This window comes from Pseudorasbora parva, chromosome 17 (genome assembly GCF_024679245.1).
Source record: "Pseudorasbora parva isolate DD20220531a chromosome 17, ASM2467924v1, whole genome shotgun sequence".
NCBI classification, from domain to species: Eukaryota; Metazoa; Chordata; class Actinopteri; order Cypriniformes; family Gobionidae; genus Pseudorasbora; species Pseudorasbora parva.
The window spans coordinates 24,294,645-24,438,823 of NC_090188.1; the positions used below are offsets into that span (position 1 = coordinate 24,294,645).

At 39.9% G+C, this 144,179-nt stretch overlaps 3 protein-coding genes and 1 long non-coding RNA gene across 6 annotated transcripts; 2 read left to right on the top strand and 2 right to left on the bottom strand.

Moving 5' to 3' along the window:
• The first annotated feature begins 278 nt into the window (after positions 1 to 278).
• slc66a3 (solute carrier family 66 member 3) lies at positions 279 to 2,343 on the top strand. Its single transcript, XM_067422212.1, has 7 exons — positions 279 to 557; positions 1,144 to 1,226; positions 1,304 to 1,373; positions 1,516 to 1,573; positions 1,762 to 1,882; positions 1,974 to 2,015; positions 2,088 to 2,343. The coding sequence occupies exons 1-7, from the start codon at positions 412 to 414 to the stop codon at positions 2,177 to 2,179; spliced, it is 612 nt and encodes a 203-aa protein (XP_067278313.1). The 5' UTR covers positions 279 to 411; the 3' UTR covers positions 2,180 to 2,343.
• A 1,115-nt stretch (positions 2,344 to 3,458) lies between these two features.
• rock2a (rho-associated, coiled-coil containing protein kinase 2a) lies at positions 3,459 to 77,387 on the bottom strand. Of its 3 annotated transcripts, none has more exons than XM_067422211.1 (31): positions 76,908 to 77,387; positions 36,059 to 36,140; positions 30,113 to 30,213; positions 27,872 to 28,009; positions 25,885 to 26,145; positions 20,461 to 20,605; positions 20,233 to 20,371; positions 20,028 to 20,119; positions 19,382 to 19,541; positions 19,193 to 19,253; positions 18,981 to 18,992; positions 18,744 to 18,872; positions 18,429 to 18,656; positions 16,486 to 16,732; positions 16,296 to 16,402; positions 15,907 to 16,066; positions 15,387 to 15,547; positions 14,858 to 15,042; positions 14,655 to 14,724; positions 14,174 to 14,277; positions 13,733 to 13,919; positions 13,534 to 13,627; positions 13,308 to 13,402; positions 13,015 to 13,206; positions 12,747 to 12,915; positions 12,331 to 12,401; positions 11,102 to 11,190; positions 10,892 to 10,970; positions 10,526 to 10,781; positions 9,471 to 9,684; positions 3,459 to 4,764 (listed from the first exon to the last, which is right to left on the bottom strand). In XM_067422211.1, the coding sequence occupies exons 1-31, from the start codon at positions 77,004 to 77,006 to the stop codon at positions 4,761 to 4,763; spliced, it is 4,131 nt and encodes a 1,376-aa protein (XP_067278312.1). In that variant the 5' UTR covers positions 77,007 to 77,387; the 3' UTR covers positions 3,459 to 4,760. The 3 variants fall into 3 exon arrangements, with proteins under 3 accessions (XP_067278312.1, XP_067278311.1, XP_067278310.1); XM_067422210.1 differs by lacking the exon at positions 3,459 to 4,764 and adding an exon at positions 4,771 to 5,149; XM_067422209.1 differs by lacking the exon at positions 3,459 to 4,764 and adding an exon at positions 6,071 to 7,441.
• A 2,239-nt stretch (positions 77,388 to 79,626) lies between these two features.
• c17h2orf50 (chromosome 17 C2orf50 homolog) lies at positions 79,627 to 83,953 on the bottom strand. Its single transcript, XM_067421346.1, has 3 exons — positions 83,376 to 83,953; positions 83,006 to 83,045; positions 79,627 to 80,375 (listed from the first exon to the last, which is right to left on the bottom strand). Exons 1-3 carry the CDS (start codon positions 83,606 to 83,608, stop codon positions 80,178 to 80,180), a joined length of 471 nt encoding a protein of 156 aa, XP_067277447.1. The 5' UTR covers positions 83,609 to 83,953; the 3' UTR covers positions 79,627 to 80,177.
• LOC137044947 (uncharacterized) lies at positions 80,397 to 98,920 on the top strand. Its single transcript, XR_010898657.1, has 3 exons — positions 80,397 to 81,112; positions 93,745 to 93,828; positions 98,553 to 98,920. It is a non-coding gene; the product is annotated as an uncharacterized lncRNA (long non-coding RNA).
• The last annotated feature ends 45,259 nt before the right edge of the window (positions 98,921 to 144,179 follow it).

A 144,179-nucleotide genomic window follows, 5' to 3' on the forward strand; every position in this document is an offset into this window, starting at 1 on the left:
CTCTCTCTCTCTCTCTCTCTCTCTCTCATTTTTTTTTTCTTTTTACAACAATTATTGCACACAGAAATCCTTTACAGGATCATAACATTCACGCATCCTTGCACGGATGATCGATTCCACAGAAAAATATGTCCAACCATACAAGGAAAAGAAGAAATAAGAAAAATAAATCTCTTTTTAATAAGGGAATATTTTCACCATATTTGTTGCAAATGACCTGAATGTAAATGCAATCAATCAGCGGTAACTTCACTCAAGAACAAGCTGAAGATGTGAGCTACGGGCGCCGTGGAGGGTCAAATGTCGCTCGCTGATGTGTGCGGAAGTGCCGCTGATTCAGATAATAACAGCTGGAGACGCTTCGTGCCAGGAACCTAGAAGCGGATGATAGAGGGGAATTAAAGGACAGACATGGACGGTAATTTGACCCTGAATTTGGCCAACTTCAGCACTCTCTTCGTGTGTATGGTGCTGAAGTTCCCGCAGATATTCGTGCTGATGCGGGCTAGAGCGACCGCTGGAGTCAGTCTGAACAGTCTGCTGCTGGAGCTGGTCGGGTAAGAGATCAGTGCTTTAGGTAACTCAGATTGAGATTAATCTGTTAACGACTGATGCACGAAAGGCCTAAGGCAGATATCCGGAATGAGCTGCATCAAACTGGCAGTGATATGTTTGTGACATATGACATTTAAATATGGTTCGTGCGTGCTTATCAGAAGAGTTTGATATCGGATCGGATGCTGCATTCATTTTCCCCATGCGTCAAATCAACATTAGCGTGCAGCATGACACACTTGTTACATATTGTATAAAAAGCAAAAGCACGGGTTCTCAAACCATGCCTTTCACAGCGATGGTTTGTAAATAGTTATTTTTCTATTGCATTAAAAACGGTGAGAGATTTTAGAGCTAAAAAGTTAAAGTAGAATCAGAATTAGAAAAGCAAAGTAAAATATTAACAAAAACTATCATCGATGAATCGATGATGATAAACGACTGTCCTGAAAACTTCTGTATAAAAAGATTATTAATATCAAACAATTGTGGATCCGGGTGTTAAAATGTCATGTGTAGGCTTATGTTTTTTGATGGGCAAAAAGTTTCAAAATCTGTTCTTCCTCTTGTCCGTCCTTGTGTGTGTAGGTTTCTAGTCTTCATGTCCTATCAGATGTACTATGACTACCCACCCCTCACATACCTGGAGTATCCCATCCTCATTGCACAAGGTGAGATGACATTCTGATGGTTAACCACAAGTGAGTCTGGATTCTGAGTGTTTATGTCCGGTCCTGTGTGTCCACAGATGTCATTGTGCTTCTGTTGATCCTGCACTACAATAGAAACCTGAAGCACAGCCTCATATACGCAGCACTGTATCCTTCAAGCCCAGGCTATGCAGTTTTTCTGGGCACGGAGTCAAAAAAAGAAAGAAGTCTTAACACCAATCAAAACCTCCTTGATTTAAAATAAAATAAAATAGAATGCATATTCCACCTCCTTTACTGCAAGAATCAGCTTTGTGGGTGGATGGCAGCTGCTTACAGTACAGAAGTGGGTGATTGATCTGGCTATGGTGAGAACACGCCAATACCGCTTCATATGCATTTGCATTAGTGTCAAATGCACACTCAGTTAATCTTATTTTGGACATAATAAATTGAGATTAAAGGAAAAGTGTTTTTGCAACATTTACATTAAACAGCATTGAAAAAACAGTTTTCGGTCATGCCTAAAAAATAAAAGGTTGCCATTCTCTCTCAGAGTCTGTGCACATTCATCAGCGCCAGCAGTAAACTGGCACAGCTTCAGTGTCTGTGGCGCTCAAAGGACTCTCGGCAGGTCAGCACTCTCACCTGGGGTCTGGCCACATACACATGTATGGGTAAGTCTCTCTCTCTCACACACACACACACACACAGAAAGCATTTCTTCAGTGTGTCATGTTGATATTGAGTGTTTGCTCTTTTTGTCAGCACGGATCTTCACCACCGTCATCACCACAGGAGACACACAAGGTCAGTAAAGAGCTTAAGTGTTGATTGTTTGGTTAAGTTGTCATCTTTACCTTTCCTCTCCTTCTTCTCCAGTCCTCATTCGGTTTGTCGTCATGACCGTTCTGAACATGTGGGTCACGGTTACAGTGATCTACTACAAACCCCAGGCTGTAAAGCAGGATTAAGACTTGACACTTTCTGTTACATACGATGTATTCTCTATGTGTGGGGTTGGAGTTTTCAGGTCAGCTGTTATTGGATGTAGCACTTTCTTTATTGCAATGTAAAAGATGTTGAGATTTACTGACTGGGGAAGTGTGTCCTACAACCAAAACCCTTTTTATCATAATGCCTTCCATGTGATTTCATTAGTGCTTGCAAGGCACCGTTCATACTTTGTGAGAATCTATTTTTCATTTGTAAATTGAATTTTACATTTTGAAAATCTCCAATTCTATATGCAACAGCGAATATTACAATATTTGCATACTGAAGTGCAATCAGTCTCGTCTTCCTTGCATCAGATCACCATCTTGACACTTTCATTCTTTTGTTCAAATTAAACTTTTCTACATTTATTTTGCTGCCTTGCAAGCACTGCTTTTTTCTTCAGGACATGTGAATCCAGTATCATCTAAATGAGTGTTTTCTTTCCAGTATAATTGCTTTGAATCTCAAATGTGAATGTTGTGGAATCTTAATGTATGAGTTTACGACCAGAAGTCTGACCAAATAGTGTTATAACACAGCACAATACATTCCTAGTGTCCTCTCCTGATTCTTCCATTGTTCTTTTCAGTGAGGTTTCTTCCATGAATGGTTGTTTTAAGTTCCTGCATTTGTACATGTTCAGATATACTGTTATGTTTTTAAGTTAGTAGTTTGGTAGTTGTCTTTTTCTTCTCAGAAAGGCAGTTTTGACTGATAGATTTAGTTTGACCAATTTTCATCTAAAGAACTGTTAAAATCGATTGATATCAGGTTTCTGATCAGACTTTTACTGTAGTTCATACAGGGATGATGTATACATATGCTGAAATATGCACTGTTTTATACTGAGCTGTATCTGCTGATATAATCAAGGCAGGGTTTTCTGAACTGGATAACTTTCACATATGTTGTGATGTTTGCTATTGAAGAAATAATATAAGACTCTTCTGCAGTCGCTCAGATCAAACAAGTAAAAGACAAATGTTTATAAAGATTTATGATTTTTAGGTCTAACACACAACTAATGCCTCTTTCCTAAGTACTTCAATAGACCTTTTGTAAATCAATAAACATTCCTTTTGTGTGGAAATGTTTTAATTACACATAAAATAAAAACTGATTTTTCATATTCATTTTTAGAACCATTCTTTTGTGGTAATTAACTAGATTTTTGTGTTTGCAATAACTCAGTACAGATGTCTTTTTTGTATAATATATATTATTCCTGTGATAAAATCAGACAGAATGACCACATTGTTTATATTAAAACTTTACTTCCTTTTACTACATTCACAGCTATATACCTATTTAACTGACTACTTTGGTTTACAAAAATAAGCAAATGTTATACAAGGTCTCCAAACAACACGGCTACATATGCTTTTCATTTTATGGTCAAACAGTACATCAATATAAAACATGCAAATCTGAAGGCAACGCTTTAAAATAAAAAAAGTGCCCAGACCTGTATAAATAGCAAACCAACTGGTAAGATGGCAGGTCAAATATACGCTGTATATTCATATATATATATAATGTGTAAAATAACACGGATATGCATTCACAGCACACCCAGAGATACACACTGTTTGCTAAGGTGAAGATACACAAAAAAACAAACACTGACCATGACCACTTCAAATCACACACAAAAAAAAATCTACAAAAAACTTCTCGTGAATTTAAACATGGTTTTTAGACATTCCACCGTCTTATGAACATTTCAGTTATGTGCTTGCAAGGTAAATCAGTTTTAGTCTCAAATCATAGCATGAACTTTTAACAGCTGATGACCAAATTCATAAACCTACCAGCTAAAAAAAACAATGCAGATTATTTTCAAATCTGGAAACATTTGGGAAACTCCTGCCCACATGCACAGCTCACATCTAGATGTTGAGCACTGTCACTCATACCCGTTGATAAAGGTTCCTCGTCGGATTACAGTCAACTCATACTAGGGAGTGAGCAGCACAGGAGTCCAGGAGAACATTATGGGATGCATTCATAATCAACAAGGGTTAAAGCAATCTTTGATCGCGCAGTGGGGTAAACAAGGATAAAAACACTACAAGAAGAACACTAGAGTTGCACTTGCATTTATGAAGGAATGAGAAACATATGTAGTGGTGTTTCTAGCCGTTTATGTGGTGTGTTGCACTGTTGTCTATATTCAGCCATTAAAATGTCAACTCAAAAACGAAACCAAAAAATAAAATAAAGACAGGCCCGGTCAGACCCAGCTGTCGTCCACATTCTCTGGCCGGTTCAGTCTTAGCGTTTCAGGTCAACTCTGGCCTTGAATGAAGAAGTAGTTTGGTGTGATGCTGACCATTCAGTTCTGTGTAGATCTGTTGTGCTCTTGAAGTCGAAGCAACCGCATGCCCAGAAAATAAAAGCCATATCACGACAGCAAAGCCTTCATCAACATTTGTGCATCTCTCACTTTTTTTGGATTTGCCAAAATGTGCGAAAAGGTACGACAAAGGTCTTTTGTTGATGTGACAGGAAGAACCCCAAATCACCATGTAGCAGCACCAGATTCCCAATATAAGGTTAACTAGAGAACGAGGGAGAAATCGAGAAAGAAAGACAAAGAGAAAGTTAGTTTCACCACATTTTGACCCAAGAGGACAGAAAAATCCTTCGGTAATGATATAAAAATGCACCACAGCAGCGCACATGCCATCATGCTCAAGAAAAGCAGATTAATGCACCTGCAAACACACACTACAGTTGCAAACTTTTATTGCAAAAGGGAACAAAGACCTAAAAATAAAAATACTGTTTTGATGCACAGTCTCATTCTTTTTCCTTTTACAGTACAGTTGAAATGTCTTCTTGATAAACAGTTTGTAAACACGGTAAGCCAACGGACTCATTTGTTCAGAATGCTGTTTGTAGAGTCTTCTCGCCTCATCTTTGGAGTGTCCAGTCGAGGGGGACTAGGGCAAGAGGGTCAAAGGTCAAAGAAGAAACACAAGCAGGCCAAATACCAATTCTCTGAACAAACCTCCTCTCCTTCAGTATTAAATGAGAAAGGATTGGAGAAACTATTGCGCCTCCTGTGGGTTTGGAGTGTGGAGAGGGTGTTTATGAGCAGAGAAATTGGTACAGAAACTTCTGTTAGGTTATGGCAAATTCTCCATATCCCATCTTGGCCAAATATTTCACACCAATAAGAATGATCACTCACACATGCTTAAATGAGCTTCAAAACCAAACAAATCAATCCAACTGCACTCCCTGACTGTTCCAAAACCTAGTGATCAGCCTAGATACTTTAAAGATTGTTAAAATACTAATGCGCATACAAATATTGCATGAAATGGCCAAATGTTTTACTTGATTTGATTTAGAATTTATAAATAATAGATGTTATTCATATTAAATCTTATCTCATTTTGTACTATTGTATGCATATACTACCCTTCAAAAGTTTAAGATTTTAAGAAAAAATTATACTTTTATATACCAAAGCATAAAATTGATCAGAAGTGCCAAAGACATTTATAATGTTACAAAAGATATCCATTTGAAATAAATGCTGTTCTTTTGAACGTTCCACCATATTGCAGTTTTTACAATTTTTAAAGAAAGTGTATGTAAGATTGTGGCCAAAACTGATACTACAATCACTATCCCCTCTCCCCCTCACCGCGACTCGAAGTTGCCATATAGGCTGCAGGATCAGCAGGAACGTTTGTAGCTGCAGCTGTGGAAACTAGAGCAGAGCTGGCAACCCGGATGTCGAAACGCTACTGACTTTGTGATTGGTAGATCGGTGGAGCTTCAGGCTAAAACACAACATGTCAACATCAACATCAGTTGAGGGCTGCAACAACAACTTTTAAATGACAATATCCTGGCCGGACTACTCACTGTTGTCAGTGATATAAGTATTTGAAATGAACATGATTTCTTAATGTCTAGTGACATATCAGGGACATTTTATGATTAATTGTAATACATTTCTTACATACACTTCCTTTAAGCAGCATAGCCATTTTTAACAATAACAAATTTTCCTAGAGGACCAAATCAGCATATTAAAATGATTTCTGAAGGATTGTGTGACTGAAGAGTAATGTTTGTTATACATTTCTGATCAAATAAGCTTCTTTAAAAAAAAAATTGAATAGTAGTGCTTTTATTGTTTGTTAGGCTTTTAAAAAATGGTAAATGTCTGATATTAAAAAGTAAAACCAGGTATTGCAATATAATTTGCACTATATTTACACTAAAATCTTATCAAATCAATCACGTTTTTACAGATTACCTTAGTTTGCATTTAGATTATTTGACATCAAATACACACTATGTAGGTGGCTTACAAGGTTTTGGAACAGAGCCCCTATACAAGTGGTTACCCTGTTTAAACCCTACACATGCTCCTCAGAAATTAAACGTATGGTCATAATCTACATCATCCACGTCATCCAGAGCCCAGTGCCAGTCCTGAAGCTCCAAATCCAGAGGCCTGCATGTGGAGGAGAGAGCATTCAGCACAACCTTCACCAGTCTCTCTACAGTGAGGTAGTTTGCTAAGGTGAAGCTATACCTTGGTACATTAGAGGTAATTACTATAACTAGCTAAGCTAAAAGATAGGCCACTGATCAATGTCTGCTCAAGCTTTGAATCCTGTACATCTGTGTGTATCTTTAAGTTCAAGATGTATATTCTCTATGTAAGAAGTTTGAAATCTGATGATACCTGAGTTTGATACAAAAGAGAAAAAGTGCTTTGTTAATGCCCAAGTTGTCACCTTGCATCCCAAGTTACAAAAAGTAGCCCAGCGTCACACTGTCCAAGCTTTATATCCGGTTAGCCACCATTAAATGTTATTGTGCTAGCTAAGCACCGCAATTTAACCCTGGAGTGCTCTTTTTCGAAGCATCCTAACGCTGTCTGCAATAAACATCAATACTTTCTCCATCCAACTTCCAGGTCGGTCTTGTTCTCCTCTCACCCAGTGTTGAACTGGGGGTTGAACTGGTCCGGAGCACAGGGTCTGAGACCTTCATCTCTCTTGTCCATGTGCTCTTTGTGGCATTTGATCTGGCATCTCTGGCATTCCAGAGCCAGAGGAGGTTTGAACATGTTCCACAGGGGTTTGGTACAGGCCTCACAGTTGGCAGGGAAGTGGTAGAATAAAGGGGTAAACTCATGACCCTTGTAGTAGATGAAGCCAGATTTCTCCTCACATGCTGTTGGGTCCTTTACGCTGTGCACAAACCTGTGTATAATATAGAGTAGCTCTCTAGTGTGTAACCGGTTCCACAACTTCTGCATTGATTTTATGCACAGCCTTTACAGGACAAGATGTTAAAGGTAGTTCCAGTTCACACAAAAATGAAAGTGTAAATGTCATCATTCACTCAATCTTGTGTTGTTCCAAACTTGCAGGACTATTTCTTTCATGCAATACAAAATGTCCAAGCAGGGCTGTATATGGTGAAGTTTGGTCTTCCATAGTATTTGGAACATGTTAACAGGTAAAACCCACGCATCACACCTCACTACCACAGTAAAAAGTGAATATATTGTTTCTATGGTATGCCGTATCATATGGCTTACAGTGGGGAATTATGTTCGTATAAGTTGTATAACTGACAAGTCATACAACTATAATAAATTGTAGTGTGTGTATCTGGCTTAAGATAAATAATTATGTGAAAATGAATTCCAAAACCACTTCAAAAGTGATGTGTTCTGTTTTTAAACATACTACAAAACCATTGTCTGTAGCATATATAACGCTGGATTGGGCATTCTGCCAAACTTCTCCTTTGTGACATACAGGAATGACGTGAGGTTGAGTAAATGATGACGGTTTTCACTTTTGACTAAACTGTTCTGAAAGGATCTGGTCACCAAGCGTCAATGTAAACCAGGCCTTTAAGTAATCCTCTTACTCATCAGACACTGGGCAATGATACAATAATCCGGGCAATGTATTTGAACTGACACAGCATACATTTTACATTTGCCACATTAAAACACAAGATTGAGCTGGACACAGCTAGCCTGGCTCTGCCCTCCTACGTACTTTCGCTCAATTAGAATTCTCCTTCAGTACTCCGTCTGGGACTGCGGTGTATTTTTAGGTTTTCTCCGAATTTTTTTTTTTACCGGTCCAATCAGTGAACAGAGGGAGTGGCTGAGAACGATGACGTTGATGTTGTGCGCTAGTTTGAGTTGTAGTTCAGTAATTGCGGCGGAGAAAGATGCGAACGAAACAGTTCATTCCGTAGTGGCACCGCTGCCGAATATCCAGAAGTTAAATCCGTAGCAATAACAGTCTTTGCTGAGGTTTATTAGTGGCCCTCCTCCCCAACCGGGTGAATTCGGAAATTTCAATTTTCCAGCTCGCGACGTTAGTGGTGAAGGAGTTGGCTGAAGCCCTATTCAGACGGTAAATGTTTCTCGTGGGGTCGGAAGGTACTTTCATTAAGCTACAGGTGAAAGTCAGTGATTTTATCCGTCTCCCACCACCCGCAGAAAAATCATCAGCCGAATTACCTACTGCTTTTGACAAACACCAAGGTCGTGTGGTGATGTAATAGCTGTCCGAATCCACATCTCTGAGTTTTCAAGAAAATATAACTTCAAAATTCACTGTTTATAATCATTTTTGACCACTGCAGAGCACCGTATGTTGTGCTTTGCTGTCTTTTGAATGCATTTTTTAGACTTGTATTTCTTTAAATGTTGGCAAGTATTTACAAGAGCAATATATTTCATCACCACGCAAAAATAAAACGCAGAAAAGCACAAACATTTGATTTGGGCCATTATTTATGGAAGCATTTTTTCTTATACTAAGCATATGACATTTTTTATTTACAGCAGCATACAATCATGTTACGGACCATGTGCGCAGCGCGTTCCCGATCACAAAACTCTTCCCTCCACCGTGAATAAATCACAATCCGAATGCACAAGATTTAGGATTTATTACGGAGATATAGTAATATATGCCACGTACACATTTATTTTTTATGGGTTTCCATGTGAGAAACAGGCGAAGGGCGCATCATGACATACGTCACGACCAAATGTTAGCGATTGGTTTTGGCAGATCCAATAGTTTTAAACTTCAACAGAGAACCCGCCTTTGCGGAAGTAAACGCTTGTCAATGGAGAGTGGCCAGACTCTCTGTACAAATGAAATGTACCAGAGTCTGGTAAAACCAGGCTAGGACACAGCCACATAATTACCAGAATTTTCCATAAAAACGATCATGTCAAGGCTTACTCCTCACCTGGGTTTGCTGGAAGGTATTGGTCGGCTGGGTCTCCTCATAGATTGACTGCTTTGTACTTTAACAGGAGCTCTGGGAGAAGAGCGGTGAGGGGCGTCTGGAGCTGGAGGTTTTTTGGGTATCTTCTTCATAAGCCGGCTAACCCACTTCTGCTGGTCCTCTTGAGACAAGGCTAACAGCAGTAGATTTTTAGCTGTAGACACGTCGTAGTTCACTGGGGATGGAGAAAGCAAGCACAGTAGAGTCAAACAAGTAAATGGGACAAATTAGTACAAACATACAATACCTTTCCAAAATGTACTGTTTTTGAAATGGCCTCTCTAATGCCCATCAAGGCTGTGTCTATTTGATAAAAAATACAGTAAAAAAGTAAATGTGAAAAATTACAATTTAAAAATAAATATTTGTTTTATTTACTTTTTCTTTTTTTACATTAAATGTAATTTATTCCTTTGATGGTAAAGCATCCTTCTCCAGAAATGATTCAGTTATGATTATTTGGTGCTCAAGAAACATTTCTTCTCATTATAATAAATGCTGAAAACCTATGTGCTGCGTAATTTTTGTGTCAAACATGATACATTTTTTATTCTCAGGATTCTTTGATGAATAAAGCATAAAAAACAGCATTTATTTGAAATAGAAATCTTCTGTAAAATTATAAGTGTAAGAATGTCACTTTTGATCAATGTAATGTATACTTGCTAAAAAGTATCAAATTCTAAATATTTCTCACCTTTCCACTTTTTCCATGACTTTTCCAGTCACGTGTTATTTAAAATAGATACATATTTAGTGTTTTTTTTACATCATTTTAGTACTTTTTCTCTCTCAAAAAGTAATTTCTTCTAGAATAAATACTTTAAAACTGAAAAAGCTTTATATGACTATATTCCCATATTTCCCAGGATCCCAGGAACCTTTTTTAATGCTAAGCATACAGAAACATATGCATGTAAACAAATTAAAATGACCCATTATACAAAAAACACATACAAATTTGAATTAAAATTCACTTAAAATCATTAAGGTAGTAAGAAGGGGGCGACGATCACCTTTGCAGGGGGCGACGATTTCCTCTTTCTTGTCCATGTGGTCTTTGTGGCACTTGATGTGGCATCGTCTGCATTCCAGGGCTGGAGGTGGTTTGAACATGTTCCACAGGGGTTTGGTACAGGCTTCACAGTTAGTGGGAAAGTGGTACAGGGTGGGGATGAACTCATGACCTTTATGGCAAATGTAGCTGGACTTGTCCCCAGGAAGAGGTTCCTCTTGCTCTTTTTTGCTCTCACCCTCGTTAGCGTACAAGATCTGAAGGAACCAATGACAAATGATGAGACTTTTTTTGTTTATCCTGTATCTTATAAAACTTCAACATTTCCAGATTTCCTGGCTGTGGTATCTCTGATGTGCCATTATACCTGAAATATTCTGGGGATTTCTTTGGCGTCAGCACGATAAACGTCCGTCTGAGTTACCGAACGCACATGGAAAAGTTTACTAGAGAATACCAGAGACATAAAGATAAAAGACAAGATAACAAGACTCAAGTCAGTCAAAATGATGCAGGGCAAGATTGCGACAAGCTTGTTTGTTTTAAAGAAATGGATTTGAAGGGTGAAAGGGCTCACTCTATGTCCAACACCATGTAGGGATTGGATAGCTCTTTGTCTTGCTCACTGTTGTAGAAGAGAATCTTCTTGCTGCTCACCACAACATACTAGAGGAGAGAAAAGAAACAAAAGACTCACTGAATCCTGCATGATGGGGTTGTCTGGGATTTCAAATGCAGAAGTATCATGGTACTGTAGTCTAGTACCGCAGCTCTAGTGGTTTAGCTCTTGTTTGCAGTCATTTGAGGTATTTGTCATGTGGTTGTAGACAACATGAAAATGGTTAATTATTCTAATCGAACAGGTTTATTTCATTCACTCACTATTATTTCAGCATGATTTAAATTACTGAAAATGATTTTAGTTAACGATAACACTGACCACACATGTAATGAGTTTAATAAAAAATAATTTACATTCCCATATACATTTATCCTATTTCATAATAGATCTAAATTAAAAGGATAGTTTACCCAAAAACTTTCTTCGTAAGATGCATATGAAAGTCAGTCTGGCAGAAGCTATATATTTTACTTTCTAAACCAAAACTCTTACACAAGCCCATCGCTTCGCTTCAGAAGGGCTTTATTAACCCCTGGAGCTGTATGGATTACTTATAATGGATTGATGCACTTTTTGGGGGTTAAAATTTTGGGCTGCAATTATAATGCTTGGATTAGCCAGGATATTTTTTTAATGCAACTCATTATAGTTACGATTTATCATTATAGGTTTCATCTGAAAGAAGAATCTCATATACACCTAGGACGACATGAGGGTGAGTACATCAAGAGGTAATTTTCATTTTTGGGTGAACTAACCCTTTAAATGCTAATGCAAAAAAAAACTACAGCAATATGTTACACTGTTTACCTCATTTGCATATTGTTTCTACTATCATTATTTAGGTTTTTTTTTAAATAATGAAATTGTGTGCATTGAATACATTCAATTGTGTTTGACAATCTCTAAACTTGTGTCCTGAAAACACTATGCTTGTTACATTTTTTTTTAAGAAGAAAAAAAATTCTTAATTTTTTAATTTCTTTCTTAATTCTTAACTGAATAGGGACAACACAAATATTTTTCCATACTTAACCAGACCTGGAAATTACTCAAATTAAATTCCATACTTTTTAAACTGCGTTGGAACCCTGTCAATAGCTTTTTAGCACCATAGGATCGCATTATCCTTAGCATTCTTCTTATTTAAAAAATGCAATATGCTTATCTAAAAAAAAACATACCTTCCTTTCCCACCCAAAGCGTTTGGTGTTGTTCCTCACTGGTAAAGACAGCCAGCCCTCCAGTCTTGTCTCTGTACAAGAGAGAGGAAGACATGTATAATAAAACAGAGCAGCTTTATTAAAAAAATACACCACAGAAAAGCCTGTCATCGCAAAGCATGGTGTCCCGTGAAGTCTTAAGCGGTCAAAAGGTCATGCACTGAACGCCATGCAGGTCACCTGTGAGCTCAGGCTCTGCAGTGAAGTGAAGGGTGAAAGTTGAACTGAAAATCAGAACCAAACTAAGCAGAAAGAAGGGAGCGTGTCAGAATGATGTGGAGAAAAACAAAAAGAGGAAAGTGAGTAAAAGAAAAAGCTATAAAAGAATAGAGAAGAAAACAAAATGAAAAGAAGTTGGGAAAAGACCTTAACAGTACCTGATAGTGACTCATCAGTGTCCATGTCTGGGCCGCTGCTCATACTGGCCGAGTCAAGCGACTGGATGTTGAGAGAGTTCAATAGGCCGCGCAGCTGCTCAATATCACTGTCTTTACTGTCGAGAGCCATCTGCAGCTCGATACGCACCTGAGACTCGTCTGCTAATTGCTGCAGTAAAAAATTATAATAAAAAAATAGTAAGAAACGAGTACTCTGGCTACCTGTGGAGCAATGTGACATTCTTCAGATGCTGATTAGTGGTCATACTGCTTGCATGTCGTTGATTTCTCTCTGGTATTTGATGATGGTGCTGTTGAGTTTCTCCCTCTCAGAACGAAGCTCCAGCTGCAGCTTCCTGTTTTCTTTCTCCTTCCTCCTTACGTCTGTATCATTTCCACGGCGACTGCCTCCACCTCTGACCTCCTTTCTGTTCATGATCTCTGCCAGCTTGTTCACTGCCTGATAGATAGAAAAGTGCCAACAGAGAAGTGAAAAATAAGTAACAAATCTGGCTCGCTATGTGACGAGTTATTTGCTCAAAGGAAACTGTTCTAGAGGACCTGTGTTTTGAGAGTTCTCTCTGACTGCAGCTGTTTCTCAAGGGCCAGTTTCACTTGAGTGATGGACTGTTCTTCATTCTTCAGGTTCTGCAGGTCTGAAAATAACAAATTACAGAGTTACAGTAAATTCCCACTGTGAGTCAATGCTTGTTCTAAGCTGTAAAAAGAGTATAATATAAATGTATAATATAAACAAACATAGAAGTCAACATATTTAGCCACTTACAGTCTTGTGCCTCCTTCAGCTTGTTGTTGAGTTCTTCCTTTTCATTGGCCAGGTTTGCAACATCATTTGTCAATGTGCGATTAGCTTCCTCTAACTGTATGAAGATGGGAAAATTAAACCCAACAAGTTCCTCGAGACTGCTGCAAAACTAAAAGTGATCTGTGGTTCTGGCTTATTGCTGAAATGCAGTGTAACTCACAGAGGTGATGGTGGTGTCTTTTTCAGCGAGCTCCTGTCTGTGTCTGGCCATCATCTCTTTGATCTCCAGCTCCTTCATGATCTTCTCCTTCTCCAGGTCAGAATACTGTTCCTCCGCAATGGAGCGTGCCAGTTGCTCGGAATCAGCTTTTGTTAGTGTGATCTCCAACTGGGCTGCAAGAGAATCCCTGAGAAAGAGACGAGAAAAAAAAGGTACACAGAAATTAAACTAACATATACACATTCACACTTTAAAACAGCAGTGTGATAAAAAAAAATATATAAAAAAAAATCCTGGCATTTTGACCCAGAAACGTTATGCATATATAATATGACATTACAATGTTGTAATGCAAATACTGTTTTTATATTTCAGTGGATTAAAAACTTTATTTTACACTAGGCTGTGATTTTTCTTCTTGTTATTGGATATAAATCTCACCTTTCCTCCTGTAACTCTTGTAGACTCTGCTGCATGTCTTTATAGAGTTTATTTTTCTCCTCACACTCTTCCTTCAGCTCCCGCACCTGTGTTTTATAAAGTGTCTACATACAGACAGACACACACACACACACACACACACACACACACACACACACACACACACACACACACACACACACACACACACACACTTTTTATGTGAATTTTGCATAGACAATGACTTTTATATGGCACAATGTAAAAACTGTATATTCTATTTCCTAATCCTAACTCCTAAAAAACCTTCACAGATAATGTTCTGCAGTTTTACATTGTAAAAAAAAAGAAAAGAACAAAAAAGTTTTCATATGGTCATATAGATATGTTGTCTATGCGAGTCGTTTTCGTCCTGTGGACCCCCCCCCCCCCCCCCCCCCCCTTTGTTAGACCTTTGAGTGTTCAGTTTGTTTCTGCAAGGGAAAGAGTTTCAATTTCTTACGGAGAAATACTGCTCTGCCTCCAACTGATCCTGCAGTTCCTTCATCTGTCCATCCGAATCCTGACGCTCTCTTGAAACACACACAAAAAATTATCCAATATATTTTTGTAAAAACAGAAGTAAGGTTTTAACCACCAGCTATCAAGATGTGTCTTTGTGCGTTACATCCATTCAATGAGTTCGTATGTATGTGTGTTGCATACTTGCGCAGCTCCATGTTTTGTTTTTCCAGGCTGCGTTTGATTTCCAGCAGGTGGTTGATCTCCTGTTTGAGTTGTTTCTCTGATGTTCGGAGGGTGCTGAGCTGCTGGTTTTGAACTTTCAGGTCATTCTGAGTCAAAGTGCGTTTCTGAACTTCTTGCTCAATCTTCAGACTCAGATTCTTTACCTAGACAAAGAGAAAGATCAGGAGAATCTGTAGATCTTTGTACTTTATTCCTGTGATGGCAAAGCTGAACTTTCAGTAGCCATTACTAGAAGCCATAATAGAAATTCAAAAGAACATTTAAAGAAAGAGCATTTATTTGAAAAATAAATCTCTTGTAAAATTATAAATGTCTTTACTTTCCCTTTTGATCAAGCCTTGTTGAATAAAAGTATGAATTTCTTTGAAAGAAAAAAAAATCTTACAGTTAATAAATGCTAAATAATAGACATATTTGGCCAGAATATTTTATTAAATAACCGGCTATTGGGAGGTGTAGCAAAAATTAATTTATACACTGCACTTACTTCTTCTGTGAGTCTCTCTTTATGCCGCCGCAGTTCCTCTAGTTTCTGCAGTGACTGTTTATAATCACAGTCGAGCATTGAGTTCTTCTTCTCCAGTTCTAACACCTTGTTCTCCACACGCAGTTTAGAGGAACGTTCCTCCTGCAGCTTTTGTTCCAGCTCTAGATGAACACATAAAAACAGACATGTTAACAAGCAATACAATCCTGTTATGTTTACAAAAAACAGCAATTCACCCTTTTACCAAATCCCCTATTTAATTCTTGGCTCGGTCTTGTCTGTCCTAATCTAAACCAGTTATCCCAACAAAACTCTACTGCACCTTTCAAAATGCAATTTACTGTTACGCACTATTCTTAAAATGAAATAAAAACCTGAGTTTTGTGGCTTTTAGTCCATTTATGTTTGTTCTGATGTCTTCAATTTGTGTTAACTACCTGTTATAATAGGAAATATGCAAACACAGGAAAGAAAACTATATTCAAAATATGTTATATATGATCTTTAATCACTCTCATACCCTTCGTTGCCTCAGATTTTGCTCCTTCAATGGACTCCGTAATCTTGTTCTTGTCGGCAAGTCGAGCTTTTGTGGCCTTGTGTGCCGCCTCCTCTTGCTCCAAACCCTGCTGTAACACCTTCAGCTTATAGGTCATGTCAATCTGGTTATTGCTCTTCTCCTATTGGACACACATAGTGGGCAGGACATTAGCAGAGGGGCTGGACATAAAATGCAATAAACAGAGCTTAAACAACAGTATATCAACTTTATAGCTTTATAATAGCCATCTGAGTACATTCGTTCAGCAGTGAATGCTGGGAATGAGGACGGTACAAATGACATTTGAATCCACAACTGGAGCCTCCCACAACAAGAGAGGGAATGAGTATGAGAAAGTATTTTTTTACCTTCTCCAGGTCTGTTAGCTTCTCCTGAAGTTGCCTCTTCTCGGTCTCAGCTTTAGATAGGGCTTGTCTTGCCTGTTTCACTTCTTCCTCCAAACCAGAGATTCGTGCTACGGATAATAATTGGAATATGGATGAACACTTGTTCATGTGAATTGATATGACACTTCCAAAAGAAGGGATACACACGAACCCTGTAGATCAAAGATGGTCTCAGAGCCCTGGGTGTGCTCTCGTTTCTCTGCGTCCAGCGCTGCCTGCAGGCTGATGTTCTCCCTCTCCAGCGTGAGCTTGCTGTTCTCCAGCATGCAGCATTTGTCCTGCAGTTCTCTTGCATGAGCCTCCAACTGCTGCAGCTGTTTTGAGCCCTCTGTCTGAGATTTACGCAGCCGCGTAGCCGCATCAGATTCTGCCCGCAGTAACGCATTCGCCTCATCCAGCTGCCAGAGAGACACATGGGTTTGTCATAGAAATGACATTATGCTACTAGGATCATTCTGTTACTTTACAACACGAGAGACACATAGCAACAGGTGTTTGTCCAGAAATACAGACACTTAATCCTGGAAACTTTACTTTTAAGAAACAGATTGTTGTTTTTAATAGACACTGTATTAATCTGATTAAAGACTATGCAACAAAATATCAAAGTATAAAAACTATACTAAGTATAACATTTTCACAAGTGTTTTGTGAATAAATTCCTGAATGACAAGTAATTCATTCAAACCATAAAAATAAGAAACAAACAAACAAATATTTATAAAACACGTTATATCTATATATTGTATACACTATAGTTCAAAAGTTTGTAATTGGTAAGACTTAAAAAATGTTTTTGAAAGAAGTCTTAAGAAACATTCCTTTGCTGAAAACCGTTGCTACATAGAAAGTTCAAAAGAACAACATTTATTTGAAATATAAATCTCTTGTGATATAAATATCTTCCCTGTTGCTTTTGATCAATTTAATACATATTTTTTCAAAACCAGTATTAATGTACTATTCATTTATTATTAATTCATAATAAATAAATAAAACTGGAGCCCAAACTTTTGAATGGTAGTATGTTTATGTATATAGGTCAAAATTTACTAAGGGGTAATAATGAAATGACATTTTTAAAAAGTGATTTTTAAAAATGTGAAAAGTGAAAGTAATTTTCACTATTATTTACAACAGGATCTGCATTTTCATGGGTTTAAATAAAATATTTTTTTGTTGCGAGACAATAAAAACAATTTGATTTTCAAAAGTCAACGAATTTGCGACAGCTGAATATAACATTTTTGACTAGCCAAACATCCGTCTCTCAGTAAATTGTAATTTGTTTAAGCCATGAAAGAAAATTCAATGCATAAAATAAATATAATGAACTACGCAAAAAGCATTTAAAAAATAAAAAATATAAATAAAAAAAATCAACAGTTCACCCCTCACGCACATTATTATGACGGTCAAAAACTTAGGCTGGCTGTCGGTCGGAATATTAGAACAAAATGATCAACACAATCACTTCACTGAATACTTGCTGGCTAAGAAATTATTATTACCTTACGATCCATCTGTTTTCAAATCCACATCATTTGAATATCACGACATCGATGTCTGTCAAAAAAATAACGTGCACAATACATGGTAGTATATACGAGAAGCATAGGTCCAGGGAGTACACGCATTTCCTGGAAAACCCACACTACCGGATGTTTTGAATGTGTTATCACTTTCCGAGAAGAGGGAGAAATGTCAGCCTGAGCGCCTTCAACATGCTGTCTGTCAGAGATGATAACGTACCTAATGCATAATACATAATTGACTCTCATAAAAATCAAAAAGTTGATCCTTATCTTATCAGTTGTTTGTTTCAAATATTGATCACATTTTTAATTTTCCAATGAAAGATACATTTTTACATGATTTATAACAATTCTCATGATATTTCTGGTTGTGAAGTTGTGAAGATTTACACACACCTTTATCAAATCCTCGTTATAACGCTTTAACTAATAAAGCTAGTCTGGTGGTCTTAAAAAAATGTATAACCAAGACCACATCTACCTGACATTCAATTATGAACCTGAATGATAGAGATAGCAAGTTTTCTGGATGTGATAGACTCTCCTCAACCCCACAAACCTGTTTCTGCAAGTGGATGTTCTTCTCATTGGAGATGTGTGAGTTCTGGTTTTTCTTCTTCATTTCATCCAGCTGATCCCTCAGACTGTTCACTTCATTCTCCAGGCACCGTTTGCGGTCGGCTTCACTCTCCGCCCTGCGGTGACTCTCTACGTTCTTGTGCTGCAGGAGAGCTTTCTCCCTCTCCAGCTGTCTCAGAGACGTCTCCAACACTTTTCTGCCGTTTATCTATAAACAAATGTGCAAAGCAGTAAGATCACCGTATAATCCTGCACACAACTTTGCTGAAGTTCTAGAGATAAAACGCCCACTCACCTCTTCATCGAGCTCTTTGGTGATCTTTTCTAGGCGGCTACAGTTGCTTCTGTATTTTTGCTCCAGCTCATCTTTGGCCTGCATTTCAATATTGAGCTGCTCTTCTAGAGAATGAAGTTTCTTCTGGAGCTGAGTGGAAAATAAATCCATCTATATTTAATACGTCATCAATCTCTTAAAATAATAAATGACCTAATCAGCTGTGATTTTTATTAAACAGAGAAAGTGAAGACTTACTGCTAAATTGTCCTGAGGATTAAAAAAAAAGAATGAAAAGATTAGTTACAACCAATGTCACAAGAAGCACTAATGAGGTAAGTTTTAGGTTTTTTCCAAGTCTAATATGAAGTCTCTAACCAGGGTCTACTGTAAATCCAGTCTCTAAAGAACATAAAGCAGTTAAATTTAATAAACAAGCTGACGAAGATAGGAGTTCATCAGTGTCGTACCTCTCTTTTAGATACTGCGAGATCATTTTTCATAGCGGAGCTGTTAACAGCATTCAACAACCTGCACAAAAACACACATGATTATTTGTGACAGTAGTTAACTGGTTTTGCTCCAGAACATCAAGTGGAGATCCAACACAGTAGTAAAAATAGTTAAGTGTGCAGAATTGACAAAAACAAATATCTTACTGGTCTTCTTTAAAGTAGGTGAACCCCACGAAGGGCAGCTGATTGCCAACAAAGGCTTTGGGTGTAGGAAAGGTCTCCCCTTCTCCTTTATCCTCCTCTATCTCATCAAAATTACTGGTGTCTATGTCACTGCTCAGCTCTGGAACCACAGGGGCTGCAGCTGGGGAGAGAATGGGACAAAAACAGTTCACTGTGTGCGTTTATAACAGCTGACGTAAAGGGGACTGATAGTATAGATGAAGCTAACATTGTTCAGAAATTCACATTACATGTTATGGTTTCAGTTGGGTAACACTAGAAATACAAATGTGTAATGAACAGTTTTGGAACTTTATTCCATATTCTGTTACACTACAGTTACAATTTTTGCCATATTTCATAGTTTCAAAAGAATCATCCTTTGACATAACTGTTTTTGTTCAATAAAGGCTATGTACACCCTTGTAAAAAGGTACACTTTAGTATACAATTAATATACATTCAAAGAATATACTTAATTACTTAATATGGTTAAACTGTGCTGCTGAATGTACTGACAAGCATTTATTGTAAACTAATATACTTTAATGTAATTTCTATTGAAACGTATATGTATTTGAATTCCTAAAATACTTGTTAACGAAGTGGGGGAAGGTGTTTTACTCACTCTCTCTAATGGTGCTGAAGGTCCACTGGTCGTTTCTAAAGAAAGGATGTCTTTTAATTTCTTCTACACCATTTCGCCCCAGGCGAACCTCCCTACAAAATACAACACAAACACGCATTGTCAAACACATGTGAACCCTGGCAGTTGAACATCCATGTGGACCAGAGGATGATATGTACGTCGATCTGTGCATGTAAAAGCTCACCTGTCCGTTAGGAAGGCACAGATGATGTTTTTGGCTTCTTGAGAGATCTCAACGTCATCAGGGAAGTTAAGAGAATTCTTATGGTCCATAATCTTACTGTAGGTCCCCACCAGAGAATCGGCATAGAACGGTGTATCCCCTACACAAACACACACATACACACACCTCACTGAATAAACCAATACCACAAATGTATAATTTAGATAAATACACACATTCCTGACTCACCAACCAACATCTCATAGATAAATACTCCCACCGACCACCAGTCACATTCACGTCCGTAGTATCCGTCTCCACCCTGAGACTTGAGAACCTCTGGCGAGATGTAATCAGGGGTTCCAACCGCAGTGTCACAATGAACCATTCCCGTCTATAATCAAATCAACCAATACATGAGTTTAAGTACATCTATCTACAGGTCCTTCTAAAAAAATTGCATGTGATAAAAGTTCTTTATTTTCCATAATAAACTAATAAAAATTAAACTTTCATATATTTTAGATTCATTGCACACCAACTGAAATATTTCTGGTCTTTTATTGTTTTAATACTGAGGATTTTGGCATACAGCTCATGAAAACCCATAAAATCTCAAAAAATTTGCATATTTCATCCAACCAATAAAAGAAGTGTTTTTAATACCAAAAAAATGTCAACCTTCAAATAATTATGTTCAGTTATGCATTCAATACTTGGTCGGGAATCCTTTTGCTGAAATGACTGCTTCAATGCGGTGTGGCATGGAGGCGATCAGCCTGTGGCACTGCTGAGGTGTTATGGAGGCCCAGGAGGCTTCGATAGCGGCCTTAAGCTCATCCAGAGTGTTGGGTCTTGCGTCTCTCAACTTTCTCTTCACAATATCCCACAGATTTTCTATGTGGTTCAGGTCAGGAGAGTTGGCAGGCCAATTGAGCACAGTAATACCATGGTCAGTAAACCATTTACCAGTGGTTTTGGCACTGTGAGCAGGTGCCAGGTCATGCTGAAAAACTAAATCTTCATCTCCATAAAGCTTTTCAGCAGATGGAAGCACGAAGTGCTCCAAAATCTCCTGATAGCTAGCTGCATTGACTCTGCCCTTGATAAAACACAGTGGACCAACACCAGCAGCTGACATGGCACCCCAGACCATCACTGACTGTGGGTACTTGACACTGGACTTCAGGCATTTTGGCATTTCCTTCTCCCCAGTCTTCCTCCAGACTCTGTCACCTTGATTTCCGAATGACTTGCAAAATTTGCTTTCATCAGAAAAAAGTACTTTGGACCCCTGAGCAACAGTCCAGTGCTGATCCTCTGTAGCCCCAAACTGGCTTGACCTGAGCAATGCGGTAGGCCATTTCCTGCAGACGCCTGTGCACGGTGGCTCTAGATGTTTCTACTCCAGACTCAGTCCACAATCTTCCTCAGGGTCCGCTCACCTCTTATTGTTGTGCAACGTTTTTTTGCACACTTTTTCCTTCCCACAGACTTCCCACTGAGGTGCCTTGATACAGCCCTCTGGGAACAGCATATTCATTCAGAAATTTCTTTCTGTGTCTTACCCTCTCGCTTGAGGGTGTCAATGATGGCCTTCTGGACAGCAGTCAGGTCGGCAGTCTTACCCATGATTGCGGTTTTGAGTAATGAACCAGGCTGGGAGTTTTTAAAAGCCTCAGGAATCTTTTGCAGGTGTTTAGAGTTAATTAGTTGATTCAGATGATTAGGTTAATAGCTCTTTAAAGAACCTTTTCATGATATGCTAATTTTTTGAGATAGGAATTTTGGGTTTTCATGAGCTGTATGCCAAAATAAATAAAAGACCAAAATAAATAAATTAAAACAATAAAAGACCTGAAATATTTCAGTTGGTGTGCAATGAATCTAAAATATATGAAAGTTTAATTTTTATCATTACATTATGGAAAATAATGAACTTTTATCACATATGCTATTTTTTTTAGGAGGACCTGTATATCTATAAACTATACACAGCAAAATAATGTATAAATAGTGTTTACACTAAACCTGAGTATAAGTATTTATAAAACAATAATAATAAAATAATTATAGTATTATTTGTTTATAAGAATATTATTTATTATCATTAATTTATTTCGATTTTTAGAAGTTGAAGAGAACAGTATGTGCAGTTCTGCTTTTGTACTCTAGATGGCACTATAACAACACTCAAGCAGTATATTCAATGGCTGGATTGCTGCACACATATGCAGGGTCAGAATTCAACCAGGACACATGGGGTGGGGTGTGGGAGGTGGGACAGGCAATAAAAGTGACAGAAATGGGCCAAATATGTATAAAGTGGGACAAAACCAGGTCCCTGTAGTTAATTTCATATACTGGTATGTTATATAACTTTTGATGCATTTCATAACATTCTATTCTAGGCCTATCGAGTTGAGTACAGAGTCCCTGCAGACACAGCTATGAAGTAGTATCGACCATCTCACAGGTCATCGTTGTTGAATGAATAGCTAATGTGACACATTTCAACACATTTAAGGTTACTTCTGTGTTTGATGTGGTGGTAATTTAGGACAGTGGTTCTAAGAGGGCTCAGCAAACTTTCAAAGGGGCCACAGGGTGACTTCAGTTGATAAATTATTAAGTAAGTAAATTATTATGATAAAAAAAATACTGGTTACACTATTTTGATAGTCTACATTATACATTCCACTAAAAATAACTTTGCGGGTTGTGAGCGATCTATGTGAAATAAGCTATTGCCAGTGCGGATGACGGGCTGTGTTATAATGAGCTTCGTGTGCATCCTGATGCCAAGCCAGTAGCTGACAAGCTGTGTTTCTGTTAATTTTTATGTTCTTGTTGGTCTGTGTTTTTGTTTGTTTGTTTGTGAGTATTTGTGCCAGTGAGTTGATTTTGATTCATTTCACCAGTTGCCTAAACGGTGACCTGTGAGTCCAGTGGTATCAATAAATAGTTAAATTGCCTTTTTGTCTCACGTCTTTTTATATAGTTTGCCCCCTTCCCAATGACGGCTTTGAAAGCAGGGTTCATAACTGTAGTGCATACAGTGCAAGATTGTATTTTGTATGTATCCGTGGTGTGTGTGGTGTTGTTAAGGTGGCGGTGTGGGGTGTGTTAATCGTTAGTGAAGGCCATGACTGAAACCCCACGGTACGCTACTACTTATAGTTAACATGTAGTTCAAGTAACTAATGTCAAATGACTCTCAATAGTTAGGTTTGGGTTGACATGTACTTGCAAAGTTACTTTTTCTTATTTCTAGCCTAATACAGGATAGCCTGGTTTTACCAGACTCGTACATTTTATTTGTACAGAGTCTGGCCACTCTCTATTGACAAGCTTTTACTTCCACGAAGGCTCTTTTGAAGTTTAAAACTATTGGATCTGCTAAAACCAATCGCTAACGTTTGGTCGTGATGCATGTCATGCGCCTTTCACCTAGCCTGACAAGCCAGACCCACATCAAGATGTTTGGTCTGGAAACTCACCATTGACAGGGCTCAATCCGAGGGGCGAGATAAACGGTTGTCTTTCAAACTCCCTCTGCACGCGATAGGATAGCGCTACACCAACCAGAGCAACGAAGGTGAAACAGAGCTTGTTGACAGATTAAACATTCGCCGTATCCGGTCAGCAAAACTCCAAACACATCTTCCCTTTTTAAGAATGACTCCAATGCCGTTCTTTGTTCTATTCTCAGAGAAAAGCTTAACTCCAAGTCTTCCAGAGTCGCGTTCAAAGCTGATTCGAAAGACCGCCGTTCGCCAGTTTCTGTGTTTACTAGAAGCAAACAAACGGAATTCGGCCGTCGTCATTATGGCCCCGCCCACCGACTCTAGGCCACCTCCGTGATAAAACCATAGGATAAAACCCAAAACTCGTGCATTCGGATTGTGATTTATTCACGCCACGGTGGAGAGTCGTTTTGTGATCGGGAACGCACCGCTCACGTGGCCCGTAACATGATTGTATGCTGTAAATAAAATTTTAATTTGCTTGGTATGATGATAAATGCTGCTATAAGTAACGGACCAATTCAAATGTTTAAGTGCTTTTATTTTAATTTGTTTAAAGGTGATGAAATACATTGCTCTTGTAAATACTTGCCAGCATTTTAAAGAAATACAAGTCTAGACATGCATCCAATATCAGCAAAGCGCAACTGTACGGTGCTCTGCAGTGGTCAAAAATGATTATAAAGTGTGAATTTTGAAGTTCTATATCCTTGAAAAATCAGAAACGTGGATTCGGACAGCTACATTACCACACAACTAGGCCTGTCACAATAACAAATTTTGCTGGACGATAAATTGGCCAAGAAATTATTTCGATAAACAATAATATTGTCGTTCTAAGACCATTTTCATCTACAATAATGATAATGGCATAAAAATGCAAGTACACCTTTTCAAAGATCAGACTATTAAGACTATTTAACACTAAAAATGGAAAAACATTTTAAATAACCACAATAAATGAACAAAACAACCAAAAACAATTAAAGCATGGACTCTCAGTCTGTTTAAAAAATGCATTTAAATAAGTACCAAAAACAATAAATAAAATGGATTAAAATGCAGTTTTAGGGTCACGGTTTTCCTTTCTGTACGGTTCTTGTTGTTGTTTTTTTTCTTTTAATCCAGAAATGTACTTCAGCATGATATATTAATTATCCACAATTTAGGATACAGTATAAAAAGTACAGTATCCGATTAATTGATTTATCGACTATCGTGACAGGCCTACACACGACCTTGCGTTTGTCCAAAGCAGTAGGTAACTCGTCCTAGGGATTTTTCTGCGGGTGGAAGGAGACGGGCGGCAATTAAATAACTGACTAGCCCAGCCCCTGTAACTTAAATGATGGCAATACCTTCTGACCCCACAAGAAACAATTACCGTCTGAATAGGGCTGAATAGAGCCAACTCCTTCACCACTAACGTAGTGAGCTGGAAAATCAAACTTTTTCCGAATTCACCCGGTTGGGGAGGAGGGCCACCAATAAACCTCAGCAAAGACTGTTATTGCTCCGGCTTTAACTTCTGGATATTCGGCAGCGGTGCCACTACGTTTCGTTCGCAACTTTCTCTGTCGCCATTACTGAACTACAACTCAAACTAGCGCACATCAACGTCATTGTTCTCAGCCAGCCCCCTCGGTTCTCTGATTGGACCGGTAAACATTTGTTCGGAGAAAACCCGAAGAATACACCGCAGTCCCAGACGGAGTACTGAAGGAAAATTCAAATTGAGCAAAAGTACCTAGGAGGGCAGAGCCAGGCTAAATACAGGAGGCCTTTGAATAATGAATATGGCTACCATTTTCAGGAGGGCTAAATCAATCTTACCGCAATTAATCTTTAATCAACATAAACTGAGTGTTTTTAAAATACAAGAGCTTCTTAGCCCCCTCTATGACCTCTGAAACCACCCGAGGTCTTCCTCATTCAGAGGTAAAGGAATGAAAGGAAGGCTGAGTTTTTCTTTGGTCCCTTGAGTTTGGACAAGAACTGGCATGTGTTCAAGGTATTTATCATGCAATTACATCCAGGGGTGAGCTAAAAATCCCTGTGCTCAGGGTGAAATGCTTGGTCAGAAGTTGACCAGAGAGAGAGAGAGAGAGAGAGAGAGAGAGAGAACAATAACTGGTTGACCCCTCACCCCATCCATTTTCATGCAGGTCCCAAAGTCGGCAAGTTTGAGGTGTCCGTAGCGGTCCAGCAGCATGTTGTCTGGTTTGACGTCCCGGTGAATAAAGCCCATGGAGTGAATAGCGTCCAACGCCAACACAACCTCGGCGGTGTAGAACTTTGCCCACTTCTCCGGAACGTCGTACGTGCTGGTGAGATTGACTAGATCTCCTCCCGGCATGTATTCCATTACCATGTAGAGAGAGCGGTCATCTTGGAAAGCACAGCACAGCTGAGGAGAAAATGAGAAAGAATCAAGCAAAGACAGATTATTAGTTTGCTTTTTATTTCTGTAGTCCGACATTATGTATGTGCACAAGCTAAAGATGCACTGGCATAATATTTCTGATCCAATAAAGCTGCAGAAGATATGGAAGTCTGCATATGTTTTATCACTTTTGAAAGGACCCTACCTTGCCAGATAATTACAGACCCATTTCCAAACTCTCAGCATTGGCCAAAGTATTGGAATCTTTGGTTGGTGAACAAGTAAAGGAGTATTTAAATTGTGAGTGAATTATCTAATTATCAATCTGGTTTTAGGAAAAAAACAGCGACAGCACGACCACTTCTGCTATAAAAGTAATTATTGATATAGTCAAAGCACTGGATGAATAGAAACACTGTGTCTCTGTTTATTGATTTGTCCAAGGCATTTGACATAGTTGACCATAGCATAATAATTCAGAGACTGATAAGTATAGGCATGTCTCAGCGCACTGTGGACTGGTTTATCAACTACCTCATTGACAGGACTCAACGCAAGGACTCTACGCAAGTTGATGGCCTAACGTCAAAATATGCATCACTCTGTAAAGGGGTCCTACAGTGCTCCTTTCTTGGGCCACTTTTATTCACTATTTATATAAACTGTCTGGGGGGAAATGTCCAATATGCATTTTTCCATTTTTATGCAGATGACAGTCAAGAAAGAAACATTGCTGTGCAACTACTATTATAAAGGCGTATGAATGCTTGCAAACTGCTGCAAATTTATCAATTAAAGCTTGTGCTTAATGCAGAGAAGATCATAAAGTAATGGTCTTTTCAAACTCAAGGAAATTGAATCAGACCTGAATATTGTTACTGATCAGGGTAAAAAATTGAGGTAGTTTCATCTTATGATGATGACCTTTCTTTTAAGCTTCATTTACAGAATCTAGTGAAAAAGTTTAAATTGAAGCTAGGTTTTTTCATTAGAAACAAATCTTGTTTTACTTTTTCTGCCAAAAAAAGACTAGGCGATGCCACATTTCTATCGATGATTGATTATGGTAATGTTATATATGAATGCTCCAGCAAAGTGTCTTCAGATGTTGGATTCTGTGATTCATGGTGCTTTAAGATTTATTTCAAATTGCAGACCCCCAACTCATCACTGTACACTTTACAGTGAATTTGCCCTCTTTGTCAAGTCACCGGCTTACTCACCGTTATATCTTTATATATAAGGGTATCATAGGCAGGCTACATAGGTTACATATGCATTTTTTCTTTTCTTTTACACAGAGTACTTATAGTTTACGGTCCCAGAAAATTATTTCATTGAATGTACCTAGAGCCTGGACTGAGTTGTTCAAAAAGGCTTTCATGTTTGATCCACCTTTAACTTGGAATGACCTACTGAAAACACTCAACCTTTAAACTCATTTAAGGAAATTAGACTCTGCAGTTTATGTTTAATCTATAGAACATGAGTCCATCCACACATGCAAATGTTTTATTTAATGTCACTTTTATTTAATTGAAATGTACTTGACTTGTCTTTACCGTTTATGTGTTTTTGTGATTGTGTGATTTAATTTGTACTGCTATCTTGGCCAGGTCTCTCTTGAAAAAGAGATTCTATATCTCAATGAGACTAACCTGGTTAAATAAAAGTTAGATAAATAAAAAAAATAAAAAACCACACACAATTATGAATTAAAATAACTGGATCGCTAGCCAGCACATCTTACCTGTACGACCCATGGGCTGTCGGCAAATGCCATGATGTCACGTTCCTCCCAGAAGAAGGCAGAATCTGAGCGTTTGATCATTTCAAACTTACTGAGCACCTTCATTGCATACACCTTCTGAGAGGCCTTATGCCTAACCTAGACAAACAGATCATAACAAAAGCACATCACATACATTCTGCGAAGCTCAATTCATTACTAACACACTCATGAACAACATTTTACATTTCTATCAGATCTTGTACCTCACTTCCAAAACAATTCAAAAATAACACCAATGCACACTCTGAGAGGCTGTTTTGACTTTGACGTAGCCACATATTAAAGCACCCTCTATTGTTGTGCTTTAGGTGCAGTGCACCCACACAGCCCCTGTCAGACAACTGACAGAGGAGAATACTGGGTAATCATGTTGTTTGTGTCTGGAGGCTTGTTCAGACTCATCCCACTGCGTCTCTCCCCTGACTATCACAAACACACACCCAGATTGACGACACAATACAAAACTACACATGGTCTCTCTGGCTTTTATACATCTGGCTGACATAAATATACAATTGCAAGAGTTCATTCAACAAGAAGCACACAAACCTGTTTGCAGCGTTTGGTACAACTGCTTACACTAAACACATACATACAGACAAATACACATTACATTTATTTAAAGTGTGGCTGTTAATAAATTAAAATAATTGCAATTATGACCATTCTTGTGTTAACAATTGGAAGTTTTGGACCTGCTCATATTTGCCTTAATATGTATATTGTGCTTTTTAAAATGTGATGCATTCATGCCATAAACTGTAAAAAAAAGATGGACGACGCGCCTTCACTTTCTTCTTTTGGCTTAACTGAAGCTGTTAGAAGTTGTCGCTCACAGAAGTTGTCAATCATATGTTTTTATAGCCTCAAATAAATAACAAAACTTATTTAAAGAACGAACACTTGAACTAACATTAGCGTGATAAAAACTTTACAGAAACCACCTTTGGAAAAAATGTATTTGAAGTGTAATTTTTTTTACATTTCTCTATGTCCCATTTGAATACATGGAGAGGGCGGCGTTTATAACCTATACTGCTTCCAGTCATCTCAGGACTTGATTCAGGCGCATATAATGTTCTATTAATGCCACAGATTGATTTAACAGTATAACTTATGCATGCTATTATACAATGGCTGAGTTTTGATCATTTAATTACATCATACAAAGACACCCTAATGTCTTTTATGAAGGTATCTGCAGATAAGACTTTTTTTTAAAACCTGCACAAATAAAATGAATGCTGTGTGAGCAGAGTAGGGCAAGTCTATTAAAAAAAACATCCTAAGCCATAAAATGAATGTAAAAGCAACGATTCAAACAACTTTACAGTTTTAGACAAACAGGTTTGGACATAAACAAAAAGTTTATATACATTTATCAACATTGCATGTATGCTGTGTAAAAATCAGGGTACGTTTTGCGGTGAGGAGAATGAAAATGTAAACCATGAGTCTGTAGAATGCGAAACAGCAACATGTTTTTACTTTGAACATTTATTTAAATCATAGCCTTTTGAAGTTTAATAATCAATCACATTAAGCCATATTGTGATTCCAGTTTTTTCCATCACCGAATTTAAGATCTCTTAAAATGATAATTAAGAATTTTCTTGCATCATTTAAGATATTTAATAATTTGTATGGCCATAAATTGGATTAAACTGAATTTAAGACTTTTAAAGAAACCACAGGGACCTAGATCTAGATTTGATCTATAAATAATAGCCTTAGCACTAATTTACTCATAAACTAGCTAATGGATTATGACATCAGACAGAATAGAGATACAGTTGTAATGTCAAATTAGCTAAATTGATTAACTTAAAAAGTCACAAAGTTACGACCAACTTCAGTGTTGTGACGCATTTTCCAAGAGAAACGGAATGTTGAATAATAAAACCATTCAGTGTTGTTCTTCCCCCCACTAAGAATTGATTAGATCAAGAAACGTAGGCGATCCACTCAGCTCGCTGTAAAAGCTCGAAGCAGACTGACCGTCAGTTGGTCGGTTGGTCAAAAAAGGCCATTCCAGAGGGGAAGTACATTTTCAGATTTTGATCAAAGATTTAAAAAGACTAAACCTTTTTTTTTTGTGGATCAACAAACTGTTTACCACAAGACTAGTATAATGTGCACTAATTTAATAATGTCAACAAATGCACATATCCTGAAATTCTCTCACACAAACACACTCACCAACTGAACTTCTCCGAATGCTCCTCTACCGATCACCTTCACTCGGTCAAAATCCTCTGGTTTCATCTGGAGCTCCCTTGTTTTTGCCATAACCTTCTCATCTGTACACAAAACACATCAACATCACATTTCCTTAGTCATGTCATGATTGATGAACTAAAATATTTTCTGGTGATCGGTCAGGTGTGTAAATGGTAATGATGGTTACCATATGTCTATTCATCCATGGCAAAGTGATTGAAATGTGTTTTCAATTGGCTATCCTTAAATTGTACTATATATTATCAGTATTATTTGTATATGATCTATTATACAAGCATTTTTTAATTATAATCATCATACAGCCATAATGGTTTCTAGATATAGCCACTGGCCACTGAAAAACCCATAACGGTCTACCACTTACAAAACAATGCGCAGTTGGCATTTTCTCAACAAAAAAAACCCCTCAGAAATCTTTAGTATATACTGTAAAGCTTAGTAGTTATTCATAAAATATTGAGAACACTGACATCAGTAATGATAATTATCAAAGTAGAGTGTTCACAGTCTGGAGGAGAGGACTGTTGAGTCACACTCTCTTGTCCAAACCGCATATTATAATATCCATACAGGCCTATGGTCTCCATGACAACAGGCAGAATCAGGAACAAAATCGGGACAGAATGTGATAATTAGTCAAAAGTTTAATAGCGCATGAATAGAGCACACAGACACTGAATTTAAACACATACCAAGGATCACTTATGACAACAAACTGAATATTAAATTATTGGCCACTGTTGTCAGATTAGATAAACCATCTATTCTCCAAATCGCTTGTTCTATGTAGGGATGAGGGGATACTGAAGCCTAACCAAGGCAGGAAGAATGCATAGCCAATCTATGGCAGAGCTAAACTTTCAGCACCTGGAATTTCCAGACAGTCTCCGATAGAAATACTAACCAAGCCAAATCTTCTTTTTTTTTTTTTTTTTTTTTTTTTTTTTTTTTTTCATATACCGGTAATCATTTTTTTTTTTATTGCAAAATCTATGAGCCAGTGTATTTTTCGGGTCGGGGTTTTGGACAGGATGTTCACACTTCCGTGGAACCATGAGCATTTACAAGATAGTGATTACATGGCAGAGAAACAAGGTAATGCAAGATTAACAAGCCTAATCAAAACAGCCACACACAGTCTACACTCAGACAAAGTTAAATATGGCTAAACATAAACATAAAAGTAATCATGCTTAACCATACTTATTTGACTCAAAGAGTCCATGTCTTTCTCTGTGAAAGTATCGTTCACTGCAATCCAAAAACATTTAGCCCAAACTGTGTCTTTCAAATTGTAAAGTACATACAAACTGTTTAACCCTAAAATGAAAATTCTTTTTTTTTTTTTTTTTTTTATTGACATACAGACATACAAACCACAATAGTGCAGTAATTGACAATCGAGTAATTACATAATTCTAGAAGTGAAATAAAAGTGTGTTAATGTATAAGGTGTGTGTGGGTGAGTGTAGGTGTGGGTGTGTATTCAAAAGCAAAATTACACATTTATTATTTATTATATTATCACTACCACTTATCATCATCATACCATCATCATCATCATTGTAATAATCAGTGTCCCTTTTTTTTATTTTATTTTTTATTTTCCTATGTAATATTTATCATTGTCACCACTTTCAATGGGTCAATAAGTTTCACATAGTATAATAATAATATAAGATAATCCTCCCCCCACATCTTTTCAGTCCCTATACTTTTTATTTTATTTTTTATTTTATTTTTATGTTGTGTGTAGTGTCTAAGGTGCATTAAAAGAAGGGGGACATTGTGCGAGTGTCTCAACTTAGGACAGAGATGCTGTCCTAGAGAAACCATTTCTCGCCTGTCCTACCTGCCTTAGTGTTTATGAGGTTTTCCAATTTAAATATACATACAAACACACATTTCTCTTCTACATTGTGGTGCATTAAAAACACATGAAAAGATTAGGGGGAAAATTAGAAATAATCAATCGATTTTACTATAGTAGTAGTGGTGACAATGAAAACCAGGTTTGAAATTCCAAAACAGCAATAATAATAGTTGATGATAATGATGATGATGATGATGATGATGACGACAATGATGAAAGCAAAGACAACAATGGAAACAGCAACAATAATAAAAATAATAATAATAAATAATAGCAATCATAACAAATAAATAATAGCAATCATAACAAGCCAAATCTTCTGTAGTTTACAAGACCAGGCATGCTCATAATTGTATAGCCGTAAACTCAATGTCAAATTACATTATCAATCAACCACAACAAAATGTTTCCTAAATGTACAATTGTCCTGCATTAAACTGCATATGAAGTGCATCTATGACATCACCTGCAAGCCATTTCTTCAGACCAAACACACACAACAATGCAATTGCTTTTATGGTATGTGTTAGAGCTGCAGGATTAATCGTTAAAAGACAGTAATCTTTATTCACACCTTCCAGGAGCACATGAACCACAACATTCAAATTTGTGTTGCAGCTATCCCAGAGAAAGCAGTTGTCATGTATACCGCTTCTCAAACAGTATTTTCAACCAGACTATAATAGCCTCTTTCACAAACAGTCTTTACTGGTAAATTACTGGTAACAGATCATGTGTTAATCGGACCTTTTAAAAAAATACCGGTAAATTGGTTCCGGCAATTTACCCTGTAAGGGAAGTTGTAACATTACCTGTACATTTCCAGAAATATGCTCTGTGTGAACTTGGAATGAAGATTTGCACATATGAACTGAAGTCAGAATGCGATGACGTAAGAAGTCTGCTTTGGACCAATCATAAAGACTTATGAAGACGCCGTGATTAATCTGTGCTTTAAACACTAGGGCTGGGTATTGACACACATTTCACGGTTCTATTTGATTTCCATTCACAAACATTTGATTTGATTAGATTCCAATTCGTTTCAATAAGGGCTGTCAATCGATTAAAATATTTAATCGCGGTTAATCGCATATTGTTAAGAGTTAACTTGCGATGAATCACTATTTAGTCACACATTTGTATCGGTTCTAAATATACCTTCAATGATTATGTTATTAATACTCTAATCAACATGGGTATGAAAAAATAGGCAAGCTTTATGTAAATGTACGTTTATTATTAGTGAAACCATACGTCGCAGTCATTACGGAAGAGAGATCTGTTGCAGTAGGCTAGCTAGAGTGTTGCAGACATGCCATCGAAACAAAGTTATTTTCACCCCAAGTGCACGACTTCTGTGTTCGGCCTTCCTTGGGACGCTGGACTTAGGGAGCAATGGTTACAATTTGTGTTTAATTCAGTTCCTGCTGATTACAATGCAAATTTAGCCATCTGTGCTGCACATTTCACAGAAGACAGCTTCAAGAATCTTCACAAGTTCAATACTGGATTTGCTCAAGGGCTCATACTAAAAGATGAAGCAGTTCCCACATTAAAGGCAGAAGCTGCTATATATGGGCCTAAACCTATAAGTACATGTCTTTTAAATGTGCAGTTTCTGTGTGTGTAAATGTGTTTTGGTTGTAACAAGACCAACGCGGTTCGGCTACGCTAGGCATTAACTAAATTGTTTCATACTTCTCCAAAAAACGTTTTTTTTTTGGACCATTGCATTTTTCGGAGGGATGGGCTTCAAACAAGCTGTTCAAAGGACAGTGGAGACAGCGGTGTGGAATAAAGGTAAAATATAAGAAGAATACAGCGTAAAAAAAAGAAAGAAGTATTAAGACATGTAATACTGCACCCCATAAACACATCCAAGCCTAGAAAAAAACACAGAACCACCCCTTTATGAATATAAACAAAAGGGAGTTTTTACACTGGCAGTTTACATGCGGACCTGCGAGTGCACCAGTACCACACCATACCTGGAGGAGGTCCACATTCCACGAGTAGGAATATAGTGTGGCCCCTTTAAGAGATGCGCGTTCCCTATTGAACTGCAGGTTTGTGTGTGTGCGCGCGTGCGTTTGTGTGTGTACACACTTTTCTTTTGACCTGGAGTCTAATACAAGTTAAGAAGAAAATATTTTAGCTTATGTAGGCTATAAATGCACTTGTTTCGGAGTAATGTTATAGTTAGGTAACCCTTTTCTTTCCCTATTAATGTTTGCTGCTGCATCATTTAAGTCTATGGCTGATGTCATTTTCTCCAACTACAGGCCATGGATCAAACAGAAAATGCGCATTGCGTTAATTGCATGTTAATAAAATGAGAGCCGTTAAAATGAATAAGCGTTAATTTTGACAGCCCTAGTTTTTAATATAGACTATTGTGGATATATATCGGATACAGAACATGGCATACAAACAAATTACACTGTTTTTTTATAATAATAGTTATAATTCGTTATAATTACATAATCATATTTCTACTCCAATTAGTTATCTTAAAAATAAACATTTAAATGGTGGCAATCATAAAAACAGATTTATTTAAACATGCATTAATTTTGAAGAACATAAAAAATTATAATAAATAGCCTATGTAATGTGGTGCCTATATTTATCAAAATACTTATGTCTAATAGTTAATTTTGTCAAGTTGACTAATGAGTTAATGGACACTCATGGTTTTCTGAAGTAATTGTGACATTATGTGACATTGTTTACAAGCTGTTTTATTGACATCTTTCTGGTGTTGAAACACTGATTGAGGGATTACATGAGACGTAATAAAGATTTTAGTGCATTGCACTAATCTTTTAACATACCCTGATGTTCATTCATGTTTATTTCATGCTGTAACTGGTATTAAAGCGGAGGAGATGGATCAGTTCACATGCGCTCTGCGTTGTCGCTTCTTTTAAGCTGAGCTGCGCAACTGTGATCGGTCACACCACATTAAACAGTGCCAAAACTGTATTTATTTTTTACATTTCATTAAAAAAGGATGCCATTTGAAAGTCTTTGTATCATATCAAAAGTAACAAAGCACAAAGATTCTTGCAATTTTTTGGGAGATAGTGACTCTACAAAGTTACATTTTTATTCATAAACTGAAAACAGGATGACTAATCGATTCTCCCGATTTAAGAATTGATATCGGTTCATAAAAATGAGAATCGGTTCAAAACGAAAAAAAAATTATTATTTTTTTTTTGCTCAGCCCTAGAAAACAGTAAAGTCACATCTCGCCTCGACCTAGCCTTCGTTTCCATTCATCAGCGCTGGGACTACTACGCATGTCTCGTGTTTGATTATCCGTTATGCCTGTCACTCAGACGTCAAAAAGCTATTGTCAAATTGAACAGATGAAACTAAAAGTGTGGGCGGATGAAGATAAAAACACTGGTCTAACCATCAAAATAGAGCAAATGACCTTTTGTGATTAACGATTCAAATAACGCTTGTATTGATTACATCATTACACCACTAGCTGGTGACAAGTAACTGCTAAAAAATATATTTGTCAATTATTCAGATTTGTTCAAAAAGGCTGATTCATCCAGTAAAGAAACAAGTGAAGTATTTATTTATTCATTTAATCATTCATTTAAACTGATTTTTTAAAAATAATTAATTTAGATTAGTTAAAGATTTTAAATAGACTACAGCAATTAACATTTTGTCAGAACCTTTGCAAATTACATGTTATTTTGTTTCGTTTTTTGTTCAGAATTGTGACCTCTATTTGAAACACAAAAGAAAATTGTGATTCTCAAATTATCCAGAATAGTGCAGCTCTAGTATGTTGACAGTTTATTATTTATGTGATGAGCTTCAGTGTTTTAATGTGAGGGGCCCAAATTAGGAAGAGACACTCAAAACATTTCAATTCAAATAAATGCTGTTGACGTTGTAGCAGGAAGCAGCCTCATTGTAAAACATGATGCCACCATTAAGTATTTCCTTTACCACAGAACCACAATCAGAGTTGTTGCGGTCTCTTAAAAGCCGATACTTACATCTGTTCAAGAAGGTCTCAATGTTCTTATTTTTACGTAAGGCCGGAGAGTCCAGATCTAAAACCAGAGCATTCATGGAGTCCTGAAAAAAAGAAAGAAATGCAGACACTGAGTAAAACAATAAAATAATTGTCTCCATGTAAACAATATTCATACAAAATATGTCTTGGTTTATTTAGCCATATCTATTCATGTATTCCATACATTTTCACAATGCTCCTCATTGATTTTGACCGTTGTGAAATTCCATACGTAACGCTAAAATTGTTGATTGCTACCTCATGTATCTGTGTCATGGATTTGGTCAATTTTGGGAAGCATAACACAGATAGCGGTTCATGTGCTCCTGGCATTCCATCTGATATATATATATATATATATATATATATATATATATATATATATATATATATATATATATATATATATATATATATATACAGAATCGGTATATGAAATGACAGGCATCTTATCTAAACAATTGTAGCTAAACAATTTAACAATTTAGGAAAGTAATCCGATCTGGTTTGTAAATGTCTATCTGCCTGAGAAGACACGGCAAACACAAATGATAGTGATATATTTTATTTGAGCCCTGAGTGGAATGATCTACAGACTTCAGACACACTTAAAGGACAGATTCAAGTCAAATGGCTAGGAAGAACTTCCAGCCTAAAGAAACCTTAAAAGGCTAGTTCACCCCAAAATTAAATGTCACACCCGTAAGACCTCCGTTCATCTTTGGAACACAATTTAAGATTAGGGCTGCATGATTTGGGGAAAATATATAATTGTGATTATTCTGGTTAAAATTGCGATTGCGATTTAAAATGCGATCATTATTAGTATTATTTAAAAAAAAATTACAAATGAAAAGTGCGTTTATATAACATTTTGTGATTATATATTAATATCACTAAATAATAATTATGATTATTATTACTGCAAAAAAATATGTTTAAAAATAAGAAATATTACCATTACAACCATTATTATTTTCATAATTACAAATAAAAAATAGAGTATGTCAGAATAAATATAACAATATAATACCAATACTAATTATTATGAATTATTATTATTATTGTAATATTTTACAGAAAACATAAATGTATTAAGTATTATTTTTCTTCTTATTTATTACCCAAAAGTTTAATTCATACCGAAGGCCAGAGCGGAAAACGGCACATTTGCCTCAGAGAAGAAATATAATGACGTTCGTTTTCAGGAAATCCCTTATGTGAAGATGTAGGATAAATAAAGAGAAGATAGAAACGCTTTGATTAAACATGACGACAATAAACACCACTGCAGCAAAATATGGTGTATTTGAGTTCTTCAAGGGTATTTTCATAATAATAAAGTAACATTATAATGCAGTGCCGATTGACATAGACTTCATCACTGCATCGTCTGCCTCATTCTGTGATGAAAGCCACATCAGCTCACAAACACTGACGATATTAAGTGAGGTAAAACATGTTATTTAATGTCTTTTGTTAAACAGGTTTATGAACGCTTCACTAGTTTGTGAAAATGTTTGACTCCTGTTGCTTTTTCAAAAGGACGTTATAAGCGACTCAAACTCGCAGTCTTTCAGATGGAGCAGCGTTTACTCCTGATCACAAAGCCGCTCTTCGCTAGCAAACACTGGGCATTCATTTATTTAATTAAAAACGCAGCCTTAAGCTTTTATAAATCGCACATTACCCAAATCGCGATTGCGGTTCGATTTCAATTAATCGTGCAGCCCTATTTTTTGGACAAAAACGTATTTTCGATGCTTCAAGAGATTCTAATTAACGAACTGATGTCACACATGGACAGTATAGTGTGCCTACACATATGCTGTTGGACTAAATATCAAATATAAAATATCTTAAACTGTGTTCTGAAGATTTTACGGGTGTGAAACGACATTAGAGTCGTTAATGACAAATTTCATTTTTGGGTGAACCAACCCTTTAAGATTGATAAGTCTTATTAAAAGATTATTAAAAACTTGTAGATATTAAAAGAACATTCACTTATCCTGATGAAGTCAATGACAAGTCATTCATCTTTGTTTTCTTTTTTTTATTATTACTGCCCATGTTACCCAGAACACTTTCCCCATTTTTGGCCATCTGGATGATGTCTTGTCCTGAGGGAATGCAGTGTATAATGAACGGAAATGCATTTAAAATAATTAAACAGACGTTGAGACCACCAGACCCATTTGTTCCTGCACATACACATGGAGACTGAGGTGGCGGCCGGCGGTTACTGCGCTTGTAAAGTGATTTGAAGCAAGACCAGGTCTGTTGTGACCGACATACCAGGCATGGTCTCGCTGGAAACCCTTACCGGAAAAGCAGTCGGAATGTCCAACAGCCACACCTCTCCCCCTCTCCTCTCCTGCCCTGCCTTCAACTTCCAAAAGTTCTCTACCCCTTACTGCACAATGTGAAATTTTATGGACGTACTCTTCAAGCCCATCTGTTCTCGCACTCTATTACAAACACTGTGAATTTAGTCCGCCATTAAGTTGCATAAAGACTGCAACAGTAGGCCAATTTTCCTCCACGTCGTGATTTGTGAGTACCTCCACATTAGGTGCTTTCCTACAACGCTTTTTAATCATAGCCATTCAATACTACAGTAAAATTGAAAGCTATCATGTTTACCCTTTAATAGGCTTTAAAACATAACTTTTAATTTAAGTGAACATTAAACAATATTCAAATAAGCCCCTTGTAATAAATAAAAATAGAAAAAAGTTCTCTCTACTGGTCTAGTTAGACCTGTTTGTATGTTTATCTGGTTGTATGTTTATGTTTGACCCATGTAACCTTGTAAACAGTCCGTTAAGATTTCCAGACAGGTCTAGAGGTGTTTTCACACTTCTTCTTTTCAGGGGTCTGAGGGTGGTTCACATGATTTTTGGCCCATATGTGAACCCTCCAAACAACTCTAATGTGAACCTAGATAAATGTGCACGCTTATACAGGCCAAACGGCAACCTCCCCCAGTTTCTTTCGAAGCCAATACGGAAGTGACTTAAACTGCAATTCATCGACTGGCCGCCAGGGCCAGGCTCCAAAAGGGAGCAGAATCTTATTTACCCTTTTTTTCCACCAAGGCAGTGCTGGTGCTAGTTCGGAGCCAGAGCCTAGTTTCAAATCGGTTCTTTGTGTTTCCACACCCAAAGCACCAGCCAGGAAAAGTGGTTCTTATGTAGCACCAAAACATTGCTGGGAAAGAACCGCTTGTGTCAGCGGCTGGGGGGCAGGGTCAACAAGATGAACACAGACTTGAGATCCACCATTTTTTAAATAGCAGCTAATGGAGCTAATAGCTGATGCTCGTTTGTAATCACCGTCTATACTCTATACTAATGATTTACAATGTCTTAAAGCCATGTGAATCAATAGTAATGCAAGGTTCGCCATTGTTTATGGAAGGCTTGTTCGAGATGCATTGGCATCAAAAAAGCCAGATCGCCGTATGGCATCAAAATAACAGCGAGAGCAAATGACTCCTCATGCTTTTGAATCGCTCACGCGGTATTTAGATATTATACGCATATCGGTCCGCGCAGCGCCGATGCATCTAGAACATGCCTGGTGTGCGTGTGTGTGTGTGTGTTTCCCGCTGCCTCGCTAGCGTTGCTGAGAAAGATGAGACGTATACAGTGATGCAAGACCTGGCTCTGTTGTCGCTCTTAGCATGTGGAAAGCCAAACGGTTCTTAGAAGGCTCGTCAGTCGAACCAACTACGAACTGGCACTATTACTGGCTCTGAACTAGCACCCAGTTCATTCTAGTGGAAAAGGGGTAATTGGGCTCCATGTTAAAATGCCCAACTTTACAGCAGAAAAAAACATGTTTACAGCCCTTTTTGACCTTTTTGACAACTGTGAGGGGGTGAAACTCATTCGTTTACATTATATAAAGCCTAAAGTTCTGCATAAGTAAGGGCGTGGCCACTTTGAGTGACAGGTGGATTGTCGTTTGTCTGCTTTCTGTTAGTCATCACGTCACCTCAGCTCCAGCCACGTCTCGCCTCTTTGCCATTTTCTGTTACCCGGGACTGACGTGCTATGACGCTGCCGAGAGGGCAACGGCCGACTTTGAGGCTTTAAAACTGCTCTTCAGAGCCCTATAGGTGACATCACAGACAATACGGCCATATTTTTTTACAATCTATGACAGGGGTGAGCAATTCCAGTCCTGGAGAGCCACTTTCCTGCAGAGTTCACCTCTAACCCTAAACAAACACACTGAACCAGCTAATCAATGTTACATACTCCGCAAGAACAGAGAAAAAAAGTTTTTGCTCCCTGGCCAGAATAAACTTTGTTCTTGTCACCTAAAGAAAACAAACACATTTTTCTGTTCTTGCAGAGTATGTTAGCCTAGAAATCTAGATGCAGCCTAGCGGCACTAGTAAACACAGAAGCTGGTAAACGGCGGTCTTTCGAATCAGCTTTGACCGCGACTTTGGAAGACTTGAAGTTAAGCTTTTCTCTGAGAAAAGAACAAAGAACGGTACTGAAGTCGTTCTTAAAAAGGGAAGATGTGTTCGGCGTTTTCCCGACAGGATACGGCAGAAGTTAAATCTGACTACTAACTCCGCTTCACGTTGCTCTGATTGGTGTAGTGCTATCCTATCGCGTGCAGAGGGAGTTTGAAAGACAACCGTTTATCCCACCCCCGGGATTGAGCCCTGTCAATGGTGAGTTCCCAGACCAAACATCTTGATGTGGGTCTGGCTTGTCAGGCTAAGAGTATGTACCAAGCTTTAGGCAATGTATTTTTTATAGGCATTTAAAGGCTCATTATTATGATGGATGGCTTATTACACACGTGATTTAGTCAACGTATGGCTTAATTAAATACTAGTTGACTAGAAAAATCAGTGTTGCCTACAAAGATAAAGTTGATACAGACTTGTCATTTCTGCAATATAGTGGCTGTGCCTATAGATATAAAGTGCAGTAAATAATCATAGTTTAGTTAAGTTAATTGATTTATAAAGCACATTTTAAAACAACAGAGGTTGTAACCAAAGTGCTGTAAAAGAAAAATGAAAACAAAACGGAATTACATTACCAACTGAAGTAACATGAGAAAACATATATACAATCAGTCAAAACAAAGAATACAAAAATGAGTTTTTAAAGATGATTTAAAAGTGGCAACAGAGGGGGAAGATCTAATATTAAAAGGGAGACTGTTCCAGAGTCGAGGAGCCGCCACAGAAAAAGCCCTGTCACCTTTCGTTTTATAACACGAGTGGGGAATCGAAAGAAGTTGTTGGTTAGAAGAGCATTGTGATCTTGAGGCATTGTGCATGACAAAAAGATCATTAATATACTGCCCATGCAGAGCTTTCTTAAAACAAAAAGCAAAATTTTAAAATCAATCCAGGACCTAAGTGGCAACCAGTGGAGAGGCTAGCACAGGAGTACTGTGCTGATGCTTTTTGGTGCCAGTCAGTAGTCTAGCTGCTGCGTTCTGAACCATTTGAAGGCGATTGACAGTTGAATTAGGCAGACCAAGGTAAAGCGAATTACAGTAGTCCAACTTTGAGGTAATGAAACCATGAATGACAGTTTCAAGGACTCTCTTCGATAGCATTGTCTTAATTTTAGCAGTAGATTGCAGATGAAGCTGCTGCTTTTTAATTCTAATTTCGCTTCCACACTTCACAAACACTTGGATATGCACCTGATAATACCAGGACTGTGTTAACGATCTGTTTTTTTACAGAATGCAGGACTTTGCCAGTTCCTGTGGATGTTTTTCTTTATGCGACCAACCAACTAATTAAAATTTGGTTGACTAACCCTCATTTAGCCAACTATTAGGGGGCTAAATGTCTGGCTATCACCTATCACCAGACTATTGATCATCTTGATCATCCGATAGATCACTGGCTATCACCAGACTATTAGGCGGCCCTTGTCTGGCTATCACCAGACCAAGCTCAATTTAAAATTGAACATTGGTCTGGGGATTCTGCTCTATTTTCTACTGCACAAGAGGCGTAATCCACTGGCATTATTCGAATAAACTCTGTACGCAATTGGATAGTCCTTCAACCAATCAGACCCATCGTTTCTCTGTCTGTGTTAAACCCACACATAGAGCGTCAGGTGGATAAGCCAACCTGTGATTGGTTCCCGCAAAAGTGTAACAGAAGTAGTAGAAATTAATGTACTAATTACATTAATTACATTAAAATACCCTAGATTTTACACTGTATTTATATTTAAATAATACCTGTATGTATTTTTAAATCTGCAATAAAATCCATATTAACTACACTGTCTACCCGTCCCTTACACCTTAACCCACCCAACAAGTGTTTGCAACATAACATGAACAAGTACACTGCAACAAACAATTTATTTTTATGCAAGTATATAGTAGTTAAAAGACGCCTAGTATAAAGTGGAACCAATCATTTTTATTAAAAATAATAATAAACCACTTCAGAGAAATTAGGCATCACAATTCAGAGTTGGTTCACTCAAACTCAGCTTGAATAAATTAAACGTTTTAATTCAGTAACCGCTCATATTTATCATTCTACATATTCACCATGTGACCTCTACAAGTAAAACTGCATTACATCATGATAGACAAGCTGACATGATTGAATTTATGTGCTTTGTGTTATATTTTACTATATCAACACCCTATTTCCCAGTATAAGTCAAAACTTCTATTTAAGGAAAAACACACTGTCTATCTCAAAACACACACAGACAGGAAATGACACCTGCCACTAGAGGCTCCATTGAAACTGCTGCAGTGGCACAGTGCAGTTTAGAGATGACATCATTTCTTCCTCTGGCCCTCTCTCTCCTATACAACCATCAGAGACATGAAACAGAACATACCAAAACACACCAAAGTAAACATTTAAAACATCAGGATGGTGAGGTGTGCTGAAAAGCCCACTCCTCAGCCCAGAAATACAAGGGGCCACCGTTACTAGACGGCCAACGAACACACATGTAGACCACCTGTACAAACACCAACATACATCAACCACACTGGATCTTCAGGTTAAAACTGCAGCTCCATTTTTAAACCAACACATGAAGAGTGTCAGCTGTTTTTGTCTCTGCATTGCTTAAAGTTTAACCTGAAAGTGTGTGATTTCTGCACCACTACTGTGCCATTTTGCACATTAACTTGAGACAAGCATTTTAACACTAACCCTTTAACTAAAAGTTCTTACAGAGCTGAACAAACCTCTGCTGACGTGCAAAAGGTTAAACTTGACATTTAGCCTACACAATTCATTTCAGGCCCACAGGCAATGCAAATGCTAAAATAAAATAAAATAAAATAAAATAAAATAAAATAAAATAAAATAAAATAAAATAAAATAAAATAAAATAAAATAAAATAAAATAAAATAAAATAAAATAAAATAAAATAAAATAAAATAAAATAAATCGAAAGAAATATGATTAGCACAGATCATTTTATGTTGACTTGAAAGAATTCATTCTATTATTACGATACACTCAGTCATTCCAGAAACAGAGGCCAATGAGTGCAGACAATGCCAAAAAGAAATCAAGTTAAAATGCTAATAAATTTATGCATTGCGTGTCCTGCAGGTCTACGCACCATTAAAGTATTTGACAGTTGCCCGTATACAACCTGCGGTGATTATGGGGAAAAAACCCTTTGTGTTATTCAAACATAGATGTGAAGACTGCTTTTCCTCCATGTGTCCAAGTGAGTGTTTGACTCACTTATAAGTAGAGAAATATTTTTTAAGGTAGGTCAGTATTCAGGTAAGAACTGAATTAAAAAACACTAAGTCATCAAACTTAAAATAACATTGGATAATCTTAATTGTAAAAAATGTAATACAGATTAATCCATTAAAGTTACACAAGTTAATCAGTCAAGTGCAGTAAGAGATCAATTGTCTTTTTTGTAGTTTGAATAACATTAACAACATGGAGAGTGGCAAGTTTATTTGGCTGTTGTCCCTTTAAGACCTGACGCATGCATGGATCCAAAATACTGTTCCTGTTACACATTCTTCCTGAACTGTTTATGACGGTGTTCATGTTAAAACTTACCAAGATGGTCATTGTGACATTATTTTTAAGTTTATTTGACCATTAATAAGCTGGAAAAAGGAGCAAATTTTTGCACTTGTATGTCAGAGGCAGCTTTATTACTGTATGTGTGTGCGCTTCAGATGTGAGCGGGAATGAGTAGAATTATGTGCAATCCCATGAGAAATTCAGACCCGTCACACTTACGCTATTTAACCAGTGTGAATGAGGCGAGTGTGTGTCAACTCCCTATCGGTCGGAAAGGAGAGCGCAGCTGATATCAATGTATACTGTAAAGGAGTATTGGTATATCGTTTCAGATATTTCACTATGGGTACATATCAAAATATTGGGTGTACACATTCAGAAAGCACCAGAATACAGAATTGATTTCTATTTCAAGTATTGCGCTTGACCAAACAATTTCCCACTAAATTCTATCAACATGCTTGACTTGGCGGGTGTTAGGGTTGGGTACTTTTAAGGGCACCGACCAAATTACGCTGGTATTACAGAGTACCGATTCAAATTAAATCGATCTGTACCTAATTTCAGTACCTGAGAATGCATCTGATATAGACTAGTGTCTGTGAATATTAAACCCCAAAAGACTGGTTAAATATGAATCCTGCGTGTCTAGGTGTGAATGAATGCCGCAAACGCACGGTTTAATTTACCTCACGCACACACTCTGAATCCATCTCTGCTTCTTCATATGAGTACATGAATGCATGAACATCATCTCCAGTCCAGAGCCACTCTAAGAGTCACATCATGAGCATTTTACTGTTTCATTTGAGAAAAAAAAAAAAACACACAGAAACTCAAAGGTCTTTACGGCAACCCGTCAAAATAAAAGTATGGTTTAACTTGACAAATATATTACTTTTGTACAGTAGAATTTAGATACATCTCAATGTAATAATAATAATAACACTAATATAATAATAATAATAAATCATCAACAAATTTGTTTTAAAGGTGCACTATGCAACTTTCCATCCGCTAGAGGGCGCCTATTCAAAACAAAGCCGTAGTTTGATGATGCCAAGTTTGAGAGCAGCATCTTGCATGTTGTCTTCACCTCACAGCCGGTGAAAAAAAGGACTCGGCCAGAAATCATGTTCATGGATGCGGTTATTAACGTTTCTATAGTATGAAGCAGAGCAGGACCGAGTGTTGTGGAGCTGAGCAAGGCTGCTGGAGCGATTGTTACACAAGGACACCTCACACTAGCAGCGGGACTTTTATTATGATGGGATGGGAAACAGTCGCTATTTCCGCTTTTCCGGTCATGAGTATGAGGTAATGCAGCTCTGTTTATCAATATTAGATACATTTAAGTGGGTTTAAAATGATGTTATAACATTACTCTGTGCGTGGAACTTCTTCACACGGCTAAGAATAAAGTGCTTCTGCCAAATAAAAACTGAACGGAAACTGAGGGTAATGCAGATGACGCAATTAACAGGCGACTCCCTCAGACAACTCCTTGGTTAAAATAGCAATTTTCTCACAATTTACAAATAGTTGGATATATATTTTGTTCAGTTGAGTACTTACAATATCCCAAATGTTTCCTACTATTTGTAAATTGTGAGAAAATTGCTATTTTAACCAATGACCCGGGACGTTTCCGCATAGCGTTTGAGGGAGTCGCCTGTCAATTGCGTCATGTTACCCTCAGTTTCCGGTTTTATTTGGCAGAAGAACTTTTCTCTTAGCAGTGTGAACAAGTGTCACAGCAGCCACCAAGCGAATGCACAGAGTAGGGCTGGGCGATATGGAGCAAAAAATATATCTCGATATATGATATATATCTCGATATCTTTACAGGAAAAAGAACCTCCTAAAAACTACAGCAAAAACAAATATTCCAAATATCAGTCTTTTTTATTGAAGTGCAAAGAGGTAGCCAGTTCATGTAGGAACAAAATGCTTTTGACATTAAAAAAACCTCCCTGATTACATTAATAATAATAATTTAACTGTAAAATAAAAGAAATAATACATAAATCTGCTTTCAGAAGATGAATCAAAGACTCCCATTTTTAAAGTTAAAGTAAACAGTAAGCATTTTGCAGAAAGATTGGGGCATGACTGAGATACAAATAAACTGATTTTGTCATATCACCACTTCCTGTTAAATATGTATAAAATTTCAAACAGTAGGCTAGATGACGCGCTCTTTACTAAAGCATGACTGAGCGCCTCATCATGCGGATCATGTAGGCTACACATGAGGAGAGCTTCCCTTCTTTTTCAGTTACAGAACGAAATATGAATGTCAGAAGGTAGGCTATATGATACAGTACAACTTACAGAAGAGCAGTGTCTCTCAAGACACCCGGGATGTCTCGTATTTCCCTCTTGGTTAAAACATGAATAAACCTATTCATCATAATCCCGAGATAAAGCTGACAAAATAATAATAACGATATTGCAATAATTTTAAATGATATGCGATCATTTTGACATTTTAACCGAAAACCATGCGATCAGTTAGACACAAATCATAAACTGACATGATTGCGACTGCGAGTGCGTCTCGCACCAATAGTGTCAATCACCTGACTGCGGGTGAAACCTGCGATTTGAACTATGATGAACATTAAAGGGGGGGTGAAATGCTGTTTCATGCATACTGAGCTTTTTACACTGTTAAAGACTTGGATTCCCATCCTAAACATAGACAAAGTTTCAAAAACTAATGTTGGGCATTTGATGGAGTATTTCTGTGTCAAAAATACTCCTTCCGGTTTCTCACAAGTTTCGGAGAGTTTTTTTCGAGTATGGCTCGGCTTGACGTTACTAGAGCAGAAGGTGTTTGTATGGGCCGTACGGGCTCTTCTCCCGGTAGGGTGCGCGCGCGTGTGTGACTAGAGCGAGAGAGGAAATGCACGGCCATACACTCCCGCCGCGCTCCACTTTATTCCTATCTGTGACATCAAGTGACTTCAACGCTTCAGCACAGCAAGTCACTGCTGTCAGGACTTCACCAAATCATACCAAAGAAGTGTGTTTTTGACGGAGCGGTCCCAGCGATAAAGGTTCGGTCCTGCTTTGGAAGCAGCCGGTGAGTAAAACTGCTTCAAATGTCTTTGCTGTTGGCTATCGTCGCGTGAGTAAACATCAGTAAACGACACGATCGCGTGCTTCGTCATTCAAATGCGCTAACGGACTCCATTGTTTGTATAACGTTACACTAGCCTGACGTGCAAAACCGTTTTGCTTGCTACTGCTAGGGTTTAGTCGCATACAATAGTCCATAAACCGAATCATGTCCTCATAAACTGCGAGTAAACACACACAAATGTTGACAAGGCCACTAAATACAGTACATACCACAGAGACGGACGTCCTGCTGTTGCTGTTTCTCATGTTCAATTTATTTCAGCCTCAGATTTGATTCTGGATCATATATCTATTAGCTGAGATCGATAGCCATGGGCTTCTCCACTCTTGAGGACGTCATCGCTTTGCACGCTCGTCATTCTTTAGCTCCGCCCACCCGATACGCCTCCAGGCGCTCGGTTTTTTCCGGAAAGACTCGGTACAGCCTAGCCTGACAAGCCAGACCCACATCAAGATGTTTGGTCTGGAAACTCACCATAGACAGGGCGCAATCCGAGGGGCGGGATAAACGATTGTCTTTCAAACTCCCTCTGCACGCGATAGGATAGCGCTACACCAACCGGAGCAACGACGGTGAAGGGGAGCTCGCTGACTGATTAAACAGTCACCGTATCCGGTCGGCTAAACTCCGAACACATCTTCCCTTTTTAAGAATGACTTCAGTGCCGCTCTTTGTTCTTTTCTCAGAGGAAAGCTTAACTCCAAGTCTTCCGGAGGCGCGGGCAGAGCTGATTCGAAAGACCGCCACCGTTCGCCAGTTTCTGTGTTACTAGAAGCACGCAAACGCAATTCGGCCGTCGTCATTATGGCCCCGCCCGCCGACTCTATACACGATGTGATTGGGCCGTCCAGATTCTGAGGAATACAGCTCAGAAGGGTATTGAGAGTTGCTAGACCAAACTTGCGGGCAAATTAAATTTGCTGCCGCTAGGGTGCGTCTAGATTTCTAGGCTAGGTACAGCCCATATTTCTTTTATAAATATAATAAAACTAAAGACTTTTCGGAGATATGAAGGATGCAATACTGCTCTATAGGTACTCAAGATTGACATGAGATTGACTGAAACTGAGTGGCAATGACCGGAAAAGCAGAAATAGTGCGGGTGCCCGGCGACTGTGTTCCGTCCCGTCATAATAAAAGTCCCATTTTCTCTTTTTTATGAATTCAGTTAAGTATCTAGTAACCTACTATTTGCTGGTAAATATTATAGTAAACAAACATATCACAGGCAAAGTCAGACAGCGATCAAGGCAGCTCTGGCATAAAAATGTCAATAACACTTCTATAAATTACTTACAGTTTCTTTACAGTACTGGAAAAATATACTGTTGGGTACCGGTACCAATACAGAATGTTTTAACCGATTAAAATGTGAACGTTACCCAACCCTAGCGAGTACCCTAATAAACAACGTAAACAGTCGGAGAGACAACACAGTATCAGTGTCAGGGCTTGAAAGGAATGTTAGGAGCACCAGCAAAAAAAAAAACAAAAAAAACATGGAGCTTGCTTGTGTCATTATATTATTAACATTTTTCCACAATCAAGCTCAAATGGAGTTACAAGGTTTTTTCACCAGTGAACTTCAACCTTTTTTTAATTGATCAACTTGCAGGTTACAAAGGTTATTGTAGCTATGTGGACACTCATTACTGTTGTTTAATATATTTGGCAAAAAGCTGTTATAAAAGACAGTAATAGCAGTGTTACGTACACTGTAAAAATTTGTGGTGGTTTTTGTTGGTTTAACTTAAAAAAGTAAGTAACTTTTTTTCTAAATAATTTTTTACAGTGTACAGGCTGTATTAGCTGACTAGGTTTGCATAGTCAGTGTTAAGCAGTGTTCATAACATTCCAATTAATTGCGGGTGGAGGAGAGATAAATGGTGTTTGTTTGATAAAGGCATTTTGCGAGCCCTGTGGGCGAATCATTCCTGTTGCTTTTTTTCCACGTTTTCAAAACAATTCTCGCATGTGTGCTGATGGGGGAGCTGAAGCTCATTATAATATGCAAAACTGTCATCCAATCATAGCAGTGGGCATTTACTTCCAAGTAGGGCTGTTATTTTTGGAAAAATTTAAATCGAATGGATATCAAATATCAAGCAATGTATTCAAATATATTTGAATATCTACAACACCCGTAGAAAGGATTTTTTTACAGGGGGGAAAAAAAACGAAAAGGAAACAAAAAACACCGCCGTAACGGGGATTTAATCACAAATGTATTAACAGTCTGACATTCATGAACAGGACTCAGGCCACAGCCTGTCTGGAAAAATAAACTGTTAACTTAATGTTTGAAACAACAGGTTATCAACTTAATCGATATTAAGTGCCACTATGCAATAATCACAGCTTTCAGTTTGTCTGCCGCATCAGAAATGTCGACGCTGTCCTCTCCAGCAGCTGGAATGTGTTCACGGATGCCATAGCAACTCTCAATGACCACCAGGAGTTATACGGTTTTATAAAAGATATTTATTTGTTGTAAAGTGTAATAATAATCTCAGAAAAAAATTATTCTTCTGTCAGACACAGTTGAAGTAACTGGGAAAAAATGGGTAAGTTTAGGGACAGTGTCATTATGCCAACATTATCTTAACTTCTTATGAAATAAATAGTTTATCCCTCTTTCCTCTCTTGTCAACATTATAGCTTGGTGCATGTGAGCGCGGCACGCACTCTTCAGTGGTGAAGGCGCGCGCAGTTTATCACGTCATATAAGGACACACACTCAAAAGTAATCGGGTCAGCTCGTTTACATGGTAAAATTTTTCATTTGTTTGGTTCATGAAAAGGTTTATACCACCCCTCTTAAACCCATTACATATTCATTCGGTTTGGTGTTTAAATGGAGCATTTTTATTTCGGATTAGTCTTTCAAACCGATTACAGTGCTCCATGTAAACGCACCAGACTGTAAAAAAATTGCGCTACATGGCACTTTAAAAACAGGATAGTTTATTTATAGTTCGATTACGGATATTTCACGTCATGTTCCAATGCATATTCGAATATCGAATAAAAAGCGACATCCCTACTTCCAAGTCTTCAATGCGGCACGCCCATAAAAACCAAGCGTTTCAGGCGCTACGAACGTCATTAGTTGACCTCAGACAACAGTATAAAAGAAGCTAGTTCATGACCCCTTTAAAGGCTCATTAGTTTATAATTCTCTTAAATGTATAATTAATTAAATTAGTATAAATATGCGAAAAGCCGACTAATGGCCTAAATTAATTTATAGTTTATCATTTTGAATTGAGAGACTTGCAAAAACTTGGGGGGGAAAAACAACAACGACATGGTTGTTATGAAAGATGCACGAAATGCATAACAGTACAGTAAGTAAATACAAATGGCGAATGAAAACACTGAAACACTGAGTGGGAGTTAAAAACACTGCATCTCTGCATTTTAACATTACACACACGCACACGCACGCACACAAACTGTGAGTCACTCCCAGCTACACACAAACACAACCTCCAACACTAACTGCAATAATGACAAATGATTATCCACGCTTCAGTTAAACCCACAGACATCCTCTCACACTGACACTCCTTATTCTCACACTTTCACCCTCATGTTACTGACAACCTCTTAGTTTATTAGCTCCCATGTCTAACAACTAGTCTATCAGTAGACTGATATAACAAGCCGATTGAAATAAGCACCGGTCAACAATAAGATAATCTGAAGCCTGAACAACTGAGACCAGGTTTTCCTAAATTGGAGAAAATAAAATATCAAGGAAAGTGGAATATACAAAGTTGAAATTTCTAACATTATTGCCCAGAAGACACAATTAAATGACCACACATAGAGACATCACATCATGTAAAATATTTGACAACATGCCTCAATACAAACGTGACAACCTGCTTGACAACATTCATTGGCGTGTTGTAGAATTGGGTTGTTTTTGTGAAAATGAGAACTCTGTAACATCTGGGCTACATGCTAAACTGCAGTAATCCTTCCTCACCGTCGCACATCCTGTTGTATATAGTTAAGAGCCGTTTAGGAAGCCAAAACACTTGATGAACTGAAGCTGATGCCAGTATCTTGAGAAAAGGGTGGCAGATGGCTGATATAACATCAATGTTTATATGTAATAAACTTTTATGATAACAAATGGGACAAAACGTTGCACAATATTTACTCAAAATTAACTATAAAAAAAAACTTCAGATAAATTTAGTTTTTACTATTTTAGAACAGACAAAAGGGAACAACTCTGAATCCACCAAGCAGTTTTCAATCAATGCAGATCACTTCAAAATGAAAATAAATCTGCTTGTTTAATCTGATCTGACATGTACATTAATGTGTCAGTAGCACCCGGCTTTTAGTTTTTCACACTTGCTAAGAATCATTTCCTGAAACCAATAACATATTACTCAAAAATATCTAAAATCTAAAATCAAAACCTAAAAGCTTTATGACTAAATAAAAAAAAATATTTTGATTACGACAAAATTATTTTATTCTGATTTTATTCTGATTACGATGTCATCTACACTACCGCTCAGAAGTTTGCGATCAGTAAGATCTTTTATTTAAAGAAATTAATACTTTTATTCAGCAAGGACGAATTAAAATGTATCTAAAAGTAGTAAAGTAAATCAAATTGTATATGTTGTTGCTGAAGTTTTAAAAAGGACACAAGAACCGGTGCGTTATGGGGATTTTACCACGCTAAGGTGATTTCCTGTACCTGGTCACGAATTATAGGCAGACAGAGAAAGTGTCACAGAGGGCAGGATTTCTGCAACATTTAGAGAGCATTGGGAAAAGGTTTCCTGGTTGTTTTGACTGAGGGGGCGAGAGGAACAGCTGCTGTTCCCGAGTAAAAATGGACAAGGCCACTATCACACCACCTTATATGGCAGTGTTTCTCCTATCTGCCCACAGAGAGAGAGAGAGTTGAGAGCAAAAGAAACGAGGGAGGGACCTGATAAGCTATGGAAAGAATTAAAAAAGTCAAACTTTAAACTATCTTTTTATATATTTATCTTCTCATTGAAGACACACAACATACAATATAGAGTAGAATGCCATTGCAATGTTTTGCCCATCTTAGAATATGCTAACAGTGTCAAAGCTTCTTCATGATAACTTAACTAGTTCACCCAGTATGTCTCTCATATAGGCATCCGTCGGCCAATGACAATTTCACCTGCTTCATTTCCACTTGATTTTAAAGTGACCTTTCAAAACAGACCATATGCATTCCTATCCATCAGTCGGAGTCGTTCTGGCACCCTTAGGACAAGAATTACACACGTTTTCATTTTTTTGTAACTCATGCCTTAGAAGTGTAAATTGATAATTGTCAAACAAACTATTTCTACTTGGAGTCTCACTTTAAAGTAAAAACACAATTTGTCGATCTATCCGCTCATCAATCAATGGATCTATCCTGTAGCGGCTATTTAGTGGATTAAAATGTACTGATTGTTCCTGCGTCTCACTTTGGCTAGTGAATCGATGACATGAGAAGTCCATTATGTCCACCTGTGAAAAACAATAAACATAGTGCCAACCATTTTCCAAAACTTTCAAAGAGAAGAATCTATAAACCAGCTGTTTTCAACAAAAGTGATGCTTTACTGTCTTCCTACAGTTTTTCCACGTTTGTGTTAGAGGTTTAGTGTAAGTTTAGCATATATTTTCATTCGCAGAACACATTCAATCTAGCTCAAAGGATGCGCAGCGTACCTGTATTTGACGTACTGTAATCTCAAGAGTGAAGCCCCATGACTCGCTCTTGCTTTGCTGAGAGCATTGTTTCTCGTCCGCATGCACGGACGCACACGCACTCATCTAGTACCATCCCTGTTTTAATTTTAGCAAATCAGTTGGAGCAAACGCTGACAATGGGATTCATATTTATAAACTTAGCAGCTCAATCTTTAGTGCGCTGTATATTGTTATTAGTAGTAGAAGTAGTAGCAGTATCTTTTAATAATAATTACTATTATCTTTTTTTTTTTTTTTTACAGAATGAATGACCAACAATATCTTAAAGGTGTCATGAACTGGCTTTTTAATTTTTTTTATACTGTTTGTTTTCTGAGATCAACTAATGACGTTTGTGTGGTTTTTATCAGTTTTTAACCAGAATGATTCTCTCGACCACAGGGCTCGTAAACGTCTTTATCAAACAAACACAATGATTTATTTCTCATTGACCCGCGATTGATTGGACAATTATTTTTATATTACACATAACCCGCAAGATAGGGTGATATCCGCGCGCACGCCGCCCTTCACATGTCAGAAAGAGAGAGAATAGCAGAACAAGATCGAAAAATAATGAGATTCATCGGCCTGGCGGGTTTTGCGAGCCCTGGCCCATACGTGTCTGAGTCCAGCGTGCTAAAGGTATTTTCTATTAGACGCATATTAGGGGTGTGCCATATCATATCGTCCACGATAATACCGGTATACATTTTTTTACATGATGAAAAAAAGTGTCATATAGCAGTATCTATGATATAGCGACTCGATGACGTATGGCGCATTTACTTTCCCTAGAGCGCACTTAAGTAAAATTACAAGCCACCAGACACATTTACTTTAGTGAAAAAAATCATGAAACGTGAAATTAAATGTGCTTACAAGGCAGGAATAAACACAGCTGTGCTGATACAGTGACAGTTTGAGAAGGCAGCTGAAAGAATATCTGACTATATCAATGCATGATTTGAATCAAAGAAATATGTCTAATAATTATAGGCTCACAAAGAGCTCAAATTAATACACATTGTTCAAAAGAATTATGAATGAATGTATTATATTTATATTCATATTTGGCTACTTGTTAATTATTATAATAATTATATGAATATATTATTTTAATTAAAAGTAATAATTCATATAATAAATAATTAGCACTAAAGGATGATCTTTAAAAAAAAAAAAAACACTAAACTGCTTTAATTTGGAACGAGTGGTACAGGGTGTGTGGCTTTATTACATCTTTGTAATAAAGCCACACAGCTGATTGGTCCAGTCTGGGTTTAAGATCGCTGAATTAGAATAAAACCTGCTCCAGATCAGGTTAGCCATGTAGTGCAAGTTACCATGGTGATGAACACAGCTAAAAACCAATCCACCTTTTTGAGCCCGAAAAACTAGAGTTTGATCAAACTAATCTCAAACTTACCTGGGTAGCAACTGAAACCAGCTTTGTGCAACAGGCCACAGGAGTTGTTCAGTAAGCTTGTGAGAGTCTTTTATGTTGATGCACAAAGAATAAACCATGTGCGCGCTCTCGATCACTGATCGCACGCTGCTTTCATGTACAGACACGTTTCAGTACATTCGCATTGTTTCCATACACACTCAGGAAGGATAATGTTTAATTTGTCAGGTGTATGTTGTGGTTAAAGCAGTTGAATTTAGGAGTTATTTTGCCGTCTCCTTGTGGGCCTGTTCGCTATCGCAGTTTGGCGCGTCTAAAATGAGAAACAATCTTGTTGTTGTTGCTTTGTACATATACTACACTGTGACATTTTTTTTTTGTTTAGGCGTGTATAAATGTATATATATAATAATTATATGGACTCCTTATATTTGGTAATTTTTGTTATGTTTTGTGAAAATTACAAACTGTCAAAATGTCCAAAACCGTTGTGAGTTGAATCCTCTCACCTCGCTATTTGTATGTGTTTCTGCCTATAGTTGCAATCATGTTTAATTTCAGTTATGATGCCACCTTAGAAGACAGCAGCTATGTAGGCACTAGATGGCAAGGTGGCCTACTAGGTTTTGGAACAGACCCAATGTGGAGATGCTACATTTCACTACAGAGAGATGCAGCATCTCCTAAAAAAATATATATATTATTTATGAAAAGTGACTATAGATACATTAAAGAGATGCTTATCAACAATTTACAGCTGGATTTCAGGAGTCAGCAGAGTCCCTGTCCCTCAGAATCAGAGATCAGAATGCAAAGTACACAGGCTCGATAGAAATGTGATGATAGGTATGACACATCATTCCTTTCTAAGACACCCCCCCCCCCCCCCCCCCACACACACACACACACACACCCCTAATGCAGCAGGCTCCACAACCCATGTGTTTATTAACGTGTCAGCCAGATGGATCTCGGTAGAATGTAGAGCAGTGGTTTTCCAGTGCAATAAAGATCATGAATCATATCCGATTCCAATGAAACTGTAAACTCAACAGCAAGAAGCTGGTGAACATCACATACCACCCCTGACAGATTGCGGAAGACTGTTCAACGGTATTCTCCATCCTTTATTAGTTAGTCCGTTTTAATTAGTCTAATTTGCTAATGCCACAAGTCCAATTAAAACGGATCTCATACTTCAACGCACACAGAGACAGGATTACGTGAACTAGGATGAATAAGGACTGCATCCAAAACCACATACGTCCTACGTATAGAAGGCAAAAAAACAGTAGTGACAAAAAAGCATATCTGAATTCTGTCTCATAAAAGAGTAGGCAAAAAGTAAGTTCTGGCAAGATTCTGAAGTGTGCATATGGACACTTTATTATCCCATGAAGCCACGCGAGAGGATTTGTGAATTGACAGTGAAGTAATGCAACTGGCGTTGGGAGGTCATATGATAATGACAACATGGCGAATGTACAACGTCCAGATTATATTCATACTATAGAACATACTTTTTAGCGGTTGTGAAGGAATTTCTTATTCAAAATAGAGTGTGTATGTGATTACGGATGCAGCCAAGCACAGTATTACAGTGGAAACCTGACATGGACAAGGAACATTCAAAACATTGTTCAAAAATTACACTGATAACAATCAGTTTCAGTCAAAATGGGAAACAGCTTGACACATTTAATTAACAATTCAATAAAGTTACCTCAAATATCTACAAAAAACATTATACACAAGTTTTTTTTTTAAAGAAATAAATGCCTTTATTCAGTAAAGACGCGATTACAAGAGGCTGTAAAGATTATGTTACAAACGATTTCTTTCCCACAATTGCTGTTATTTTGAACTTTATATTAAAATCAAAGAAAATTACCACACTTTTACCACCAAATTAAGCAGCACAACTGTTTTCAACGCTGACAATACGAAATGTCTCTTGAGCACCAAATCAGCATATGAGAATGATTTCTGAAGGATCATGTGACACTGCAGACTGAAGTAATGATTCTGAAAAATCAGTTTTAAAAACCACAGAATGGAGTGGTGGGCATAAGGGATGACTTCTTACGGAGCACAAAATTGAAATGGTTCAAACTATTTAATAATCATATAACAAACGTTTTCTTTCCACACTGGTACAAAGAGGTCTTCAAGACACCTGAAGATGACATCTCACGTCCACCACTCAATCAGATCAAACTTAATGACAACGCACAACAAGGGTGTGGAACTTACCACAGCATAATGCCATGCCATAAAAAAAACAAAAAACAAAAAAACAATCAAATAATGCTGCGGTCTTAACAAATATGAAACCAGAGAGGAAAAACAAGGTTCAGTCTAGATTACTGTGCATCTTGCTGTCCGCTTGTGAAGCTCTGCATTACATCTTGCTCTGAAGCACGACTTCCCTTTCAATCACAGTTCTGAAACCACCGTTGGGCAGTTTTCGATGTGGTTGATGCATTCTGGTGTCATATACCAACAGGTCTGGTATAAAGAAACCGCACTAGCCAAACCCTTCATTTCAGTCACCATTTCTGTACTGGGAAGGAAGTGTCCAGAGAGAACATTTTGACAACCCAATATTTTCACAGAAACCATATTTCAGAAACTAGAACAAGTTGCTTTCATTAAAAGATTAGTTCACCCAATAATTAAAATTCTGTCGTCATTTACTCACTCTTATGTTGTTCTAAACCAATAAGGCTTTCAATAAGAATTTCTGAGTCTTAATGAAAAATAAAAAGTCAAAAAGCATGCAAAAGCATTATAAAAATTACTATTAAAAAAGTTGAGTGAGTCGAATTCAAAAAGCAGAGCAGCTGATTGGATTTTTTTGTGCACTGCTCCTTTAAATGATTCATAATAGTAAAATTACACCACATGTTAAAGTATTTAAATATCAGGTGTCAGAGCAACCTGATCGTTCTTGAGACTAGTTTCAGGTCTAAAAAGAAAAACTTCAAGGAGGATGCATCCCTCTTCCGGAGACATATTTCCATTTGCCTCTAGCCACACACACACACACACACAGACACAGACACAGACACAGACACAGACACAGACACAGACACAGACACAGACACAGACACAGACACAGACACAGACACAGACACAGACACAGACACAGACACAGACAAGAATCAGAAATTTTCTGATTCTCTTGCAAAATAGTAGCACCTGCTAACAGTGTTGACCTAACCAATAGGATATCCAGCTTAACCAATACGAGACAAAACGTTTACGAGCATATATAGGTGGCCTCATCAGGACAGGATCCAATGAAATTCCAAATCCAGCATAAAGGGAAGAGCACAGGACAGGTATGGATGTTAGCCGCATGAAACCACATCTCTCCTGCTGCAGAACAGATCCCCTCCTGATGAGATTGAACCTGCTGCAGACTGATAAGATCCAATAATGACAGCAGACAATAACAGTATCAGGGTCCAGCTGGAATCCAGTTTATCCCAGATGTTCCTGGATAAACTTAAACACAACAGCTTTCCCAGGAGTGTGTGCTCATGTCACAGGGAAGAGCTGCCATCTGTACTACAGCTCTGCATTTGCTTCACTGTGAAAGACATGCCAGAGGTAACGCTACTGTAAGGTACAGAAACTGAGATCAGTTAGACACCAGCACATAGATACAGTTACAGTAAGAGTGAGGATTCAGAGACTCCAAGATGTCTTTGTTTTTCAGACTGGAGGTGTATGGTTCGCTTTTTAAAAGAATGTCATTCTTAACTTATACACTACCCTTTAAGTATTTGGGGTCTGTAAACAGGTTTAAATGTGTCATGAGCTGTCTTTTTAATTTTTTTATACTGTTTGTTTTCTGAGGTCAACTAATGACGTTCGTGTGGTTTTAACATTCAAAAAAATCATATCTAATAAGTATAATAGGCCATTTTCTACACTGGTTTTGATGCTCTCTCCAAAACGCTGGGTTTCGATGCGCGTGTCTCCAAGTCTTTACTGAAGACTTGGAAATAAACGCCCACGGCTAGGATTGGATATGATTTGCTTATTTAATGAGCTTCAGCTCCCCTGTCATATCTATGCCCCTGTCAGTTCACATGAGGGAGGGATTGATTTGAAAGTGGCAACCGGAATGATTCTCTCGATCTCAGGGCTCGTAAACATCTTTATCAAACAAACTCAATGATTTATCTTTTATCCACCTGCAATTGGTATTGCTATTATTGCTATTATTTTTGTATTACATAGCCAGATCGGTCGATAGAATTGCGAACCGCGCGCGCACACACACACACATGCACATGCACATGCACGCACGCACGCACGCGCCCTTTAAATGTCAAGTCAAGAGAGAGAACACAGCGTAGAACAAGAAAGGAATATTATGAAATTCATCAGCCTGCCGACGGTCTTACGTTTTGGTAGCCTGTCTCGAAAACAGATAGCCCCGGGACGTTGGCCTTTACGAGCCCTGGCCCATACATGTCTAAATCCAGCGTGCTAAAGGTATGTTCTGTAAGACGCGTACACAAGCAAAACGATCTATAACAATGCAATACTATTACATATAAAAATCACATTTTACTCTCATAAGTGTGTTGCACCATTCCTGTTGGATCCAATATAGAAGAAACAGCATTGTGTTTTAATCTGAAATGTCTGCAAATCTAGCAATGACCTGAGACTTGTTTACAAACGATTCCGCAGTGAAATGAAGTAAACACACGTACAATGTCTTCCCCATGTGAGCTGGAACTTCATTAAAAATAAAGTTCAAATCAGACATACCTAATATTAGGATCAGAAGGAAGCTTATGCAGTGACTGTTCTTCCACAACCAAGAACAGCGCAATATCTTGCTATATTCTTCGCAGCTCCATGAGTTAGTAGGCGGGGCTACTGAATTAGACGTGCTGTAGAGGTTAGTTTCGTCCATAGACCGTAAAAAAATATGGACGACTCGACATCATCCGTTTCCGCTTGGCAGAGTTGAAGCTTTCAGGCAGCCTTGCACGGCGCGGACATCTTGGGACCGAGTCTGCGCAGTAGCGATTTCGGGACCGGAGTTGCGCAGTAGAGCGCAGGAAGTAGAGCAGGAAGTACAGTCGCGATATCAAAAGCCCGCCCACACTCTCGCAGATGCAGAACAATTAATAATGTTGGTGTGAAATAAACAGTTATGGAAATGTAGAAATTAAAGCTAAAGCTCTAATCTGCTCCCAAAAATTCCGAAAAAAGTCCATTAGTGCCTCAGTGACAACTTCTCTCAGAGAAGCCGTCAGTCTCAGCTGTCAATCATGACGTCACACCCCCCGTTTTTATAGCATCAAATAACTAACTCAAAGTAAACTTATTTTTAAAACGAACACCTGAAATGAAATCATCGTGATGATAACTGCCTTCAGTGACATAAACTAACTTTGGGGAAACATTTTTAAAGTGTAATTTTATTATTTAGTTTGCCTCGCGTCCATTAGAAAACACAGAGGGGCGGCTATACTGGGACCGGTCACCGGGGGGCGATCGAGGCGCGAAAGCTTCAGTAAATGAGAGGGAGACTGCAGGCTTGGTTTCGTCGCGCGATGACGTACAGATGCGCATACCTTTTATATATTAAAAGCTCACGGGAAAGTTGATTTCTAAATTCATCACCCCTTTAATGCTCACCAAAGGTAAAAACAGTAATGCTGTGAATATATATTATTATAGTGTTGCGCGATATACCGGTATTAGAACCGGTATAGAGTATTAAAGTATTGTGATACCCTGCTATTACAAACGGTACAATATGAAATTTTATTAGTACCGGTACTTTAAGGAGGACAGTGCTAATATGAGCTGTATTTCTTAATTTGCATCAATGTGTGACAGCAGGTGTCAGGACGTGTGTGTGAGCTCTGCTTCAGCCATTCACTAAATATTGGAAGTAGATGAATTAAATATATACACGCAGCGCATAGCAAAGAAAGCAACAGAAATATGTGAGCATGAGAAAAAGCACCGGCGTGGCGCGGGACGTGCACGAGCCGGACTCTGACCTTTAGCGCACACACGCCTTTCAGACCACATGCGATCGCAATTCAGTTCTCTCGTGGATTATTGTTTGGGTTTGAATGGTCAAAAATATGTAAAAATGCACAGTCTGGCGAGTATTCAAGTAAACACAGTCGGATATGTCTTTAATGAACCTGTACAGTTGAGGTAATGAGATCCGTGCAGGTCTTAAGCCAGACCTAATATTCTGTGATTAATCAAACAGCAATGAAAAATAGAAAACCACCACATGCTTGGCTAAATAACTAAAATATATGTCTCGGTGTATAGTTAAATAATAGAGTAAAGACTAAGCAGTTTTATTTAATTTATATAATTTAATTTAATATTATTATTTTCATTCTTGGCTTACTGTTAAATATACCTAATGTAGCTGAAAAATAAAGCACAGTTTTGTCATATTGTTTGTAATTTGCATTTTTTTTGCTTATTTTTTAAAACAAAATACAATTAAAAATCTATATTATAATTATAAAATTACATTAAAAAAAATATTAAATTACTCGTATCATGGAATAAGATTTTGGTCATCCCAACCTGTTGAAGTGAAAGGTTTGAAAATGATAACATGATTGATAATGTGATCTCTGTAAGGATGTTTACACTGGCAGTTATTATAGCAATAAAAGGAAAGGATATGATTCACAGAAATCATTCTAATATGCTAATTTGCAGCTTAAGAAACATTTCATAATATTATCAATGTTGAAAACAGTTGTGCTGCTTAATATTTTGGTGGAAATGGCGAATATTGAATTTGTGATAGTTTGGTCATGTTTAATAAATATAAAGTTCAAAAGAAAACCATTTAATACATCCTTGCTGAATTATAATTATAATATATAATTAATTAAATATATTTACTAAATGTACTGACCTCCAAAAAAAAATTCAAGAACACGCATTTGTCAAAATATGGCTTTTTTATTTATTTTTGTCGAACAGGAAGTTATGGGTGTTTTCAACTATGGCACTTTTGGTCCTGTGAACACACAAAAAAACCCTCTTAAACACTTTTCACGTCCTCTATAGTTTTAGTTTGCCTACATACAGTGAATCATGCATGTATTACCGGAAAAGTCCCAATTCATAATTATGTTCTGTGTTCAATAGCATTGTGTGGTTGAAATGATAAAAATTACATTTCGGAATAAAACTGTGCAATAAAAATACAGCAAAAATGTCAGGAAGACTTTGGTTTACAAAGTGATATTTACTTTGATTTCTCTTCTTCACACATTATCACGTCTCATATTTCATCAAACTGTTAAGCAAATTCACAAATTTTTGATAGAACTCTAGTGTTAAAGTTTGAAAGATGGAGAGTCAGATAAAAGGTTATAATATACATAAAAGGGAACTAAAAAGTTTAAAGAAGAAAACTGAGTAACAAAACACAGGTCTAATGTCAATGTGTGGAACAACAGTGGAATTTGAACACTGTGGTCAGCATCTCTTACCCGCTACAACCACACAAACTATACAAGCAGATGCTATCCACACACCTCAAGGAAAAAAGGGAACAGAGATAAGGCCCATCAACATTCCAGCCTACAGCGTGACCGCCGGTTATCTTAGCTCAGGGTTGCAAACTAAGTGTCTAAAAAACACCCTGCAACTGAAACATTCCACTTTGACCCAATCTAAAACCACACAAGACCTTATTTATAGGAATAAAGAATAGAAGTCTGGTTTTACAGTTAACCCAAGATGGTGTACGCTACAATTATTTTGTAAGAGTTGCCTATCTGACAGTCACTAAATAAATGACAGACAGGTTATTCATTAACCATCTCTCCTGAGCCTGACCTTTACCCTTTCTCTTAGACCACCTGCCACCTGGCTATCTTAAAGAAGCCATTTTTTATCTGCACAATAGAACCAGCTCAATGCCCATCCACCATGGTGCTATATGAAATATTGATTAAAAATGCAAGCATTTGTAGCGAAACTTTAAACACGCATTAGTTTATCTCAGAGATAGTGGGTCTGTTTAGCTGGCGAGTTTGGATGTCCAAATGCTGCCCTCTAATTTTAGCAGGAATATTATATGATCTTCAGGTGAATTGGAGAAATCTGCTCTGGAATGTTAAAGCAGACAGCATTTAAAAAAAAAAAATTCAACTGGTCACATCTGGATTAGAGGTTGAATGACTCTGAAGTCAACATTTACGTGAGGATAGTCAAGACGCCTGAACATTGAGATGAGACTCGAGCGCGGGTTTTCTTGTGCACAGCTATGGCATTTGACACAGCACTACCCACAAGGCTAATGCTCCTACATAACAGCTTATTTTTAACAGCTCTTTTGTCTCTGGATTGTTATACTTCTCAGATTTCTGCTCATCCTAAATCCAACACAGATAAAGTAGCACAGTACAGATTACATGCATTAGTGAGAGAGCGATTGCGTGTGAATTATTTCTACCTGGCAGCGTTCCTCTAACAGTGAAGCTGTGGGTTTGTCAATAAGAAATATGTTAGAATTTTTCATTTTCTAACCCATTTTATTGATAAATCACAGAACATTTTTGCTACTAAATGTTTCTCTGTGTGTGTGATGCGCGAGATACGTCTGTGTGTGCATTACCATCATAAGAAGTGTCTGTGATGTCACCTGACCTATAGGGCTCTGAAGAGTAGTTTTGAAGCCTCAAAGTCGACCGTTGCCATCTTGGCAGCTCTCCATCGCACGTCATTCCCGGACAACAGAAAATGGCAAAGAGGCGAGAGGAGCTGAGGTGACGTGATGACTAACAGACAGCAGAGACAAACGACAATCCACCTGTCATTCAAGGCTTTATATGTCAACTAATGAGTTTCACCCCCTCACAGTTATCATGAAGGGCAAAATTGGCCATATATATATATATATATATATATATATATATATACATATATATATATATAATAAAAAAAAAGTGTAACAGGCTGTAAACATGTTTTTTTTTTTGCTGTAAAAGTTTTAAAATGGAGCTCACCTTTTGGAGCATGAGCCTAGTGGCCAGTCAATGAATTGCAGGTAAATCACTTCTGTATTGGCTTTAAGGGAAAAGGGGAGGTTGCCCTTTGGTTACAATGTAGCAGCGTATTAGTTTAGAGCGGCGATTAAGTTGCATGTAGGCTACAATAAGCTGTTTTAAACATCAATTTTGAGCATTCAGATGGTAAAAATCTAAAATATCTTGTGGAGCACTCTCAGTAGGGCTGAAACGACTCCTCAAGGACCTTATTTAGTCCATTTAACTACACATGGCCATGTTGAAGAAAAATGTGCCAAGACATTTTATGTGTAAGGAGTGTAGATTGTCGACCCCGCGTTAAGGTTATTTAAGAAATGTAATTTCCTACTTCAGTGTAATATGTTACGATAACATCACGCTTAACTGAGAATTTTTGATGACCGGGTGCAGATTTAAATTAAAGAAAATAATGTGCTGTGGCATTAGAGCTGATCCGCGCTGATCTGACTCTTGTTCTTGTTCCAAGTTACTAGGGATGACACGGTGAGGAAATTCTCCCACCGGTTGATCAACGTGTGACAACACCAGTAATACCGGTATCACCGACTAGGCTTTTAAATCAATTCTATCTAACTGAAAGTAACATGCACACGGCCGCTCAAGCATTAAAAACGGAGCGGAGCAAAGCGAGTGCTTTCAGTTAATTCCTATCAAAGTTAAGCTTCCACTTGCAAGAGCTGAAATTGCGCCAGTTCATCCATAAATTCATCCAAAAACCCAGTGCGGCCGTGCACATTTTAGTTTCGGTTTTGAATTAGCGCCAATTTGGTGGCGGGTTGCTTAAATTGTGGATTCATTAGCCTATTATTCTTAATGAAAAACACAACAACACCACAGTACAATAACAAACTCCCTTAATCATTTACATTTCACTTTGAAACCAAATCTTCCGCGATCATCTTTTCTGTCAGCTCTTTGCTCGTGATGAAATAAATCTGACTCCTGCTGCGTTTGTGCTGCGACACTCGTTCGGATCATGCTTTATTAAACGGACATGTTCAGCTTTCATTTGTATTTTTTTATTTGTATCAAACGACGGTGGGGGTAGAGCCACGGTGTGCAAGTGATCTAACCAGTGTTGAGTGTGAACACCAGTAACACCGGCGATCGTAGCAAGCCTACAAGTTACCTAACGGTTAGGGCTGTGCAATATATCAAAATTATTCAAAATAATCGCAATATGCATATCGCAATGCCACGCAATATCTGAATGATTTTAACAGGTTACTTCAACGTTGTGAAAAGTGCATGTTTTAGGTTGACACATAGCAGAGAATAGACTAGGCACACGACTGTTACTTATGTGACTTGCTTGATGTTAAAAAGAGTTATTAAAGGCAATAACTTGCGAAAGGCAACCCCTTGCAGTCACACACACAAGGACACACCGCCTCTCTGAAAGCGTGTGATCAATTTCAGATCAATTTCACGCACAGTTATGTCAAAATGGCTGTCTTGATGAGTATTCATATAAACCCAGTCGGTTATGCTTTAAGTGAACAATATAAGTCAGGGAAAGAAACCGAATGCGTGTCAATAGGATCCGTGCATTAGCTCTTAAAGTGACAATTTGCTAATAAAGTACACCTGCCACTGTCTGTCAAACAACAAGAGGAAATCACTGTCCTCTAGGCTGAATAACCTTTATCATGTATAAGTGTATATTTAATTAATATGAAGACTACTGTTTTTATTTTTAATAACAAAGATAAACTAAAATAACAAAAATAATCATTCACCCCTGGTTAAGGAGTCTGTGTTAACCTGGATGTTCTTGATGTTAAGTTTTAGGTTGATATAACTATATATTACCAAGTCAAGCAAAGAGTTTTTGGTATTTAAATATTTGCATTACATTTTTTGTTTGTTTACATTGATGTTAAAATGATATTGTCGATTTATGACATTATGACATTTTTGCTAAAAAACTGCTGGTCACTTTAAGAAGTTGTAGTGATGCTTTCTTTTCCCAGAAAGAATGTGAAACACAAATAATATCATTCTCAATTTTTAAATACTTAAAAAAAAAAATAATAATAATAATGGATTGTACACACTAATTGCAATATTGATTGCATAATTTTTTGCCAATTACAAAAGCCACAAAGTCTTCCAAGAAGACAGTTAAGGCTTATGTCATGCTTGAGCAATAGTTAGGCTGAAATTTTAAAGTTATAAATGCAAATATAATGCAATTGCAATATTTGGGTACTATTATTTTTATTACTGTTATTTTGATTAATAGGTTGTACGTTTAGTTTTTTGTTGTACTATGTTTACCGTTTTAAATAATTTGAAATAGATTTTCATATTTTTATTTATATATTTGTATTTGCATTTTGAATGTAATAATGTGTACAATTTCATCAATAAAAATGTTAATTGTTAATTAAATAGAATTGAAACAAGGTTTTTCAAGATTTTATTTTCTGTCGTATATTTAGTTTTCCTCTTTAATAAAGAAAAAGTACTTATTCGACTACTTGATTAATCAACAGAATAACTGATAGAATACTTGATTACTAAAATAATCACTAGCTGTTAGGGTGTTATGTATTTATTTGACATTTTAACAGTTTGAAAAATAGAGCAAACTAGTGGACGATCTCTTATCCTGCTGCGCCCTCTATAGGCCACGATCAGTGACTAGACGATGTAAAGCTTAAAGAAGCACTTGGCTACTTTTGCTCTCGGGGTCCCTCTACAGTTTGGAAAAAATAATGTCCTCAACTACTGTCATAAGATCTGTCATCCTACAACAGGGGATGCCATCGCGCGTGCACTTGCTGACATGACAACCCTGATAGCCCTGAACTAGTGATGAGCGGGTCGTCTCATAACCCGCGGACCCCGTATGTCTATTTAATGGTCGCGGGTGCGCGGCGGGTTGTAAAAATATATACAGTGGTGCGGTGCGGGCCAAATAACTTCATAAATGTGGCGCCGCGGGTCGGTGCAGCACTAACAGTTCCCCTGAACACTGCAAGAGGAGTTCAGAGTTCTTCTGGCGTCGCGTGTGAAATGTCTTCATCCCAGGTAACGTTACAGTCAGTGGCATATGTTTCAGCATGTCATATGAATATAATTTCATGGGTTTTATTTTTTTCAAACGCCAAATAATCACGATGCTCACGTTTACAAGCCAGCGTCATTATAGTAGTCTATTGGTTACCGTTTTACAGAATCTATATGATACTTCAGTTCAGTGTTTGAGTGGTAGCTCACCGTAACAAGCATGACAGCATCGGTCGGGCACGCCTCCTTCAGCTCACGCCGACGAGCAAACGCTGGTCCAATGTTGATCCTCGTCCTGCCTATAATCTCATCACTTTTTCGTTTCCTCTTATTGCTTTCCTCCAATAAAACCTTTTCTTTCTTATTTGTCTCTGCTGCTTCGGACATGACTATATTATCCGACGAACAAAGTTGGGCTCGCACGTCTGAATTTAAGGAAGTGTGGGTGTTGGTGAAAGTGACGTATTTGCCGTAAAGCAGTCGAATTTTGTAGTTCTTTTTGTTCTCGGGTTACTACCCGAAACCCGAAGTTTAAAAGTGCGATTAAAAACGATACAGACCCCATCAGGCTATGGCAGACGTGTCATTCAACCTATTGTAAGTTGATTTATCATCACAAGAGTCTTAATAAATATATTATGAAGGTTGAAAAGTTACCTAGTGCTGCTTTAAAGTGTCATGCAACCTCTTATCTAAATGCAGGGCTTGACATTAAGCAGTATCGTTCATTCACTTGTCCGAGTAAAAAATGTGCTTGTCCGGAAAAAAGTTCGATATTTTTTAATTTTGCATGTGTGTGTGTGTTTGTGTGTTGTAGCTATAAGTTATTCTGAAGCAATATTCTCACCAGTGTTCAATCAGCTTTGACATATTTAAATCTGCATATTTGTGAATTTTTTATTTTTTTATTGAATCATTTCAAATTTGTGATATTTTTACCTTTTATAAAGGGCATTTCCCCCCTAATCTTATTAAATATAGGCTATGCTTCAGGTTTAATTTTATATTGTTAAATTTGATCAATACATTAAATTAAATTAAGACACTATAAGGGCTGTTAACAATAAAATTAAATAATATACACTGAAAAATTACAACTGCATATGTTTTGAGATTTGTAGTTTTGAATAGACCCATAAAAAATGTTGAAAAGTATGTTTAACATGAAACTAAACCTCCAGTAGGTGGCAGCAGTTGGCCGTCTTAATGAGTCAGCCATTGAGTCGTTTATTCAAAAGATTCATTCAAACACTGAATTGGTCAGTAACACACTTGGGGTGGCAGTGGGTAGTTCGATCCCCGGTTCACCTGACCAAGGGTCGAGGTGTGCATGAGCAGGACACCTAACCCCAACTGCTCCCGACGAGCTGGATGGTGCCTTACATGGCAGACACCGCCATCAGTGAGAGAGTGAATGGGTGAATGTGAGGCAATATGTAAAGTGCTTTGGATGGCCATAGGGTCTGTTAAAAGCGCTACATAAATGCAGTCCATTTACCATTTACCACTTGTTATTGCTGTGAGAAGCGTTACGGTTCTGCTGTGTGTGAACAATTTTTGCTGCTGAAATCGAAACAAAAGCACTCAATGTTGCATCTAAAATGTAAGTGACTTTAAGTGAATGTAAATGTAAGGGAATGTTAATTAATTGTTTATGAAACGGTCATATGAAAGCAGTGTCATTTTCAGTCGTAATGGTATTTAGGAAACAGCTTAAACGCTCTAGTGTTGTGATTTCTCCTCGAGAGGCTGCACGAGTGTCAACAGCGCGACCTTATTATCATCAGTTCATTATATATTATCCACAATCGATCGCCACTTACACTAAACAAATGCACAAACATTCTTGCATTTTGGTGATTCGCTAGTTATTTCTTGTTTTAATCCGGCTCTTGTCCGTCAGTCAAGTAAAATTCTCTTTCACTTGTCCCTTCAAAACACCCACATGTCCTGGACAAGCGTTAATGTCGAGCCCTGCTTTGTATTCGTCGTAAAGATCTTTGTGGTGCCGTTTTAAGTGATCAGACAAATTGGTGGTGTTTTCTTGTTTTGTGGCCACAAGACACTCCATGCAAAGTACCTCTTTTTGTTCAACATCCTCCTTTATGTAGCCAAAATAGTCCCAAAAAGATGATTTCTGGTACAAACTTTTTCTTTTTCCTCTTCGGATCCTCTTCGTCGCGCATTTTAGCAGTGAATGTTTGGCCGTGAGCGGTAAGCAGCGGCACAGCGAACCAATCACTGTGCAGGCACGCAGAACGTGCATGTTACTCCAGCAACAAACTCGTGTTTACTGTGTGCTTCCTTAATACACCATGGGCTACTACCATAGACCATAAAGAAATACTACTACCCTTCACATCGCATGTTCCGGCGATGTGACTATCGCACACGCGCACATCGGGATGTCGGTGTTAAAACAGAATATCGTTCAGCCCTACTCAGACACATGCAAAGAACACAGACGGAACAGTGCTCACAGACATATTTCGCAAAATGAACCAATGGGAAAGAAGCATACTGTGTGGGACCATTTCGACAGAAAGTGTGACAAAGTTACGTGCAAAATAAGCTATGCGGTTATACAATACAGAACAGTAGTAGCCTACAAGCTCCTGACTGGTGTAGGAAAGCAAATGAACGTCGCTTCTCGAGGCTGGCCGCTTTAGCGAGGCGTCTCTGTATTCCCATCAGCGCCATCTGAAGCCTTGTTTAATGCTTTCCGTAGTGTGGTTGTCCAACAGCTTATCAAAAATCTCGGCCCGAGTCCGACTGGAGCCCGTGTTTTTTTGTTTTGTTTGGCTTACAGTGTTGCAGCTAGGGCTGGGCGATATGACGAAATATATCGTCTGGACGATAGAAAATGTCTATCGTTTTATATAAGGCTCTATCGCTTACGCCACGATAAGGCGTTTACGGCAGAACTTTACGTCAAGATGCACCTCACGGCACGGCATGCCCATGCACGCTGCAATACATAAACAAACATGGAGAAAGACGGTAGTAGACGCGGTTCAGACCAGGGTAATTCTCAGAGTAATTATGCCAGAGTGGTGGCATAGCGCTCAAAACAAACTTCAGACACAGACGCTGCAACGGGCTTTTACGCGTGGCACACCATAGCCATATATTGAAATATTTTAATGGCAGGTGTAGGGATGGCGAATTTGAAATAACAGCCGCGAGCCGCGCTCCAGCTCACACACACACATACACACGCACTGTCCTCCTAGCGCTCCCGTCCACTCACGTCACTTTTTTAAAATCCCCCACAGCGCGAAACACGAGTGCAAACGCTTTTCCGAGGAGCTTGTTTGTAATCTGAGGACAATGGCTCCTTAGTTTCGAAATGGTTTGGTCAAGGTGATGGCGTTAGAAAATAAAGGCGTTTGTCCAGCGTAAGAAGCTCATTTGAAACATTGCCGCGGCTCATTTAAGAAAATGACAGCTCCGAAGAGACGTCGCGGCTTTAGTTCGAGGTAGTGCTAACAATAATAAAAAAAAGACGATCAACACCTTATGTATTACCACTGAAATGTAGATATTTCCAAATGTAAGCCCATCTTAAGCGAAATGCACGCTTCCTACTGTCGTCTGCTCTGGCTCTAACCTCGAGTGTTTAGCCTGTTTACTTTTTGCAAACCTTGTGAGCGCACAAACCCAAACGCTGTTACCTCACATCAAATGTTTTTATTGGTTTATTAAGTACAAACAGGCGAGTTATGGAAAATTGAGTGTGAGGAATATGTTCACTTCACACAAAAAGATTTTGGAATGAGATGGCTAACTGTAGTAGCGTTTAGTCCACTGTATAATAGCCTAATTTAGAGATCACTTTTCTTTTTTTTTAACCGACAACTTTGATCGATTAACGTTGATACGGTCAACCATCGGTCAAACGGTCATCGGTTAACATCCCTAGGCAGGTGTTAACTTTACCAACTGTCTTGCTTGAAAAAAAGGATCTAAATAAAATAAAAATGTAGTCCATACTACCTTTGTTTGTTTTGTATATCATTTCAAACTGCATTTCCACATTGCAATTTTGTATAGACTATTCATAAACTGAATTAACAGAAAAATTGCTATATCGTTATGTATATCGTTATCGGGATATGAATTTTTGGCCATATCGCCCAGCCCTAGTTGCAGCCATTAAAATAGTTTAGTTTTGTTTTTAATGTCAAAGTAGTTATATTTTGTTTCGTTTATTTGTTAAGTTAATTTAGAAAAAAAAATAGCAATTTTTTTGGTTTGTTAAATTAAAGTTAATTTTTTTAAGTGACGACCAAGCGATCAGCGGCATTACAGTGAGTTAACCGTATGTTCAATCAATTTAGCCTCTCAAATCAACTCTCGGCTTGTCTCTAATAAATTCCATAGATACAACACTTCAAGCATCCCAATGTTAGTTAATTTAGCCTACTATAATATTACCTCGACAGTTCAAATGCATTTTTTAAGAGCTGAGGCAGGATGATGCTGCCCGCAAACTAAACGAGCTAAACAATCTAAACAAATAATAAAAAAGAACATGCAGTTTGTGTTATTTACCTCACACCTCTGCAAAATGAATAGCCTATAAATCAGATCTTCAATTCCCACGGTATAGCCTATATTTAACAGAGTTCCCAGCAACGAAAGCAAAAGATTCAAGATGCATTTTATTCAGCAGCTCATTTCAAATTCAAATCAAACGCAATATGAATCAAAGACTTCAGATTTTAGCCTAGGATCAGAGAAATCTTTTAGGATTTCAAAATTTGTCTCAGACGCACAGTGTGCACCCGGCTTTAAGCACTGGTAAGATCATTTAGAATTTTTTATTAAAGATCATTGTGTTTTTGAGCATCTAAGACTTATTTTAAGTTTCATTTACGGCCATTGCTTTGGCTTGCTTTACTCATTTGCGGCGATGCGTGTTGCAGCACCATCATGTCATATCATCATATCATATCTAACTACACCATCTGACTACAACATAACACGCTCTGACACGTTTATTTTTTAACCATTTGCCAGGAGTAAAATTTACACGTGGTTTAAACAACCAGATACATTTACACTTGTCCGGTTTTGTCTGAAATGCTTTCAGACCACCTTCTGAATTGGTTTGTTTGAGTAATCGGAATTAAATACGTCTCGAAAGAATCTTGGAAGGCATTTAGGCCTACTCCTGGTCATTTCGCAAACAGATAGACACCTGGTTAGAGAAAAGGAATGAAGGAACCAGTTGTAAAAAGGCCATAACTCCAGCAGCTGAAGAAACTCGCGCTGTTGCTGGACTCTATGTCCGAGCCATGTCTTGACAGTCGCGTAAGCTATTATGGTCTCATGTTGTTTCCACCAGCGCAGCACATTGTTTCTTTTAATTAATAAAATAAATATAAAACGAAAGAGAAGCCTAAAAAAAAAGTCCGACGCCAGGCCCGTGTTTAGGTATGAAGTGAAAATTGGCCCGAAGCCCGGCCCTATAGGGGCGTAAAAAAGTCGGGTCCCGTCGGGCTCGGGCATAAATCGGTCGGGAAAATTAACCGAAATGAGCATCCCTATTTTGTGCATTGCCTTTTCTTGTACCGTCTTCCTTTTTTTAATTGTTTGCCTTCGCTGACTGCAAAACCCAGCACTGTGGATTTTTAATGCTCTTTCTATGCCATTATTTTCAAGGGGGTAATCTAGCACTCGGAAAGCGTTCCACCCATAGGGGCGGGTGGCCATTGCTAACCAAGCCATCACCTGCTGTTAGCATCCCATTGACTCCCATTCATTTTTGAGTCACTTTGACAGTGAATAACTTTACATCTGAGGCTTTTAAAGACTCCATTTGTCGATTGTTTATTTATAAAGAAACACGACAATGCATGAAAGGCTCCATTACCTTGTATCTTACACTATCGCCCCATAGAAGCTGTTTTTGGGCTAATGATTGTGTCATAACCAACGCGACTCTGTCGCACAGTTGAGAAATTACCGTATAGACAGGAGGAGACGCTCAGAAGCAATCTTTTACTGTCTATGAGGCAGTCGGGGGACGTGGAAACAAAGTCCGATAAAGTCAAGGGAGAAGAATGGGGAGAAGCCGATAGTGAGCCAAAAGCAACGTGATTCAGATTTCACTTTCCACAACTACTAGAAGACCTACAACTGTCAGACAGGTTGCTTACGTCACATCTACGTCCTCAAGCTCAGTCTGAGCCTGCGCAGTTCGCTAAGCCATCAGGAAGTGAGTGCCTCTGACTGGCCTCATTTTTTCCACCGTTGAAGTCAATGGGATAGCTCTGTCCATTTCTTTTACTGTCTATGATTATTTTACTCTGTGCACATGTGGGCAGATCCTGTAGCAAAAGAGGTGGTAGCCATGGTAGTGAGAAAGAGTGACAGTCGCCCAAGCCAATCACTTGTTTCCTTCCGGACGAAAATAATGAGCGTTGTTTATTGCAGATTAAAAAGTCACTAGATTTTTTATACTCTCTTTTTCAGAGTACTTACATTTTAATTATGTATTGACATAAAAAAAGTTTAAACAAATGTGAAAAAAAAATGTTTCGCAATGTAATCGTTTACGTTGATTACATAAATTAGTCGATTTGCGTGAAACACTTCAATTTGTCATGCTGTTTTATTCCCCAATGATGCCGGGCTCCTGGACATGCTGATCTAAAGTGTGGAATTTCTTTTGAAAGGGACTAAGGAAAATGTCATTCTTTTACGCGAAATTGTGTACTATATGAGTAGGTACTACATTTGAATTTGAACTTTACACAAAACATGTATATAGTATGAATATGTTCAGTATGAATATAATCGGACATACCACATCCGCCATGTTGTCATTATCATGTCATTGTGACGCACCAATGTCAGTTGCATCACTTCACTGTCAAAAATCCTCTCATGTGGCCTCATGGGATAGTAAAGTGTCCATCAAATGCGCACTTCAGAACCCCTTCAGAAGTAGTAGGTCATCTGAGGACTTCTTGCCTAATGATTTTCGAATACTATGCATTCAGAAATGTAAATAAATCCATGTATAAATCATGTTGTAAATACCCATTTCTGACTACAGTCAAGAACAGGATCTTTGTGCATGTGCCTTTAAATGCAATTGAGCTGCTGCATGCTGCCCCCTCTCCACATTAGTGTTGTCAAAAGTGTGACCGTGTTACCAAATCGGTACTGAAATTTTAAAAATGTGATGCTTTGAGCGCTGTTGAGCAGAATCGTAAACACCTCTGACTGGCCATTATGCTCATGCGCTCATCAAATATGTCTGCTTGGCTACTACGATCAGTGCTTCACAAACATGTTGTAAAAATACATCAATGACACTTTTCACGGAGCGCTTGTACAGATACACACAGAGCGTTTGAATGCAGGTGTCTATCAGCCTACCGGTCCACTGGTTGACGCCTGCGTGTGCTTTCAAATGCTCCTGCTCCCACTTTCAAACACTTCCGTGTTCTTTCAAACCGCTGCCGTGTGTTGATCATTGTAGCCAATCACAGGCACATCTGATGAGCGCGTGATCAAAATGGCCATCCAAGTACAGCGCCTATATCTCTGAATGAGGAAAGATTTACTATGGCTTACTAATGTTTAGTTAACTAAAGTTGCAAAGCGGAATGTGACTCAAAAGCATCATCTGTATACTGTTTACATGCACTGTATATTTTCACCGTATCCGGTCGGCAAAACTCCGAACACATCTTCCCTTTTTAAGAATGACTTCAGTGCCATTCTTTGTTCTTTTCTCAGAGAAAAGCTTAACTTCCAGAGTCGCAGTCAAAGATGATTCGAAAAGCCGCTTTTCGCCAGCTTCTGTGTTTACTAGCACGCAGTCGCAACTCTGCCGGCATTATGTTAAGCCCCGCCCACCAACTCTATACACGATGTGATTGGCTTGACCAGAGTTTGTTTTTTACAGCTCAGAAGTGTATTGAGAGTTGCTAGACTACTCTCGCAGCTGATTAGATTTGCGGCTGCTAGGGTGCGTCTAGATTTCCAGGCTACTAGATCACAGCATAAGCATGGACAAGTGCCTTTGGAAAACATATCTGGAAAATTTCTGATGGATTCACTTGGCACTTGGCAAAGCAGGTTTAATCTCAGGCTGAAATGCTCGTTTTAAAGGCCTGAAACAAATCGCATTATGCTGGATAACTGACAGTAATCAGCTTGAGCTAGGAATAATGACAAGTTAAAGAGTTCATGAGGGGTGGGAGCAAAAAATAGAGAAAGACAAAACTAAAATATCTGTGCGATGTATTTTCTAGAATCATCTCGTTACAGCTAAACACTCTCACACAGAGCTATCTCCTGCCCTGAGCTAAACCAGAGAGGGACTTGTGCTATAAATGGCAGAGAGAGAGAGAGAGAGAGAGTGAGTGAGTGAGGGCTGTTCACTCCCACTCACTGCTTCCCACTTCTCCTCTGCTCATCTCCTCCTCAGGAAACACACACATTCTTCAGCTGTGGAGAAACTCTGTCACCAACACTAACACACACACGCACACCTCCTTGATAAACACACTGATTCCCTCCGAAAAGATGACCCATATCTTTCTCTCAGACAGCTTCTCATAGTTTAGACCAAACTCTGGCACAGACACAGTGAGTCAAATCATGCTTCATCAAGCATCTGCTGGGTATTGTTTGGTTTTGGACCAGATTAACTTTAATCAGTCAAATAGATCTGACATGCCATTTTACATACAGTTTACACATACAAGAACATCCAGTACCAAAGGCTCAGCCTCCCTCACTGCCTCATATGAATCACTTCATTTACTATGAGCAGCTAGTTTTGCACTAACTTGATGCATCTGCTATAATGTTCAAACACACATATGCCTAAAGCCAAATTAAGTAATTTTTGTTAATGGTAAAATACTTTTCTTTTATGCATGCAAATAGATTCTCTTATCCAAAATGACAAGTAAGTAGGCTGGTTTCCCTGAACAGTGAACACAGCTGTGCTATCAACTCATGACTAGTTTAGTCTAAAGCTCAACACTATCTGTTGGTCCAACCAATGGTTGATGTGAGAATGTTTGTCATTATTTTGTGTTTGGCATCTGGCCATCTGCAAATAATGTCAATTATGCATGTCCAATGTATTTATTTATTTGTGTGTGTGTGTGTGTGTGTGTGTGTGTGTGTGTGTGTGTATTAAGCTACCATTCAAAAGTTTTTAAATAAGTCTCTAATACTTACAGAGGCTGCATTTATTTGACCAAAAATACGGTAAAACAATAATACAGTGAAATATTACTGATACATTTAAAATGTTTTCTACTTTAATACATTTTAAAATGTAAAGCAGAATTTTCGGCATCATTACATCAGTCTTCTGTGTCACATGATCCTTCAGAAATCATTCTAATATTTGCTGTCACGAAACATTTCCTTATTATCAAGTTTGAAAATGTGCTACTTAATATTTTTGTGTTAACGGTGATACTTTTTCCCATGATTTTGTGATGAATATAAAGTTCAAAAGACCAATTATTTCAAATAGAAATCTTCTTCTGCTACTTATAAACGTCTTTACTGACACTTTTGATCAATTTGATGTCATTGCTGAATAAAAGGATATAGTCATTGCTGAATAAAAGGATTAGATAGATAGATAGATAGATAGATAGATAGATAGATAGATAGATAGATAGATAGATAGATAGATAGATAGATAGATAGATAGATAGATAGATAGATAGAGGTAGAAATAAACCGACTGACAGCTTTTATCACTTGGCACAAACCGTTCTGACGTTTAGTCGAGCTGTACATGTGCCCACAAACACACACACACAACGAGCGGACATCTTCTATCAGTTGACAAAAAAACTTTCTATTTTGGAAAGATTATATCAACCTTTGAATATTCCTGCTCTCAGAAATGTGTGTCCAATGCCTTCACCTGCAGGTGAGCTAATAGTAGCCTAGAATCTACATCCAGAACCAAACAACCCTTCAACAGCAGGAAGGGGGAATTACGAAATTGTCATGTTGCAGGCCAACAATATTACTATATTTGGACAGAGGCAACAGATGAACTCAGAACTTGACGCAGCAGAGTTATTCAAATATGGCAAGTGTGCATGAGAACAGTTTTATACGCAGAGTTTGGGACTTGAGGTTACCCGCAAGTTGTTGACAAGGAAAGTAGGAAGTGGGGGCGATGTTTGTGTACAAATGCGAGCATATTAAAAGATACATCAACGTGCACTTCCTCACTGTTCATTGTAACGTTCACTACACGTTCATTTCTGCCATGCACCATCGCGGTTAAGTTGTTCGCGTGCTATTTCTTTCCCCCCTCGTGTCACTAGGCAACGGATCTTCGAGGCGCATTAAACATTCATGAAAAATGACGGTGAACTTACCAGCAAACTTTCCAAGTTGATCGCAGACCGCGGCTCTTTGATCATGGCTTCCAGTTGTCTCAGCCGGTTTTCCATCCTTCTCTCCGCTCCTAGCGACATTTTTACCTTGTCCTGGCGCCAGTATGAGCAATGAAGAGCGATCTGCACAACTTTTCTGGTTCACATTAAAGATAGAAGACCTTCTTTCAAGTTGTCGAGCAGCGGGCCTAGACAGCCTCCGACTCGCCGCCCTCCAAAAAGTACCCGGGGCTTGTCCAGAATAAAGCAAGAAAAAAATAATCCAATGGGAACAACTGAAGTTTTCCAAACTTCCCCTCAAAACTGATCTATCAAGTGTTTACTTTAAACAAGTGAGCGGGATCAAACTTCCCATCCTTTCATGCGAGCGTACCGTCAATGGCGCGATAAAGTTTTAATTTTGAGAGGATTCAGCAGCAGGGCGTTTTCTGGGCGCCCCTCTCCTCTCCTCCCCGCCTCTCTCCTCCCTCCCCTCGTCTCCTCTCCCCCTCTCCCAGGCGCTCCGGACTGGCTGAGCCTGACTTCAAATCTTCCCCAGTTCATAAACAACGCTGTTGTTGTTCAAAGGCGAGCATCTGTTGGAGTCGACCAGACAACAAACTCCAACGCATTCCTGCAACACACTTTTCTCCGACGTGAAATGGAACCAGTGTATATTATATTTATGATAAAGTTAAATAGTTTAAGTTACTCGCGAGCGCTTTTCTAAAGTGGTCTCCGCATTTCGTTAGTGGATTAGGTCTCTCGCGCCAGTTCCGCGGATCAGTTCCTCGGTATTCCAGCAGGTAGCTCGAGTCTCGAGTTCGTTTTTCTGGCATCAACTAGCGATGTCCGATTCCTGAGCGAATTGTTCTCTTGACTCGGATCTTTTAATGAATCATTTGATTCGGCTCACAAGAAGAGTTCGAGCGATTCGCATGAACGGTTCTGAAATTAGCGAGTAATGAATTATTTGAAGTTCTAAATTGCTCAGTTAAAAGGTAAACAGCAAAGATAGCTTTTTTATAAAGGTTTTAACGTATTCAATATGTTATGAAGACATGCTATGATATCAAGGACAACAATGCTTTGCTTCATTACGTGAAAGAATGTCTGAATCGTTTTTGTAAATGATTCTATGGAATGAATTGTTCAAAAGAGCCGATCCGCTTAAACGAATCCATCACCAACGTCGACGATAACAGCAGTCTTCTTTACCCATAAGCCCCTATTCTCTATGTCTCGCCCACGAAGTAGCACACGGGAGAATGTAAATATCCTCCGGCGAATATCATTCTCACACCCACCACGTAGTCACAGAAGACCAGTCGCATTGTTTTGCTCAACATCATTTCTAAAAACAATGTTTATAAATAAAGTTTAGGCTGTTATCATCGTGAGTTTACTGAACTGTGCCGCATATATGGGCTACCCCAAAAGTCAAGCCTAGTCACATTTATTTATATAGCGCTTTATACAACAGGCCTACAGATTGTTTTAAAGCAGCTTTACAGTGATAACAGGAAAAGTTTTGCATTTTGACTGTTCATTCAGTTCCTTTGTTAAGATCTTCAATTAGCCAATCCCATTAGCTCATTTCATCTGCGCAGTTCTGCAAAATATTGTGTCACGTTACTGTTCAGTAATCATACAACTTTACAGTAAAATTAAAGTGTCAGCTAAGCAATTGCTTAAGCCAGAGGTGACAGACTGACAGATTGGAGAGAAAAAAACCTTGTGAGAAACCACTTAGTCAGTTCTCTTCTGCCCAACAAACGAACACGGTGCTATGATTCAGGCTGCATCACAAGTCAAAATTCAGATTTGGATAGCATTCAAATATTCAAAGGTCTACAAAATGTGAGATGACAAAACACGATGCTGACACTCATAATGAATCATGTTGCTGCAGAGTGATGCAAGCCTGTTTTAGTTTAGTTTTATTACATTAAAATGTACTCGGAATATAAGAGCATGTAGGCTATATGTTTTCAAATTAAATTAACACGTTGGTCTCCATTATTAACAATTAATGGCATATTGGTTTATTAATAAAATGGGTTGTTCATAAACAACCATCTTCCCGAAAAATGGTAGAGTCCTTCTTATTTAATGTCAAATTAAATAGTATAATTTTAAAGTAGCACGTGGGAACAGTGAAGAAGCAAAGAAACTCCACTGAAAGAGTGTAACAGCGACCTCTTGTCGCTGCAACGTTGTTTAAAAGGGCGAATTCTTCCACTAGAGGGTGCGTTTTATCCAACAATCTCTAATGGCACATAGGATATACATAGAAAATAACTACATAAATTAAAAAATAAATAAATAATAATAATAACCTGGTATAGTAATACCTGAAAGTTTTTTTCTTACAAGCATGATGAAACTGACCCTCTATTTTCTGCATTCCTTCCCTCAAATTTCAACTCAGTTACAATTATTAGTAGGCCTACACATCAAATTAGGAAATAAAAATTCAAACTGCTGGGCACCACAGTGAATTGTGTCAGTTCCCAATCTCCCAATCCCATTTCAAAGGATAATAATAATAAAAAAGGAAAATATATGAATGACTGTGATCACACATTCAGAGCCAAAAAGAAGGCACATACCTATTTAAAAGGAGAAAATATTTATTGGAATATAATTTGGCAATCTTTAAAATAAAAATAAACACACACACACACACACACACACACACACACACACACACACACACACACACACACACACACACACACACACGATCAATGTAGTTCTTGGCAAAATATTACAGTTCTACTACTCCTAATGTTTCATGGATAAAATGTCTCAATTGCCTGATTGTGAAGAATTAACTAACTCATCTAATGCCTCGTTTTTCTTGAGATGAAAACAAAACTAACCCTTTCAATATAGAAAAATATACCAGAGAGTATTTCAAGTATTTTAATCCAAATCTGTAACTAATTTGTATTTATAGGCTAAAGAGTTCATGTGTTCATCTAAAAATGAATATGCAAACAATCTATTCTAAATATAGGGTCATCTTTACTGCCTCCACCAGCATTTTACAGTACAAAAATGTCAAAACATACAGCAAAGACACACATACACAGGTTGACCGCTGGGATTTGCGGTGTCCAGAGGAAGAAAATACATCCAAAAAAACAAACCGTTACCCCCTTGGGCCTTGGGACACTCTTGAGTCTGTAGATAAAAACATGACAAGAGAAGGGATCAAATCTCTGCTAATACACTAGTGTTTTTAACACATCCTGTGCCTGCTAAACTTCAGCAGGGATGCATCTCTGGATTCCTTTTCGTCTTGCGGTGGTTCGCTGTCAAGATTAGCAGGTTGTCCAGACGAATCATCTCCTTGCCCAAATCAGTGCACAGGCCGTTGCCGAACATTTGGTTACTGGTATTTGGAACTCTATCTGAATAGAAAGACACAGAGCCGGGGAGAGGAGTTTCTGTACGCGGATGACCCTGTGAGAACGACAAAGGTAACTAAATTAACAAGAACAACATATTGACCTAATAATGCAGCTTTATGTAGCTACTCCTTCATGAAACTGAATAAAGATAAACGATATAGCTCTGATAAAAATCATAACTTTAATATACAATATATTAAATGCTTTGTAAAGTTTTTCAGTAACCATGAGTTGAAAATAGTCTCATGAACATAAAGTATGACAGTTTCATGTCAAATATAGCTTTTTATATATTTGTCATGATCCCAGCCTGCTTTCCCCTGTTCTTGGAAACTGGACTTTTATGTTATTTCTTGTTTGTTTATTTTTTCTTAATAAAATCTCACACTCATTTTTTGAGTTCACTAATCATTACAGAAAATAAACATGCAAGTGCTAAGACCCTGAACTAACCAATAAGAAAAATAACAATGTAAGTGCAATCACCCAACAGATGTAAATAATTTTAATACTTTTATTATACATATTGTTCTAAAGCTTTAGGTCAGTGAGATTTTATTTTTAATTTAGCTAAAATTAAGTAAGGTGATTCGTGCTCAAGAGACATTTCTTATTAAAGGGTTATAAGAACCCATCCCCCCCAATTTGCGTCATCTGAGAAATTTTTCAAAGACTACAGCCAGCAGAGGGAGCTATTTCCGCATGTTTTCAACCCGCGCATGGGGAGTGGGATCTCATTCACTCAGCACTCAGCTCGGGCAGCCGCGGGCATTCTGATTCTGGAGCAAAGTGAGTGTTTCAACATCTTAAAATTAATTCCTATGAAAGTTTTGCTTCCAAAGGCATGAACTGAAAACGCCACAGACTGAACACGCACTATGAATCTATACCGCGGTCGCGATTACCTCAGCTCTCATCACGAGAGCTCATTCAGCACATCAGGAATGTCAGTTCATTTGATTCCTACTGCGTTTGTGCTGACACTTCCTTAGCGGCTAAATCACATTTTGAACAGACACGTTCAGTTTTAATTGTAGTGTCTGTTCTCTAACTGAACTGATTTTATGAAAATGAACGCGGTCACGGTGGGAAAGTGATCAGTGATTCAATAATCTAGTAGTGGTGGCTTTGGGAATGGCCTCATATGGCAGCGAAACATTATGGGAATTGTAGTCTTTCAGCCCCATGAGACAAAAATACATTTTCTGTCTTTTCTTAGTCTAGAAACCAAATTAATTTTTTTCCACATTTCTACTACATTAATGACCCAGTTTAAACACAGATTCATCTTCCCAGCACTGAAGTACCCCTTTAAAAAAATCTGGATTTTTTTGATGAATAAAAAGTTTAAAGAATTATATATTCAGCAAGAATGCATTAAATTGCATTAAAAATCGCAAAAAAATGCATTAAAAATGTTTTTATGCAAAAAGTTGCATTAAAAATAGCAAAAAAGGGCCTATATATGTATGTATGAGAGAGAGAGAGAGAGAGAGAGAGAGAGAGAGAGAGAGAGAGAGAGAGGCCTTTTACACTTTTGAAAACTAGTGTAAATTATATTTAGCCTACATTTAACAACATTCTAAGAAAACTTATCACACTCCAAAAAATTAAGCCTTTTTTATTAGATTGACACATTTCAATTAATAGTAGGCTACAATTCCATTAAACTGAATTGAATAAATGAACAATCCTCATAATTATAGGCTATTTAACGATTATTAAATTCAATTTTAAGGAATTTTACTATTAGCCTAATTGAAATGCGTAAATCTTACCTTCTTACACTCCAGGGCCTTTTTTTGGGTTTTCCGCCTGAATTTGGCCCACCCAAATTGAAAAGCTTTCCACACACACATACAGTGATCTAGGTTCAAAAAGTTGGTGACATTTTTCAGGAAACCCTTTGAAGTTACATAAACACTGCTAAAAGTGATAAACATGTAAGTATGTTGTCTAAGCTGTAATACCCCCCCCCACCCCCCCAAAAAAGTAGGTGCTTTTTGATTTTTTTCCCTATAAATTCATTTTTGAAAGTGTGTAACTCAGGCCCTGTCTGCACGCAGTTTGGGCTGTTTCCACTAAATTACAGAAAATAGTGGAAAAAAGAAGTTTGTCTGTGTCATGTTGTATGAAAGATTTATTCAAATGAGTCTGAAGGGATGACCCCCCCCCCCCTCCACCACCATATACAGTGATATTGATGCAATATCCCAGTTTCATCAAATTAATTATACATGCTGGAAACACCCCAAACTGTCTGCAGGGCCCTATCACACAGGGCTACACACTTTCAAAATTGAATATATATAAAACAATCAAAAAGCGCCACATTTTTGGGGGGGTTATAAAAGCTTACACAACATAAACTTACATGTTTATTACTTTTAGCAGTATTTTATGTAACTGTAAAGGGTTTCCTGTAAAAATGACACCAACAATTTGAACTTAGACCACTGTATGTGTGTATGGGAGGCTTTTCAATTTGGGTAGGCTAAATCCAGGCTGCAATGGCACCAGAGTAATTTATTGTAAATACATTACTTGTAAAACAAATGTCAAAGTGATGCATATCTCCAGAATGTAGAGACTCTAAGTCTAACTTTCAAATGGTACCATGACATCATAGCTCCTCCACCGACATTTAAAATGTATGTAAAATGTAATGATTCGTTTTCTTACCAGCTGGTTAAAGTTCATCAGGAAACTCCAGTTCTTCTCCCTGTTATAAAACAACCATAAAGCATTTACAACGTGATATTCACAAATAATTATTTAAAAGCGAAATCGTCATCGTTTTATCATATGATGGTGTTTCTGTGTACAGTAACCACGGCTGTATATTTAGTTGGTAAAGAGGATGAGTAACCGTAACGCACACCGTCCAGGGGGCGCCTGGTCAACCACAATCCATCCAGTATCAAATAACGGGTCAAACAATGGCACATTTAAGAGGGGAAAGAAAAGATTAGTAACGTAACTCCAGGGAAAGTAAGTAACAAACAGGCAACTCCTCTACATCAGTGAAGGTGAATTCGATTCTCTTTCTTACCATTCTTTCATACCGGTTCGCTCCGCGCGCACAAACTCTTTCCAAACCTGGTCTTGCTTTACGGGATCTCGGGTATCATCTTCTTGCGCCGGTGTCTCACCGGTGTTTCGTGTCCTGCCCGCCGAATGTCTGAACACTGAGACCGAGGACTGAGAGGCGAGAGGACCATTGGGTCGGTCCGGTAAACGGTACCCAGCCGAAGTGGCGCGCCGCTTGTTTCCTTTTCTATCCATCGCTCACAGCCCCTGAGCTCGTCAATCAAACACCAATATATTTTAAGCCACTGTAAAGTTAATTTGACCTATTTAGCCACTTGACTTAAAATGGTGAATCAATGTAAAATATTTTATTTTCGCTCTGTCCTACTCCGCGGTGGATGGATGTGTCGCGCGCGCCAGTTTTAGCAATCACAACACGACAAGAGGGCTGCTGCTGCTGCGGACGCCCGGTTGCGCGGAGATTCGCGCTTGTTTACCCGGGACGTTTCCCCGGGAGACAGCCAGGCGATGCTGGGATACCCTCTTAAAGCTTTTGTTAATTCACGAGGAGGCGAGACATCCGCTGCAGCAATGACAGCGAATGAGCATTACAAAAGCCACTGATTGACAGTTTGGTGACATAACAGTGTATGAACTGTTGAACTGTATTATATAGGCCTTTAGAAGAGCACTGCTATTAATCCAAAACGTTCAAATATGATCATCTAAGGGGTTATCTCAATTACATAAGGCAAACAAACAGCCTAATGTGAAAGTTTGTAGAAGTAATTCTGCAGTTTTGGACAAGTAATTGCCAATGAGAACAAACATGTGACCTTCTCAGTTGAAAAAGTATGACTTTATAGAAGATTCTTTGCACTGAATTTAAAGACAGACAGGTGATCCTGAAAATCTTCTCTTAAACAGGGATGAATTCCATCGTGACATTTGACCTCTAATTGAGAGGTTACTGGGTCACAGTCCAGCTCTGTTAACATAAAATATGTCTTTTAACCCACAGGGCTATTGTCTGTAACATGAACATATGAAATAAACAGTAATGGGATTAAAATATAAAAAGCTTATTTTATTTAAGCTAGTTGCCAAGGCAACATTTCTCATTGTCATTTAGTTTATGGAAAAGTACTGAAATTACTCAAACTAAAACTTAATAAAACTATAATATATATATTTGGAAACAAAAACTAATAAAAATGACAAAACACAACAAAATTACTAAAACTTTAACTAAAATGAAAATGTAAACAGAGCATAAAAAAATCTAATTCAAAATCTTAAAAAATAAAAAAAATAAAAAAAAATAATAGCAAACCAAAAATAACACTGCCTTTAACAATTGCGTGACCTTTCTCTTACATTTTTTTATTGTAAAACATTTTTAAATAAATAGTTATCATCATGTTTGAAATGTGTTTTTTTAACCTAAGGGCACATACAAAATCCAGTAAAGACACAAATAATTCAATTGTATAATTTTATCATCAATTTGACTTGTTATCAAATATTATATGTAAAACATATAGGCCTGGTTTCATAGACAGGGCTTAGATTAAGTCAGGATTAGGTTTTAGTTCAATTAGGACATTTGAGTATCTTTTATAAATGTGCCTTAGAAAAAAAAAGACTGCTGTGTCTCTTGATACAAAACAACTAACACATGTGGGGCCTTTTGAACCTGGACCACAAAACCAATCATAAGGGGCAGTTTTTTTTAAAATGGATAATTAATAGTATTGTAGCTTAATTTTTTAAATATTGATAGCTTAATAAATATAAGATTTCCATTGATGTATGGTTTGTTAGGATATATTTAGCCGAGATACAACAATTTGACAATCTGGAATCCGCAAAAAAAGTAAATATTACGAAAATTGCCTTAAAAGTTGTTCAAGTGAAGTCCTTAGCAATGCATATTACTAATAATAATACATTTTTTGACATATTTAAAGTAGGAAATTTACAAAATATCTTCATGTAACATGATCTTTACTTAATATCCTAATGATTTTTGGCATTTGGCAGAAAAATATAATTTTGACCCATACAATTATTGGCTATTGCCACAAATTGGTTTTGTGGTACAGGGTCACATGAAATGGGCTGAAAACTGGGTTCTATAATATTGTCTGTGGGTTCCATAATGGCCCCAAGCCAACTGCCCACATGGATTTCATCCAGAACTGCACTAGGTTGGCCCCAACTGGGCAACATGAGACCCATATTGGTCCCAGCTTTAATATGGCAGTGACATAATTGAAGATATGTCAATGCAAATTGCTTTCAGTTAAAACAGATCAAATTTTCATAGTCTGAGACTCCCTGGTGCTTAAATCTGGTGTCTGAAAAAAATATTATTACAAAATCTTTTCAGTAACGTTTCTTTCTCAGGCGTCTTTATTTTTAAAGGTAGTTGTTTCTTGTTTTCCTGTAGCCCTCAAGAGGGCAGTATACTCTATATTTTGTTTGTCAACTTACAGGTGACTCACACAGATGTAAATGAAAGAGAGGAAAGTAGAAAGAACAATTTAAGCAACATTTTCATTTTCAGTCCATAATTAAATGCCATGAGTTTAACAGTTTTTGCCATATTTTTAGAGAGCAGTTTCTGCTTTTCTCTCTCTGGGCTGTGGGCTGAACTAAGTTCACATACAGTGTTAAATAATTTAGCTGAGTCCAGTAAAGCCTGTGATTCACTGTGACAGAAGTTCTGACTTCAGCTTCTGTGGTGCAAGTGATGTTGTACCTGCAGTGAGTCAGACAGGTCAAGTTCCGAGTGTCCATCAGAACATCACTGGACATGACATGAATAACCGTATTAAAACTAATAGTAAAGATCTGTACCGTATATCTAGGATTGATCTAATTCAAAAATAAGGAATGGCCAGCTTTGTGTCATAACAGTATAGTCAGCATGAGCAGCCCATCTGAATTCCTTTGAAGAGTGTTGTTTTCTCTGCTGCTTGACTCAATGGAATTGAATCTTAATATGATTAGGTTGCACACAGTGCTGTCATGTGCATTTATTAATACAAAACAAACACAAATACATGCAAATACATGCAAACATTTAGAAGAAATTAGCCGCTGAATTCAGAATGCACACAATCACAAAACAGTAACTTGATGCTAATAGATGATATATGATGTATAAAAATTATTGTAATTTAATATCTGATACAGTCAGACAGATTAAGCTGTTCATAGAAAATGAGTTTTAAAGTTAGGAATGTTTTAACCTTTTACTTTGAAGTGTAACACTGATATTTTTCATCACATAACCATTAGAAAAAATGTAATGCGCACCCCAGGCATGTCAGACGGTCACCCCCACAGCAGGGGGAGATGTCTGTAAGTTTCAGCTTTTAAACATCCTGCTAACCTCCATATTATTGATTTGCAAGGGCCTTGTGGGCTGCTATCGTCTTCAAGCCCATTTTAAGCAAGGTTTACTCATCACCCCCCAACCGATTAGTGCCTTTCACCATGAACGCATTTAATGAAATGATTAGAGGCAATTTTTCCTATGGATAGAAATCCGATTCCTGACGCACGACGCCCACACACACATTACCCTCAGCCTTACTCAAGGTGACAAAAGTGTTGGTAAAGGTGAAGAGAGAGAGTGAAGGAGATGAAATCCCTCCCTGAAGGGTACAATAAGATCAGAGAGTGACTATTTCCGGATGCTTTTACCAATCTAAAACTGTTGTTTCTTTAAAAGTCTTTTGATTCAGACTGGCAGATCCACAGTTCTATCAGGACTTTGCTTCTCTCATCTGGTCTTTCGAGACTGCTAATTAACTTGGAAAGAGTTTATCCCTCTTTCCTCAAAGGGCCTCCTACACATTGACAAAGTGACTTTATTTTTATCAGAGGGTGAAAAAACATCACATTAATGCCACTGTAGCAGCATGCAGTGAGACAGAAAAATCTGAATTAAAAAGGCAGACAAACAGGTATACAAGTACACTCACCTAAAGGATTATTAGGAACAACTGTTCAATTTCTCATTAAGGCAATTATCTAATCAATCACATGGTACTTCGACTCAGAGCAGTAAAAAGTCACTCCTGAAACATCATCGAGATATGAGGGAGGATTTTTCAGGCGTGACTTTTTACTGCGCAGAGTCGAAGTACTCTCAGAATTGCTATTCCGCTAGCCCGACAAGCCAGACCCACATCAAAATGTTTGGTCTGGAAACTCACCATAGACAGGGCTCAATCTGAGGGGCGGGATAAACGGTTTAAATTTGCTGCCGTCTAGATTTCTAGGCTACTATTCCGCCATAGATTATAGTTCTCCTTTTTAATCCGCTTAGAAAAGCGCCACGTTTTATTTTATGTCCACACACTTGATCGTTTAACTATTAGTGTAACTGTATTTAAATAGGGAAAACATTAAGGTGTTTGGTCGCTTCTAACTTGTTCTCTATTTGGTACCATAGTGAATGAACTGGGCTTAGTGGGCTAAGCTAAATGCTATCAGAATGTCACAGAGCAATTAAGTGCAGTACTCAGACCAGAGAGGTATGTATCAACTCGTTTTAGTTAAAGGAATAACAGTTTAATATGAAAAAGCGGTGAAGTATCCCTTTAAGGTGAATGTATATATGTGTGTGTATGATCTACGAGTGAGTCAGTGTGTGAGTACAGACTTATACGTCTGAAAAATTTTCTCTGGCTTGATAAGTGGGTGTTTAAAGGGAGATGTGGTCTCTTCTTCGGTATATGTATTAATAGCTCAGAAATTTTGATTAAACATTACACTGTGTCCCAGCAGGGCACCTGACATAAACACTACATAATAACAAAATATGTTCATATATCCTACTTAGGTGTTTATTTCAATTAAATCCTCTATACTTGTAATTCTAAAATGCACTAAAATACCAAAACCGTGTGTGAATGTGCTATTCTCCCGCAGGCTATTTTCCAGCAGTGTGATCAAATCTGACAGCAGTCAGTCATCCTGTCGATTAAATATCATTACAGCTAGAACGATCAGTGAATTCTAGATATAAAAATCTACAAAAAGGTGACATCGTCACTTTTGGCTGTAAAATCAAACATAAAAAAGAAAATAAAATTGGAAACTATCTTAACTAAGGCCCCGTCCACACGGAGACGCGTTTAGCTGTATACGTATAAATTTTGTACTGTATCAGCGTTTCGTCCACACGGATCCGGCGTTTTAGAAGCATGAATCCGATATTTTTCGAAACCGGGTCCCAAAGTGGGTAAATCTGAAAACAATCATCTTCCGTTTTCGTGTGTACAGCGAATCCGTATATTTTCTGAAACAGTGATGTCATCACACTACGTCCAGCACGGTGAAAAAGTTAAGGGATACAACTACGGGCACTGGGCATGCGCACATCAATATCGTGTCATTTAATTAACGTATCTGCATTATTGTAAGGGTATGTTTTGGGTTGGGGTAGGTGTAGGCATTAATAAAACACATCTGTTAAGTAGCAAATGTATTTATTGTAATTTTATTGTGATATTTTGCCTCACCTCCCACCACTGCTATACCCCTGCTAGCCACAACTCTTCTTCTCCGTTTTTAGTGTATTTCTGTGGCAGAATTACAGCGCCACACACTGGCCTGGCATGCAAACTACATCGTTTTAGGTAAGTTTTCGCAATCTCATGTGGACGCAGATATTTCTTGAAACGAGGGAAAAAAAAGATCGGATTGGGAAAGCGCTGGCTTCGTGTGGACAGGGGCTAAAAGTTTGCAGTGGTCTTCCTATTACAATTCCCAATACCTAAAAATGTCATATTTTTGCAACAAATGATGTGCTTTAGCAAACACCATTACAAAAAAACACAAATGGACATAAAAAAAATAACTAAAGCAAATACTGATCACCATAATGGTGACCAAACATTTTCAATAAACATCAACATTTTAACCTTTAAGTGATAGTTCACCCTGAAATGAAAAGTCATCTTTTACTTACCCTGCTGTTGTTCCAATGCCCTATGTCTTTCTATCTTTTTCAGACCTCAAAAGCAGAAATTTGAAGAAAAAAAAAAACCTCCTGCACACACTTCTCCATATAATGGCACTGAACGGTGACAAGGCTAAAACATTATAAAAAAAATATACAAAACTATCACGCAATGATAGAGTGAGCAGGGTATTCTCACAAAAATGCGTATAAATAGTACGAGTGTGCAATGTCGTGGAATGTATACGCCAAAACTCACTTTGGCGTGTCTATGGCACGTTTTTTTCGCGTGCATATGATACGCATTTTATGGCATATTATACATACGAAACCCCCACCCCACCACCCTAAACCTACCCAAGAGCGTGTCATATATACGCCCCACCACCCTAAACCTACCCAAGCGTGTGTCATATATACGCCATAAAGTGCGTATCATATGCACGCGAAAAACAGCGTATCATATGCACGCCAAAATGAGTTTTGGCCACGACATTGCACACTCGTACTATTTATACGCATTTATGAGACACGCCATATATGGAAAGTGTTCAGGAGGCATAGGTTTTGCGAAAATGAAACATATTATTCAGTCAAAATACTCTGCTGTTAAGGCCGGAACACACCAAGCCGACGGTCGGCCGTCGGGCAGTTTTTGTGCGTCGGCCAACTAAGTTTCCTCGGTGTGTTCCACACAGTTCCACGCCGTCGGCTGGCGTTGGTCCTCGTCGGCTGTACTCTATGTACGTTCCTGCGAGAGTGTGCGAGCCGTCAGTAGCCGCTGACTCGCACAACGTTGTCATGACAACCAGTACACAACATTCACTTCAGGAGGTTTACCTTATTATTATTTATTATTATTTCTTATCATATAGCTTATAGAAAAGACGTAGTTTGTTTTTTATTGAGCCTGATTTCTCAAAACAGTCCAAGTTTTAAGCCTGAGTGGCTGCTGACGGCTCACACGCACTCACAGGAACGCACACAAAATAATGTCCGAGCTCAGTATTTTGACTGAAAAATAAAGTTTCTTTCTCGCAAAACCTTATAGTATGCCGTCAGACCAATTTTCATATATGGTGCAAGTCTCACTGTCACTGCAAGACACTTTTGTATCCTTTTTGTAAAGTTTTAGCCTGGTCGCCGTTCATTTGCATTATATAAAGGAGCTTGTGTGCAGGAGCTTTTTTGTTTCATTTCTGCTTATGAATCCGAAAAAAAGATAGAAGGTCACAGTGTCACGGAACAGAAGGCAGACAGAGATAGGATCCAAATACAGGGGATTTTAATGAACATAAACAGTCACAAACCCGGAACAAAATAACACTAAATAAAAAGAACAGAGAACACCTGCATAACATTAAACATGACATAAAAAAACTGAAGCATTGACAAGGGAAACAAGGTTAACGCGATAACAAGGGAGAGTGGCTAATAGGGAACACCTGGGGGAACATAATCATGATGAAAAACAAAAAAATATGAAATAGCACAGGAATTTGACTCAATTCTTATTTGTTGAATTTAATTAATAATATTGCTTGTAATCTGTTGCCATAACTTTAGTGAGTAGTGTATTAGGCTACTTTTTACAGTGATGCGTACCGTGTTTGTCTGATCTAAAAAAAATTCTAACAACGGATGCCAAGAGACAAAGGCACAAAAAGAACATTACAGTTTCTGAATATATAGTGAACTAGGAAATCAAAAAAAACAAAAATCACGTTTTTAAATCATATGTTCATGGTTCTTTAGTTATGGAGAGGAAACAGTTGCACATGCACAACATGTTTCTCTTCAATATTCTAGTCACACTGCCTTAATATAGATAGAGAGTTGGACAGATCATCTGCCCTCATCATTTCCACCTAATCACAGGTCAGGTCTGGCAGCTACAAGATTGTGCAGATAGGACTATCATTTATTTAACCTTTAAATGATCTAGAACTTGTTCTAAAAGTACTGAGCCAAATTATTTCAACTGGAGCATAAAATGTCTGATGGAGAATAATTAGTCGAAATGTTGCACTTAAATGCCAGTGTGTGTTTATTTATTTATTTTTTCTTTGGTTATGCTGTAATCATATTGGGTGCATTTATACCTGCTTAACTATTTAAACAATTTTAAAAAGTTGACAGTCACTATGTAACATAACATTAAGGGCGAGGGGGGGGGGGGGGGGAGGAAATGCTCTTTCATGCATACTGAGCTTTTTACACTGTTAAAGACTTGGATTCCCATCCTGAACATTGACAAAGTTTCAAAAACTAATGTTGGACGTTTGATGGAGTATTTCTGTGTCAAACATACTACTCCTTCCGGTTTCTTACAAGTTTCGGAGAGTTTTTTTCGAGTATGGCTCGGCTTGACGTTACTAGAGCAGAAGGTCCTTGTATGGGCCGTACGGGCTCTTCTCCCGGTAGGGTGCGCGCGTGCGTGACTAGAGTGAGAGAGAGGAAATGCATGCCCATACACTCCCGCCGCGCTACACTTTACTCCTATCTGTGACATCAAGTGACTTCAACGCTTCAGCACAGCAAGTCACTGCTGTCAGGACTTCACCAAATCATACCAAAGAAGTGTGTTTTTGACGGAGCGGTCCCAGCGATAAAGGTTCGGTCCTGCTTTGGAAGCAGCCGGTGAGTAAAACTGCTTCAAATGTCTGTGCTGTTGGCTATCGTCGCGTGAGTAAACATCAGTAAACGATACGATCGCGTGCTTCGTCATTCAAATGCACTAATGGACTCCATTGTTTGTATAACGTTACACTAGTCTGACGTGCAAAACCGTTTTGCTTGCTACTGCTAAGGTTTAGTCGCATACAATAGTCCATAAACCGAATCATGTCCTCATACACTGCGAGTAAACACACACAAATGTTGACAGGCCACTAAATACAGTACATACCACAGAGACGGACGTCCTGCTGTTGCTGTTTCTCCTGTTCAATTTATTTCAGCCTCAGATTTGATTCTGGATTATTATCTATTAGCTGAGCTCAATAGCGATGGGTTCCTCCACGCTTGAGGACGTCGTCGCTTTGCGTGCTCGTCATTCTTTAGCTCCGCCCACTCGATACGCCTCCAGGCGCTCGTTTTTTTCCGGAAAGACTCGGTACAGCCCATATTTCTTTTTTAAATATAATAAAACTAAAGACTTTTCGGAGATATGAAGCAATACTACTCTATAGGTACTCAAGATTGACATGAGATTGACTGAAACTAAGTGTTTCACCACCCCTTTAAAAAGTTTACAAAAGCAAATTTATTGTGTTTGTCATATTACATTTTTGGTGATTAATCAATAACATAAAAAAGTGCCCAGTTAATTGTAGGGTGAATTCAGGTTGATTGGGTCACTTTTTCCATTTGTCTCAATGGTAAAAAATGGCCCAATCAATCTGAATTCACCCTATAATATCAAACAACTGTTCTGGCAAACAAATAGCCCTAATATTGCCCTGACCGGACTTTTATGAACGGTTGTTTAGTTCTGAGAATCACAGAATATTAGTCTCTTATATAGTTGAAAGTATATCTTATGAAAGTATGCTATTGTGGTTTTATTGTGTTTATTGATTTACCAACAGATATTACAAGAATATGATGATATTACAAATTCATTGAACTCATTGAAACCAATATATAAAACCCCAGCTAGAGTAAACACGTGATATTTGATTTAAAACAGAAATAGAGCGCTTCTGACACCGTCCTCGTGTGACAACTAGCCCCAGCAAATATAATATGCCAAAAAAAAAAAATGATGATGATGATGATGATGATGATGATGACGACGAATATGCACAAAAAGAACACACATTCTACCAGTCTGTGATTACGTTGCACAGATACAGATAAAATGCTTTTAGACTTTTTGCTTTATGCCTTCAAGAAGTCTAGGGGAAAGTGCAAAAGACTGACACAAATTGCCTCACAATCAAGAGCTCACTTGACTGGAAATCACTTGCCTTTTTTTAGCAGCACACATATTTTTCTGTTTGTGATCTGAAGCCCAGATGCACAATGGTTTCCAAGCAAAGAAAACGAGAAAAAATTCTGACAAGTTACATTATGCAAAAAAAGTTTCATATCTTTTAGAGGTCTGTGCTCAACAATCACACATAGCCTAATAACAGAAGGAAGAAAGGTTAAAACACAGATTAAGGGGTCGAATAAGGAATGAAATGACCCCACGGTGTCGTAGTTCCTTTATTTGTCCTTAATTCATCCTCCTACACACAAAATGAGGGGCTTCCACTGCACAACAGGCTGACCCCTGACTGATAATGAACCAAGGATGGCTTCCACAGTTACTTTTTTCAGCAAAATCGTCTCTTGGGGTTGCAGTCCAATGGCCTTCTCTAAAGCTGTTATATAATTGCTATTTTTCCCTGCATCCTTTCCACAGAGAGATAGAGGCATGATGACTGTAATTATCCTGCCGCAAAGCAGACAAAACGGGCAAACTGTTGTCCGCCTGGCAGAGGAAATGGTAAAACCTTTTTTGTGTTTCATTCTGTCCCTTTCTTTCTTTGCTCATAGATTTCACCAATTACTTTTGCAAAGCCACAGAATATGACATTTTTTTTGTGTGTATGTGAAAGATGTGTGTGTCGATATTAATGTAAGTATTAGTGTGGGAGTGTTTGTAAGTGCATGTGAGTTCATTTTGATAACTTGTGGCAGTTGAATTGAACCCCGCCTCACAGTTTCCCTTAGATACAACTAATCATCCATTTAATTACACAGGCCTCTGTTTGTATTCAGCATTTATGGGCTTTAACATGGTTGAAGACAGTAATTAAAAAACACTTTCGGAGAGAGAGGAAGAGATGACAATGACAGAGACAGGGGCAGTCCAATGATTTCAATAAGAATGACAGTAACGCTTTAAAAGCACTAGTGTATCTTTTGTTTAAAGAGATTGTCGTACTTTAAGTGCTTTCTTTTTCTTTACACAGACTGTGTCTCTGTGTTGTGTTTTGCCTCCTTATTTTTCTCCCAACGCCTCAAGTTTCTTCAGGCGACAGGAAGCTTGAGCATACGACTTGGTAACCAAGCAACAACATACCAACCACACTCTAAAATTAGGGAAGTGATGACGTCAAGGCAACCAAAACAAAATCATAAGAACATTAAAATGCACATGTAACAGCAAGAAGCACTCACACTGACCTGCCAGTTTTCATACTTCAATCAACATCACATAACCATTCTTTCCCCATGAATATACCTCCATTGCACATCGTCTCGCAAAGGTAATACACTGCCAATCATTCACGCTACTAAATTTAGTCATGCTTCAAAGAAAAGCATCTTATTTTAGGAAATTGGCATCAGTTATGGCACCTCAGACTGAACAAGCAAAGCTTAGTTTTCTGTTCCAAATCTCCTTAATTACAGTGCTAATCTGTCCAAATGAGATGCATCCAGGGCATTCATTTTGTTAATCAGTAGGCAGCAGAACTAAAAGGGCTTCAGTCTGAAGTATCTTTTTGACCTGAGGTCAGAGCTGGGATTGTTTGTTTTTAATGTATTTTGTTCTTGTCCTTGTACAACCTGTACACCAGACCTGATACTCAAGAAACAGAAATAATGGAACAGATCTATAAAGGGCCTGAAACTAACTTTTTGCCACACCTGGCCAGTGACTTAAGAAAATGTACCGGCAATACAGGCAATAATAACACCAATAGTTTTAGATACCAGTGAAAAATCACAGTTCTGGTCTGATTCGTGTTCAGATTGCCATTTGGCATGCATCACCGAACCAAAAGATACCGAACCCAAAGGCATAGGGATACCTATCCTGATTGGATGACATATTGCCTATTTTGAGACGAAATTCCCGAACACCCAAAACAATGTTTTGTGCTTGGCTAAATTGTATGTGCCTACATGGTATTTTGACCAGCAGAGAACTCGTAAAGCACTTATAAAACGTGTAAAGGAGTCAAAGCAGTGGCAGGAATCCCTCTGTCAAACCCACAAACCAAGATCTGAGACGCAGTTCTGATGCCAGCCGAATGACTATGATGAGAAAAAACAGGTATGCGTGAGCATTCCGTCTTTATTAGGGTCTCTTCCTGTTCTTTTACATGTCTTTGGTCTGTATAGCGTTCATAAATCACTGAACCTCACCAGAGCTTGTTTGGAAGCGGACGAGACCAATCTTTTCAGGGTTCTCGGTCCGCTTGTTTGATGCACACTAGGGTTCAGATGGCAGCGTTCACACTTATTCAAATGAACCTAACTGACAAAGCAATTGCACCAGGGTTTGTTTGAAGTGAACCAAACATGTGTGAACACACACCCTTAGATTCTCGCTGACACAGGCTTTTTTTTAAACATAATTTTGTGCAAATTTGTCCGTTCAAGTGCAAGAAGATGTGAAATACAGCCCTGTTCCTTATTTCTTTTCAGATGTGTACACACAAAACCTTCCACACACGGTACGAGTAATGAATTGAGTTCCCTTTCGCATCTTCTTGCGCTTGAATATTTCAATTGGCAAGGCTTAAAACTTTCATGAGAATGTAGCACTGACCCGTCAGCTGTCCGACGCATCATTCATGTTCTCTGTTATAATTCATGAAAAAATGTTAGTGACCAACTGGATCTATACACTCAGTGAATCACCTTTCTAAAGCTTGGAACACACTCTGCAGGAACAAAAAAATGTTTTCTCGAGGTGGCAAGAACAAGAACAAAGTTCGTTCTGGTACATTCCATACTTCACGAGAAAAGCAGGTGGCGATCATCTGCTGTTCTCCGCATTAACCACGCCCACTTTAAATGTATGACCAATCACACAATAGTTCTCGGACACCCGCAAGAAAAAAGTTCTGGTCGAGAACAAGCTGCAAGGACTCCCAAACCAGGACTGCGAGAAAAAAATTATGTCATTTTGTTCTCGCAGCCCTGGGAGCGAATAACTTTTTTCTCTGTTCTTGGGGAGTATGCTGCAGCCTTAAGAAGCACTGTTCATGGCACTTTCAACCACCCAGTCTGAGAGAGGTTGACCTTCATCTCACACAGCCAGACTTTTGATGTGCAGCTTGAAGTCTCTGGACAAGAACCACACACTTAAAAACAGTGTTTTTAAGACTGACTGACATCTTAAGGGGCCACCAGCCATGAGCACTTTACAGACTGAAAAAATAGATTTAAAAAAAAAAAGTCAATTTCTGCAGTCAATTATTATCCAAATAATAATTTAAACCAAAAGTATTGTATACTGATTATATCACAAACCCAACTCGTTAAAATGCTCAACATGACATCATGACTTTGCGTAAACATACACGCCACTTTCTAAAGGCAAGTGGCGTGTTATCTATACGCATTTTGAGCTATCCGCGTGAATGTCTACGCCGTGTGATTCCGCGTGTATGTCTACGCCCAAACAAACCATCATCTCCGCGTGCATATCTACGCCGTGTGATTCCGCGTGTATGTCTACGCCCAAACAAACCATCATCTCCGCGTGCTTATCTACGCCGTGTGATTCCGCCAACTTGATCTGACAGAATTAATATTTATAGCCTAATTTTATATTTTGGAGCAACTTACTCCACTCCTACCCTAAACCTACCCACTATCAACAATATAAAACACGTAACAGGCAAAAATGTACAGTCACATGTATTTATAGCAAAAACGGACCAAAAAACAGTATAAAAGTATTAACTCATGTTGCATTCCAAGTCTTCTGAAGTCAGACGATATCTTCATGTGAAGAACAGAGTTGATCTTAATGTTTTAGTCGTTGAAATGATGATCGCGCCCCTTTGTGAACAGAACACACACGCACTCGATTTTTGTCTGATTCAAATGATACACGGGAGACGACAATTATGAAAATGACGCGCTCGGTCACGAGAAACAGGAGGGCCAATGGCATTTTACAATCAAAGCTGACGTAATGGCGCAATTGGTCACGAGACACACGAGAGCCAATGCTGTCAAAAGCTGACGTGACGGTTCTTCCGGCAGCAATATTTGAAATGGATTAATCTTTGGCGGATGGAGTCGACGTTCTGATTGCTTTTGGGAATTTTCTTCACACAAATCAATCGTTTGGCCTCGGAACACTTGGAGTATTTGTACTTTCTGAATAAATTGTGCCTGCAGTCGTATCTGCCTGTTATATCCTGTTTTTTATAATGCACAAATGGGTAGGTTTAGGGAAGAGTTTGAGTTACGCGTTCAAAATGTGTCTGAATATGTTTGTGTCCACAAGGTAAATGGATTAATAAACATACTAAATTATGTTTTTTTGAAAATGTAAAAATGCAGAATGTTTCTTGTGATGGGTAGGTTTAGGGGCTGTGTGTGTGTGAAGGGTAGGTTTAGGGGTAGGGGCAGTGTAGGGGGGTAGAAAGAAACGACGTTGATAAGCACGCTAAAAAGCGATTATGCGTCTTTATAGCACGCCAAAATGGCATACGAATTGGCGTGTTATCCATTTCATGAGATCAGTCTGAAATGCTAGTACTATAAACAAGCCTGTGCCATTGCTGTTAGGAACTACAAGAAAAAGATGGAACGTGTCAATGATAAACAACAGATGAATGTGGAAACAAAAAATATATGAATTTGTATGAGTATAATAACAAAAGTCAGGATGCTTGATTGTGCGCAAAGAGTGATAGTAGTCAGACAAACTATCATAGCCCATACATTAGATGTTATAAGGCCTTCACTGTTGCTAATGAAAAGAAGCACCAAACAAACCAGGGCTGCGTTTCCCAAAAGCTGATCATAGAGACCATTGGTGACAATTGTTCTATGATCAACTTAAGCTTACGAAACTTTTGGGAAACGCAGCCCAGACTGGTAGTAAATGGGTTTTTTTCCATGTTAAAGAGAGGGCACATGCTCTGGCACAAAGAAAGATGTAATTAACTCTGATAATATAGTGTTTATGTATATTTGAGCAGCCCAGTAACTAGCCAGACTGTCCATGACTTACTCTAACACTGCCAGTTTTATTCTCTCAGGCCAGTTCTCACAACTCTCTTCTGACTCCCCCACTCTCTCCTCTCGTCTCATCTCTCTCTCTCTCTCTCTCTCTCTCTCTCTCTCTCTCTCTCTCTCTCTCTCTCTCTCTCTCTCTCTCTCTCTCTCTCTCTCTCTCTCTCTCTCTCTCTCTCTCTCTCTCTCTCTCTCTCTCTCTCTCTCTCTCTCTCTGTCTGTGAATTTAATCCTTTTTAGAGTTATCACCTCCACACCAGACCCTGCTTGGCTCCCAGCTCTCCAAAACACAGAGAATCTTTCTTAAGACGCAGAGCAAACAGATTAACCCACAAGAGAGAGCAAGCGATGCTCCAGCAGTGGATGGAAGGATGACGGAACAGTAATCCTACAAAGAAAAGTGTTATTCTGAGGAGCGAGGGAACGGTTTCTTTTCACAAGCTCTGTGGAGAACTCCTAGAGCATGGAATAGGTTTGAAGGACATTTCGAGGGCTTGTTTATGTGGGTCTGGAAAACATGAAAGATTACGTAATTCTGACTGTGGAGTTTCTCACTAAAGTAAGAGGCAAAGCAAGTGTGTAAAAATATTCAAGATGTGATTCCAGAGGGAGGCAACATGGTTACAATAAACCACCAAAAAAATAAAAATAGAACAAAAATATACATTTCTTAAAAATATATAAGGCCATAAGTATTTTAAAGCATATGTTTTTACACTTTTTTTATGCCAAGGACCTTCAAATATGATCCCTGTGTTAAGAACCCCCTAATGGGGTCCTTCACTTTTTTAAACTTTAGTTAGTGTGTAATGTTGCTGTTTGAGCATAAAAATCTGCAAAGTTATGACGCTCAAAGTTCAATGCAAAGATAGATATTTACTACAATAAGCTTTCTTGCAACCATTCATGACAATTTAATTTAATCTTATTTTATTCTTTTAGAAAACCCTTGTTTTAAAGCACCTGAACAACTTTTCAGAATCCAGCAATTGCTTAAAGGTAAAAAAGTATACCTTAAAATATAATAAAAAAGTATGGTAACATTTTATTTTAAGGTGACAGTTACACGTTGCTACATGTACTTACTTTAGTAAAAACACACAACGTATTTGAGCAAGTACAAATTATCTGTCACTTTAAAATAAAGTGAAACCAAAAGTATATTTCAGATATTTTCTCCAATCCCAGCTGAATATAAGATAAAATATAAATTGGTTTGTTCTTCGGAGATGTAATTGTTAAAGGGATAGTTCACCCAAACCTGTATGATTCTTTCCCCCTATAGTAGTCAGTCGGGTCCATCAACTTTTTGGCTACTCATATTCTTCAAAATATCTTCTTTTGTGTTCAGCAGGAGATTCAAAATCTGAATAAATACTATAATATTATATAAATAATAATAATAATGTAACACTGGTTTCCTGAAAAGTGCACAAAAATGGTGCTTTCAAAACATTCCTCTGTTTGAAGATCCTAACCTAACATGGCAACACTTGTTAACCAATGCCGTGACTCTGGGATGGTGCTGTCTGTTTATCTGACCAATGACAGATGACAAGATTGTTCTGGAAACCTTGTTTTTAAACAATCATTATTAATTTTCCAAATATCTGCAGTAGCCAACTCCAACTCTCTGCCACAAGGAAAAGAGTGTATGTCTGCTTAGACCCTGATGGGGCACTAAGCACATTTCCATGTCATAGACCGTTTTATAAATATGAAGATGCCATGGATTTTAGAGTAGGCCTACGCACACTCTAAGTTCAAATCTGTTTGCACACACATTTTATAAATGAGGCTCCTTGACTTTTTGCTCTCCCAGAGAAGGTCTGTTTAAATGTGTGTCACTCAGAAAGTTCCTATTTCTTTCCCGTTACTGATTGTTTCATGTGCAAATGTTCCAAGTGAGTCTGGCAGAGCACTCTCAGAGCAGCCTGAGGAACAGGGCCTGTGGGAGTATCAGCACTGCCAGATGCCTTTTTGTGTCACAACAAACCTCTTTCTGTCAGAATGTTTGATAAACTGATCTCATGCATCAGATATTATTTTCAAGTGGCACATACATTGATTATGGGGCACTGTAAAATATATATTTTAGACAGGCTGATGACAGACAGAGAACTGGAACTTGAGGATGTGAAGCAGAACTCTTGACAGGACTGAGATTCACTATGCGTTATGTACTGCACACCGGAAGACCCATGAACAAGACCTGTTAATCTAGAGTCTCAAAGTTTGTTCCTAACTTCCTAATGCCTCTAGTCTCTCAATATTTCAAAAGAACATTGGGAAATTACGTGTTCAGTCTATTGGCGCACAGTGTTTCTTTACAAAGTGACATCGCCAACTGGCCTGAAAGCATAATACAGTGTCATTTTCATGAATCCATGTGAACGGAGATCGTTTTGACAAAGTTGTCTGTACGCAAAAAAAATGCGAAGGAGAAACTTCCATTTCTAGTTCTTGCTCTGTGTTGCTCTGAGATGCTGTGAATTACTTGCAAGAAGAAAATTGTGTTTACAGCAGGGGCGTAGCCATCTTTTCAGAAGTGAGGGGGACAGAAATGTCGTAATACCCCCCCCCCCCTTTTTTTTTGGACCAATATAATTTATCGCATCTCTTGCTTTTAATTGGGCAAGATATCAAATACACTGCTGAACAATAACCACTAATTAATATCTATAATATTATTCTCCTATTTTTTATGCCAATTTTATGATTGGTTTATATACTACAAACAATTGTGCATTAAGTTTCCATAGATTTTATGCAATTTAAAAAAATATAGATATATTCTGATGTAAACCATGCTGTTCTCCATGTGAAGATATAGTAAAGTGTGATTTATTCCTGTGATCAAAGCTGAATTTATCATCATTACTCCAGTCTTCAATGTCACATGATCCTTCACTAATCATTCTCAGATGAGGATCTGATGATCAACACACATTTATGATTATTATCAGTTGTGCTGCTCAAGGTGCTGCTTAATTTTTGTGGAAACCATCTAAAAATTTGTGGTAAAATTAAAAAAGAGAGAAATTAATACTTTTATTGATCAGGCATGCATTAAATTGATCACAAGTGATAATTTTAATATTAAAAAAGATAATGTATTTAATAAATGCAAATAAATGCTGTCCATTGAACTTTCTATTCATTAAAGAATCCTGAAAAATAACATGTAGGCTATCATGGTTTCCACAACATTGTTAAGCAGCACAACTGTTTTCAACACAGATAATAATTATAAATGTTTCTTGATTATAAAATTATTTTTTATATCTTATATCTTGATTATATCTTGATTATTATATCTTGGTTATAACGATTAGTGAAGGATCTTGTGACACTGAAGACTGGAGTAATGATTATAAATTCAGCTTTGATCACAGGAATAAATTACTATATATATTCACATAGAAAAAAAGCTGTTTTAATTTGTAGTAATATTTCAAAATAGTACTGTTTTAACTATTTTTGATTACATAAATGCAGCCTTGGTGAGCAGAAGATACTAAACATTAAAAGCTGCATTATTCATATAGCCTACTTTATTGTCAATAAATAGCCTACATTGAGATGACTTGAAAAACACACATAAAGCATATATTGTCGCAATCGTCTGATTGTCGTCGTCACGTTTCATCACTCATAACGATTGCTTTCCTTCAGCTCAGCTACAGCTCCAGAGGTATTACCTCTACGAATCCGCTTTTGGACTTTCTGTGAGAGCGCGCCCTCCTCATATTTAGATTCGAATAAAATTACAGCAATTTTTTGTCTCTGAATTTAAATCTTGATGTATTCACTTTGGTTTCTATGTAAATACATTTGCCCGTGACCTCAAGAAGCGCGCTCTCAACCGAGATTAGAGAAAGCTGTTTTTTAGCGTCCCTGTTAACCTGCCCGCCCTCGCGCAGGTTCGAATCCCGCTCGGAGCGGGTCGACTAGGATCGGTGAGACCCAGTAAAAGTGCGGGGGACGAAAATACATTTTATTAAAAGTGAGGGGGACGCGTCCCCCGCGTAATCTACGCCCATGGTTTACAGTTTTTGCCCTTATTTATTTATTTCGTTTCTTCAGAATATATTAGCCTGTATATATCTGCGCAAAACTTTCAAGGACCTGGGATGCTTCTGGTAAAGTCAGTCTAGCCTCCACATCAAACTTTAATGGGAACAACATCTTCACAGAGGGCCTTACTGCAAAAGTAAAGAGAACATCCGCAGAATCTGTTTTTTTTTTTTTTTTTTTTTTTTTTACAGATACATATTTCACTGTTCTTTAAAGGTGCAGTGTGTACATTTTTCCGGCATCTAGCCTACACCCTTAAAAATAAAGCTGCCAAGAAGAACCAAAACCACTGTTTTTACAGTGATGCCAGAAGAACCATTTTTGGTTCCCCAAAGAACAGTTTTTTTTTTTTAAACGTTCTTTAAAGAACCATTTTTGTCTAACCATTTTATAGTCTAAAGAACCTTTTTGCACGACAAAGAACTTTTGTTCAATGGAAAGGTTCTTTGGACATTAAAGGTTCTTTATGGAACCATTCACCCTGCCAAATAATCATTTAAGAGCCTTTATTTTTAAGAGGGTAGTGGTGAGGTTGTGAATTACAACCGCTCACAGTTCACCCTTCCCTTTCAAAGCACAGGACAAAGATGTCGTTGTCTGAGAAGCAGAGAGTAGCTATCGCTCTGAGCAGTTTGTCTGTTTAGGGCAACTGTAGAAACATGGCGGTGCAAAATGGTGACTTCATTTTAAGGGGACCCGTGGTGTATGTAGATAGAAAGGGCACACATTCCATAACTTAGAATAACTAATTTGACTCAAAGCGATTATCAATCATGGTAAAAATGGCCTCAGAGGACTTAAAAACTAAAAACATCAAAACAACCGCAGTAGGAAACAATGAGCTAGATGACAGAGAATGTACTTTGCAGCTTGGTATATGTTATCTAATTAGTTTATTAAAAGATTATTAAAATGTGTGAGGCTCTACTACTTTTTCTTAATTTAATTATGAAGTTATTAAAAAAAGTAAACAGTCTTACAGTAGGCTATTTCCCTGAATAAGCTTTATCGAGCTCACATTAACTTACATAACTAACCCAGCTTTGCCGTAAACAGATGAACAAGGGAGCACTTTGTCCAGACAACAGAAGAGAAATTCTCAACCTCGCTTCTTTCCTCCAACCAACACAACATCTAACTAAAGATCAGCAGGAGTAATCACTCCAAAATGACGTGTGACGGCGTCTCAAATGGCGTTGTCCAGGCAACACGGCCCCCAACCCCTCTCTCTCTGCAGCCATACACGTACCTCTTTGTAAAGAGCTGTTATTTAAAGCTCAGGAACAAAAAAGGGAACCAGTCATCTGTACTTTCTACTTTCAGTCAGGAAAATGTTGTGAATCATGACAATTTTGATGCCGTTCTGCGACTGGCCATTTCTGTTCAGCTCGCATCGGTGAATCAATGTCTGATTAATTCAAGATACTCATTCAGACCTGCAGACAGGGGGCCGACGGTGCAGTCAGCGGGTAACACACTCCCACTGACAGGTGAGAGGGAGCCTACATCGCTGTTACTAATGGAAAAGCCACAGAATTGAGTGTGTCTGCTTTATTGACAGAAATAGACAAATGTAAAACTAGTCATTATTTACACACCCTCATCTAGTTCCAAACACATGTGAATTTCACAGAAGAAAAAGGAGGGGACTATGCTGATGTGTCTTCTGTATATAATAGCAATTAATATATGCAGGGCTGCCAAGCTCCAAAATGGCAAAAAAGCACAATAAAATTGGTCATATGACAATATTTTAAGTCTTTTGACTCATGACTAGTTAAAAAAGGTATTCTGATTATTCCCTTTCACACCAAAAGTGCAAATGGTATTGCAAATTCACACCTGTACAGTAGATGGTGCAGCTTAAACAAACCTGCATTTGTTCCCGGGCTGCTAGATTTGGTCCATTCACACAGCCAGCGAAATACCGTAATATGTGCGCTTTCACACACAACCCGTAACGAGTTGACACGTGACATCCTGATGTGACGTATAATGGCGAGCGATCTCAGCTTCAGCGCGGATAGTAAGGAGCTCCGTGGTCTCGATTTGTGTCCAGTTTGCGCACATTTCTGCTTGTTTCATTTTAGTTTCTTTTGTATACGAACACCCTCTGCGTTTAAAACACTGACTAGCTCTTCTGGCACTGCAGGGTTGTATTATTGAAAAAACAAGCTCTAGGAGTCGCACGATAACTACGTACAAGTTGCGGCATTAGTTTTGGGTTTTGTTCACACAGCACTCGTCCCGGGTCGAATCCCGCAATGTTACTAGGTCCCCGACCCGGGTTCAATTCGGTAATCATTTCCGGGACGTGGTTGCTTTCACACAGAAGGCGACCCGGCAATGTTCCGGGAATATTGCGGGTCCGACGCGCAGTGTGAAAGGGGCTTAACACACGCACTCATGCACAAGCCTCACTGCAGAGTCAGTGGGCTTTGTGAGCCCTGGCCCAGTCTGATCATGAATCGCAGCACAATTAACCAACAACACCTCAAATCAAGAATGCTAAGTTATGTTGAGTTAGACGCGAAGACATAATCAATAAAATAAAAATGCAAAAAAAGTCGGTGGGCAGGGCTACAGAATAAGGTTCTTCTCCTTCAGTGTTTACCATTAATTTTTGATGGAAAATTGCCTTTTGCATTGTTTTTACCTGAATGTTATTTCATGATAAGTTGGTAAGCTTCAGTAGGCTTGTAGGATTTTTTTTCTTCTATTGAAAAAACAAAACAAAAAGACATGCAAAGCAGAAAAAGATGCAGAGCTCAACATGCAGTAATTTCTCACTTCACTGCTTCGTCTAAGTCTTGCCAGAAACTATGATCTTACAGTCTGGCTGCGTGAAGCTGAAGTCTGATGTGTATTTACTAATGATAAACAAACACTTTAAAGCTCACTGTGTGACAGCATCCCTCCCTCCAGAGGCACGGAACTCCTTTCACCTTTACTATCTCCTCTGGGCTGACAAACAATGCATTTCCTTTATCTCCATTTTCCTAATGATCACTTTGTGGGCTGCTTCACACTTGTCATTTCCTCTTAAATTATTCTGCCCTTGAACCCAGCACTGTAGGCGTGCAACCCACTGAAATCTTGTAAAAGACTTTATGGAAGGTCATTTTCCCTGAGGCTTTCTTTCTCTTCTGAGTCTGTATTTTTGTTATTCTAGAAGCAAGAAATTGATATTATTTCACAATCTGAAAGCTTCATACAGGGTCCCTGAAGAATCTCCCATGATTATCTCAGATTGCATGGATGCATGCAGGAAATTCATGTTTTATTCTTAACTGTGTTTACCTCTTTTAGATTGATCCATTCTAATCCATGTTCTCTTGGTCCCCAGCGATTGTATGGTGTAATGTGCGCTGTCCCTGGGCACGGTACTGAGGTTAATCAATTTCAGAGCAAGACTTAGCGCTTTAATCACTGCAATGAACATATGCTGTAAATCCTAGAAAGCTGTGCAACAGCCTCATGCGTTACACAGAGAGAAGAGAGAGTGAAAGGGTTTGGTAAATTGGATAGATTTGGGATTAAGGATAATAAAAGAATTGAGAAGGCCTGATTATTTAATATTTTGCTTTCCTGCATCAATCCTTCTCACTGCATTGAATGAATGAATGAATGAATGAATGATTGGAAAACATTACATTCTTGAAGGTCATGATTAAAACAAGTATGTTTTGCATTAGTTTAAACAAGTTCGCCCACAGTTCCTTGCCACTTGGCTTAGCTTCCTTTGGCTTGCTCAGTTGGGGACATAAACATTTTGATCTAAGTTATTCAACTAAATATCCAAATAAAATTAATTTATTAGGTCTTAATTAATTGTAAACTATACTGATCTGTTAACATTGTCACCATATATGATGTACTAAAATAAGCTGATAACATCACCATTTCTTCCAGAACAAATCAAATTTTGTTATTGTCCTGTTTAACACTGTGAAGCTGCTTTGAAACATTAATCATTGTAAAAGCGCTATATAAATAAAGTTGATTTTATTTAAAAGTTGAGGTATTGTTTTGTATTTATCAATACAAAACAATGCCTCTCTTAATGGGATTGACACCAGCTCAAATCCACTTTCTTTTTGACTGAGTTTGTGCATGTGTGCACTGGGGGAAAAAATTGTTGGATTTATATTATTTAATTGTGTACATTGGTCCCACATGAATAAATTAAGTTAAACAAACATAATTTGTTCATTTAACTTTAACATCATCGAATTATTACATTTTAAGTGACCAAATTAATTAGTCTCAATGTGAGTTTTATATGATGTCACCCTCTCTCCTCTCCACCTATCGTGTAGTGAGCACACTGGGGCCGTTGTACTGTGGCTGCCGTCGCATCATCCAAGTGGATGTTGCACACTGGTGGTGGTTGAGGAGATGCCTCATTCATTCATTCGTTCATTAGTCGTTTTAGTCCACAACCAAAGCAAATATTCCACGTCATTTAAATTGTTCTATAATTCCAACATACTTGAATTTTACACACTATTAAACACAATCAAGCCTCCCCCTTTCTCATCTTGCTCAAAAATACATAAAATAACACTTTTACCTAAAATAACATTTAAAAAAAAGTCTACTATAACAAACTTCCTTAGTGGTATGCTTAATGAACACTCGACTGCAGTTTAACTGTGTAAAGAATGGACAAAACTACATTTGTGTGTGAATACTCTCAGAGTAACAATGGTAAAATAAAATACAAAATTAACCCTAGAGTGCAGGCATGGTGGGCACATTTTACCCACACTTCATTTGGCTTTGAGTTGCCAAATGGCTCCATACAGACAACATAAAATAGTTACATGAATTTTCTCAACAGTTGAGAAAATGTGTACACAGAATGTATCAGTATATTGGATTTGTGCATTAATTCTTAAAGTGACAGTAGACCAGTGGATTCACTCGCTCAGCTATATTGTTGTAAATGCTGCACAATGGCAAGGGAAAATACTGGTTTAATTCAGAAACTGATTCAGAAAAATAAGTGGAAGAGTAAACTATACAGGCTCCATTTATCAGAATGATAATGTGTTGTATCTATTGGTCTCTACGACGGACATATATAGGTTAATAAAATGATTAGCCTTTGACTTGACTACGTTATTAAAACGCTAACAATGTGTTGCTAATGGTACACAAACCATGTAACTGTTGGCCATCCCAGAGTCAGGCCGCAACCTTCTAAAAATCATCATCCTCAGAAACGCTTTGAACAACTTAGAAAGTCAGTGGAGAAAGGCAGTTCATCATAACATTATATAATTAACCTGCTAAATAGCTAAATATATTTTTTTCCCCAAATCAACAGAAAAAAAGTAAAGGGGTTAACCTGACTTCTTGACTCCCCTGCTTTAGAGAATAGTTTTTCAAGATATACTAAAGTCTGTCCGCACATTGACTGGATTGGTTACAAATTTGTTTGTGACATTGAGAACAGGGGCGATTTTAAACAGTGTTTTCCAAGATTATTCAACATGTTAGCAAGGAAAAATATATGCAGTGATAAAACAAACGAGCATACCATTCAGGGACTGCAAAAAACACAGCAGAATAAACATGCCATCAATAAAATAAAACCAATAAAACATGTAATTGCACATTTTTCAGATCATTTTATATATAATTTTAAAATTAGGATATATAATAGAAATCAGTTTCTTCTGTATGTGCTGCAGAGGCTTTATTCACACCCAAAGTCTAAACCAGAATTGATTTCATGTCAAGTGAAAGTCAAGAGCACTTTTTAATGTAAAGAAAAGTGGAACTTTAAAGACCATTCCTGAGATGTTCCCACTTCTGCCTAAGGGACTGCACTACTTTACAAGCAATGTGTCCATTTTGACTGAAGTGTAGAGGTGCCCTTATAAACTGCAGCCAAAATGTTCAGAAATACAGATTGAAGGAAACTCCTCAAAGTAGTACAAATACATGTGCCCTTCACTCTCACCACAGTCTAACTCCAGGAGCCGTTAAATAGAGCTATTTAGAAGCTTGCTGCTGAGAAGTGAACTGTTATTTTCAGTGTTGCCTTTCAGAAGTCACTGATGCTGTTAAAACGCAAATGTCAAATAGGTAAGCCAGAAAAGATGGAAAACTAATATAAGTTCTGCAACTTTTCCATTTTAATATATTTTAACAAATGTCAATGTCAATTGTCAGATTTGGTGCTCAAGAAACATTTTTAGTTTTAATGTTAAAAATAGTTATGCTGTTTAATATGGACATCGTCTCGGTTACGTATGTAACCCTCGTTCCCTGAGGAGGGAACGGAGACGTAACGTCAGTGACTGACGAATGGGGGTTTCGCCTAGAAGCCAATCATCTTCGAGATCTTAGAAAGCGCCCAATGGCAGTGCCAATGCCATGGGCATGCGAATTTGCATGCGTAACTCCGCCTACCCACCTGGGTATATAAGGAAGTAGCTGGCATGAATCGCATTATGTTACCTGCTGAGGAGCCAAGACTGAACTCTCGGCCGTTCCAGCGGTACAGCGGAAGTGGCAGCGGGACGTTACGTCTCCATTCCCTCCTCAGGGAACGAGGGTTACATACGTAACCGAGACGTTCCCTTTCGTTCAGTCACTCCGACGTAACGTCAGTGACTGACGAATTGGGGTCCCAATACAATAACGCCACTCGGCTGTCTTCCAGTGTCCTGCGCAAGCGTGAGAACCCTGATGCAAGTTAGAACGGTCAAAGGCCTCTACTTAACGCAGGAATACCAAGGTACACTGGGAGGCATATTCCAGGAGGAGATATGCGCCAAGATGCCTACCCGTAGGGAGGACTTAGGGATACACGTATGACCCCGTGGGGCTGCATACGGAAGATCACTGGGGTACCAGCCGAAGGTGGATTTTTAACCCCAGGAGGTGGCAAGGTTGCCAAGGGAATACACCCGCTCAGGGAGGCTTACGGTGGAAATACACATGTGGGGGTCGCCGGAGGGGAACCATGCACATGGGGCACCTGGCCGGACACGAGTGTCTGGGCTAAGGGCAGACTTACTGGCGTCGGCGTCGTCAGTGCTGGAGGAGCTCAGGGCTCTCGGGGAACTCACCTGAGAAGAATATCGCACGTATCCAGTCCGTGGAGTGGAATGGCGAGCAAGCGAAGACACCTGAGCCAATCCATTACCGGCCACTTGTAGAGGCGAGTACATAGTCGGATACAGGCTCCACTCGGAGGTTATAAAACCTGACAAATGTGTTTGGTGTCGCCCAGCCTGCAGCTCTGCAGATGTCTGTCAGCGGAGCGCCATGTGCTAAAGCCCAAGAGGAGGCCACACTCCGGGTGGAATGGGCCCTGACCCCAAGGGGACATGGGCGTCCCTGCTGCTGGTAAGCCAAAACAAAGGTGTCCACTATCCAGTGAGACAGCCTTTGCTTGAGAGAGCCTTCCCTTCAGCTTCCCACCATAACAGACAAAGAGCTGGTCTGAGGTCCTGAAACACTGCGTCCTGTCTACGTAAGCGCGAAGGGCGCGTACTGGACAGAGCAATGCCAAGGCTGAGTCTGCCTCCTCCAAAGGCAGCGCTTGCAGGTTCACCACCTGGTCTCTGAACGGAGTGGTGGGAACCTTGGGCACATATCCAGGCCGGGGTCTCAGGATCACGTGAGAGTCGGCCGGCCGGAATTCCAGGCATGCTTCGTCAACCGAAAATGCCTGCAGGTCCCCTACCCTCTTGAAGGAGGCCAGTGCGGTCAGGAGCGCTGTCTTCATAGACAAGAACTTAACATCTACTGACCGCAAAGGCTGAAATGGGGCCCTCTGCAGAGCACTTAGAACTACTGAGAGGTCCCAAGAGGGTACGAGAGGAGCACGAGGAGGAAGTAGTCTCCTCGCACCCCTCAGGAACCTGATGATCAGGTCGTGCTTACTTACCGTTTTCCCGTCCAGGAGGTCAAGGTAGGCGGCGATAGCGGCCACATAAACCTTCAGGGTGGATGGACACAGCCTTCGATCCAACCCTTCCTGGAGGAAAGATAGCACAGACCCGATCGGGCATTTCCAGGGGTCTTCTTGGCGAGAAGAGCACCAATTGACGAAGAGGTTCCACTTCAACGCATAGGCCTGTCTCGTGGACTCGGCCCGAGCGGAAGTGATGGTAGCCACCACCGGAGGTGGTAGGGTACTCAAACCTGCCGCGTCCCGTCCAGGAGCCACACGTGGAGGTTCCAAAGATCGGGACGCGGGTGCCACAGGGTGCCCCGTCTCTGAGAGAGTAGGTCCTGTCTCAGAGGGATTGGCCAGGGAGGGGCTGTCGCAAGGAGCACTAGTTCTGGGAACCAGGTCCGGCCGTGCCAGAACGGGGCGACCAAGATGACCTGCTCCTTGTCCTCCCTGACCTTGCACAGAAGACGTGCAAGAAGGCTCACTGGGGGAAACGCATACTTGCGTAGGCCCCGCGGCCAGCTGTGCGCCAGTGCATCCGTGCCGAGCGTGCCCTCGGTCAGGGAATAGTACAGGCTGCAGTGAGACGAGTCATGGGAGGCAAACAGATCTACCTGTGCGTCCCCGAACTGATCCCAAACAGCTGGACCGACTGGGGATGGAGTCTCCACTCCCCAGGGATTGGCTGGACCCGTGAGAGCTCATCAGCTGCACGGTTCAGGATCCCCGGGATATGGACAGCACGAAGGGACCTCAGGCGCTTCTGACTCCATAAAACGAGATGGCGGGCGAGTTTAGACATGCGGCGGGAGCGTAGACCGCCCTGGTGGTTGATGTACGCTACTATGGCCGTGTTGTCCGATCTGACTAGTACGTGTTGACCTTTCAGCAACGCCCGGAAGCGGTGCAGGGCGAACCGTACTGCCAGCAACTCGAGGCAATTGATATGCAGGCGGCTCTGGCTCTCTGACCAAGAACCGGCGGCTGCATGTCCATTGCACATGGCACCCCAACCCGTGGTGGACGCATTTGTTGATACAACAACATGCCGGGAAACTCGTTCTAAGGGCACTCCTGCCCGTAGAAAGCTGAGGTTCGACCACTGGGTGAGTGTCTGTCTGCAGGCCTGAGTCACTGGGACCCGGAGCGTGCCAGACTGCCATGCCCATCTCGGGACTCGATCGCGAAGCCAGTGCTGAAGCGGTCTCATATGAAGCAATCCGAGCGGCGTCACCGCGGCTGCAGATGCCATATGCCCCAGGAGCCTCTGAAATAGTTTCAGTGGAACCGCACTCTTGCTCTCTATCTGCCTGAGGCAAGTCAGCAGCGACTGCGCGCGCAAGCCGGTAAGCTGCGCGCACATGGCGACCGAGTCGATCTCCATACCGAGAAAAGAGATCCTCTGCACGGGGCAGAGTTTGCTCTTCTCCCAGTTGACCCGAAGGCCCAAACGAGCTAAGTGGTGGAGAACCAGGTCTCTGTGTTCGCACACCCGGTCCCGAGAGTGGCCCAGTATGAGCCAGTCGTCGAGATAGTTCAGGATGCGAACCCCTTGTTGCCTGAGTGGCGCAAGGGCTGCCTCGACAATCTTTGTGAAGACGCGAGGGGACAGAGCTAGCCCGAATGGTAGTACGGCATACTGATATGCCCGCCCTTCGAACGCAAACCGCAGGAACGGTCTGTCGCGGAAGGATGGACACATGGAAGTACGCGTCCTTCAGGTCGATCGCTGCAAACCAATCGCATGGACGAACGCATTCGAAAAGGCGTTTCGCAGTCAACATCCTGAACGGAAGCCTGTACAGGGATCGGTTCAGGACGCGAAGGTCCAGGATCAGTCGTAACCCACCGGATTTCTTCGGTACAATGAAGTAAGGGCTGTAAAAGCCGGACTTCATCTCGGCTGGAGGGACGAGCTCGACCGCGCCCTTCGCCAGTAGGGTCGCGATCTCCGCACGCATGACTGGGGCATTGGACCCCACTACGGTGTACCGGACACCCCGGAAGCGGGGAGGAGCTCGTGCGAACTGAATCGCGTAGCCGAGCCGGATGGTCCGTGCGACCCAGCGGGACAGTCCCGGCAGCTGTAGCCACGCTCCCAGGGAGTGTACCAACGGGGTCACGCGGAGCATTGGCGTACCCTCGGTGGGGCAGCGAGGCAGCGTTACCGGCCCGGACTCGGGTGGCGTAGCGGCCCGGTGTCGGGGCGGCGGTAACAGCTGCGCCCTGACAGAGGAGACCAGGGAAGGACTCGCGTTCCACTGGGGTCTGCTCTGAGAGGGGGCTGGCGACAGAGAGGGACGAGAGCGGCGTGGCCCGGGGGCGGCGCACACTGCCGTCACCGGTCTCTGGGTGCTCAGGGATGGGTTAATCAGTTCTTCCTTGCAAAGGTGGCTGCTGACCCGTGGGCCAGCAGCTGGACAAAGGATTCTCCCCCGGCCCTCCACCGGGGGAAGGGGCGGACCTGCCACCGTCCCATGAAAGAACTGCCCATCCCAGAGCTGTCCGCGTCCGGAGCGCCGCTGGCCTTATTTTCAGCAGGCTGCGGGGCTGGCGCGGACTGGGACGTCTGGGTGAAGGCTGCTGCTGTGGCCACGCGGGAGGGGGTCGCAGGAAGTCGCAACTGTGCCGGCGGCGCTTAGGTGCAGCAGCGGGCCGCCGGGGCAGATGGCCCCAGTCTGCCTCTGGGGACAGCCAAGAACTGTTGGGCGCAGTCCCTGACCGTGCCGCCGATAAGGCTGGCCTGGGATATGGGCAAGCTGAGGAGGCGGGCTCACTCAGCCGTCCCACATCGACCAAGTAAGGCCAGTTGTCTTTCCCGGACCACAGCTGTGGACATCTCCTGACCCAGGGGGCGTGTGGTCACCTATGCCGCGCTGGGCGGGATCGGTGGCGGCACGCCTTCCTCGAGGCAGTGTTACCGGCCCGGACTCGGGTGGCATAGCGGCCCGGTGTCGAGGCACTGGTAACGACTGCGCCCTGACAGAGGAGACCAGGGAAGGGCTCGCGTTCCACTGGGGTCTGCTCTGCGAGGGGGCTCGTAAGCCCTGGATCAGCTCTGTCCTCGTGCATACGCATCGGGGCGGCAGCTTACCCCATAGCACTGCTGGACTACGCCACCGAAGTAGACGAGCCAGCAGGCTTGGGAGGGCGCTTAGGATAGCCTCACCGCGTCAAGTCAAAGCACTCAGTGGACACCGTAGTGCGCAACAGAGCACCTGACTGAGAGGGAGGGACCCCAGTGTACCCTTAGGCCGCGACCCCTCGAGGGCAGAGAAGGCGGAGGAGGCCACCAAACGGTCGCGGGAAGACCCGGAGATCTCCCGGACCGCGTGCACTCCTCATGCATATCGGGAGCGAAATGGCATTGGGGGCGGGGCCCGCAGCTGTCGGGTGCCACCTCCAAAAACCAATCGCCCAACCGCGAGCACTCGTGACATGGTGGAGATTCACACCAGCCCGAGGCTTGCGGCTGCCCGAGATAACATGGCTGTCCACTCTAGGTCAGATTCTACAGTGCTACCACACCCGGAGGCGGAGCATAGCCGAATCGTCATCCCCAAAGGACTCTAGCCCACCTTGAGATGCGGCAATCGACCTCTCGCCGCTATCTGGAGTATGAACGAAACGAACGGGGCGTCAGCAGACGGTCCCGCTGCTTCAGTCCAACACTCACTGGAAGCGATGTGCAAGAGGGCGGGAGTGGCCCGAGGAATGATCGTCGGGGTTCTTAATACCACAGCACCGCCCTCAGGTCACCCTGGCCACCAGCCAAAGTACCACCTCTCTCGGAGATGGTAGATCGGGGTGTGGCAGAGGGGACTCTCTCTCTTTACAGAGATCATCGAGTCTCGACCACAACATCGCGATAGTCATGTTCCCACATAGGGAACACAGCACATCCACAAACACTGTCCGAACGTGCTGGGCCCAAACACGTCGAGCAGTGAATGCGTCCCAAAGACAGCAACAGATATCGACCGCACCCGGAAGTGCGCGGGCAACCCGTCTTGAAAAAGACGTGCCACACGCAAGCTCTTTTTGTGAGAGGAAGCTCTGCAGAGTGCCGAAGCGCCCAGGGAAAACACACACAGCTGTTGCAGATCACTGCACAGATCAGCAGGCAGGCAATGTGAGATCGCTGGAACGCGCCGTTACACCAACACCCTGGAGAACCGCTCGTCTCGAAGACTGAAGAGAGGACTTCAGAATTCAGGCTTGCCGGAGTGAAGAGATGCTCTTGGCTCCGAAGCAGAAACATAATGCGATTCATGCCAGCTACTTCCTTATATACCCAGGTGGGTAGGCGGAGTTACACATGCAAATTCGCATGCCCATGGCATTGGCACTGCCATTGGGCGCTTTCTAAGATCTCGAAGATGATTGGCTTCTAGGCGAAACCCCCATTCGTCAGTCACTGACGTTACGTCGGAGTGACTGAACGAAAGGGAACTTTGATGCTTTGATGAATTTAAATTTGAAAAGAATAGCATTCATTTGAAAAAAATAAATAAATGTTAATAAATGTTAAATAAAATGTTATAAATGTTTTACCTTTTCATAATTTTGATGCCTCCTTGGTGAACAAAGAGAATTAATGGTCAAATAAAGGGTGAGAGATTGTCATGAAGTTATAAATGTAATTGTGGCACATAAAATTACTCTAACAAGAGGACAAAAGGGGAAAACATAACTTCATCATAAAATGAATAGGCACTGAAATCCAGTTTGGGATCCAATGTTTTGGCTGTAACCTTGTTTCTCTACCACATAACGTCTATAGACTCCAGGATATATGGACAAAATTAGCTCAAAAACGCAAAATCTGTGAAGAGCAGATTTAGTACCAACACGATCACATGAGAATGTGTATCAATAGTATGTGCAATGTCGTGGAATGTATAAGCCAAATTATGGCATGCAAATGGTATGCAGTTTTTCACGTGCATATGATACGCACTTTATGGCATGTATGACACGCTCATAATACACGCCATAAAGTGCGTATTATATACACGCAAAACAATGCGTACAATTTGCATGCCAAAACTCATTTTGGCATATATATTCCATGAAATTGCACACTCATATTATTTATACGCATTTTTGTGAGATCGGGCTCATGCACCATCAGCACACCTAAATCTCACTGCTCAAAGGTCTGAACTCCCCTCAAAACTGTTTGTTTTGAAATAAACTTTAAGCTTGTAAATGGAACACTGAACATGGAGTGAATCTTGATCGTCGTTGTTTCTTTTGAATTGCCAGAAAAAAAAGCAGTCACTCTGAACAAACACCTTACCATAGACAAATCAAGTAGCATCTACCATGATAAAAGTAAAGTCTCACCCTCATTTTCCTCAGGTGGAGGCATTAATATCTGTGGGCAGTTGGAGGTGAGGTAGAGGTCAGTGATAGACTGACGAAAAAGAGGAGTGGGGACAGTGTGAATAATTTAGATGAGTCTTCCCTTCCTTCATTAACCTCTCGCCATGCAGACCTTCTTCTTCTCTGAGGCTCACTGAAAATAGACAGTCGTTTTAAATGCTCTGGAGTTCAACACACACACACACACACACACACACACACACACACACACACACACACACACACACACACACACACACACACACACACACACACACACACACAATCCTCAAGTATTAATTGATTCATACAGTCTTTCGCTTATTGTTTTGATTATTCACATTGTCCAAAAGTCTGAAAGCACAATGAAAATGTGATTTTAAACTAAAAATGAAAGTGTTAGGCGTAAAAAAAACTTTTGTTTGTCTGGCTATCACCAGACCAAGCTCAATTTAAGATTGAACATTGGTCTGGGGAGTCTGCTCTGTATTTTCTATTGCACAAGAGATGTGCTAAATGAGCATTATTCAAATGTATGCAAATGGAAGGTCCTTCAACCAATCAGACCACAAAAGGGCGTGATCAACGGGCAACGGCCCATCACTTCTCTATCCATCATTGTGTTAAATCCACCAATAGAGCACCAGGTGGATAAGCCAGTCTGTGATTGGTTCCCGCAAAAGTGTAACGGAGTAGAAATGAATGTACAGGTTTTCAGACTGAGTTTACCCAGTCTAAACTTTTGTATGAAAAGCTAAAATTGTATCTGCACATTTTTAGGTCACTAGTTGTGTGAACTTCTTTATACAAAAGAAAAGATTCTCTTTGAATGATTCTCAAATCCTGCTCGAGAACATGATTTTCAGGTTTTACACAAACTTTTTGAGTTCATGCAGCTTGAGCGCTGCTCTCATTAAAGCAAAAGAGATACTGAGACATTCTGACATTCATGGTAAACTTTAATTTTAAATATAAAAATATACCATAGAAGAATGTAAAACATAAGTGTTTTCATCTATTCTAGTCTCCGCAGCATAAAGGTGGAGGGATGAGAAGATGGATGGTAATAAGCTCTCCTTTATTGTGTATAATAATTGAGAGCTGAAAAATCACCTCCCTGCCAAGAAAAGCAACACGTCTACAGACCTCTGAAGTCACAGCTGTCTGATATGATGTTGAGTCATTCACCTCCCACTCTGACTCCGTGTGTGTGTGTGTGTTGTGTGTATCTTTATGAAAATGTCCCCACACAGATGTAAATATCCAAAATCCTTATCCTTGTGGGGACATTTTGGTCCCATGAGGAAAACAGCTTATTAATCCTTTATTAAACTTTATTAATAAAGTTTTATTTTTTGTTTTGTTTGTGTGTGTGTGTGTGTGTGTGTGTGTGTGTGTGTGTGTGTGTGTGTGTGTGTGTGTGTGTGTGTGTGTGTGTGTGTGGTACTCTGCATTTCTTGTCCTCCTTCAACATCACAAATGTTGCTCATAAAAATTAATTAAGCATGCAATGATGGTGTTTTTATTTGTGTGTTTGTGCTTTAATTACTTATTCATATCGACTGAAAGAAAGTTTACTTTCAATAAGAAGCCTTTAGATTTAACAATTTCAATTATTGTTGTTTCAAGCTTCCTTTACCTCAGGTAACTGTATAAATTATATTTCCATTAAAATATGATACAGAAATAATTATAAAACACAATATATTGCAAATAATTCATATTCAGTATTTGTATTCTGTATATAGTCAAGACCAATAAATACATACTAAATAACACCAACTAGAAAACATAATTTTAATATAACTTTTTAATAGGGCTGTCAAAGTTAACGCGTTAATAACGCATTAAGGCAAATTCATTTTAACGCACTACATTTATTAACGCAGCACGCATTTTGATCCGTAGTTGGAGAAATCGGGATAAGTCATAGACGTAAAGGATGCAGCAGCAAACACTAATAGGGAAAGAAAATGGTTATCATTAATATTCTAAACCAAAAGTGCAGTTATTGCCTATAAGACACCATATTTTCTGTTTAACCATAGACACCAGGTCGAAAGAAAAGTCTGTTTACATTGAGCACATTCTCTGCAGCCCGAGCGCGATGCGTGAATACACTGAAGCTCACTCTCGCTCAATGTCTGAGGTAAATCATTGACACATCACCACTTACAGTAGGCTACATGTGTTATATTGAACTAAATGCATTACAATCGGCTAAAACGAATGCACCGGTTACTCTTCTGAACACGAACGCTCCGTTTCTCACACTGTTCAAGTGAATCGAAGCATAGTTCGGCACGCACACGCAAAATACCGGCAGTTCAGTGTGGTACTGGTGTGTTCACAGGTCCGCATGACAGCTTTCACATTACCAGTTTTTCATACGAAATGTGCCCTGTTCTGAACTAAACTGCCAGTAATACTACCTTTATTTATATTCTTAAAATGAGAGAAATCCCTGCTTATTCTGAATTTTTAAACTATAGGCTTAAGAGACTGTGGCAAGGGGGGCGTGGTTCAGCGAGGTCTGCAGCGGGAGAGAGAGCCGCGGGACGAGCGGTAAGTGAGTGGGTTGGAAGCAGATTAATAACACCTGTCTCTCGTTCCAGTAATGAGCGCGGAGAGGGGATAAAACCTAGGTGGAACCGGAGATCCAGGAGAGAGAGAGGGACTGCTGACGCGACACACACACACACTCACGGACATTGAGTTGTGAGACACGTTGACCCGGAAGCGGAACGTTTAACCGGAACCCGGAAGTGACTGAGAGAAATACACACGGGCAATAGCCGTGTGAAGAGACTGAGTTTTGTTATAATAAAGAGAAGCGTCAGCAGTCAAACCGACCCCCTTGTCCTCTTCCTTCCTTACACAAACGAACTTTATCACACTGGTGCCGAAACCCGGGAAGGAAGTAGGACAGCGCCGCCGCCATGACAACGCCCTCCGCCTCGCCATTTGCGGACATCATCACCTCCCTCGCGGTCCTCCACCAAGACCAACATCAGGCAATGCTGGACCTGCGGGCGGACCAGGAGCGCCGCTTCGAGGCGATTGTCCGCGGCCAGCAAGAGGACCGCGAGCGGTTCCGGAGCTGGATGGATCGGGAGGTTCGCGCCGAAGCCGCCGGGCGGGCTAGCGCATCGGTCCACATGCCCCTCCACAAGATGGGGCCAGAGGACGATCCGGAGGCCTTCATAGACCTCTTCCAGAAGACCGCGGAGGCCTCCGGCTGGCCCCGGGCACAGTGGCCGGTGCGCCTCATTCCATTACTAACAGGAGAAGCCCAGGCGGCCGCCCAACATCTGCCGGTAGCGAACCTCCTGAAGTACGAGGATCTAAAAAGGGCCATCCTACAGAGGGTCGGTCGGACCCCGGAGCAACACCGCCAGAGGTTCCGCTCCCTGGAATGGGGCGAGGCCGGCCGACCCTTCGCTATGGCCCAACAGCTCCGGGACTCGTGCCGCAGATGGCTCTTGGCCGGCGGAAGCGACGTGGACCATACCATCGATCTGGTGGTGCTGGAGCAATTCATCACTCGGCTCCCAAGAAAGACCGCCGAGTGGGTCCAGTGCCACCGGCCCACGTCGCTGGAGACGGCCATCCAGCTGGCGGAGGACCACCTGGTGGCGTGCCCGGGGGTCGGCGAGCCCTCACTAACTTCTCACTCTCTCTCTCCCCCCTCTGTCTCTCCCTCTCGCCCTGTCCCTCTCCCCAGGTCCCGTCCTCCAGGCCCTCCTCGCGTTCCCCCCAGAGGTCGGGGTGGGATGGGCCCAGGACCGTCCGGGAGTTCGCGGGCTCCGCCCAGGGGGGCGGGGCCGCTGGGGGCGGGTGGTGATAATGGCTCCGGTTGCACACCCTCCCCGCGCTCATTTTCCAACCCACTCCCCGCCGCAGGGGTGGCGGGTAAGCCTGGGCTGGCCTGCTGGCGGTGCGGTGATCCGGATCATTTTGTGGACCGATGTCCGAGGATGGACATCGGGACAATGATCCGGATCCCGGACGTCCAGCGGACCACCCCCGATCAAGCAGGAGAGTACCAAATTCCTGTAAGTATCAAGGGGGGTACATATCAGGCTTTGGTGGATTCAGGATGTAACCAAACCTCGATCCATCAAAGCCTGATGCAGCCTGGGGCATTGGATACAAGGGGATGTGGTGGAATATCCGGTTGTCCCAGTCACGATACAGTTTAGGGGGAAAAAGCATAGTGTTGAGGTGGCGGTTAGTCCCCACCTCCGGCATCCGCTAATTCTGGGGACGAATTGGCCCGCCTTTTCGGCATTATTGGGGTCGTTATGCGCGGATGCCGCTTGGGAAAACAAGGCTAGGAACGGGGCGGTGCGAGTGCAGGTTGGCGAGACTGATACGGGACCCTTGGGAACAGCTTCAGAGGAACCGAGCGGGGTCGAGAGACTGATTCTCTCGGACCGCGATGACTTCCCTCTGGAGCAGTCTCAAGATGAGACCCTAAAACATGCATTTCAGCAGGTCCACCTGGTGTGGACCTGCTGAAATCACCCACAGTTATTAGCGTCTATCACCCACAGTTATTAGTACCAAAGAGCCGCCGGGAAATGCTTTTCCAGGCGGCTCACTCGAACCCGATGGCGGGCCACCTGGGGCAGGCGGCCACACTGAATCGCTTAATGACCCGATTTTTTTGGCCAGGCATTCATGACAATGTGCGCAGGTGGTGCGCGTCTTGCCCTGAATGTCAGTTGGTGAATCCACTGGCCGCCCCAAAAGCGCCATTGCGCCCCCTTCCATTAATGCAGGTCCCCTTCGAGAGAATTGCGATGGACCTCATCGGGCCATTGGAGCGATCCGCACGCGGACATCGTTTTGCGTTAGTCATCGTGGACTACGCAACACGATATCCGGAGGCAGTGGCTCTCCGCAACATCTCCGCGAAGAGTGTTGCGGACGCACTGTTTCGTCTGATCTCCCGAGTGGGGATTCCGAAAGAAATCCTCACTGATCAAGGCACGGCGTTTATGTCACGCACGATGAGCGAACTCTACGGATTATTGGGCATTAAATCCATTCGAACAAGCGTCTATCACCCACAAACGGACGGCTTGGTCGAACGATTTAATCGCACTCTTAAATCCATGATCCGTAAGTTCGTACAGGAAGACGCCAAAAATTGGGATCGGTGGTTAGAACCCCTCTTATTTGCCGTGCGGGAGGTTCCACAAGCCTCCACGGGGTTTTCCCCCTTCGAGCTTCTCTACGGACGACAGCCACGGGGGGTGCTGGACGTCCTACGAGAAACTTGGGAGGAGGGACCTTCTTTGGCCAAAAACGAAATTCAGTACGTCATGGACTTGCGAACAAAACTCCACACCTTGGGGCGGCTATCTAGGGAGAATTTGTTGCAAGCCCAGGACCGCCAGAGCCGGTCATATAACAGGGGTACAAAACTACGCAAATTCACACCGGGAGAGAAAGTGCTCGTTCTACTCCCTACGTCGAGCTCAAAATTAATGTCAAAGTGGCAGGGGCCGTTTGAGGTCGCACGACAGATAGGAGAGCTCGATTATGAAGTGATACGATCCGATAGGAACGGGGCACGTCAAATATACCACCTCAACCTGCTAAAAAAATGGAATGAGGTGGAATCAGTGTTGTTGGCAACGGTGATCGGGGGAGAGGATGATCTCGGGCCAGAGGCGAGCATTAAAGCGCAATCAGTCGCGCTGGCCCCTGGGGGAGATCACCTCTCACCGTTACAACTCTCTGATTTATCAAAATTGCAGGCGGAGTTCGCTGACGTGTTCTCGCCCCTACCGGGACGTACCGACTTGATTCAGCACCATATCGAGACCGAGCCGGGCGTGGTAGTTCGCAGCCGGCCGTATCGCTTGCCTGAACATAAGAAAAAAGTAGTTCAGGAAGAATTAGGCGCAATGCTCGACATGGGAGTAATCGAGGAGTCCAACAGTGACTGGGCGAGCCCGATAGTTTTGGTCCCCAAAACAGACGGCTCGGTCAGGTTCTGTGTGGACTACCGCAAGGTGAACGCTGTGTCGAAATTCGACGCGTATCCAATGCCGCGGGTTGACGAGTTGCTTGATCGGTTAGGCACGGCTCGATTTTATTCGACACTGGACTTAACAAAGGGCTATTGGCAGATCCCCTTGTCTCCATTGTCCAAAGAAAAGACAGCTTTCACCACGCCGTTTGGATTACACCAATTTGTCACGCTTCCTTTCGGCTTGTTCGGAGCGCCCGCAACCTTCCAGCGACTCATGGATAGGATTTTGCGCCCCCATGCTGCGTATGCTGCTGCGTACCTGGATGACATAGTGATTTATAGTCACGATTGGCAGCGGCATATGCAGCATGTGAGGGCGGTCCTGAGGTCGCTGAGGGGAGCGGGGCTCACGGCCAACCCAAAGAAGTGTGCGATTGGGCGGGTGGAAGTAAGGTATCTGGGCTTCCACTTGGGTCATGGTCAGGTGCGTCCCCAAATTGATAAGACTGCCGCAATTGCAACCTGTCCGAGGCCCAAGACCAAAAAGGAGGTAAGACAGTTTTTGGGGCTGGCGGGATATTATAGACGGTTTATACCAAATTATTCGGACCTCACCAGCCCTTTGACTGATCTTACTAGAAAGGGGCTACCAGATACGGTCCAGTGGACGGAGCCGTGTCAACAGGCTTTTACCCAAGTGAAGGCTGCTCTATGTGGCGGGCCGCTTTTACACTCCCCTGACTTTTCTCTCCCTTTCTTGTTGCAGACTGACGCGTCGGACAGGGGGCTGGGCGCAGTCCTGGCCCAGGAGGTGGAGGGGGGAGAGCGGCCGGTGCTGTACATTAGCCGTAAGCTCTCCAAGAGGGAAGCTAAGTACAGCACCATAGAGAAGGAGTGTTTGGCCATCAGATGGGCCGTTCTCACTCTCCGCTATTACCTCCTGGGGCGGGAGTTCACCCTCTGTTCGGACCACGCTCCTCTCCAATGGCTCCACCGCATGAAGGATACCAACGCGCGGATCACCCGTTGGTATCTAGCTCTTCAGCCGTTTAAATTCAAGGTGGTCCACAGGCCGGGTGCTCAGATGGCTGTGGCCGATTTCCTCTCCAGAAATGGGGGGGGGGGGGGGGGGCTGCAGGCCGGACGGCTCCCCGGCCTGAGTCGGGCGGTGGGGGTATGTGGCAAGGGGGGCGTGGTTCAGCGAGGTCTGCAGCGGGAGAGAGAGCCGCGGGACGAGCGGTAAGTGAGTGGGTTGGAAGCAGATTAATAACACCTGTCTCTCGTTCCAGTAATGAGCGCGGAGAGGGGATAAAACCTAGGTGGAACCGGAGATCCAGGAGAGAGAGAGGGACTGCTGACGCGACACACACACACACTCACGGACATTGAGTTGTGAGACACGTTGACCCGGAAGCGGAACGTTTAACCGGAACCCGGAAGTGACTGAGAGAAATACACACGGGCAATAGCCGTGTGAAGAGACTGAGTTTTGTTATAATAAAGAGAAGCGTCAGCAGTCAAACCGACCCCCTTGTCCTCTTCCTTCCTTACACAAACGAACTTTATCACAGAGACATAAACAATTTCTTTGATAAACATCTATGACCTATATCTAGTCTTCATGCTGTTTTATTGATTATTATTGAATACGTATTATATGGTTTCACTAATAATAAACATACATTTGCATAAAGCATGCATTTGTCCATATACCCATGTTGATTAGAGTATTAAAAACTTAATTCAAACTTAATTTAAGATACATTTACAACAAATAAAAATCTGCGATTAAATTGCGATTAATTGCGAGTTAACTCATGACAATCATGCGATTAATCGCGATGAAAAAAATAATAATCGTTTGACAGCCCTATTTTTTAATTAAAATTGTTGTGTTAAATTCTGCCATGCACACACTGTGCATAGTTTAGATAAATTAAAATGCAAGCAAGTGCAAACATCATCATCATGGACACTTTACTCTTAATACTGGACCTGCAGATTTTTTCGACACAGATTTCTTTTAGGCACTTTCTTGTAAAACATTTTGGTAGGAATGCATCTGCTAAGAGCATCGCTGTACATGTTATAAAAACTGAAGCAGCCACCAGCACACCGTCTCTGTAAACGCTCGCTAAATATTAAAAACATGTAAATTGAGTCTGGATCTGTCTTGGGAGGCAGAGAAATGATTGTGCCAAGGTTGAGTGGACTGGCAGAAGGCTTCCCGCTGTTCCCCACATCCATCTGCAAGGGAAAATTCAGCCGTTATCTTTCTCACTGAAACACACATACACAGAGCAACCTCTTCACTGAGGCCATGGATTATTGATCAATGTAAAGAGCACAGGCCACAAAATATAGACCCTTTCTCAAAATAAAAAAGAGAAAGAAAGGAAAGGAAAAGCTCTTTTCTCTTTTCTGAACATGTTCTTCAGCACAGCAGGATATTCCAAATGCCACCAGGCAGATGAACAGAGAAATTAAATGGAAAGAGAGGCAGGGCAGAAGGAAAAGATATTGTTATGGAGGGAGAGAGAGAGATTCTGATAGAGGTGGGGATGAGGACATGTAAAGGTCAAATATAGCCAGCCATCCAGTTTCACCCGCTGTCCTATAACAGATCATGTGAAACAAACAAGAGAATTCATGAGAGAAAACAAGAGTTCATGCATCATCTATTGAAAAGTAAAGCTTGTAATTATTACCTAACTGACAAATTAAAGAACATTATTGTGTGTCTGAGACATAATCAATCATCTTTTTTTACTCTGAACTTAGTCATAAAATGCATCACTAATAATTACTCAAGTGTTATCTAGTCACTCTGCAGAAACTAAAACATCTTTACACTTTAAAATAAGGGTCCAGGTCACTAGTAATTCCTGCAGGGCAACTAGATTTGCCTCCACTGATAATGTCTCCACTGCTAAAACAACATACTACCACAACAAAATCAACAATTGCTCTGACTCTCGCAAACTCTTTAAAACATTCTCCTCTCTCCTTTGTCCTCCTCCTCCCCCTCCTTCATCAACTCTTACAGCTAAAGACTTTGCATCATTTTTCACAAACAAAACATCTCTCATTAGCAACCAGTTCTCCTCATCACAAACTGACCCGCACATCTCAACAACAAACACGAACACGCTTCCATCCTTCTCTCCGCTCTTCGAGGCAGATATTTCTAAACTCATCCTTTCCAATCACCCTACTACCTGTCCACTTGATCCTATACCCACTCACCTCCTTCAGGCCATTTCTTCTTCAATCACTCCTGCACTCACTCACATTGTCAACACTTCTCTTCACACGGGAACCTTTCCCACAGCATTTAAGCAGGCTCGGGTAACCCCACTGCTTAAGAAACCCTCTCTGAATCCAGCACTTTTAGAAAACTACCGACCGGTATCCCTTCTGCCTTTCATTGCAAAGACCCTTGAGCGAGTTGTGTTCAATCAACTCTCTATGTTTCTTGAACGGGACAACCTCCTAGACAACAACCAATCCGGCTTCAAAAGCGGCCATTCGACTGAGACTGCTTTGCTCTCGGTAACTGAGGCACTGAGACTGGCAAAAGCAGCTTCCAAATCCTCAGTGCTCATTCTGCTGGATCTGTCTGCTGCTTTTGACACAGTTAACCACCAGATCCTCCTGTCGACACTTAAGAAGACGGGATCTCAGGAACTGCTCTCCAGTGGTTCAGGTCTTACCTCTCTGGTAGGTCCTACAGGGTGTCATGGAGAGGTGTAGTGTCTAAGTCACATCATCTAGCTACTGGGGTTCCCCAGGGCTCAGTGCTTGGACCACTTCTCTTCTCCATCTACATGTCATCATTAGGTTCTGTCATTCAGAAACACGGCTTCTCCTATCATTGCTATGCTGATGACACTCAACTCTACTTCTCATTTCAACCAGATGATCCTACAGTCAGTGTTCGTATCGCTGCCTGTCTGACAGACATTTCTGACTGGATGAAAGAGCATCATCTTAAACTCAATCTTGCAAAGACAGAATTACTTGTTTTCTCAACCAACCCAGCACTTCATCAAAATTTCTCCATTCAGCTTGGTTCATCGACCATATCTCCATCAAGGACAGCCAGAAACCTTGGAGTTGTGATTGATGACCTGTTAAACTTCACTGACCACATTACTGCAACAGCCCGGTCCTGCAGATTTGCTTTATACAACATTAGAAAGATTAGACCCTTCCTATCAGAACAGGCTGCACAACTCCTGGTTCAAGCTCTTGTTCTCTCCAGACTGGACTATTGTAATGCTCTTCTGGCTGGGCTTCCAGCATGCACTATCAAACCCTTGCAGCTGATCCAGAATGCAGCGGCGAGAGTGGTCTTTAATGAGCCGAAGAGAGCGCATGCTACGCCTCTCTTCATCAGACTGCACTGGTTGCCAATGGCTGCTCGCATCAAATTCAAGGCACTAGTTCTCGCCTACAAAACAACCACTGGCTCTGCACCAATATACCTAAACTCACTTGTTCAGACTTACACACCCTCCGGAAGCTTGCGTTCTGCGAGCGAGCGGCGCCTCGTGGTTCCATCCCAAAAGCCCTATTCGGACTGGATTAGTTTAACATGGGGACGTGGGGTAAAGTAATTATTACCAGAGGTTCTCGGTGATTTTAGTCCCGTCCGAATGTGCCATCTCGGTAATCATTACAGACAATAGCCCTATTCGGACTGGATTAGTTTAACATGGGGACGTGGGGGTAAAGTAATTATTACCAGAGGTTCTCGGTGATTTTAGTCCCGTCCGAATGTGCCATCTCTGTAATCATTACGGACAATGTCAGTAAAGATTACAGAGACTTTTACCTTCTGTAAAAAGGTCCGGAAAAATTACCTCAGTTTATACTAATCCCGTTCGAATAGACCTGCTGTAAAAATGTATGGTAAAATTCCGTCATTTCCTGTTTAAAAGTTAAAAAAAGAGCACTTTTTGCGACCTTGGAGGCGCTTAAGCATTCGGTTGCGTTGTAGGTGGTGGGGCAAATCTGTGGAAAATGTCCAAGTAAAAAGAAGATCAAAAGCACTTATTAGAGGCACAACACATTTTAGCTCTAGGAAAGTGTCTATTACCAACACAATCCAATCAGAATCGTTAGACTGGACCCAACTGTTTATTAAAACACACATATATATATATTTGAGCCGGAGTACAGACTGGCGCTCAGGTTGTGTTTGCTCACGTTATAACGGTAACGTCATACGCACATGACGTCAATGAGGTGCGTAAAGCGAGTTACTCCTCCCACTTCTGCTAGTTTTACTGAGATGTCTTATCCCGTGCGAATTGGCCATTAATATTACAGACGTCCTGAGGTAAAATGACTTTACCCCCATGTCCCCATGTTAAACTAATCCAGTCCGAATAGGGCTAATGAGGCATGAAATCGCTCTGACGGACATTTTCCTGGACCGTTCCCACCTGGTGGAATGACCTGCCGATCTCAATTCGTGCTGCCGAGTCTGTAGCCATTTTTAAAAAAACATCTTAAGACACATCTTTTCCAATTGCACTTGACCAATACAGAATAGCACTTACTGATCACCACAGCAACGACCTAAAAGCGCACACTCCTGGATCATATCTACGTCTCTCATCCGGATTTGTGCCTTCAGGCGGGTATGTTACATAGTTATCATAACTATCAGAATCCAGTGTTCGGCATTTTGCGTACGTGAGTTTTTGTTGTAGATGTCTATAAAAAAAAATAAATAAAATAAAACAATGTGTACTGTGCTAATTAATTGAGATTTCTTACAGCTCTTACAGGTTGTTGGCCTTGTCTGTTTCGTTGCTTCCATTACTCTCCCCTTTTTGTAAATCGCTTTGGATAAAAGTGTCTGCTAAATGATTAAATGTAAATGTAAATGTAGATTACATTTGAGAAAACATAATATAATTTTTTGAGTAATAAACACTTGAGTAATTAGTGATGCATTTTACCATTCTTTATCATTTGTCAAAGTTACTTATTAGTGATGCCAATCTCATTCAGTAATTATTGATGGCCTAATAAGAAACTATCTTAGTCCTAAATTCGATATTACTTACTGATTAGTTAAGCTTGTTTCTATATTAGTTACAGTAATAGTAGCTGAAGTGTTAATGTACTACTCGTCATTAGTCCTGCATTACTTCCTGCATAGTTACGACGGACCATTATTCTAAACTGCTAAACTGCTAAATATTGCCTCTAAAACATTACATCAGATTATGATGTAAAATGGATTGTGAATGTAGAACTGACTGAATACGTGAAATACAATTATTTTACGTAGTCACAAAGAAAAAAAATCTATAGAAAATAGAAAATGTACTAAGGACAGAGCAAGGACAGTGATTTAGCTTTTGATCCAACCCGAGTTCCTTATTCCGATCCCAGTTTTATCCTTTTCCCCTATCACATATCAGCTCAGAGAGGCATTTATTTTACATTTAAAAATATTTTTTTAAATGACATTTTACAATTTTTTAATTTGCTACATTTTACAATTTCTTTAATTTTTCTCAATTTGCTAATTTACTATTGTATAGTATTTAATGTAGTTCTATTACAGATATTTATATAGAAACATTTGTAATAATATATATTCTAGTGGTGTGAGGTTGAAGATAAGCAGGTTTCTTCTTTGACTTCCAGAGATATTAAAGGATGAGATGAACTTTACCCAAGACTTGCTGCTGTATGCAGCCTGCGTATATCTATTTCAGTATTCTCAATATAAAACATGAAATACTAAAAGCACGAGAACTTCCATGTGCAGTGGTCAGAGTTTTCCTAGAAATAAGCACTTCAAAAGCATTTCTGGCTTCAGAGCTGAAGGCAATCTGTACAAATTTTGTTTTCTGCTTCCACTGAGGCTTCAAAAGAAGCTGAAAAATGTGAGGAGAAGAGGCAAAGAGGAGGAAGAGAAGGGAGAGTTAAAATTATGATGAATTTATCAGGGCAAGAAATCTGTGTCTATGCTGATTATCAAGATTGTATAATGCTGAATTAATAATGGACCATATGGCATCTCTCACAAATCCTCAAGCGATTCCCTATCCTCAAGTGATGAGGATATCATATATATATATATATATATATATATCATATATATACTGTATATAATAGCATGACGGATGAATCCACACAGTATAATAGGATAAATATCATATTTCAAAAGAGGATAAATTGTTGATGCGTGTCTCACTGGCTCATCTGTGACCAGAACAGCAAGTCTTTGTGGTGTATCAAGAGCTACATTATCGAGGGTAATGTCTGCAGTGCATACCACCGATGAACCACATCCAACCGGAGTAACTGTTGATGAAAGAGGAAGCTATCTGAAATCCAAAAAACCACAGCTGTCCAAATCACTGCAGAATTAAACAGGCACCTCTACTCTCCTGTTTCCAATACTGTTCATCGGGAGCTCCTCAGAGACAGTATTCATGGTTGGGCTGCATAGCCAGACCTTTTGCTAGTTGTGACAATGCCAAATGTTTCAATGGTGCCAACAATGCAAATCTTGGGCTGTGGACAATGTAAAACATGTATTGGTTCCTGAGTCCACCTTCACTGCGTTTTTTTCCCACATCCGTGGGAGTGAAGGTGTGGAGAAGGCCCAGAGACGCTTAACACCTGAACTGTTGCATGCACAGTAAAGCACGGGGGTGGATCAGTGATTGTTTGGGCTGCAATATCATGGCATTCCCTACTGTGCTTGATGGGCACGTTACTGTCAAGGCAGGGTATTCTCACAAAAATGCGTATAAATAGTACGAGTGTGCAATGTCGTGGAATGTATACGCCAAAACTCATTTTGGCATGTCTATGGCACGCTGTTTTTCGCGTGCATATGATATGCATTTTATGGCGTATTATACATACGAACCCCCCACCCCACCACCCTAAACCTACCCAAGCGCGTGTCATATATACGCCCCACCACCCTAAACCTACCCAAGCGTGTGTCATATATACGCCATAAAGTGCGTATCATATGCACGCGAAAAAAAGCGTATCATATGCACGCCAAAATTAGTTTTGGCTTATACATTCCACGACATTGCACACTCGTACTATTTATACGCATTTATGTGTGATCGGGTTGGTCAAGGACTACCAGACGATTCTAGAGGACAATGTGCACGGTTCAAACATTGTAGCCTAAAGGGGGTGCCGTGTATCAGTATGATAATGCACTCATACACACAGCAAAACTTGTGACAGAATGCTTTGATGAACATAAAAGTTAAGTTAAACATCTCTAATGGCCTGCACAGTCATCAGATCTAAAAAAAAATATTGAGCCACATTGGGGTTTCTTGGCTTAGCAAGTCACAAAAAAATCTTGGCAGCGTGTCATTGTGTGTCACTCCAGGATAACTGACAATGTGTGACTAACGATGAGACGAGACGTGGCTGGAGCTGAGGTGAAGTGATGACTAACAGACAGCAGACAAACGGCAATCCACCTGTCACTCAAAGTGGCCATGCCCTTAATTATGCAGAGCCTTAAGGCTTTAATGTAAACTTTTGAGTTATTTAAAAAAAATCACCCCCCTCACAGGGCAAAATTATAAAGGGCAAAATTAGCTAAATAGACCAAAACTACAATTTGTACCAGGTTGTAAACATGTTTTTTTTCAGCTCTAAAGCTACACATTTTAACATGGGGCTTAACAGAATAATATTCTGTTCCTTTTTGGAGCCTGTCCCAAGTGGCCAGTTAATGAATTGCGGTTTCTTGGCTTCAAGAGAAACTGGGGGAGGTTGCCGCTTGGTCAGAAAACGTTTACCTGGTCACTGTTTCTCGAAAAAGAATGGGTCAAAATCCCTGTTAAAAACTTGTATCTGTCATTCCCAAGACAAAATGATGCTGTACTGGTTGTAAAATAGTACTAATAATACCATACTAATAAATTACTGTGGTCTAAAGGTGTTTCATTATTATTGTCCAACTCCTAACATATGCATATATTATATACTGTGTGTGTGTATATATATATATATATTTTCTGGAATAATTGTTAGAAGAAAAAAAAAAAAAAAAATATATATATATATATATATATATATATATATATATATATATATATATATATATATATATATATATATATATATATATATATATATATATATATTTTTAAACTGTATAAATTAACTAAATTGCTTCTTAGAATTCCATCTAATCCATCTACCTTTCTTTCAAATATATTCTTATGCAAGGGGATTGTATCTCCACCCTGCAAAGACACTGCATTACCAACCACAAGCAGTAATGAGTTCAGAACAGACATTAAAAATATGCTGCAATGTGAGCAGTACATACTCAGGGCGATAGGTTTACAGTCAATTACAAGCTCATTAAAGAATACGGACCTGAGATAAAATCATCACCACAGCACTCAGATAACGTCTATTTTGTGGCTGAAGCAGCTCAAAGAAACCATTACAAAAGCATCATCATTTTCATTGAGCAGGTGGGAAAATCAAATGCACCACCACATGAAATAGTTTAAATAATTCACCAGGACTTTGTCATTTTCTTTTTTTCCATTTTATCTACAGAAGACCAGGGAAATTGATAATGAGACTGGGTTTTGTTTCACAATAAATTTAAAAAAGATTATGGCATTTGAATTCACAAATACACACATGCACTGCATTGCGGCAGGGTCTTGCTATGATAGAGCTGTTACACTGCAGGAATTTGCATCTCACACATCCAATTGAGCACACACACACACACACACACACACACACACACACACACACACACACACACACACACACACACACACACACACACACACACACACACACACACACACACACACACAGAGACGCTGCTTTAAAAAGACAAACATACGCATACACTTTCACACTTCATGTGTGTTTTTGTGGGCTGCAGTAATAGACAGTAAACCTCCATTGGCTCAGACGTTCCAGTCATTGCTTGTCAAAACAAGTACCTGAGCATTTCAGTTTAAAGTAATTCTCATAACAACAAATGTTAAAAATCACGAGGCATTACCACATTGTGTCCAAAAACCCATGGTACTAATACCAATGTATAATCTTTGTTACTTATGTGCAAAGTCTATACTTTCTGACACTAAAACACAGAATAAAGCTTCTGTTCTCTTAGAATCTTCCCATAACCCGCTTGAAAAAAAAGGTTCTCATTAACACATTTATCAGACATGGAGACAAAAATAGGAAAGCAATTTTTTTTCTGAACAGGTCATCCAGGAGACATAAAAAGGTGGTATTGAGTTCCTGGGCTTTGATACCAAGCAGATGTTGTTACACTGCTGAGTAAGTAATAAGTGCATTGATGGCCAGAATGACAGGAAGTCTTGAGTGGGTGCCACACAGGAACTTCTAGTGCAAAGCTGACTGTTATCCGGACAATTTGAAGATTAAAGGAAGGGTAGGCAAGCACTTTTTGGTTGAAACTATCTTCATATTTTGATAGGAATCAATGATAGAAATGGGTTAAATATTAAAACATGTGCATATTGCCAAAAGTACTGGGACACCCGTACAAATCATTTAATTCAGGCGTTCCAATCACTTCCATGGCCACATATGTATAAAATTAAGCACCTTGGCATGCAGACTGCTTCTACACATTTTTTTGTGAAATAATGGGTCACTCTTAAGAGCTCAGTAAATTCAAGCTACTAAATATTCCACGGTCAACTGTAACAAAGTGGAAACAATTGGGAACAACAGCAACTCAGCCATGAAGTGGTAGGCCATGTTAAATCCCAGAGCGGGGTCAACGCATGGTGAGGCGCACAGTGCGCAGAAGTCGGCAACTTTCTGCGGAGTCGAAAGCTACAGACCTCCAAACTTCATGTGGCCTTTGTTAGGGTGTTAGGGTTATATTGTGTTATATTTTTGAGCAAATGTAAAGACCCTTTTACCAAAAGTAGATAATAAGCCTCAGGTAACACTTACTTACCCAATAAAAACAAAAAGTCTTTTTAGCATATGGTTTAACTGAATCATTAAAGGTCAGCAGCAATACATCTGTCAATAAAGTGAGATTGAATACATACAACTATTTGATTTATTTAACATATTTAATTATTGGAGGTTTGTTTGGATTTTGCATTTCAGAGATTTTATTAATTTTGAGGAATACTGAATTTTGAGATTAGTAAATTAGTAAATGCACCCTCACATTTAGCCTAGAACTAGGACTAGGACTCCACACTTATGATTTATCTCAACATGGGGACAGGACATGCGTCAGTCATTAAATGGGAAAACAAGGTAACTTGTGTTATTTATTTGAAAAAGTAACTCAGATATTTTGTTGTAAATTTTAAAAGTAATGCATTACTTTACTAGTTACTTGAAAAATTAATCTGATTTCATAACTCAAGTTACTTGTAATGAGTTACCCTCAACACTGGCCTTCAGATTAGCTCAAGAACAGTGCCCAGAGTGCTTCATGGAATGGGTTTCCATAGCTGAGAAGCCGCATCCAAGCCTTACAAAGTGCAATGCAGAACAATGGATGCAATGGTGTAAAGAACACCACGATTGGACTCTAGAGCAGTGGAGACATGTTCTCTGGAGTGACTAATCATGCTTCTCTATCTGGTCATTCAATGGATGAACGTTACATGACTGCATTGTGCCAAGTATAAAGTTTGGTGAAGTGGGAATTATGGTGTGGGGTTGTTTTCAGGGGTTGGGCGTGGCCCCTTGAAATGTTTTGGTATGCTAAGTAAATGTTTTGGTATGCTAAGTATTAAGAGTTCCAATGAAAGCAACTCTTAATTCTTAGCTTACCAAAACATTTTGGACAATTTCATGCTCCCAACTTTTTGGGAACAGTTTGGGGATGGACCCTTCCTGTTCCAATATGACTGCGCACCATTGCACAAAGCAAGGTTAAACATGGATAATGGATGAGGGAGTTTGGTGTGGAGGAACTTGACTGGCCTGCACAAAACGAATAGAAAACCTATGGGATGAATTAGACTGCGAGCCAGGCCTTCTGGTCCAACATCATTGCCTAGCTTCACAAATGCGCTTCAAGAAGAATGGTAAAAAATTCCCATAAACACACTCCTAAACCTTGTGGAAAGCCTTCCCAGAAGAGTTAAATCTGTTATAAATCTGCTATAAATCCTACAGATTACGAATGGGATGTCATTAAAGTTCATGTGTATGCAAAGGCAGATGTTACAAAATTTTGGCAATATAGTATATATTTTCTGTGGAAGTCTTAGGACCAAAGAATGTCCATCTAATCATTGCATTCAGTCTGATTATTGCAATCATTGTCCTGTCAACCTATGTAGCACATACGTATGCAGAGACATCACGTTATCAGCGTAGTTATGCAGAGTTGTAGACAGACAGTCACTGACCACCACAAACAAACAGCAGCCACCTTGTACAGTTTACGAGATGGAAATCAATGGCGTTCTACTCGCTTTTATGTCAACACTATCAGTGCTGAAATCAATCTGCATCAGTCAGTTGGTACAAGTAAGAGCTCTTTAAGTTGTTTACATTCATTATTATTGTACTATGCACTTTGAGCATGGGGTAATTTAACGTTGTCTCTCATCTAATGATGCTTTGCAGACTCTGCTTTTGGAGGAGGTAGCTGTGGAGAAGCTCTTAAAGGACAACTCCGGCAAATTTTTAAGTTTATTTTGGTCGTTATATCTTTGTCAGTACAGTCTATAGAAGAAAAAAACGAACCGGATTGGTGCTTGCAACATGGAATTATTACAGTTAATTCCCAGAGCCCCCCCTCAGCTAAAACGGCAGCTTTGGGGGCATATAAGTAAAGGGTGTCTTTGTGTCTCTTAACAGACACAAAATGTAATTAAAATGTCTGTCCAACATGAACAGGGCCCTTACATGACAACAAGATGGGTTTAGCCACTTAAGCCCTATTCGGACTGGATTAGTTTAACATGGGGACGTGGGGGTAAAGTCATTTTACCTCAGGACGTCTGTAATATTAATGGCCAATTCGCACGGGATAAGACATCTCAGTAAAACTAGCAGAAGTGGGAGGAGTAACTGGCTTTTCGCACCTCCTTGACGTCATGTGCGTATGACGTTACCATTATCACGTGAGCAAACACAACCTGAGCGCCAGTCTGAACTCCGTCAATATATGTGTGTTTATAAACAGTTAGGTCCAGTCTAACGATTCTGATTGGATTATGTTGGTAATAGACACTTTCCTAGAGCTAAAATGTGTTGTGCCTCTAATAAGTGCTTTTGATCTTCTTTTTAATTTAAATGATATGCGGAAAATACTGGGCATTTTCCACAGATTTGCCCCACCACCTACAACGCAACCGAATGCTTCAAGCGCCTCCAAGGTCGCAAAATGTGCCTTTTTTAACTTTTAAACAGGCAATGACGGAATTTTACCTCACATTTTTACTGCAGGTCTATTCGAACGGGATTAGTATTACCTGAGGTAATTTTTCCGGACCTTTTTACAGAAGGTAAAAGTCTCGGTAATCTTTACTGACATTGTCCGTAATGATTACCGAGATGGCACATTCGGACGGGACTAAAATCACCGAGAACCTCTGGTAATAATTACTTTACCCCCACGTCCCCATGTTAAACTAATCCAGTCCGAATAGGGCTTTAGGTATTGTTCACCTGTTCACCTGTTCACCTGTTTTAGGGGGCTAGCTGTGTCTCGCGCTGAAGTCCCGTGGGGACTCATCAGTAGCCGGGAAAAATAGTCCAGTCGAGAAGTCGTTATTATGAAGAGGCTCTGCTCATCGGCTTGTCGGTCCTCAGTATTGAACGTGTCCGAGAGAAACAGTTTTCGATTCTGTACTGATGATCCGAGGACCGCTGCTCGTTCAGTTACTTGTGCATGCTCAGTATCATCTGCTCGTGAGTTCATCAGAACTCTCAGCAAAAATGTCTCAGTTCAGTGAACGGTTGGAGTTAAAACATATAATTCAAGACATTAGTTTATTTATATTCAGAGGGACTGTCACTCATGTCAGAAAGTAAGTAACTAAAGTAACGTGTGTGATCAACGCTGATTTGAGACGCGAACCGTTTTTACCGTTTAACGATTCAGTCCGATTTGGTGAACTGGTTCGCCCGGTTCACTAAAAAGAACCGGTTCAAAAGAACCAGTTAAAAAGAACGATTCAGTTGTCACCGGACATCACTAGAGTGATGATCTGATAGGGCTTACGAGAGAAGAAGAAATTGTTCCCGTTTGTGCCTTTCCGAATTGTAAAGATTTGCAGCGAACACTTGACCAAGACACAACACAGCCGGGCCGGTTGAAGAATAATGCCATTCCGTGGTTAAAGACGGGTGCAGCCTCTGTGGAGGTAATGTAAACTTTATTTATCCTACCATTTGGACACACCCGGCTTGAGGAAAGATGTGCAGTAACTTAAAATAATCTTGCTTTACACACACGAAGCTCTTCCCAACTGGACTGCCTTTTTTCCGTCTACCGTTGAGTCCCCATGGGACTTCAGCGAGACACAGCTAGCCACCTAAAACAGGTGAATTTAAACAATGGATAAGTGGCTAAATGCATCTCGTTGTCATGTAAGGGACCTGTTCATGTTGGACAGACATTTTTATTGCATTTTGTGTCTGTTAAGAGGCACAAAGACACCCTTTACGTGTATGCCCCCAAAACTGTCATTTTAGCTGAGGGAGGACTCTGGGCATTAACTGTAATAACTGTGTTGCAAGCACCAATCCGGTTCGTTTTTTTTCTATAGCCTGTACTCACAAAGATATAACGATCAAGATAAACTTAAAAAATTTCCGGAGTTGTACTTTAAGGGAGGGAGGGATCTCATGCTTTAAAAGCTTGCTATTGCCAGCCTCTCCAAAATTCTTTTAATGAGAAAAAGTCTAACATGAGCATTCGGAAGCCAGAAACTAGAGCTCTGTGCTAAAAAATATGTTTTACTGCAGCTAGAGCTGATGTCTGAGTTGTAATGAACTCAGTTCTTTAATCTCTACTCTGTCTCAAGGGTCTCATAGAGTCCTCTATACAGATTGAACTCCTCATCACTGATTATTAAAGTCACAGTGTCAGACATTTTCATCAGCCTTTAATGAAGTAAAAGCTTAAAAAAACTGATTTACTTAAAGTCAATGACAAGAGATGAATGATCGTGAATGACCTTGGTTGACTCAAATTTATTAATACTGGGGGGAATATGGGGCAAAACTGAATTATGAATGTAAGAGGAGGCTAAAAGCGTCTGTGTGAGGCTGGAGAAGAGACAGAAAGGTGAAAATAGAAGGAAACATGATCAGAGAAATATGAAATATGAACTGACATGGAGTATATAGTTATTCACTGACTGATAACACTGCTTCTGCATGATGCAGCTGTTTTTGAAATACTATAGCTTTGATTAAATTATAAATTATAGAACTTGATGCTTGCAATGTAAACAATATTGGTTCCAATGTAGCTTGTGTGCCTAACTGTTTTTTTTTGTAATTGAACTACTTTAATGAGCAGCTTGTAGTTTGACAAGTTTTAAAGTAGGTTCCCAAAAACTGGAGTATAAAGCAGACTTCTCCCTGTGTACAGTCCTTGTGTGTTTCTTTGACTCATTAGTGTACTTGTGTATTTCCTCTTCTCATTAGTGAACTACAAGAGCAGCTCTATTTTGCCCCTCTGGCTGTTGTTACTGTGAAGAACCTCATTTATTTTCTCTTAATTTTGTGTAAATCTTTTTAGTTTCTTACAGAGAGGGAGAAAGGTAATCTTTGTTAGCTTCTAGCTGACTGGTGGAGCTGTTTAATGTTGACTTTATACAGTGACAATAAAGCAAAGAGGAAGTGGGGGGGGGGGGGGGGAAGCAGAATGTGAATGTGGAGAGAAAAACCTAGAAGCAGGAGAACAAAAGAGATTATAGTCTTTCCCCCCTATTATTTTAACAGCCTTTTGACATTAAGTCTGATACACTTCCACAAAGAACATACGGTATACTTCTGCTACTTGAAGAGAGGCTGATCTTTAAATATGACTATAGAAATGCAAGGGCAAAAAATATGATTTTCTTTTCATGGTTCAGTGATGTTCCCTGCATTCTGCTTTTCTACTCGAGCATGTTTAGAGCTGTTTGATGGCCGTGATACAGAAATCTGTCAGGGTTCTGTCACCCCAGCCAACATGTCCATGTGGGCCCCACATGGGGTTTAGCTGGGCTACATGGGCGTCATCTGGGCATGGGCTCAGGGTGGGCAGTTTGATGGGCTGAATGTGGGCCCCATCTTGGATAAAGTTGTGGGGCCCAGTTAGGTTGCCCATTATTGTTTATTTGCCCATTATTGTTTATTTGATTTCATTACAATTATATATATTTTTAATACTATTGAAAAGCACTTGCCTCGTGCAGTCATTGGGTCTAATAACCCAATAATTTGTATATAATTATAAATAATTTGTAATGCCTTCAGAAAGATTTGGTAATACTGAGTCATTATTAGTAGGTCACACCAGGATCTTCACTTTATAATTAATTATATAAGATCTCCCACATCTTTCACACCTGATTCAACTCATGAGCTCATTAGACTGAAAAACCTGAAATGGGTGTTTCAGATATAGGGAGGCATACAACATTTGCAGGGCTGGTGATATTCCAAGACAGGTTTGTAACCATAACCATAACCATGTATTTTACAACACATCTGCTTGTGATTTTTATCAAGTGGGGGTCATTTTTCTCAGTCTCTGAGATCCTGACACCTTCACTTCTGGAGACACCAGTTGAGAGTCTCTTGAGAGTCTCAAGAGAAAGTTGAGAGACGCAAGACCCAACTCTTCGGAGGAGCTTAAGACCGCTATCGAAGCATCCTGGGCCTCCATAACACCTCAGCAGTGCCACAGGCTGATCGCCTCCATGCCATGCCGCATTGAAGCAGTCATTTCTGCAAAAGGATTCCCGACCAAGTATTGAGTGCATAACGGAACATAATTATTTGAAGGTTGACTTTTTTTGTATTAAACACTTTTCTTTTATTGGTCGGATGAAATATGCTAATTTTTTGAGATTTTTAGATAACTTTTTAATGAGCTGTATGCCAAATTTCATCAGTATTAAAACAATAAAAGACCTGAAATATTTCAGCTGGTGTGCAATGAATCTAAAATATATGAAAGTTTAATTTTTATCATTACATTATGGAAAATAATGAACTTTTATCACATATGCTAATTTTTGGAGAAGGACCTGTAGAGTCTGGCCACTCTCCATTGACAAGGGTTTATTTCCGCCAAGGCGGGTACTCTGTTGAAGTTTAAAACTATTGAATCTGCCCTGAACCACTCTGGATCTGCCATAACCAATCGCTAACGTTTTGTGACGTATGTAATGCGCCCTTCGCCTGTTTCAAACATGGAAAATCCGACAACATAAATGTGCACTTGTACAGGCCACCTCAGTGATAAAACCATAAGATAAAACCTAAAACTCATGCATTCGTATTGTGATTTATTCACGCCACGGTGGAGGGGCGTTTTGTGATCAGGAACGCGCCACTCACGTGGTCCGTAACATGATTGTATGCTGTAAATAAAATGTAATTTGCTAATAAATGCTGCTATAAATATAAGGAACCAATTCAAATGTTTAAGTGCTTTTATTTTAATTTGTTTGAGTGGTGATGAAATACATTGCTCTTGTAAATACTTGCCAGCATTTTAAAGAAATACAAGTCTAGAAATGCATCCAATATCAGCAAAGTGCAACTGTACGGTGCTCTGTAGTGGTCAAAAATGATTAAAAACAGTGAATTTTGAAGTGATATATACTTAAAAACTCAGATATGTGGATTCGGACAGTTACATTACAACACAGCCCTGCATTTATCAAAAGCAGTAGGTAACTCGGCCAGGGATTTTTACATGGGTGGTAAGAGACAGACGGCAATAAAATAACTGACCAGTCCCTGTAACTTAAATGATGGCAATACCTTCTGACCCCACGAGGAACAGTTACCGTCCGAATAGCTTCAGTAACTCCTTCATCATCACTAACGGAGCAAGCTGTAAAATCAAACTTTTCCAGAATTCATCCTTTTGGGGAGGAGGGCCACAACATCATGGCCACCAACAAACCTCAGGAAAGATTGTTATTGCTACGGCTTTAACTTCTCGATATTCGGCAGCGGTGCCACAACGTAATAAGCGGTTTGGATCGCATCATTCTCTGTCGCCATTACTGAACTACAACTCAAACTAGCGCACGACATCAACGTCATCATTCTCAGCCCCTCCCTCTGTTCACTGATTGGACCGGTAAAAACATTTCCGGAGAAAACCTAAGAAAACACAGCAGTCCCAGACGGAAAATCGAATTGAGCGGAAGTACGTAGGAGGGCAGAGCCAGGCTAGTCCTGGGCTGGATCATTGTCGTATGTACCTCATGTTTCCCTGCTCGTCAAGTCAAGTGAAGTCAAGTCTTGTTTTTCCCCCTTGGGGTAGTTTTTGTTTGTCTTGGTTTATTATTTATCAAATAAAGCCCATTCCTCTTGCAATTGAGTCCTCGCTACTTTCCATTCAACAAACTCTGACAGAAATCGCCGGATAGCTAATTGGAATTGATCCGATCTGCATGGGCTTCATTGACCTGTATCCCACTCACAGATTCACATCAAACATGAATCACCAACATCCATTTACAAAATCAGTGCAAAACAAAGATATGTTAAATGTGTTGCTTACATTATAATCATTATCATTATCTTTTGACTTCAGATGGCCAGCAATAGAGCACATGAGTCATGTGGACTTCTTTTATGGCTTTTCGGCTGGTGTCAGGTGTATTTTACAGGTAATAAACTCGGTCACTCGATCTCTCTCTCTCTCTTCTACAGTAATTAAGCTTCAACGAACAATATCAGTGAGAACAAACATACACTGTAAAAATTGTCTAGTTCAGGAGTCCCCAAACTCGTTCCTGGAGGGCCACTGTCCTGCCGAGTTTAGCTTCAAACCCACCTGAACCAGCTTATCAATGCCTTTATAGGCCCTAGTAAGACATTAATTAGCTGTTTCAGGTGTGTTTGATTGGGGTTTGAGCTAAACTTTGCAGGACAGTGGCCCTCCAGGACCGAGATTGGGGACTGCTAGTCTAGTTACTGATCACATTAAATATTTATTAAATAGCATCAATTCCCAGAAATTCAGTTTGGCAAACTGAAAATTTTAAATTTTCAAATGGAGACATGATTTTTTATTTATTTATTTATTTATTTATTTTTTACAGTGTACAGTATGTTTACATTGATAAGACTGGTTGCTAAGAGTGTTGTGAGAACAGTTGAGTAAAACATCATACCATGAAACAGCTATTGATCATTCAGAATTAAAGGGGTACTTCAGCGCTGGGAAGATGAATCTGTATTTAAACTGGGTCACCAATGCAGTAGAAATGTGAAATTATTTTTGAATTTGGTGCCTTCTAGACTGAGAAAAGACAGAAAATGTATTTTTGTCCCATGGGGATGAAAGACCACAATTCCCAGTATGCTTCGCTGCCCTGTGAGGCCATTCCCAACACCACCAACTTGATTACTGTGACTGAGTTGAAGACACTACAATTAAAAACTGAACGTGTCTGTTCAATATAATGAGTGAGTCACCGCGCGAGTATCACAGCACTGAGCACTAACTGCACGTGTGATGAGAGCTGAGGTAATCGCGACTACACTCGCGGCGTACATTCACAACGCGAGTTCAGTCTGGCGTGTTTCAGTTCATGCCTTTGCAAGCTTAACTTTCATAGAAATTCATTTGAGAAGTTAAAAGACTTACATTGCTCACCATAGCTCCGTTTAAATGAGTGCCTGGAGCTGTGGGCTGAGCTCTCCCTGCAAGCTGAGTGTAATCTCCCATCCCCCATGCGCGGATTCAAAACATGCGGAAATAGCTCCCTGTAGTTGCGATTACCTCAGCTCTCATCATGAGAGCTCATCAGCTCATTGTTCTCACTCCTGCAGTTAGTGCTCAGTGCTGTGATACTCGCGCAGTCACTCACTCATTATATTGAACAGACACGTTCAGTTTTTACTTGTAGTGTCTTCTCCAACTCAGTCACAGTAATCCAGTAGCGGTGGCTTTGGGAGTGGCCTCACAGGGCAGTGAAGCATTCTGGGAATTGTAGTCTTTCATCCCCATGAGACAAAAATACATTTTCTGTCTTTTCTCAGTCTATAAGACACCAAATTCAAAAATAATTTCACATTTCTACTACATTGATGACCCAGTTTAAATACAGATTCATCTTCCCAGCGCTGAAGTACCCCTTTAAAGGTGCACTATGCAACTTTCCATCCACTGGAGGGCGCCTATTAAAAAAAATGCATAGTTTGATGATGCAAAGTTTGAGCAAAATATCTTGGGACATGTGGTCTTCACATCACAGCCGGTGGAAAATAGGACTCGGGCAGAAATCACGTTCATGCATGCGGTTATTAACGTTACAGTAGTGTAAAGCAGAGCATGACTGAGTGTTGTGGAGCTGAGCACAACTGCTGGACCGATTGTTAAACAAATATCCGCCTCGCAAATACCGGGACTTTTATTATGACGGGACGGGACACATTCGCCGGGCGCCTGCACTGATCCGCTCTTCCGTTTATAATAATGAGGTAATGGAGCTCTGTTTATCATATTAATTAGATACTCATATTTTGATTCTGATCGCGGTTGTTTCCCTGTAGCAGGTGGTGGTGGTAGGTGTCTTTTGCCAAGGGCTTCGGCCATCCTTCCGCTCTCTTCCCTGAACTGAAATGAAGTAGTGGGCTGTACTTTCCACACGACTTACATCAGGTTCAAGTACGCCCACAAGCCGTGCGAGTAATTCGTGTATTGCAGGTTGGCTGGTGGTTATGTTGTCTGCATACCGCCTCCCATGGCCGAGACTGGTATTACGATACCTGTTGGGCCGGGGCTAGTACTGCTAATTAAAGGGGGGGTGAAACACTCAGTTTCAGTCAATCTCATGTCAATCTTGAGTACCTATAGAGTAGTATTGCATCCTTCATATCTCCGAAAAGTCTTTAGTTTTATCATATTTATAAAAGAAATATGGGCTGTACCGAGTCTTTCCGGAAAAAACCGAGCGCCTGGAGGCGTATCGTGTGGGCGGAGCTAAAGAATGACGAATGTGCACAAAGCGGTGATGTCCTCAAGCGTGGAGAAACCCATCTATCTCAGCTAATACAGATAATGATCCACAATCAAATCTGAGGCTGAAATAAATTGAACAGGAGAAACGGCAACATCAGGATGTCCGTCTCTGTGGTATGTACTGTATTTAGGGGCCTTTGTGTGTCTTTACGCGCAGTTTATGAGGACATGATTCGGTTTATGGACTATTGTATGTGACTAGACCTTAGAGGTAGCAAGCAAAACGGTTTTGCACGTCAGAGTCAGAATAGTGTAACGTTATACAGAACAACAATGGAGTAACCGTTAGCGCATTTGAATGACGAAGCACGCGATCGTATCGTTTACTGATGTTTACTCATGCGACGGTAGCCAATAGCAGAGACATTTGAAGTTGATTTACTCACCGGCTGCTTCCAAAGCAGGACCGCTCTGTCAAAAACACACTTCTTTGGTATGATTTGGTGAAGTCCTGTGACAGCAGTGACCGTGGAAATCCACTTTGCGACGCGACTGAAGCGATGCCTTGAAGCTTCCCGTCATTTCTGCGTTCAAATCGGTTCAAATGCAGCGCTGCCTTCCCGGAATGCTGTGCTGAAGCGTTGAAGTCGCTCGACGTCACCCATAGGAATAAAGTGGAGCGCGGCGCGTCATAAGTGTTCACGGACGACTGGATCTGCACCTGAGAGACTGTTTAGGGTGTGCATTTCCTCTCTCTCCCTCTAGTCACGCGCGCGCGCACCCTACCGGGAGAAGAGCCCATACGGCCCATACAAGGACCTTCCGATCTATTTAACGTCAAGTAGACCCATACTCGAAAAAAACTCGCCGAAACTTGTGAGAAACCGGAAGGAGTATTTTTAACACAGAAATACTCCATCAAACGTCCAACATTAGTTTTTGAAACTTTGTCTATGTTTAGGATGGGAATCCAAGTCTTTAAAGGTGTAAAAAGCTCAGTATGCATGAAACAGCATTTCACCCCCCCTTTAAGGTTGATATCTCTGCAGTACTATAACTTGACTTTTTTTTAATGACATCATCGGCCTTATTTCTTCTCATTCTTTTGATGCGTGTAGGTCATTTTTTGGATATTTTTACCTCAATTTTTACACATGGCACCTTTAAGGACTGGAACTAACCATTTTATAAACAATCTGCTTATTTAAAAAAAATACAAAGCACAAAGCCCATGTCATAAGGGAGTATATCTCTCAAACAGAAAACACCAGCCTAAAACACCTTGTATGTAGTATGTAACACAAATTTGAAAAATGGCCACCTGCTGGCAATTTTGGTTTGCCCTCAAACAAAGGT

Coding starts and splice junctions, on each gene's coding strand:
- c17h2orf50 (XM_067421346.1), bottom strand. CDS start 83,608: ATGGATAGAAAAGGAAACAAGCGGCGCGCCACTTCGGCTGGGTACCGT. Junction 83,046..83,375: donor CGAACCGGTATGAAAGAATG/GTAAGAAAGAGA, acceptor GTTTTATAACAG/GGAGAAGAACTGGAGTTTCC. Junction 80,376..83,005: donor TGATGAACTTTAACCAGCTG/GTAAGAAAACGA, acceptor TCGTTCTCACAG/GGTCATCCGCGTACAGAAAC.
- slc66a3 (XM_067422212.1), top strand. CDS start 412: ATGGACGGTAATTTGACCCTGAATTTGGCCAACTTCAGCACTCTCTTC. Junction 558..1,143: donor CTGCTGCTGGAGCTGGTCGG/GTAAGAGATCAG, acceptor TTGTGTGTGTAG/GTTTCTAGTCTTCATGTCCT. Junction 1,883..1,973: donor GGCCACATACACATGTATGG/GTAAGTCTCTCT, acceptor TCTTTTTGTCAG/CACGGATCTTCACCACCGTC.
- rock2a (XM_067422209.1), bottom strand. CDS start 77,006: ATGTCGCTAGGAGCGGAGAGAAGGATGGAAAACCGGCTGAGACAACTG. Junction 20,372..20,460: donor TATCTATGAGATGTTGGTTG/GTGAGTCAGGAA, acceptor GTGTTTGTGTAG/GGGATACACCGTTCTATGCC. Junction 10,971..11,101: donor TACATGGTGTTGGACATAGA/GTGAGCCCTTTC, acceptor GGTATTCTCTAG/TAAACTTTTCCATGTGCGTT.